At 37.1% G+C, this 130,615-nt stretch overlaps 7 protein-coding genes across 8 annotated transcripts; 4 read left to right on the top strand and 3 right to left on the bottom strand.

Annotated features, from left to right (window-relative positions):
* The first annotated feature begins 646 nt into the window (after nucleotides 1–646).
* On the top strand, nucleotides 647–19,459 carry lrrcc1 (leucine rich repeat and coiled-coil centrosomal protein 1). The gene is made up of 19 exons (XM_028021394.1): nucleotides 647–1,085; nucleotides 2,047–2,252; nucleotides 2,368–2,433; nucleotides 2,524–2,691; nucleotides 5,306–5,466; nucleotides 5,658–5,879; nucleotides 7,208–7,404; nucleotides 7,957–8,131; nucleotides 10,118–10,266; nucleotides 11,865–12,069; nucleotides 12,842–12,981; nucleotides 13,555–13,756; nucleotides 15,623–15,808; nucleotides 16,048–16,222; nucleotides 17,231–17,394; nucleotides 17,565–17,773; nucleotides 18,035–18,172; nucleotides 18,543–18,678; nucleotides 19,194–19,459. Exons 1-19 carry the CDS (start codon nucleotides 1,042–1,044, stop codon nucleotides 19,302–19,304), a joined length of 3,054 nt encoding a protein of 1,017 aa, XP_027877195.1. The 5' UTR covers nucleotides 647–1,041; the 3' UTR covers nucleotides 19,305–19,459.
* A 106-nt stretch (nucleotides 19,460–19,565) lies between these two features.
* On the top strand, nucleotides 19,566–29,477 carry e2f5 (E2F transcription factor 5). Its single transcript, XM_028021396.1, has 9 exons — nucleotides 19,566–20,503; nucleotides 20,619–20,754; nucleotides 22,172–22,281; nucleotides 22,437–22,598; nucleotides 23,069–23,177; nucleotides 23,394–23,715; nucleotides 25,800–25,940; nucleotides 27,760–27,798; nucleotides 28,593–29,477. Exons 1-9 carry the CDS (start codon nucleotides 20,487–20,489, stop codon nucleotides 28,667–28,669), a joined length of 1,113 nt encoding a protein of 370 aa, XP_027877197.1. The 5' UTR covers nucleotides 19,566–20,486; the 3' UTR covers nucleotides 28,670–29,477.
* A 2,192-nt stretch (nucleotides 29,478–31,669) lies between these two features.
* ackr4a (atypical chemokine receptor 4a) lies at nucleotides 31,670–38,870 on the bottom strand. The gene is made up of 2 exons (XM_028021395.1): nucleotides 38,736–38,870; nucleotides 31,670–33,638 (listed from the first exon to the last, which is right to left on the bottom strand). The coding sequence occupies exon 2, from the start codon at nucleotides 33,631–33,633 to the stop codon at nucleotides 32,518–32,520; it is 1,116 nt and encodes a 371-aa protein (XP_027877196.1). The 5' UTR covers nucleotides 33,634–33,638; nucleotides 38,736–38,870; the 3' UTR covers nucleotides 31,670–32,517.
* Nucleotides 38,871–65,128: 26,258 nt separating this feature from the next.
* On the bottom strand, nucleotides 65,129–77,117 carry LOC114145848 (uncharacterized). Its single transcript, XM_028019494.1, has 4 exons — nucleotides 77,008–77,117; nucleotides 76,742–76,833; nucleotides 66,564–74,644; nucleotides 65,129–65,927 (listed from the first exon to the last, which is right to left on the bottom strand). The coding sequence occupies exon 3, from the start codon at nucleotides 74,587–74,589 to the stop codon at nucleotides 66,568–66,570; it is 8,022 nt and encodes a 2,673-aa protein (XP_027875295.1). The 5' UTR covers nucleotides 74,590–74,644; nucleotides 76,742–76,833; nucleotides 77,008–77,117; the 3' UTR covers nucleotides 65,129–65,927; nucleotides 66,564–66,567.
* Nucleotides 77,118–82,936: 5,819 nt separating this feature from the next.
* Nucleotides 82,937–106,758, top strand: myripa (myosin VIIA and Rab interacting protein a). 2 transcript variants are annotated; one of them, XM_028021687.1, is made up of 17 exons: nucleotides 82,937–83,166; nucleotides 84,321–84,494; nucleotides 89,329–89,550; nucleotides 90,434–90,570; nucleotides 94,648–94,728; nucleotides 95,667–95,764; nucleotides 96,598–96,678; nucleotides 96,889–97,032; nucleotides 97,896–98,031; nucleotides 98,531–99,066; nucleotides 99,770–101,605; nucleotides 102,099–102,155; nucleotides 103,106–103,285; nucleotides 104,014–104,175; nucleotides 104,317–104,415; nucleotides 104,498–104,558; nucleotides 105,250–106,758. In XM_028021687.1, exons 2-17 carry the CDS (start codon nucleotides 84,385–84,387, stop codon nucleotides 105,264–105,266), a joined length of 3,957 nt encoding a protein of 1,318 aa, XP_027877488.1. In that variant the 5' UTR covers nucleotides 82,937–83,166; nucleotides 84,321–84,384; the 3' UTR covers nucleotides 105,267–106,758. The 2 variants fall into 2 exon arrangements, with proteins under 2 accessions (XP_027877488.1, XP_027877489.1); XM_028021688.1 differs by lacking the exon at nucleotides 102,099–102,155 and having other exon boundaries at nucleotides 82,938–83,166.
* A 9,600-nt stretch (nucleotides 106,759–116,358) lies between these two features.
* pter (phosphotriesterase related) lies at nucleotides 116,359–122,914 on the top strand. Its single transcript, XM_028021670.1, has 5 exons — nucleotides 116,359–116,493; nucleotides 117,249–117,705; nucleotides 118,816–119,081; nucleotides 119,665–119,805; nucleotides 121,293–122,914. Exons 2-5 carry the CDS (start codon nucleotides 117,274–117,276, stop codon nucleotides 121,501–121,503), a joined length of 1,050 nt encoding a protein of 349 aa, XP_027877471.1. The 5' UTR covers nucleotides 116,359–116,493; nucleotides 117,249–117,273; the 3' UTR covers nucleotides 121,504–122,914.
* LOC114147113 (complement C1q-like protein 3) lies at nucleotides 121,707–125,112 on the bottom strand. Its single transcript, XM_028021671.1, has 2 exons — nucleotides 124,492–125,112; nucleotides 121,707–124,115 (listed from the first exon to the last, which is right to left on the bottom strand). Exons 1-2 carry the CDS (start codon nucleotides 125,110–125,112, stop codon nucleotides 123,936–123,938), a joined length of 801 nt encoding a protein of 266 aa, XP_027877472.1. The 3' UTR covers nucleotides 121,707–123,935.
* Between the last annotated feature and the right edge of the window lie 5,503 nt (nucleotides 125,113–130,615).

Here is a 130,615-nt window from a genome sequence, read left to right as displayed (position 1 = left end):
TTTACTAGTGAGTTATGCATTATAGCGCTTTGATGCTGCAACTTCTTGCATAAAATCCTATTTTTCCTGTATCACTGTCTGAAGAAATGTCTTCTAAAAACTTGCTGTACCAAATCAAATGGTTAAACTGCCTCACAAGCAGGTATTTACCTCTGTGACAATCAGTTATAAAGGTGATACAGGTGTGTTGGAGGACGGATGCATGAAAGTTGCAGGATGGTAAATCTGAAGGACTGGACTTGGGCACCCCGATGTAAAAAGTAGTCTGTAGCAGCTGTAAACCTGGATGTGTTGGCTGAAATTAGGATCTTTATTTTTTTTTTTTCGAAACTGAAGCTCAAGGTAGCGTGATCAGCCACTGTGCTTGTCGAGTTTGTTTTCACTTCCAACAAAATGAAAATACTGATCCTCCAAGGCCCTGTCTTGCAAAGTGTGACATTTGCTGTGAATTGACCCTATATAGTTTATATAAATAAACTAAATTAAATTTCAGTTAATTAGCTTTGTGTTCATCATGTAAATTGCTGATGCTAACGATTTTGCTACCACTAAAATAAACATAAGTAAATAAACTCTCTGCCTTGATACTGTTTTAGAACTATGGTTTGTGGGTGGAGCGCAGAAAACTTACCCGGATGTTGCCGTTAGCAACGTCATGTAAACAGGAAGACGCGGCGAATTTAATTTTGCTCAGCGGTGCAGCGACATTAAATATTGTCAGAAACTCGCAGCGTGTCCTTTCAGTATATTTAAATGAACGTATACGTGAGCTATTGGATTGTTCCAGTAGTTTTGACTGCTCTCTGTGGATGAGTTGGTAATAATTTGACTTCTTTTAGCCCTCGGCGACTTATGGAAGCTACATGTCGGCTAGGCTAGGCGACTTGATTTCTGGCCTGAAGACTTTGGGGATGTTTTCGCTGATTTCAATACAGTTTTCTCCACCGTTTGCGGAGTTTGGCAGTGGTTGGCTGTTATTCCTCTTAGCTAACTTCATAATGAGCAGTTTGAACCAGATTGAACTGGCTAAATACTGTTACCATGGGAGATAAAGAGCTCAGCCTTATTGACAAGCAGGTGACAAGGTAACGTTGAATAACTATTGAAAACATTATTACATTATTTATTTGCATTAATGCGATGTATTTCAGTATTGCATTTTAAATAAAGCATGTAGTTAAAAGCACAGTTACATTTGAGTCGTGGCACATTTTTTAGTACGGTATTAGCTAAATGCCAATTTTAAATTTGTTCAATAATAAGGTCTACTAAAAGTTAGTAAATTTGAAGAAATATAACTTGGTAGATAGTACCAAGCTAAAACATGAATAAATAAATAAATATATATATATATATATATATATATATATATATATATATATATTCTCAACTCACAAATTTTCAATGTCGGCCTCACTGGCGTTAGTTTAGCCCTGATATGTCTCTTACATTTTTAAATCAGAATCCATGTAGCCCTGTTGTGCTTATCATTAATAAGTATGTGAATTTCCCCTGATCAATGGGAATTCTCATCCTTTCCTGTTTCTAAATGTGTCAAGTATTAACATGTACTTTAATAAACACTTTTGAATTCATTAAGAACAGAAGTGTGGAACTTATGCTTTGATAAGGATGCTCTCATATTTCATGTTGAATTTAAAACTACTATCTCTATAACAAACACTTTCTCCTATTATGTTTTTCAGTGCTTGGAAAATAAAAACTGAGTCAGTCAAAATTGAAATAGACATATTGAACCTGAACAAAAATGGAAATTGGGATTGGCCAGGAAATACCTTATTGGTGAAGATCTTGTTTTAAATGACATTAATCACCACCATTCGGGTTTTTAATAACCAGAGCAGGTGGGAATGCGTTGAAGAAAGTAATTAATAAAAGTATCTATAACCAGAAGCAGTGGGAATACATTGAAGAACGTAATTGATAAAACAAAAATCTTGTATTTGTGTAAAACGCAAGGCTGACAATGTGCTTGGATTAAAGTTTTATCGTACTATAACTCTGACATTGCTTCCTTTTGTGTAGTTTAAAAGATGTTCCCCTGAGTCCTGCTGTTACATCTCTTAATCTGCACTGCAATCACATCCCGAGTATCGAGGGCCTGTCCTCTGCTTGGCATTTGCACCACTTAGACCTTTCTTCCAATCGCATATGTAAGATTGAGGGTCTGAGTTCCCTCACCTCCCTCAGGACTCTGAATTTATCATCCAACTTAATCACAAAGGTTGAAGGTGAGTGTTTTTCTTTCAAATTTTCCCTTGCTAAACAAAATGTTTGAGCTCCTTACAAGTTCTTGAAGTAATTATTCATTCTTCAAATCTTTTTTCAATATTCCACCTTTTTCAGGATTGAATGGCCTTGTGAACTTGAAGAAATTAAACTTGTCCTACAATCAGATAAATAATGTCACAGGTGGGTTAAGTACTGCTTGTGAAGATTTCTGATCTATCTGCACTGAGTGATACATTTCATGTTAACTATTCCTCAATTCATTTGCTTCAGGTCTACTGTATCTTCATGGCACTGAGTACAAACTGAAGCACCTCAGTCTTCATGCCAACCTCATAGACAGCATCGATCATCTTCTGCAGTGCCTACTGGGGTTACAAGGCTTACGAAGTGTCACTTTAAACCAGGATGGTGGAGACAACCCCATCTGCATTGCACCAGGTTGGAATAGAAATACTACCTTTGTACATCATTAGCTTGATGAAAATACAGAATAGGAAATATGAAAGCTTGAATAGTCTGAACAAAAAACTGAAACCTGAATAGGTAAAGAAGTAAACAAGTATTTACCATATTTATAATAAAGAAAATCAGATAAAGAAATCAATAGTTGTTCAGTGAGCCGTCTTTTCATCCTGCCTGGGTCTGTATTTCATGCAGTGATCTAATCCAAGAAAATGTTTTAAAATAGTTATTTATAAATACATATAGTCAATATGAAGAATGTCTTTGTACAACTTTTGTGGTTGTTTTGATTTATTTTTTTAAACATATCTTTGTCACAACTTCCACATTGAAAAGTGTTTTAGTTGGACCTTTGTAGGGCTGTGCCTGTGCAATGTTAGAAAAATCTTGCAATAACAGTATTGGTTGCTATAAATTTCTCTTGTCTGTATCATTATTATTATTTTTTTGTGTGTGTTTCTGACACTTTGTGAGCTCTAGCACCTTAGCCACTACATTTTGGGTCCTGTGCAGACATTTACTGCTGCAAGAATCGATCCAACAGGCTTAAGATATAATTGGCATGCAGGATGTGTTTTCATGACCTTTTGGTTTTTCTTTGACCGCTTAGGATTTCTATTTTCTTAACCTCTCTATAGACTCAGTTTCTGCAATTTCAGAGCACAACAAACAAACACAAAAACCAAGATGGTGTTATAGCGTAATTAAACGTTCGTGTGAATGAAAAACTCTGCCCGCCTACAGACAATTTTTAATTTCTTTTTTTACCAAAGTGGGCAGAGCAAAGAGACACAGAGGGTGAGGTCAAGTGTTTAGCAGAGGGGATTAAGTGAGACTGTGGTCAAGATAAGGGAAAACACTGCTGTGAACTTAGCAACTTTATCGCCATATATGACTCCTGTGATTTCAGACTCCTCTTGGGACTTTTGACAAATTTAGTGACTTCTATCTGTGTTATTGTGCTTTCAGAGCAGAGAAGAGACCCATTCCACTCCATGTCCACATTCCGAATGAATCACACATGTACAAAGCTGAGAAGTGCTATTGATCAATGCTTCTAACACACCATGATATGGGCGCATGTCTAAGTGAGGCAGTTTTACCTGAACGCGGGGTAATGTCATACACAGGGTAGTGTCATACACGGGGTAATGTCATACACGGGGTAGTGTCAACCACTCTGTATGGTTGTAACCAATAGAAAATCTCAACTGTAGTTGTCTTCAACCAGGGAGGGCCTCACTAAGACATTTTTTGGCCAAATATTGCAGAATTAAACACATTTTAATGAAAAAGACGCAAAGAACAGGTGATTTAAGGTTTACTTACTCCTTGAAAGGTCTGAAGTTTAATTTAAAAATACATCATTTCATTATTATCCACAGTGGTGTTCTATAATTGGAGGGAGTCTTTTGTTTACTGAGGTTGTATTTACATTGTGTGGAACAGAAGTACAGATACATAGCTGGTAAAATTTTCTTAGTCTGTTTGGAAGTATAAAAAAAATATGATTCACATCATAGTTGTTGCAACAGCTCACAGTGTGCATAAGAATATTGACTGTGAGGAGGATCATATAGACTGTACAAATTATTAATGCGAAGTACTGGAAAAATGTTATCCAGTGATGTGAGCTGGACAGTCAAAGTCGGTGTTTATGTAATATTTGTGCTGCTGTTAGTTTTGTTGAAAGCCTCGGAGAAAGTAGTTTTTGTAAAGATGCTGGAGGTTTGTGTACTGTTTTCTGAAAAGAACAAGAAAAGTTCAGCCTAAGGACTAGATTGTTCCTTTTTTTCCCTTCTCTGCCCTCCCAGCAGTTGTGGTAAACGTTATTGAAGGCTTGCGCTCGCACTGCTGCCAAGACATATTTTTATTTTGCTTTTCTTCTATTTAAAAACGTGTTTTTTTTATCTCATTATTAAAAAAATATGAAATCTAAAAAACAAGAGCATGACCCATTTTGTGCGAATTTAATTTCCTATATTAATCATAAGTAGTTTTTATTTTTTTATTTTCCCGGTGCATTAAAAGTGCTATATAACCAAATATGAACATGATTTTATCTATACCAGTGGTACAAATTTGATCAGTTAATCAGTATTATAGTGTGATAGCTATAAACAGATTAGTATTAATCTTTTTCTTTCATTTAATAAGCTCATCTGAGTTTAAGTCATTATAAAACTGATTATTAACTAAAGTCTGTTGTTTCTGTTTCTTTTCAGCTCTGTCTTTGTTATTTAGGTTGACAGACATTTTAATATTCAAAATATTCCAGTTATGTTTTTCTCTGCTCATGATTAATTTACAGCTGGCATCAATAAAATGAGCTGTTTTCATTTTCATGAAAAGATATTGTTAACTCGCGTCCTTATCTGACTTTGTATACATATAATCTCATTCAAGACGTTCTCCTGTTACACAAGCCACATAAGTTGTGCAAATCAGGATATGACATAGATAAAATATGTTTGGAGGTCAGACTTCAATATATTTAAGATATTAACAGTTGTTTAATGTTTTTGATTTTTATTTTATCATAACGGTGTACAGGTTTTTCTAATGCAACTGTGTTTCTGCTTTATTGCAGAATACTGGGAAATTGTTATGGAGTCGTTGCCACAGATTTCTGTCCTGGATGGCCTGGACCGACTCAGACATCCTTCGTCTCCAGGTATAAGCAGTGACATCCCCGGGCTGGATGACTATGTGGACTTTTTGCTTTCCTCCGATACAAGCCACGGTGAAGCGGTAATCTGTCATTTTATTCCACTGTTACTTATTTGTACTTCATTTTCCTGACAGTGCTGACAGATGACACTCTAGGGTTCCAGTAAAAGCGGACTGCAATATACACATTCTGTCTTGTGTCGTGAAAAGCCATAAAAATTAAATTTGTGCCTAAAGCAAACTTGAAACCCTAAATAAAAATATAATTGCAGGTTAGGGGTGCTGTCACCACGCCACGCATCGACAAGGCACTAAATCAGTTTCGGCAGCAAATCGCCTCAGAAAAAACAACAGACGCAGCCACAGGTCCAGTCACCCAACCAGTCCGTCAGAACTCCCAGCCAGTTTGTCCCACTGTTACTGTTTCACCTGACCCCATCAATGAAGAGCGCATCAGGAAGCTGGAGCACCAGGTGTCGCAGCTCATCCAGCAGGTAACTTTATGAAAACCATTAAGACTCATTAGGAAGTATTTTTGCATATTAGACTTTACTGATGATTCAAACACTGGCATGATTTATCAAGGCTGTATCCCAGCTCAATATGTTATCCAGCTCTGTGGAAATATTTTAGGATTTCACATATTAACTTATAAATCAAACAGTATTTTGCGAAAGTATGCATACCATTCAACGTTGGAATTTTACATTAGAAACCAACACAAAGAAGTGCATAATTGTGAAGGTAGTAAGGAGACATTCTAAATGATTTCACATTTTTTTATGAAAAAAAAAAGTTAAAGTGTGGCATTCCATATATTTAGTCCCCTTGAGCCAATACATTGCAGAGTCAACTTTTATTGCAACAACATATGCTTCACATATATAGAGGCATAAATCTTTGCCCTTCCTCCTTTTAGCTGAAGCTCAGTCAGCTTAAGTATGGATTTTTTATATGGAAGAAGTGTAGGAACCCTGATTTGATTGCGATAATTTACACCATTCCATTATACTGTAAGTCTGGCATTTTGTTTAATGTTATCTTGTTGGAAGGTGAAGTCTCTTTTTAGCCTCCAACAAATATTTTCCAGGTTTGCCCTGTTTTTAGCTCCATTCGTCTTGTCGTCAGCTCTGGCACACTTCCTTAACCTTGCAAAGCAAAAATAATGCCAAAGCATGATGCTGCCACCACTATGTTACACTGTGGTGATGGTGTGTTCAGGGTCATGTGCAATGTTAGTCCAGGCCACAAACTATTTTTTTTAAAATTAGGGCAAAAAAATTTTTTGTTTTTATCTGCCCAGTGTCTGTTGACTGCTTCTCTAGTTAAAAATGCCCCCTTAAGGCCAGCTTAGGTTGATTGTAGTTTTTCAGTTATACCATGCTTTTTAATTTTTTGGATGTTCAGACATCTCTACTGCTTCATCCCTTACCAGTCTACTTTGTTTCATGACGTTTTTGTTTATCGATTTGAGGCGTCTATCAAACCCCTGAGTCCTTGACAGCGTAGCTGTATCTATGCTGAGATTATATAACACAGACATATTGTCTTTTGATGGCAGTTGGTTGCACTGGATTTTGGAGAATCAAGGACAGAATACAAATGCAAGCCTAACTTTTTAGACTTAAAATAAAAATCCGAACAAGGAAGGACGACATGCTGTCGTCCTTGCTTGTAACAGTTATGCACTAATTTGTGTTGGTCTACCTCATAAAATATAAATAAAATACATTGAAATCTGTTGTCCTAATGTCTGTAACTTAATCAGAATCCTCTCTCTGTGTCTCTACCCAACATGTATATTTTCTCTATATTTGCAAAGGCCCCTGCAGGTGAAAGAGTAGGTATCTCTACTTATGCTCAGACGAAGGTATGCAAAGCCAAGAGGGACACAGACCAGACATCAGAAAGCGAATGTGACGGGAAAGAAAACAAAAAACACACAAGAATTTCCAAATTCCATAACACGACGACGACAAGCACGACCACCCAGGAGTCCAAGAGCACCAGATCAGACAGGTGAGGCTGTGCTTTAACAGATTCATAGATCTTTGATTTTTTTTGTAGTGGAGATATTTTATTTTTCTGAGATTTAAATAAATATTTTGTGCCTATGAAACATCTTAATCACCTGTGGAAAGTCCATGGAAATGTAGTTATTTTAAACATTTGCATCTTTAATAGTCATATACAATGCAGATGAGGTTATTATCTTATTATGTTTTGACTTCAATAATCAGTTACCTTGATAACAGAGGATATCCTTTTACAACTAAAACCAGGAGAATGATGTTTATTTTTTAATGACTCATCACATCACTTCCATCATTAATAACGAGGCTTTCCTGTTGTCCTCCCTCATCTCTCTCCATCAGTTGCTGACGACTTGTGCGCCATATTCTGCAGGCTCAAATCTGTCCACTCTACAGCTCCAATTTTACTCATATTTTACATTTGTGTAATGCATGCTAGGATTTTAAGCTTTGACTCCAGACATTCTCTGGAGATCTGCTCTGCTTTAGTTTTAGAGCCACTTCAATTCCTGTGTTTTGTTTTGTTTTTATTTTGTAGCGATCAGGAGAATCGTAAACTGAACATGTCAAAGTCTGCTGTGGGGACCAGAAGAAAGGCTGCTGGAGCCAGAGCTGCACAGTCCATTTCTCAAACCTGGAAGCGACCTCTGAGAGCAGTTAAGACCTCTGGCGGTGTAACAGTCAAGTCCTCTCAAGAAGAAGAAACCTATAGGGTATGTTCTGCATGGTTCATCTGTTTGGATGAATGCTATCATTTTTTAGTAAGTGAATATATTGTAAAAACGCAATAAGAAAATAAAGACTAAAGAATATGTCTCCTGAAGAAAACAAAAACAAATTGTCCTATTTTGTTCTTACTTTTGCTCAGAAACCTAATAAAAACCCAGCTATATTTGTAGCAGCGAAGTCCAATATCTGCTTGGTTATTACACTTTAAAAAAAAACAAACCAATGATCCAAACATATTTATGGTTTCTGTTGCCAAAGAGCTGTATCTTTAGGTTATCTGTCCTGAGCACAATATTGCAAACATCCTGATCAGATTTCATCAGAGCTCTAGCTGTGACTTATCAGATGGTTGCTCTGAACCACTGCAAAAATAGTTTATGAACTTCTAACTTTTAAATTGAGGGAAACTACAGCTACCAAACTATTTTTCTGTAAATTAGAATGTCATTGAAAATGTAATTTCTCTTAATAATTTAATTGAAAAATAAAAGTTTTGATTAATTCATTACTCAGAGCGATGCATTTTATATTTGCAAATAATTAAAACCTTTAAATTCATTTTCTCTGAAAATTATGATGATCACTATATGTCTGTTTGCTCTACTTAGTGTTATGAATTTAAAATTTTTATTTTGCAAGATTTAGGCCATTCAGAATCACAGCGTGCATAGTCAATAGCTACAGACCTCCAAACTTTATGTGACCTGTAGATTAGCTCAAGAACAGAGCAGAGAGATTCATGGAATGGGTTTCATGGTTGAGAAACTTCTGTCAAGCTTTATATCATAATCATAGAGTGTAGTGCAAATAATTGAATGCAGTAGAGTAAAATTGCCCTACCACTGGACTCCAGAGCAGTGGTAGTTGTGGGGACATTTACACTTAACCTGCATTATATGAAGTGTAAAGTTTAGTTCTTGCATTCTCACTAAAACCAGGAAGATAGAGCACATCACACCACTTCTAAAGTCCTTTCACTGGCCCCCTGTAGCTCAGAGATTAGACTTTAAAATACTGTTTTTAGTTTATAAATCAGACACTGCAAGTCAAGTCTTCTCATCCAGCATCAGTGCCTGACCTCACAAATAGAAAGAGTAATAACAACTTCCCAGAAGAGCTAAGGGTGTTAAAAGGTGGGCCACTATTACATTCAAGTCAATTGCCTGAGAATGAGATGCCACTAAGACTCATATGTTCATGAAGGAAATTGAGCGGATTCTGCTTATGGTGTAAATAATTTTGTGTGTAAATGGTCTGCATTTGTATAGCACTTTATCAAGACCAGGGACTTTAAAGCGCTTTACACTACATCCAGTCATTCACACATGCATACACACCCCCACACTGATGGTGGTGAGCTATACAGTAACCACAGATGCCCTGGGACAAACTGACAGAAGTGAGGATGCCATCCAGCCGGCGCCACCGGCCCTCTGACCACCAGCAGCAGGCAGAGTGGGGAAAGTATCTTGCCCAAGGGCGCAACAGCAAATGACTGAAACAGATGGACACTTTTTTTTTAAAGGACGGAAATAAATGTTGAAATAAATAAGGTTTTTATAATGTTCTAATTTATTGATATATACTTATTTTTGTGTCACTTAAAGGAGCATTTCACAAACCAAAATTTTGTCCCTTTTGTTTCAGTGTCTTCATTTCTCAACCAACAGCAGTAGAAATCTGAAGCAACATATATAGAAACCCCCTCCTATCCCAGTGACAGACTGAAGGGCTAAAATTGGTGGTGTTCCTCTTTACTCAGTGGGGAGGGGGAGTGTCTATGTGTCCAAATGTCTTTAGGCAAGACGACATGAGATAGTTAAAAATAAATAAATAAATGAAAAATATATATGTTGGATACAAAAGTGGCAGTGAATGTGGGAGTTAGAGAGACATAGTAAGGCAGTAAACAATGAGTGCACACTTATTCAGATCACCCAGCCTCTTTTTTCTTCAATTGTGCTGCTCAGATAATCATGGAGGAGCGCGATCAGGAAATGGAGAGGCGTTGGAAGGCAGAACAAGCTGTGAGGAAGCTGACAGAGGAGCTGAAATGCCTGCAGACAAAAGTCAGCGAGGAAAAAGACCTTCAGAGTATGGCCCTGCACACCACAGACAGGTAGGAGGGAGGCGCAGGTGGACATGAAGGCTCTGCACACAAACAGCAGCACAAAAACAAAATTTAAAATGAAATGAGGAAAACTAAGCAGAACTTGCATTGTGATAATATAAAGATGATTTATTGTCCATCCATCCATGTTATTTTTACTGCTGTGATAAAGTGTTTTTCCCTTATAGATTTTTTTAATATAAAGGGGTTCACTTCAGCGTTTCAGATATTCAAACTAATTGGATAAAGATAGCCCGAGTGATTAGAAAAATTTAAATTTTCAAATGATGTCTTTATCCATGAGGAGAAAAAAATAGCCTTATTGAGACAAGTTATTATTCCCAATAAATGGGGAATAATAACTTCCCTATTAGTTATTATTCTAATCCTAATAAGTCCTCCTTCCATTCTTAGCAGAAGGAATGGCAGGCATTTGTTATGAACCTCCTCTTCCAAAAGGTTTCAATTTTGTCTCGTTATTTTGCTAAAACTCTTTGGAATCATCAATATTTTTCTGACAAATGTAAGATGGGCCTTTTCATATTTTGTTGTCACCAGTAGTTTTGCTCATCCTTTTTCTTATTAAATTTTGATCTCCTGAACTGCATGAGGCTTGCAGTGTTTTGGGACATCGTGATTGAATCACTGATGTGCCCCTGCTTCTCTTGGCTGACCGGCTTCTCCTGGGAAGCTTCATCACTGCTAGATTGTTTTCTCCAGTTATAGGTTATAGCTCTGTTTGGTTCGCTGGTGTCTCAAAGTAGTAGAAATGGCTTCATTACCCTTTCCTGACTGATTGATGTCATTGACTTTCAGATTGTGTTTTGCTGATGTGTTGCATTGGTATGTTTCAGTCATCAGAGATGTTCTATCTAAATCATTTACTATATGTGCATGTGTGGTACTAATCAATCTGTGAAATTGAGTTTAGCTTTCCAAAAAACGTTGAATGAAGGTTAATTTATGATCTTACAAGTGGCGGCAGGTTGGACCGAATGGCATTTTTCCCTTAATGAATGAAATAATCAATTAAAAACAGTTTATTCAATGTATAAAATTAAAATGAGGGAAAAATAGAAAGAATCTTTAAGGGAGCAGAAACAATTTAACAGCATGGTATATTCTCCAGTTCTAATTTCAGGTGTTGTTTCAGGTGCTGTTTGTTGTGTCTCCTTTGCACAAACAGGCATCGCTGTCTGGAGCATTTTTCTTGTTTGCATCATTTTCCCATTTACATAAATTTGTATGATGGTGTAATTATGGGTTTGTGGCATGTATATGTCAGCAGTATTACACAAATCAGTCTCAGCTGTCACTATGTAACAACAAACACAGCTGTTCCTGTCACCACTGACACTCTTCAACAGACAGATTACCAAGTGGTGACTCATCAGTTCTGAGATCCGTTTGCTGAGTACGAGATTTTGGAGGCATTTTATTTACATTACGCATTTCCTTCCCTCAGTTATTTATAATTTACATTTCACCTCCATTATGTATTTGTTCATTTCCAAATTTTGAGTCAAATTGTTTGTTTTTCTAACCTAATTTCAACCTAGATAAATTATAAATTCAGCTTGTAACTCTTGGTGTTCTGCACCAACCAGACTGAAGGAGCTGCTGCTGAAAGAGAGATCGGGACGCTCTGAGCTGCAGGCTCGTGTTGAGGAGCTGGAGACAAGGTGTCAGTCTCTTAGCCGGCAGCTGGAGCAGACCCGGAGCAGTGAGGAACAACACAGGGCTGCGCTGCGAAGACTGGAGGAAAGCGTCTCCCATGGAGACGCTCTCAGGGCTCGCCAGCAGGCTGAGGAGGTACACATTCTGACTGTGTATAGGAGGGCTTGTTGAGTGACTACAGCATTATTTTGATGTTTTTTGTGTGACTATAAGTGTGAAGTGGAAGAAAAGTGATAAAAAGTCTTAAAAAATAAAAACCAGAAAATTGTAGCTTGCATTGATATCAGGCCATGTGTATCAATGTAAATCCATCTTGAACTGTAATGACAGAAAATGCTGCATACATGTTTGACTTTTTAATTCCCACCCAAAGCGTTAGATGCAGTCCGAAGGCAACAAAATGTGTGATCTGAATGAGTCCACCCTCAAGCATTTTGTTGCTCTGTTGCATCTTGGTGTGCATGACGCTGCTTCTTGACTTATATTCTCTAACAAACAGAACAGCTGGATTAATACTGATTTACAGTGTTTTATTTATAAACCTGATTTCTGAAGGTAGTTTGTTGCTCTGGGTTTTATTTGGGGATATTTAAATACAAATGCATAAACAATGTTTATTTTTTCTTATTTGTAAAAAATGTTCAATAGCATGTATTCTTATTATACTAACTTAACAACTATTTTCCGCTTTGTATTGGCCTGTCACATAAAATCTTGATAGGCTGAAGTTTGTTTGTACTGAAAGAAAATGTAAAATACTTCAGTACATCTGAATACTGTACGCTAAACTGTTTATTCTTATTATACAAGTAAGGCATTTCATCAAATTAGAGCACAAAGTGAATGAAAATGTAGAAATTAAAATAATTCTCCAGTGAGGGTCACCGGATGCTACAAAACTCCTCAGATGAAACGTCACCAGGAGCTGGAGAACAAGGCAGCAGCTCTGAAGAGGGAGCTGGACATCCAGAGAGTTTCTGTCCAACAACACAAAGACAAACTACAGCAGCTGCATGAACTGCTAGCATCCAGGGAGCAGGAGCACAGGTACACCTGATGGAAACATTATATCTAGTTTCTCACTTTTAAAATTGCTTATCTAAAAACACACACAAAAAAAAATCCTATTTATATCCTGCAAACATAACCACAATTCATATTTGTGCAAAAATATCTCTAGAAAAAAAAGCTATAGTAAACCTTTTCCGTTTGTCCATTTCTAATCAGGAAACAGTCAGAAAATGATTTGCAGCCTCATGTTGAGTTTTTGCTTCTGCATAATAACACCAGCATTATCTGCAACATTATTGCAACTTTCTGGTAATTTACTAATATATATGGAGAAGGGTAGTGGTCCTAAAATGGATCATTGTGCTACACCTATTATACAACGTTGAAAAAATAATCTTTAACACATTACTCTTTTTTTAAATATAGGAACAAAGCCGATGAAGGGTTATGATGAAGTTGAAAATATATCTGATAAATCAATAAATTTGATTGTTTTTGGATGTGTTTTTAGGCTCTTTTAGCTAAAAGTAAAACACATGGTAATATTCTTATGTTAAGGATTTTGTTGATACATGTCAATATTGTCTTCCGATTCTCATCTTCCATCAGAAAACAGCTGGAGCTGCGGCTGCAGCCCGGCGGGGCAGATTTCCAGCAGGCGGTGTCAAAGGAAGTAGCATCAGTGGAACAGAGACATCAGCAGAGGGAGGCGGAGCTGCAGGAGAAGCTGGCAGAAGGCAGGAAGCTGTACGCTGCTCTGGAGGACGAGTTCCGTATGGCGCTAACCATCGAGGCAAATCGCTTCTCCGAGGTCTGGTCTTACTAAGATGCCATAATGCATACAACATTTTTGATCAAATTAACCTGGTAATTTTCAGCAGTTATAAAGTCATTAGCCTGCAACCTATTTGCTTCATGTAATTGAAAAGGGTACCTGTTATCATTAATATGATTTTTTTTTATTTTTCCTGAAAATGGAGTGGACTTACTGGTTTAATTTTTCTTAAGGAATCCTAGTCCCATTGTAAGTATGATGGACATAAGTTTTTCTTTCTTCTAAAAGAGTATGGGCGCACTGATTGCAGTTCTCTGACCGATTGCTGATCACAAATCCTAAAAAGCCTGACCTGCCGATTCCGATTTAGGCCGATACCAATTTTTCTGGTCTGAAATGTTGCTAAATATAGCAAGAAAGTTGCTGAGTTGTCAACAGTGGGATAACAATTGTTAACTGCAAAAGTGCAGTCATGATCTGGTGGACCGGTCTGTCAGTCAGACCTCTCTCACAGGAGAGGACTCTGGTCGAGTTTTAGAAATTTGCTGAGGTAGGTTATGGGATAAGATCACCCAAATCTACAGCTCTTCCTAAATTAAGGAAATCAGTGTTGATAAATGGTGCACTTCTAATTGTGAGTTCTTCATTCATAATGAACTATGTTCTAAATGGTTTATACAGTTTAAGCTGGATGTTTATGGACATCATTCCTAAAGTACAAACGTTTTTTCTCAATTTTAGATGATAAATTAGACTAAACTGCTCCTGTTCTAGGTTTGCAAAATTATTTCTATTTTTTGAATTCTGCAATAATGACAGGCGTTTTTCTTTTACTTCCTACAAATTAAAAAAAAATTACCTGTATAAAGTGTTAATGAATTTGGGAAAAGCCCAGATGATGCTATCTTGGCTTTGTAAGATTCTGATTGGTTAGTTCCAAACATTTGACTTAATTGGAGGTACATGTGGAGCTGAGGTTTTAACTAAACACTGAATCAGTAAATAAAAAACATCAGACATGAGATTAAGCCTTGGATATAAAACGGAAACGTTTAGTCTGATTTACTATCACTTCTATATTAAACGATTTGGGTCTGCACTAGTATGGTTTAAAAAATGTGTAACAAAAAGAGAATAACCTTTTGTCATGTTTCTTTTTATTAAGTAACTAGTTGTTCACAAGAGGTGGATGAAGAGTCTTCAGTAATTTAAACCTGCAGTCCTGGTGAACAGCCTTACTATAACTGGTGAAAAAGACACCAGTGATCACGCCACCTGAAGCAGAGGCTTATCCCCAAAATGTGTTTTATTTGAAAGTAATTATTGTAGCAGCATATTTGAAATAATCTCATGTATAAAAAAGGGAACTTGCATGGAATAATGAAAAAAAGCGGGAATATTGCTAGAGCCTTTATACTGTCCTGAATTTGAGACATTTTCTGTCTTAAACTGTAAATTATTACTTGGCTTTTTTAAAGTGAGTGAACTGTACTGACCTCAGTTTTTAAAGATTGAAGATAAAAGCTCAGACTCAGTTGGGTTCATTTGTTTCAGGACAAGTAGTCTTTGATTGCCACTGGAGGGAAGCTTTACAGAAGGACCATATTTGAATCAGTTCATACTTTTATTCAGGCTCTGAACAAAATGCAATCTTTTTTTCCTGATTGCCACCACTTGCACAATTTTGTCCTTGACGTCACTCAAGCTATTCACCTTCAAGAAACGTCTGAATGAGAAACAGATTGCTGGATGCATTTCTGAAACATTGCTTTGTGTCAAATCAATGAATGTAGAAACTGCTTTTGCTGGGCACAAGTTGAGACTTATGATGAAATGTCAAGTCTGGCAAAGATTAAATAAAAACTTCTCTGATGTTTAAACGCTCAACTTTTTCTTCTGCAGGTGAAGGAGGCTTGTGATCATATGACTGCAGAGCTGATGGAGCTCAAGACGAGCCTTGCTCAGACCCAGCAAAAGGAGAAGAAATCAGGCGCTCTGGTGCAGGAACTCACCGCAATGGTGAAAGAACAGAAGACCCGAATCTCTGAGCTCATCAAAGCCAAGAAAGATGCTGTTGCTGAGCTCAAGGTGTGAAGCAAAAATTCGATTTTTATTTTCAGATAACATCATTACCTGATTAGGATTTAAATATTACGTGTTGGACAAGCAGGATAGCATTATCTGGCCCCTTTTCAAAACCTGTCTCATCTAGGAAATGTAGTACTTTCAGATATAATAAATCCTGAATGATCCTGCTGCTTTACCATCTGCAAGTCTTAAAAAGATTGATAGTGATCATTAATCCAGTCTGTCTGTTCCTCTGCCAGAACCGTGTGCATTACCTGGAAGCAGAGGGAGAGCAAAGCCAGCGTTTAGGGCTGCAGCTCGAGATGCTGAAGAAAGAAAAGGCACGGCTTGTGTCTCAGCTCACAGCTCAGGAGTCGGTCATTGACGGCCTGCGGGCTGAGAGGAGGATTTGGGGCCAGGAGCTGGCTCAGCAAGGTGAGGGAGATCCAGGGAAAAACTTGGAATGCATTTCACTTGACAGTGAAGACAATGAAATACACTTTTAGGCTTTATATACCTGTAAATCCACAACAAAAAAGCTTGTAGAGCTAATATGAAGGTTTGACAGTAACTTTGCCATCTAGTGGTTATTTTGGATATTGGCAACTACAAAGCAAAGAAGGACAATTTCTTTTAAGGCATTTTTTACATACAGTACCACAGTCACACCATGTTCTTTTTGTATTTTGCATTTAAGAAGGCAATATAGCTACTAGCCTGCATACCACAAATATGGCCTTTGTATAAGCAATTTAAAGGGGGTTTGAGGGACATAATGTAAAATAGACTTTTTTGAGCTATGCATCATGTTATACCGGTATTCCCTCATCAAAAACATACCTGGAATGTTGCTTTGATTCTTTCCTACATGCTTGAGGAATCCTTGAATCTCACATAGCAGCCATTATGGGATGTCTCAGCAATTTCTCCCTCAAAGCTTCTCCCTGTCACCAGACCAGCTGGTGTCACCAGACGAGCTTCCGCTTCACAGAACACCCCTCGCCATGCCTTCCCCGCTCAGCTCCTTCAGACTAGCAGCAGCCCCAACTTCCAAACACCTGGTGGAACTGTGCATCTGCTGAGCTTATCATACGAAGTATTTCTCAGTCAAATGGTTGTATAATATAGTAGAGGAGCACTGTTGTTAAGATGTGCTGACGGTTGGAAAGAGCAGGAGCCTTTTAAAGAGACAGAGGCCCAATTACAAGGCATGGAATTAGGAAGTCTATTTTCTTTCAAGTCATATAGTTAGTTGATCGTGCTATAAATTGGATCTATGTGCCTGGTCAAATGATACTAAAACTTTTTGGCCTGCCACCTCACAAGTATGTTCTACTCTATGTTAGTCTATCACAAATCTGTGTCCACCAAGCAAAACAATATAAGCAAAGTAATATGAGAGATATAATTCAATTTCTGCTTGTCCCTATTTCTCTCTACCAGGTGCGTCGTTGGCTCAGGATCGTGGACGTTTGGAGGCCAGGATAGAGGTGCTGACTGCTGAGATGGAGACTCAGAGAAAACAGAACGACAGAGACCACGATGCCCTTAGAATCAAAGCCAAAATCGTGGATGACCAGACTGAGACCATTCGCAAACTAAAAGAGGTGCTTTGATATTTACTAAAATCTCTACTCTTCCAGCAGATTTTTCACATTCCAGTTATTTATCTCATCTCTTTGAGAAGCGTGAGAAAAATAACATCGTATTTGACGCAGAATAGCCTTAAGCAGGAGACTCTGGCTCTGTTGTCATCCATTGCCTTCCTGCTGTTCAGTCATTGCAGGAGCGTGACGATCTGATCCGCAGGTTGAAGGAGGAGGCTGTGCAGACCCAAATAAAGTTTCAGCAGCAGCTGGAGGGTGAAACAAGCCAGCAGGCTGAGCTGAAAGAGCAGCTGGTACATCTTAGCCTGCGTAAAGAGGAGCTGAAGCAGCAGCTGGAAGATAAGGAAGCAGAGCTGGAGGATGTCAAAAGAATTTACAGGCAAATCTAAATAAGGAGAATGTGTGTCTGATAACATGCTTAAAAATGAGGTGAAATACAAAGAATTTGATCAGATTTAGATGAAAACAACATTGTATGCAAGTACAGTAGTTTCTCTACTGTCTTCTGCTGAAATAGGATACAGATTTCATAATAAATGTTTCAAATTATTTTTCCTTCTTGTGTTAGATACAGGGATATCTGTTTTGTAATTTGTGTCTGAAACCAGGCCTGTTTTCTATGCATCTCATCCTTCATTAGTGATTCAAACAAGAAGTGGCAGGAGAAGGCAGAGCTGCTAACTCGACTTGAAAGCCAAGTGAAGCGTATGAAGCAAAATTTTGATTCCAAGGAGCGCCTGATGCTGGAAGAAAGAGAGAAAGCATCAGAGGCGCACAAGTAACTTCAGCAGATTTCTGTTCTGTTGTTCTGAAGCACTTTTAACATGATGTTTCTGCATTTGTTGCCAGACGTTACACATCTTTGCAATAACTTGCTGTTAACACCAAATGTAATAAAAAAACTATTTTCTCAATCACTTTTATTCTATTACGAATAACTATTTTTTCCAGTAGAATCACTTTCTGCTGGAAACAAGATAGTGAATATTATTACACGAAACATAACATTGTATTTGACGCAGCAAGAGACTCTGTTCTTTCTAGTTCAGTTGCAACTGCACTAGAAAGTTGAACACTTGTTTCACTTTAAACATTAAGTCTTCCACATAAATAACTTGCTTCATTTGGTATTATTGCCTCTTATGCAGAGCTGCAGTGGACAAGTTGCGCTGTGTGGATGATGCTTTTCGTCGGCAGCTGGAGTCTGTCCAGGCCGCACATCAAGCCGAGCTGCTGCAGCTGTCAAATGAAAAGCAAAAACACATAGAACAAGCTAATCTAAAGGTAAAATATGGATTTTATTTCTGCATAAATTGTTTGTCTTCAAGGTGGAAAGAACAAGAGCTACAGCATGCTATTTTTGTGTGTGAAAGACAGACACACAAGCTGATGCAATTCTTTAAATGTAACAATTTCTCTGGGTCATATCAGTGTCATATTTATATTCTAAAAAACCAATGATATATTTTAAAAGATATGCTGTTTGTCAGCAGTTTTAACATTTAAGATTTTTTTCTTCTATATAAAACACAAATTCTAAATGTTTCTGATTATGCTGTGAAAGCATAATCAGCATCCTAATTTATTTAGATGCTGTAGGTGCAATAATTTCATGCACATGTCAGCATTTGTTTTGCTGTTAAGTTTCATCAGATGTTGTAACACAGATTGTCATTCCATCATCCTATTGCCTTCAGCCATGCTGAAAATAAAAATTAAGTCAGTGAAGCTATAGTACAAAGAACTGTAATATAGTTTTATTTTGTAATTGTCTATCTGATTTTTTTTTTTCCATTTAGGTATATGAAGTAGAGGAAGAAATGCGTCAACTCCTGGAGGAGACGGAGGCCAGCAAGAAAGTCATGGAGGAAAAAATGAAGCGCCTTACAAATGTGCTAAAAGACTTTTAACACATAAAATGTCAACAGCATGACCACCGGACAGTTTTTATGCTGAATTTATTTTTACAGATGCAACTGTATTTTTTTTAAAATTGTAAATATCCATATATATTTTTAAAATTGTTTTTTCTATGTCTTATCAAATAAATTTTATTTTAAAGAGATACATTTATGAAGATTAATATAAGGGACACATTATATTGAAAAGATAATTATTTATTCTCACAGTTCATTTGATTAATATTGCACTATTTTACAACAAATTACGTTGTATAAGATGAAATGTAAAGAATGTGATTTTGTCCAACTCAATTAATTTTAGTCCAATACAATGTAGTAATGTGGTCCAACAAAGTTAACTATTAATATACACCTGTGAAAAATGTGCCTTGGTCAAAATGTACAGAGAATTTAAAACCCTGAACACACTGTCCCCACTATGAAACACGGCAGTGGCAGTATCATGCTATAGGTAAGCCTTCCTTCTGCAGGGACAACCAAACTTGGACGGACGTTCACTTTACCTCAGGATGGTGACCCTAAATGGCTTACAGTGTCCTAGTCAAAGTCCGAAACAAAATCAGTTAAGTACCCTTTACATTAATCCAGTTAATTCTTGTATAGTTTTATTATATAGTCAGATAGAGGTCCCAATTCATGCATTCTAGTATAATTTAAATAAGAATGCAGCAGGGATTTAAGTTCAAAAGTGTTAAAAGCCTGGCAGTTTACAAATAAATCATAAAGGGATATTGAAACGTCTTTCCTACCAAACAATAAATTGCAAATGTTTGTTTTACTAATTTATAATTTAAAGTATTGTAAAGGCTAACTTTAAAACAGTATATATTTGTTTAATGTAGAAACGTAGGATATATAATTACTTAGCAAAGCTATGTTGTGACTAGTTAAAAATGTACATTTTACACACATTTATGAACATGAGTGTTTCTGTCATGTTATATTTATAGTAACACTTTTAGTATGTCGACCTTTATGGAGTATATAATGTATTTTCTGCAATACTTGCCTTAAACTGGGTCAAATTATTTGATTTGTTGGCAATGTCGCTCCGTATTGTTTGGGGGCGGAGTCTAAGGGGAGGAGGGCACGAGGTGGACAAGGGTTGCCATGGCAACCGTAACTCAACGTAACGTCCGTTCATTTAAAAAGACCACAGAGGCAGCGTAAATGCTGGTCCTGTTAAGGTAACAGACGTGTTATCTGTTAGTTGAGAATAATGGTCGCTATCTGTAGTTAAACGCAAGTAACTGACTAAAACAAAAGACAAAAAAAAAAAAAAGTGGGTGCTTCTCTTTCTAGAGAGAAGATGGAGTTGGAAAGGACGGTGACTGAACGCTCGACCTCGAGTCGCCATGAAAAAAGTTTGGGGCTCCTCACGATGAAGTTTGTCAGTCTACTGCAAGAAGCTAAGGATGGCGTTCTTGATTTAAAAGTGGTCAGTGACACCGACAGACGACTCTTTCACATTATTTGAGTGTATATTGGGGTGGGGGGAGGTTGATCGGTGCTGTGCTGCCCCGCAGTTTCTGCTGCTAGTTTTAACAAAGGGCTGTCCGACACAAGTCGTCAGGTGTATTTATGTATGGAACAGGTGCACTAGGAGTCCGCCATTAGGATTAGCCCATTGTAAAGCCGTCAAAAACAAATGAAAGAACAAACTGTAAACAAAACAACTTGAGGTATGATGAAAACGTGAATCTAACTTATTGTTTACAGGTTGAGTATCTTTAGCACTGGCATGTGAATTCCTGTGCATGCTGTATTTGAAAGAATCTCAAACTTTCAAAAAGTCAGTTTGTTGTTCCAGAAATCGCCAAATGCAAAATCCTTACCACAGATCTTCGTTGTTTACCCATTTCTGTAATAGAAAAAGGCAAAAATGATTGACGTTTTTCTACAGGTAAATTTAAATAGTAAGCTGAAATTATTTTCCCTCCTCCTGGAATTCACGTTAACGAAACGTATAGACTGATTATTGGAGTCAAAATTTGTACTCATGTAAAAGTAGCCCTTCTTTCATATATTTTTACAGAGGTAAAGTGAATTCCAAAAAATTACCAAAGTATTTGGGGACTTGAGTTGTGAATCCTGACTAGCTGCTGTAATTTGTGAAAATGTTGTCTTTATACACAACAAAATATAAAGTTGTGTTTAAGTTCTTGTACTTGGAATGATAAAGTAAAAAAATATAGAGAACATTTGGCAAAATACACTTTGCCAAAAGAACACATTTTGAAATCCTACTGTTCTGCACATCAAAAAACCTTTAATATGAGGTGCCTTATTGGTAAATATAGGCTTACACATTTTTAATAAAATGTATTAAGACACCATTAGGGTCAAACTATGTCTTATTGACAGGTGAATTCTTCAATATAATATGCTTTACTTTACTGTTCTGCTTTCAGTAGCACAAGGCAACAATTTTGTAGTGAAGCTGGAATAAAAATGTTTTTAATGAGAAAGCCCCACAAATAACTTTAGTTTTTTTGCATTGCATCTTCAGTTCAGGAATCCTGCTTAAAATGTTAATATGTATTAGCACAAGCTTCGCAAATCATCCATTAAACTTTATCTTCCAATTCTATGCATGAATCTATTTTTCCCTCTTTTCTTGCGCGCCAAACCTGGTTAATGGTTACAGTGGATGTTTCTTAGACTCTCTCCCCTCCCTCCTCTTTTGTTACTTTATTTAAGAAAAGGCCAGTGTTTTTTTTAATTTTTCTTAAGCATAAGCTGTTTTTTTTTTCTTGGGAGGATTTGGGCAATATTTCAGTGTTGTGCGTGTGTTGCTTTTAGATAACGCCTCTTATATGCAGGCGACTTATGTCTCTGTCTGCCTGAATCAACAGGCTGCAGACAGTTTGGCAGTGAAGCAGAAGAGGAGGATTTATGACATCACGAACGTCCTGGAAGGTGTTGGGCTAATCGAGAAGAAAAACAAGAACATAATCCAGTGGAGGTTTGCAAATATTTGCTTTTTATTTTTAAATGAGCAAACCCGAAAGGGCAACTGCAGGCTGGTGAATCTTTGATCTTTGAATATTTAAGTTAGAATTGACAAGCAGTGGTTCTACAGTCTCTAAAACCTTTCTCTTTCCCCCTCCCCGTGATCAGGGGGCAGAACAACGGGAGCCAAAGTCAGGAGATGTTGGAGCAGATCAGAGTTTTAAAAGCCCACATCTCTGAGCTTGAGGTTCAAGAGAAGGAGCTGGATGACCAGAAGGCCTGGGTGGAAGAGAACATCAAACACCTCAACCATGATCCAGACATCTGTGCATATCCTTCGGCTCTTTGTTTCTTTTTTTAAATGTTTTTTTGTTTAATTGTTAATCCTTATTTTTTCCTGTTAACATTCCAACATTTCATTCCTGTTTTCTAACACTGCTAAAGGAAATTTCAGATTTGTTTTTTCACCTCAAGTGTTTACATTTGTCACAGAGACTTTTCATTTGATTTCTTTCCAAGAAAAGTTGACGTAGTTTTGACGTTTTAACTCTGAATTGTTCCAAGGCTCATTTAATTCGTCTCACATGAAAGAAACCCCTGTCGGATTCTGTCAGCATTGTTTTCCCGTTGAACAGAAAAAGGCTATAAAAGGAGGATTAAAAATATAATCACTAATGAAATTCGGTGAAAAAGCAGCCAGGCTAACCCTGACTCTCACAATGCCTAAAGCCTTTGTTTTTCCCTTTTATTGTCTCCTTTTTTCTCTTGAAGTTAATCCTGTTTCTTTAACATCTCTCCACCTATAAATTTGTGACGCACGAGGACATCTGCAATTCTTTCAGTGGAGACACTCTTCTGGCTGTTGTGGCTCCCTCTGGAACCCAGCTGGAGGTGCCACGTCCTGAAAGGGTAGAGTGATTTACCAGCTTGAATAGAAATTAACATTTTCTTCCCTTATGACAACATTGACTAGAAAGTTTAACATTTAAAAGGTTCTTTCCAGCTTTCTGTTGTGTTAAAGCAGACCTTTCATCGCAGGCTGTTTGGTGTTTCCTGAAAACTAAATATATATAAAACTGTTGATGAAGTTTCTTTGATACAGTAAGCTCATGATCATTTTTACAGAGTAAAAGTGGTCAGAAGAAATACCAAGTGAACCTGCGGAGCCACTCTGCTCCCATCCAAGTGATGCTCATCAACAGAGAGTCCGGCTCCAGAGTCCCTGTGGTCTTTCCTGTACCACCCACCGACGACATTTGTCTGATGCCAACCCCGCCCAGCACGCCCGCCAGCCTGCAGAAGTTCCCCCTCCTAAACTGTGCTGCCACTACACCCAACCCCACCTTCTCCTGCAGCCAGGACTCCGTCTCCTCAGACCAGCAGATGGTGCTGCCAGACCTTGATGAAGAGCTGACTCCATCTTCCACCCCTAGTGACGTGCAAATGGGTGAGTGACTAAATATTCATTTCAAATTTTAATCCTCTACGTGTTTCCTGTAAGCTTTGGAAATTATTTAAAAAGGACTGAGTGCTTGAAGTGGATTCAACGTGTGATCCACCACAGCGACTAGAACTTTCTTTCTTTATTGTTTGTTTGCATGGGGACAATTGTTAAGTATAAACAATTACTGAATACTATGACATTTATAGGCCAAGCTAGTGTGCGGTGCACAACCTCAAATGTAACCAACACAAAGAAGTGCATAAATATCAAGCAGAAGGAAAAGTAATCTGCTGCCTTTACTCTTATATACCTAGATAAAATCGAATATAGCAAACTGACTTAAAATCACCTTATTAAAAAATGTAGCCCACCTGTGTGTAATTTAAACTCAGTATAAATCTGGCTGTTCTGTAAAGAAGTGAGACATTATTTAACAACAAACTGCATCACATAGACTCAAAAAACACAGCGGACGGGTCGGAGATAAAGCTGCTGATAAGTTGGTTTAAAAATATGCAAGATTTGGAGATCTTATGGCACAAGTCCAAACCTACCATAACCTGACCAGCCACCTAGACTAAACAGGCTGGGAAAGGAGGCTATTTATCAGAACCCCATTGTGACTGTTGATGAGCTGCAGAGATTCATAGCTGAGGTGAGACAATCTGCTGATAGCGGATCTGTTGGTCACTTCTCGGAAAAGAGTCTAAAAGAAAAAAATCATAACTGGGCAGAAAAAGCCGCAAAAAGTCAAATCTTACAACACACTGACCATACTACCCCTATGGTGAAATATGGTGATGTCAGCATCATGCTGAGGAGATGTATGTTTCTTTAGCCGAGTTGTTACAAGTTGATGGAAGATCATTAGAGGGAGCTGTAGGGAAATACTGGCAGAGAGCTCCACAGCTACAACACAAGAGCTGGTTGGTGTCCAAGCATATTCATGTTTGAGTTGCCACATTAGAGTCCTTCAGAAGTAACAATCTACACTTCGGTAGATTGTTACGGAAGTGTAACAATCTACGGAAGTGAATTCAGAAGTGTTGCACACAACACTTCTGAATTATTTTTTTTATTAAACCATAAAATAGAAAAAACGTGAATTGATTTTTGTGTTTGGGTACACCTTAAAATCTCAGTAAAACATAAGTTTGTGGTTGTAAAGTGATAACATGGAGGATTCAGGGATGTGCTGCTGAGATGTACACACACCTGTTAGATTCTGTATTCCCTGCAGTGTATACTGAAAGCACACACGGCCTTGTTACCTGACTGGACTGATCTCCCATGGTACAAGTCACAAAACTCATCCCAGGAATATCAGATGTCACAGCTTTTTATTTAACATGCCAGGACAGGAAAGTGAGATGTGACAATGTCTTGCAACTAAAATGAAAGTACTCTGAGAGTCATGATGTGTAGCTTGATCATCTATGTGAACTGAACCCCGGGGGTCAGACCTTACAATGGGGATTTCTATTATAAATGTTTGCCTAATTACAGCTACCATCTTTTTAAATTAACTTTTAGTTGTTAATGTTCTCGTTTGGAGTGCTATTGTTTTTGCCATTTTTATTTGTTTGGAGAGAAAGTTGCATAAATGTATTAACATATTTAATAATTGCTGTATTTACTGTTCTGCAGCAGCCAGATTTTTCCCACAAGTCATGCGAAGCCATTATTTTCCATTGTGAAAGGGATTTCTCCATTAACAGTTTGATTGCCTGTGTTTCTGTAATTATGCAAGTTCAGCTGATGCCATTCTCAAAGCGAAACCGATGCAGAACTTTATTACCGGAATAAATGAGGAAATGGCAAAAACAGAAGATTTTTAGTTTTGTTTTCTTGCTGTTACACAACAAGGTGCTGGAAACTGTGACTAACTATAGATTACGGTAAAAAGTCCTGAGGTCCTAGTCTGTTAAAATTGCTTTATTACCATCTTGCTGTATATACCAACTTAAGTACTTTACCTGCTGGTTTTAAATTAGTTTTAGGATGGATATGAGAGTTGGAAAAGGTTTTAAGCACATTCGGAAGTGAATTTTCTAACAGCATTCCTGCTTGCTATCGTATTTCTGCAGAGTGTCACAGCGAGTCAGCAGCAGCAGTGTTGGAGCAGCATCAAATAGACCTGGAGGATCCAGAGTTCCAGTCTGTTCTGGACGTTAGCAGCCTGCTGCGGCTCAGCGCAGGCGCTGACAGCATGAGGGACGACAGAGAGGGTGAGGCGCTTTGCTGGACACCACATGCAGAGATAGCGATCATGGGTGGTTTAATGTTTGCTTCGCTGGCTTGCTTAAAGAATTTACAGTGATCATAAGATAAGACCACACTCCAATATAAACCCTTCTAATGGGTTGGAAAACCTCTCCCATCTTTAATGTTATTGGATCAAATTTTATCAGCACAAAATTACATTAAAAGCTAATTATTATCCATTTTTTTTCATCTCATTGTTAACTTAGTCCATATTCATATCCATGTAAACACTGTTTTAAATATGTTGTGCTTGGTATCTTACACTCATTTCCAGTTTAAAAAAACCCTGCAAATTCCTCTGTTTTTGTCATGAACATAATTGGTAATCAGCTACAAAAATGGCCTTAAACCTAACAACGTTTTGAGCCAAATCTGATCCATCTAGATTTGTTAGAAAAAGGGCAAAAGTTTTTTTTTTTTTGCTAAAATCATCTTTGTTTTGTGCACATTAAAAATGATACCCTAAATTGATCTCAAGGTGATGTCTCAGCAGAGACACCATGTCTGGTGTGGGAATCTTTTCACAGATGATGAAAAGATACACCGGAGCAATTCAAAGCAAGGATGAAAGTTATATTCTGTTTATAAGACAACAGACACTGGTACGTTTTAGAACTATTCTCAAATTGTGCCGTTGTCAGAGAAAATATTCGCTATTTTCGTAGAAATTTACAGTACAAACGCAACAAAAACTCTTCAGGTTTCACCAGAAATTGTTGTTGAGTAAACAAGGTATAGTCAGAGGTCATGGTTCTCAGTGGATGGAGTTGGATTGCTTCCTTTAGGTCAGTGGTCCCCAAACTACGGCCCGCGGGCCAGATGCGGCCCGCCTCCACATTTGGTCCGGCCCCCTGAACAATACCAGAGTATTTTCATATATGTGCATTTTTATTTGATAAGTTGGACTTTTGCAATAAAATGTTCCTTAGTAATGAACTTTATTTATTATTAACTATTAGTTAGTAACTATTTTATACATGCATATAATTGACCCTAACCCTTTTTTTTATGTGGAGAACCCAGTGTTATTTGTTTATTATTTATTTCATAAATAGTGTTATTTCCTGACTTTTGTTCTCTGAAGAATCCAGAAAAGGTTATTTGATTGTGCTTTCTGAAAAACAATACATTTTTATGTTTAGCACTCTTACAATCGTCACACTTTTTCTGTTACAAACTGACCCCGGGCCCCCATCAGAGAAGGGACAAGTTTTGTGGCCCTCACAGGAGAAAGTTTGGGGACCCCTGCTTTAGGTTCAGGCTCTTTCTGAAGAGTAGGAGTTGGTGAACAATGAGTCTGCTTTGCATTGAAGAGTCAGCTGAGGCGCTTCTGCTGGGCAGAAGCAGAATTTGTTGACCCGTTACCCTAGCAACCAAATATTAGAAAAGAGGATGAATGGAGACCAATATAGTGTGTGGTTGGAGCCAACTGAGCTATATTTGAACCAAGCAGCAACCCAACTGATAAAGTTATGCTAGTCAATAACATCAGATCCTGTAAATCATTAAGTGTCTCAGGAACCTTGGACTTGCTAATTTGGTGTACATTTATTATTTTAAAGTTATGTTTTAATCGCTGTATCTCAGGGTACAATGAACTGAAAAAGTGAACAGGAGTAGTCACACCTGAAACTCGGAAACACAATACGAGTTACAAAGACGTTTATGGTGACTTCTACAGAAGTTATTAAACCTGTTTGACTGTGGAAGGTGGGGGTGGATTGATTTACACTAAATCAGTAAAATCTTTATTAAATTTTTTTTTTTTTTATTCTCTCATAGGAGCTGTTGACCTTATTGATGAACTAATGTCTTCTAATGGTGAGGATTATAACACCTACATCACAAACCTCTGAATTTGTTTAGTTAGATCTGGATACCTCACAGAGTTTAAAGAAACCTGATTGGTCTGTAACTATCTTGGTCTGTTAGCAGTCACCCTTTTACCAGGATTGTATGCATTTGTTTTACACACACATACTTTTGTTTCGTTTTTAGTGGTGTATGTACTATCAGTCTTTCAATTTTTGCTTTATATTATATGACACAATGGACTAATAGCTTTAAATCATTTCAGAACTTGATTAAGACCATGTTATCTATGCTTAAATTCTGGAATCGAGTAAAGCTGTACGTTCTTTCACTTAAAAGGAAAATAACTTTGTGCCACAGATAAAATCTGACAGCCCGAACTTTAGCAGACTACATGTGCTTAGAGAATCTGTCAAATAAGATGGATGATCATGATTATGTTATTAATACCACATGTATCTCAGCAAATCCAGCGCAGTGAAAAGCAGCAACTTATTCCTACATTCTCAGTAGCATCTAAACATGACTTTTACTGGATACTCTTCTGGTCATTTTTACCCCAAAAATGTCTTTTAGAAATCTAAAATGAGTACTAACTGTTAAGGCATACTCAGCCATGGCACTCTTCTGATAGATAGATAAATATAAACCTTGGAGGTCTGCAGCGCAGTGTGAAACTGGCACCAGATTTTCTTTCCTGGGGATTTTTCTGATGTCTGAAAGTGTGTGATGCATTGAATGTGTTTGTAATAACAGACATATTTCCCAGTTTACCTCACAGATTCTGTTGTTCCTACGAACAGGTATAGACTACAGCTTCAATCTGGATGATGGTGCAGGAGTGTGTGACCTGTTTGATGTGCAGATCCTCAATTACTGATCTCTGCTGCCTGCCACAACTCTGCTGCCCTCATTTCACACACCTCCAAGAAATATTTCCTGTTATGTTGTTATTGCACAGTCAGTGCTTCATATTGTTGCCTTAAAACAAAAAAAGACACATCTTTAGACTGCACAGCTGTGCATCAGACACGATACAGTGACTTTTGTCAATGACACCTGGCACCTGCATGCGTTCTTCAACAAATATATACATATTTTTAAGGAAGCCACATTTGATGTCTTTACTAAGACTTTAATGGTTTTCTGGGTAAATAAAAAATTCCAGACAGATAACGTGTCTTAGAAGTAAAGTAAGATTAATCCTACAGCCTCATTATATTTTTCCTCATCCACAGGCTTTTTTTGCCTATTTTTCTTATTCTTTTGCGGCTGGTTTTATTTCTTTATTTCAACCACGGTTGGAAATCCAAGCTCTTTTTTTAATTGAAAAGCATCATTTGTTTTACAGTTCTGATTCAGAAACATCTGATATTTAAGGAATAAATGTTTTGGTGTCATTTTGTTACTTATTATTGAGGGGGGGAAGAAGCCAGAAACGTTTTTCTATATTAATGACACTGCCAGTTTATGCCTCCCTTTTTCACAGCTGTATATATTTAACTACATTTTATTCTTAATTTAAGTTAAAAAAGCTATTTGTTCTAGTGTTTTGTAACTGAAACTAGGTTAAATGTCTTCATTTAAATAACTGAGTTTGCCATTTTTCTAAATTGATGACTATTCAGAGCCCTGAATGACATTTCTGTGTATTTATGTTTTCTAATTAAAAGAAGTCATGTTTCGTTGCACATAGTCATTTTTTAAAATAGTTTTTCCTGACTGAAGTTCAATGGTGGGACTGTTTGCGTTGCTGTGTTGGAGGCATATTTGCTGTGTGATATTCCCATTGTTCCAGTTTTGACTTTGTTAATCACTTTAGTTTTTTGTTTTTGAGAAATAAAAGTAAAAATACATTTTATAAACTGAGTTAAGAGGCACATAAGTTGCAAAAACAAAGACTTCAAACTTTCTCATGTTTGCTGTGACTTTATAACTTATTTTGTTTATATGCACTTTTCTTTGCTCTTACCACTACATTTTTTTTGTGCTAGTAAAATAATCACAAATAGACTTTTTTTATATATAATATTGACCACTGTATAGTCTAACAAACTATACACTTTGTTAGATAACTTGACATCATTTTGAGAAAATCTTAGCTAGAATCTAATTTTCAGCTTATCAAAAAATAAATTTAGAAAATCCATATTTTCTTTTATTAACATTTTCACTACATAAACTTGATGAAGAAGCTTTTCACAGCTTCCTAATTTTTAAAAATCATCTTAGCGTGAGGAGGAAAACCATCTAAATGCTCGATAATGAAGTAAACATGAGCACAGGGTTGTAGGTATTAAGTCTTTACAAAGGTAATAACCCTTTGTTTCAGTCAGAATTTTGATAGTTCTGATTTTTCTGAGCATCACAGGGTATTCATATTGAATAAATGGTAAAACTAAAATAAACTGGGCCTAAAAATATACAGTATCTTAACAGCACTGCAATGTTATAAGCAGAAAAACTGTCAGGCATAGGAAAATGCTTCTTTTGTCGTGACGGACTTGTTTTTGACAGAAAATGTTATGAAATGTATAACTGTGTTAGTTGTATTTTTACATTTCAAATCCAAAATTGGGTCTGTTTAGCTTCAGGAAGATGGTTTCCACAAACAACCGTCTGAAGCATAGCCCATCATTTGACCCAAATCAGATGGAATCCAGCACAGAAAAAAACACTTTCCTGCTAATCTAATCATTTAGGGTTTAATGGCCTGTGTTTGTATAAATGGTGTTTATATGAAGAGATTTCGTAATCAAACAAACTCGAATGTAAAACAACAGATTGCAGCAGATTCTGGGCGATATGCTGCGTAGTAAATATTTAAACCTCATTCCTCTACTGTTAAACTACACGCTTCTACTCCCAACGCTCTGCTCGAAAACGTTCGTTATCAACTCCTACAACGTTACTGGAAGTGGTTTCAGTTGTGTTGTTGTTGCTGTTATCTGAGAAGGAATTTTAAGGCGTGTGCAGAAATCTCTTCTTCAGATGTTCAAAGAGTCCAGGAAATGACGAGGTTTTCCCGTTTGGCATAGAAATCCCTCAGGATGTCAAACCTCTATGAAGGATTTCTTGTTTTGTTTGCTGCAGCATCAAATATCAAATTGAAAACTGAAATGACCTCAGAGAAAATATTTCAACAACAGCAACCCAGAAAGACAAATAGGCTGTACTCAGATTGAACGGTGCATGCATGTGTGTCTGGTTAGCAGGAGGACATATGTGCACCATCAAGGAGACCTGGTGTATTTTCTCATGCTGATTATAATTAAAATGAGCAGTTAATTACCAGAATGTAACCCTCTTCTAAAAAAAAACAGCCTGTTCTTGTTAGAGAATCTAAAATGGAAAAACTTTACCTTGTGCATACTTTAAACTGTGTGGGTTGAATGGGAGGCAAATGTTTCCAGTGAAAGTCTGGAGAAAAATCTCTGACTAACACTTTGTATATGTAAGTGCATCAGTTCATTAAATGGTGTTTCAGCAAAGACGGGCAAACAAAGGCCAAGCAGATTAAGAGTTGTGGTTCATCCATTACTTTAGACTCAAATAAAAATGCGTTATAATTTGATTATAACTATCCCTTCATGCTTAGCAGGTTAGCATGCTATTGGGATTACTGTGTTCTGATAAATAATGCAGCATAATGGAGAACAGGTCTTTCTCATAGATGTCTAAATTGACACAACCTCTACCAGAGAAAGAAAACAAAAAGACATTTTAGCAAGAACCCAATTTTAACTATTTGCTTTGATTTAGTTTTTTTTTTTTAGTTTTAGTAATAAAACACTTTATGTTTCAATAAGAAGGACATAAAACAACCTTAAAATCTCCTAAACTCTCCTGCCACTGGTACCAAAACAATAACAAAACAAGATTTAGATTTTTTTAGCTTATTTATTTTACAAAAAGCAGAGGGGAAAAACATTCCCAATCTAAGTTACAAAAATAAACAGGTAGTTTCTTTTAAGTAAGGGCTCCCAGTGAGAAAGTGGGTTTCTCACCACAATCAATTCAAAAATTCAATATAACTGCAGTGCGTTGAAAATAAGCTCATACATGCAATATTAAATTATTTATTTGCTCTTCTGGCAATTTGCCTTTCATATTTTTTCCATACAGAGATTATGGAAGCACTTCTGTCAGTAAACACGTTCATGTAGTAATTGAATACATAAATTGTGAAGTTATACACCGAGTTGACACTTCTATTGCTATTAGTGGTTAGCTTGTCACTGAGCACAAAAATTATGCTGTTTGATTTCAACAGCATAATTTATTCTCGGCTCAGATTTTAGAGCTGAGAATAAAGTCCCAACCCATTTGAGAGTGTTTTTATTTGTGTGTGTTAGTAAGTGTTTTATTGTTGCTTCTCTAACTTTGAACCTCAAAAAGTCTGACATTCATGTACAAAAAGACCAAAGCGCCATCATATCCCTCAAAACAACAACAGTCTTTGTTGTTTTGACTGTTCCAAAACAAGTAGCCGCTACTTGTTCTTTGCTCATCATTTTCCACTTCAGTTCAATATTTGAATTCTCAAATGTTCTCCTTTGACTTCTCTTAAGAAGTTTCTTTTTTAAGCAAAAGTCCAATTGTGCATAAAGAAGTACTCCTTCTTGGCTGTGGTTTAGTAGCTCTACATGAAACACAATTAGCCTTTAGGCTGACACCTAAAGACCATTAAATGCCTTTGAACCACAGCTGGAGAACCATTGGATTCACTCAAACTGAGAATGAGTTTGTCTCCTGGGTTGCAGTATGAGAGTTAAACGACATATCCATCTCTTCACCATCTGCTGGAGTCTCTTGTGTCCTCCGGCTCCTCTTCCTTCTCTTTTGTCCAAACTTCTTAGCAACTTTTGCCATATGCTGCCTGAAGGAGGACCCCATGAAGGCGTAAAGGATCGGGTTGATGCAGCAGTGAATGAGAGCCAGGCTTTCCGCCACCTGGGTCGCGTGATCCAGTACCTTGCTTGTCTGGCAATGGGTTACAAAAATGTACACTGAATCTACGGCACGGTGCAGTTTTAGCACATTGTATGGCAGCTGAGTGACAACAAATACCCCCACTACTATTAGGAGAACACGCAGGGCTCTCCACTTCTTGCCTCGACTCTCGATGGGAAGGTTTCTCAGCGCTCTGCCGACAGACCAGTAGCAGATCACCATGACCAGGAGAGGAAGAAGGAATCCCAGCAGGACCTCGGCCACCTCCAGCACAGCTTTACCACTCCGAGCCATAGATGAAGGGTAGATGGCAATGCAAATGTTCCTATTGGATGTCCACACCACTTCTGAGAAGATTAAATCAGGCAGACCGAGCAGGAAGGCCGTTCCCCAGACAGCTGAGCACCACTTCCAGCAATGCCTCCTGTTGAAAAGCTTCTGCAGCCTGCCTCTGTCATCTCCACCCTGCACTCTGAGAACCGCCAGGTAGCGGTCCAGGCTGATGCAGGCCAACAGCAGCATGCAGCAGGTAAAGTTCAACGTGTAGCAGGCCGACACAATCCTACAGACAGCGTCCCCCAACTCCCAGCCCCTGGCGGCGTCAGCGGCCCAGAAAGGCAGCGTGAAGAGGAGCAGCAAGTCGGCCACAGCCAAGTGGCTCAGGAAAGAATCTGTCATGGTCTTCAGCCGTTTGTGGTAGGCGTAGACGGCCAGGACCAGAATGTTTCCCGTCAGTCCCGCAACTAGACACACACTGTACACGATAGGGAGGAAGAAGGCTGCGAAGGACCGGATATCGCCCTTCTCGCACAAGGCAGGATAATCCTCATAGCTGTAGTTGAAGCTGATGTTTTCGTGATAGTAGTAGTCGGCCTCATGTGAGACATCCATGGTTGCTATGAAAGAGGTGACAGAACATTTTGAATTATTCTTAATATTGAAGCAATCACAGTTTGTTGCAACGAGATTTATTTAATATGTTTAAAATGATGTTGGCCAATGAACAAAAACAGCAATCTGTAGCATTAACATTTTAGCTCCTGTAGCAAATCAGCTACTTCATACATCCATAAGTATAAGTCGAACTGGTTCCCAAACATCAAATCTATCCCATTATTCACAAGTTAAAATGAGTGAATCTGAAGAATGATTTCCATTATTTTAACAAGGCTTGTCGTGCATGTGCGATGGAGAGAGTTGCTGCAGAGAAAAGGAAGAATAATTTACATGCCTTTTAAGGGACTTTATTGCAGTTTTTCACTCCAAAAGGCCATTCTGCTGCAACTTTTAGATTCACAAGAAGGTTTAGCAGATAATATAAAAATATATTTCTGTATTTATATATAAGTATTTTTTAATATGAAAGTTTCATCTTTAATTGTTTTCATTCTAGTGATTAATAGCTGTTTCACATTTAGAAGTTTAACATGATGAACATTCAGTATTGAACCCTATGAAAACTTCTGTAATGTTTTGATTAAAAGAAAATATGATGCTTAACATTCAACCCCCTTGATTTCATGCAAACAGAACATTATGAATAATATGTTCCATTTTAATAAATGTGTTATTTGAAGAAAGATGCTTTACTTTGGCTACAGGAAGACTTAAATGACTAATTATTCTCACTAATAAAAGCTGGGCTGAGCTTTCACCTGCATTTAAAGATCAGACATCTTTTAAAATATTTTTTTAGGAATTTTTGAGAACCTCAGTGATGAAACAATTAAAATATGGCAATTTCTCTGTGATGAAGAAGAAAAACAACAACAAAAAGTGTCCTGTGGGTAAAAGGATGTGACGCAGGTCACTAGTTCATCAGGGCTGATTGTGTTAAAGCTTTGCCACATGTTCCAGATGTGACTTAATTTTATAAAATTCTGCTGGTGTTGATTCAGGCCAGTTTGGATTTGGAACTGGAATTCCCATCAGGATTTGGACAAGATAATTTACATGTTGTGAAGTGACTTTGGGGGGAGGGGGAGGCCTGTTTCAGTTTAAAATATGCCAATTGAGCCAAAGTGCTTTGAATGTATTCACAACTTTCCCAGGGAAAAAACTGAAGGACAAAATTGTCTTGGCAGAAATTGTAAAAAGCAGCTTAATTACAGTTTTATTCGAGGATCTCATCTTCTCCAAGACCCATTAAAATCAGATGCAGCTTGTTTGGATCATCAACTTATTAGATTATTTTTTTACATTGTCTCAACCTTCAAACATTTTATCTGTAACTTTTTTTTATGTAAATGTGGAAGAAAATGGTGTCTACATTCTGGAAACTCAATAAAGATCACAAATGGTCTGTGCAATGTTCTCATCAGGAATGAAACACTCAAAACAAAGATGTGATTTTCATTTTTTTTTCTAAAACACAAAACTTTTTATCTGCAATTTGAATAGTTATATAACTTTAAATTGATTTGTCCTTTTAACCCACTGGAAAATGAACAACATACTGACTCAGTTCTTATCCTGACACCATCAGCTTGAAAAAACAAAATCTAAATGCTTCACTCTGTGCCGACTTTTCTCTCACATAGAGTAAAAAATATATTTTTTAAAATGCTTGTCATTGTTCAAACTAATCAAACATTATTTAATCAAATAAAACATTTTTATTTTATCTTGTTTTTCTGAGGGACACAAAAGAAACAGCACCACCTATACAGTAGTTAGAGCATGCAGTGGTTGTAGATTAAACAGCGCTCCTGGTGCTGCAACGTGACTGAGTTGAGCACACCTGGCTCAAACACAACTGTAAAACCATAGGAAACAGCTGTCCAAAGAAAGAGATACCAGCTGGGTTTAAGGAAAATAAATACCAAAAGGATTCAGGAACCTTGACAAGATCTGTGTTTAAGAACTGCAGCTGGAGTTTCAGAAATATCCATGAAAAAAAACAGGAGAAATGATAAGAGGAAACATATTGCCCAGTCATCTTGGAATGCATGGACAGGTGGAATATTTAAACATTTAGAAACTGTCAAACATTGGAGATAATTTAGTGGCATTACTTAAGACGTTACAAATAACAACAGCTCTTTTGTCTGAGTTGAATGTGGAGCAAGCCCTGCAGTAATACAAATGCACACAATGAACTTCCTCTGGTTCAGTTAAAATCTGTCAATGAATTTAAACTGTGATCTGCCAATGCTGTTGGCAGGATCTGTTTATCCTGTCCAGACCTGAATATTTCCACCCGTTGTTTTTTTTATATGTTCATAAGCTCATCTGCTTCTCTGCTGAAAGATTAAAGCAAAGTCCAGAAAAGAAGATAACGTTTCCACAAGTAGAGACTTAAAAACAAAATACCTAAGATTCTCTGGCTCCCCCCTCGATTTATTCACGCTGTGGTGCATTTAATCAAATTTGATCACTCTTTATTTGGGAAAATTTTCTATCAGCAGAAAACTTGGTTTACCGGGAAAGTTAAAGTTATTGAAACATGGGTTGTTATTTTGCAGAAATAATGATGATATTTATATAATTTGCATATTCTCTAATATGGAATATTTTTATAACACAGTATGTTATTGAAATGTTGCCCTTCCTGTACAGTGTTTTATTCTTTATTCTGTTTATATATATATATTTTATATTCTATATGCGAGTCTGTCTGCTCACTTTGCTGCTGTTGCACAGAATTATGAAAATTATTTATCCCCAGTGTTTTAAATTATGCTACATCTGTTAAATGACAACACTAAATTTGTATTTCATTCAGTAAACTTTTCTCAGGAAGTGGTCATCGGTAAGCTCCTGCTGCTCTGACTCGATCATGTTTAGCTTGAAGAAAAGCTTGAAGATTTCTTTATTTAAACATCACAGCTGTTGATATTCTGTACCATCTCCTGTTGCAAATAAGGCAGCATTTCATATTCTGTACTGGCTAATAGGTTTCTTTGCAGGCAAAGTGGAAGTCTTGCATTTAAAATATCCTGGCATTGCAGCCACCTCATGATGCCATTGTAAGGATCCCCGAGCCTTGGAAGGGAAACAAGCCCGATGGTTTTGATTGGAAATCCTGACCAACTTTTAAATGCTAAAGCGCTTTGTTTGCAATCATTTGTTGAAAATAACTATTAATTAACATTTTGTCCAGTGTGAGATTATGCTACTGCAGTTGAACATTAATTTGTTTTAATGTGTTTCTTCCGTCTTTGTTAGGGGTGCGTACAAATATGACTGGTGTTGAGTAGATCTTAACATGAGTTTGGAAAGGAAAACACAAAACATTAGCGATCGAGCTGCTGCTGAGAAACCACAGCTGTTGATGATTAAAACGAAGAGGGGATTTGGGAGGCCAGAAAACACCAGAAGCGTTAAGCAAGAGCATAAACAAGTAAAACTGTTTTGTCTTTTTAAGGTGCAGAAAAGTTGAATGGCTGGAGTTTTACACATGCAAAGCATTGAGTAGGAGCTGGAATGGTGTGAGGTGTTGCAATGCATGGTCTTTATTTGGAGCTCCAGGCAGTTATCAGGCACCTAACCTGCCTGATAACCACAACATCCTGTTGCAAATTAGCATCCAAGCAGGTTTGGGTTTATCAGAAATAAAGAGACTATTCAACCTAACAATGGATGAAAAGATGTTTCAAATCCAGTGAGGCATGTTTATCAAGAAATGAAAAGATGAATGGCTGTGATATTTTACCTTACCTGAGATGTAACAAAAAGAATTCATCAGAACTTCAGATTACAATATAATGAAGCTTCCAGAAAGAATAAATAGTCTGCAAATCTGTCAAAGGTGACCTGGAGGATATGAGTCAGTTTTTGAAGTTATGTGCTGGAAATGCCACAAACTGGCAAAACAACTTTGATAGAAGCCAAATGGTGACAGCGAGATTCCTGAGTCAGAGCATCTGCAAAACAGCAAGTACTTGCTAACTGCTGCCATGAAAAGCACAAGTGGTACAGCTACCAAAAATGTTCAAGGCTCATCTATACAGGGAGCATCTACCGGAGCGCATGCTGCTGAAGACCTTACTGCAGAGCAAATGTTCATTTGAAAGGCATAAAAAGATGACAGCGCTCTGACAAACATACACTTCAGCGCTGAAATGAATGGCTAACCTGACAGCCTTAAAAAACATGCAGCTTCTGGTAGAAATGTATAGGATGTAATCATCAGAACTCTTTTTTAAAAAATACTTTGTCTATTTTAAAACTATTTAAATGGTTCCTTAACACGGAGATTAAATGAGACATGATACTCAACAGGACAAACACAAGGAGGAAAAATCCCTGAATCACTGAACTCATCACCACATGACACTGACAACGTACCAAGTGATTTTCATGACAGTGTTTCAGCAAAGTCAGATGTTCTGCTTCACCACAAGAATTTCTGAGGACTTGTGTCATTTAAAAAAATAAGGAAGGACTCATAGTGACGACTTGTTCCCAAAAATGATCTTTGTGATTTTTATAGTGCCTTGCATAATTATTTATACTTGTATGTTTGCATATTTTGTCATATCACAACACAAACTTAATTCATTGGTTTTAACTGAGATGTTATGTGATGAATAACACAAAGTACAGAGTAACTGTACTGTGGAAATGAAATGATTGATTATTTTCAAAAAAAGGAAAATGCTGAATTAATAAAATTACCAAATACAACCACAAGTTTATGTAGTGGCAGCTACATTTAGGACTTCATTTACTAAATAAATACTAAACATATTGAGAGAAGTGTCTCAATCTGAGAAACTTCTCAGAGTAAAAGGACTGATGCATTTTCAGCAATAAACCATTTTTATAAGTGTTTCAGAGTCAGAGTCAAGTGTTTCTCTGATAAAATTTTACTTTAAGCAACAAAAGGGTCATACGAAGCAAAGATAAAACAGACTCATTTAATAACAAATGGAAAATTAAACTTCATAACACTCGTTTCTCACAGACTTCACAACTGAAATGAATTAAGAACTAAAAAGATGAACGATTATCTATTTTAATCCACACATATTAATCTGTAAGATACTCACTGTGTTTGGATTTAGCTGTAGGTTTTCTGCTTTTCACACGTCTGCTCGTTGTGCTCTGCAGAACTGGGTCGCCTTGATTCAGTATATGGTGCAGCACATGTGGGCGGAGATTGGAGAAAGCTCCTCCAGCCAGAGCTTCTCACAAACATGACACAATATTTACAAGCAGACAGATTCAGTGCATGAAAGTTCAAACTCCAACAACACACATCTGTGTGTCACATGTTACCCTGATAAACTTTCAACAAACAGAAACCGTTTAGTGTTATTACCTAGTCATTGTTCCCACTGTGCAGGACTGAGCTACAGTGCTGTGGAGAAACATTTGGAAGGTGTTTTCAGATGATGATACACGCAGCTTGAAAATAACACATCATCATTCACAGATAGTTGAACACAGTGGTGGTAGAGTGATGGCCTGGGGCTGCTCTGGTTCTTAAGCTCACAAAATGAATGGAATGTGCAGCAGAACAGACATCCAAAACACACAACCAAGAACATAATAGGATGTTAGAGAAAGAATACTTTTAAAGGGGCCTAGTCAAAGTCCAGACTTAAAATCTGACTGAGGTGCTTCAGCGTGACCTTAGACAGGATGTTACTAGAAAAACCCCCGGAGTGGCAAAGTGCGACAAAGAAGAGTGGGACAAAATTTCTCCACAGATGTGAGAGACTCATTTGACAGTTATCAATATGATAGTTATCAAAAATGATAACTGGCAATTAGGGCAATTAGATCGGGCAACAACCAGGTAATGGGTTTAGGTGGCAATGTTGTTTTTTTTAAAATTTTTTTTACATAGCACAAGTTTAAATAAAAGACTGGATTTTGTATTTACTCAGGTTATGTTTTGGTGCTATGGCCTGACATATTTAAGTAAAACAAAAATACAACAAATCTGTCAAAGAGGAAACTCTTCACAGCACAACAAACTTATCTATCTACAAGTTAAAATTGAATCAAAATTAGGACTATGGGGATAAATTGGGGCCAAAAAGTTTGGTCAAAAAACTTTTTGTTTGAAACTGAAAAAGAAAGATGTGAAGCTGAAGAATAATTTCTGAAACTGAAAAACAGATTATAACCTACTTTTCAGATTGAATGTTTTCTTTTAGTTTCAATCTGTTTGAAAACTTTTTTTTTCTTTTTAATAAACTTTATGACCCCCCACTTAGCTCCATATAGGACCATCTGTCATTCAGTCTGGTAACAGTGAAGGCCTATGACCACAATTTTAACTTCTTTGTTTTTCCCTGAATAAACAACATAGCTGCAATAAAGAAAGGAATTCAAATTATTCTTTACCCACATGTTTTAGGTTACAGCTCAAAACAACATTGTATGTGCCATAGATTTGATTTCTTCCTGTTTTCAATAGAAAGTGGAAAAATGTTGACCAGATGTGGAATAGAATACTGTTTTCCTCTTATATGTCTGAACATAGATCTGCCAACACCTGATATACTTCTAGATCAGACTTTCTCAAACTGTGGTCCGTGAGCGTCCTCTAGTGATCAGCGAGGTACTGCAGTAAACGACAGTTTAATTGCCGTTATGAACTCAAAGTGCGATGCTACAGCTAGCTTACCAAAGTATTGTGTTAAAAATAGTGATAGAAAACTGGCTTAAAACCGGATAACTCAAAAAAAAAAATAAATAAATAAGAACAATAAAAAATAAAGAGTTGCAGATATCAGTGGAAAGAATACTACGGAGCCCCCTAGGGGACATGAGGATTTTTTTTTCTTTTGCGTTCCCTCGCAAAACTTTTGCGTAGATGTCTCCCTGCAACCGAGTGCAACTGGCGTCTTTTTTTTTCTTTTTAAATGATGACTTCTTCTTTTATATTATGGCGGATCGCGAACAACTTTAAGGTGCATACCGCCACCTATTGTACACGAGTTGTAGCAACATTACATCTCTTAAATTCTATTTTTTCAATTTTGTATTCTGAAGATAAATAAATAATGCTTTCCTTAATCTGTAAATATCCACTATGTTTCATTCATTTCCCAGTATCCCTTTAAGACTCCACTTTTGACCTGTCCTTCCAACCATTCTTCTCAGTTTCATCAGGTTCTTATGTTTTTCAGTTCATCAATATGTGTTCTACATTTTCTTTCTCTCCACATCCTTCACATTTCATTCCACCTTTTTTTTCTTTTTTTGCCATTTTTCTATTTCTTTACTCTTAATAAGTGATTTCCCTTCCACTTTCCCAAAGAGAATTATAATTGTTATTGTCCCCTCTAAAGCCCTTTTTGCTAATTTATTTGCCTTTTCATTGCCTTTTACACCTTTGTGTGCTGGTACCCAACAGAACCAAATATCAATGTATAATCTAAAAAACTGTGCTGTATTTCTAATACTAAATCTTTCCTATTATTTCCTTCTCCCTGAATACTTTCCATAACTGCTTTAGAATCTGTGCATATCACCACCCTGCCTGGTCTGACCTCCTCTACCCACTGTAAGCTTAGTATAACTGCCACCATTTCTGCTGTAAAAACAGATGATCTGATAGTCTTTTAGAAATGTAAATTTTAAATTCTGGTATATATATTCCTATTCCTACACATCCTTTTAAATTCTTAGAAACATATGGATATATTTTAAGATAATTATAATATGAGTTTCTTAAATATACATCAGTCTTTACCCCTATGTAATTTAAATTCCAATCATTTTTCATTTTAAGAAGTCTCATGTCTACATTTACCTCAGGAAATAGCCATGGAGGAATAACACTAATCGGATTAAACTGTGCTATTTCCCTATCATCTAATCCATACATTTTAGTCCATTTGTCTACAATCCATCCAAATCCATTACTCTGGAACTTTGAATATTCCCAACAGTTTTGTAAAATTGTTGAAGTTACATTTTCTTCCTTACTACTTTTAATTGTCATCCAATAAACTAGAGCTAATTTTATTCTTCTCATATCCAGTGGAGTCTCTTCAGTCTCTATTAAAAGAGAATTAATATTTGTCGTTTTCATTGATCCTGTACATATACGTGAAGCCTTACTCTGTAATCTATCTTTTGTAGTGTTGTTATAGATGCTGCTCCATATATAAAACTGCCATAATCTATTGTTGATCTCATGAGAGCCTTATATATGTTTAATAATGACTGTCTATCTACACCCCAGTTATTTCCAGCCACAGCCTTTAGTAGATTTATATTTTTCTTACATTTAGTTTCCAAGTTATCTATATGTGTTTTCCATGTATAAGAACTATCCAACCATAGTCCTAGATATTTAAATTCTGCTACCCTTTTCAAAGATTGTCCATATAATGTTATTGTTCCTATATCAATATTTCTCTTATTTGTAACAACCATAAAACAAGACTTGCTTGCTGATAATTAAAAACCCATCCATAAGACCATTTTTCTACTTTACTAATTGCTTTCTTAATATTTTCAACCACATGTTTTATATTTTTCCCCTCATCCATATGGCCCCTTCATCTGCATATAGTGCAGATTTTATCAATATCAGAAAAAATATAATTAATCATGATATTAAATAAAATTGGGCTAATTGCACTACCTTGAGGTATTCCATTTTCCACATTAAATTCTTTTGAATAATCATTCCCAATCTTCACTCTTATTTTCCTATCCAGCAAAAAAATTGCTATCCAATTATACATCTTCCCACCTATTCCCATCTGATTAATTTTTATAAGTAGTCCTTCTCTCCATAATTAATCATATGCTTTTTTATATAAAAAAAATTAAATTTTTATATGGACTATAATAATTTAGAATTTTAATATTTCCATATTTTCTTAAATTAAATATTTCTATAATAACACATTCTAATTCTTTATTCATTGGGTTTTTCTTATAAGCTATTCCATCTTTAATTAAAGTGGCACATCGTCCTCCACTACCGTTACTTCTGTCCTGTCTTTCTATGCTACATCCAGGAATCTTAAAATATAGGTTAGGTTTTAAGCATGTTTCTTGAACTATACTATATCTGAGATTATTTCTAATTCATAAACAAACTTTTTAAATTCTTGTCCATTGACAATTAAACTTCTGACATTTCATTGAAGAATATGTAGAACCATTATAAAGACAGAGATTAAAAAAATCCAAATCCCAAATGTTGCTCTTGAATCTCAGCATTACTATTTGTAGTTTTGAACACTCAGAGTGTGAGCAAATATTGATGAGTCGTCTTTTTTTTTTTTCTTGTTTTTGTTGTTTTTTTAATATTATATTTCACTGATAATGCTAAGAACACAGAGGTTTTCATTGGGACTCTTAGTTATTTAACTGACCACTTAAAATGACTTTTAACTATATGTTTAAAAAATGTTGTAACTAACAGATTGTATATTTACCTTCTAGCCCTTACAATTTAATTGCTGATTGGTAGCTATCTTAATTTATTTTCGTGCTTTGTTTGCATTCAGAAAAACAAATAAAAATAAAGTAATTGTTTACATTTTGAGTTTAAAACCAACTTTTGCAGTAATTACTGAGGTGTTTTAACCCTTCAAAAAAGGAAAAGAAATAATTATCTTTCATAAACACAACTTGTGTGGTAACAACCTTTAAGAGGATTTGGAAAATATAATATTTTCAAGTGAGACATCTTTTTTAAAACTTACTACATATAGAAACATTAAGAAAATGGGGGTATATTAACACAAATTAGTTGAAATATAAGCTTTATTTGACATGCACAAAAGCTTAGACAAAACAGCTTATTCAAGACGCAGAAGTCTTAACAGGAAGCTTCGAGGTATTTATTCATGACTTCCTTTGCACATAATGAAACACAGGAGCAATGCTGTAATTCCTTGTTATAAAACACTGTCTAAAATACATGTTTTAAATGCAGTTAATCCATCTGACAGATTATGCGGAAAAGAAACTTGCAACGTGTGCAAAAGTAATTCTTATAAAATTAGCAATTTTCAGCAAAGCTGAGAAATCGTCTCCATCTGCCAGCTTCTTATAGCTCTCCCTTTTCTTTCCATATGACAAGCAGAAAGTGGGAGAGACTGTGAATAAGAAAGAGGAAATAGAAAATTTCTAGTATCAATCTACAAATGCATCATCCAGGTTTATTTGTCATCATTATGTTGTTTTTTCATTTGGCTTACTTACACCACTGATTCGTCCAGTGTACACTTGGCTTTAAGTTGTCATAATAGAACTGAAGGCACCAGTGCTGCAACAAAAAACAGAAAAAATGTATGGCTCATTTTAAAACATATTTCATATATATGTATATATATATATATATGTGCACAGTCTTTCCATGTTTTTAAGTTCAAATTAACTTAAAAACACTGGATGTTGGTGTAAAAAAAATTGATTACTTGTATGAAGGAGGTTTGGGTGTCGGTGCTTGCACCTTCTGTAACACAAATAAAGAAAGAAGTTTACAGAACTGTAGAAGTTGACTGATTGCACACACACACACACACAAAAAAAACATTATTAGATAAAATACACAAATACATTTTTGTATCCCAGTTTCTCAGACACAACGCAAAACCATAAAAGATTGAGTTTGGCCTCACCACACGTCTGCGTGAACATTTACCGCCACTCCGCAAACACGGGCTTCCTCCGGGAGGTTTGGCTTTTTTCACCACCTGCAAAAATGCAGGAAATGAATTGAAAAGAAAACATTATTTTAAAAAGTATTTTCCAAAGTGGGACTTATTACCGGAGGGTCCTGAGGAGTCTCCGTCTCCATCTGCGTCTCCGTAGCTGTGATGAGCAGGAAAACCTGCAGGCACAACAGAGCCAACAGCAAACGTTTGTCCATAATGGATGATCTGAGGAGTCTGAATCAGCTACAAGACGTGTATGTCTTTATATCCTCTCCAGCAACAGATTTCATTTGCATTTTAAGTAAACCAGGAAACTATTAAACTGGGTGTGTGCTCATGAAGAAATTTGTAGAATTTATTTTGATGTACCCTACATACCCCTAACATTTACTTTATGTATGTTTATTTTCATCTCCTTCCTTTGCCTTCCCTCCTTAGTTATTTCCTGTCCAAAGCAACAAAAATAAACTGCTGAATTATACAGGAATGTTGCTTTTTGCACACATGCTGCTCATTTATACAGATGCAGGTCAGTAAGTTACAGTATATCAGTAATCCAACAAAAAAGCTGAAAGTTATATATCAAGTATATTCATTAGATGCAGAGAGATATGTTTGAAGTGTTTGCTTGCCATTCTCCTGCTGACCCCGGATAAGTCATAAAAGGTCACTGAAAAAAAGCAGACTATTCAACAGGTGCTGCATCTGAGAAAATTAATGGAAAATTCATAGAAAGGACAAACTTTTTTTCTGACAAATTGTTAGATGTTTGTGAAGCAAAGTTCATGGAAGACTTTGGAATAATTTGGAAATTAATTTCTCAGAATGTGAAGGAAGAACGAAGATAAATGTTTTTTGTTAAGTTTCCTTTGTTGATGATAATTCGGATGTGAAATGTTGGTCAACTTTATTTTTTGCACTCATTCATTCAAGGGAGGTGCAACCAAGTTCTCAATTTATAAAAAGCCAATATTTCATAATTAAAAGTGCTTTTGTAAATAATTGGTGTAAATATAGATCTTGGAGAGTATAAACATTTTATATAACAACGGATTTATTTTCTCTCTTTTTGTGGTTGCTTTCAGTTTTTGACGCTTTCCAATCTGTTCCTCTTTTAGGACACAAGATGGCAGTGTTGCTCAGGTCTGTAATCTTTCGGTTTCCAACCTGAAAAACAATAAAATAAACAGGCGATCCTCATTATTAGTTGATTATGCAGGTTCTAGTAATCATTTAAACAGGAGATTAGTATATATAAACATTGTGATGACATGCAATTGTTTAGTACATTTTGTTTACTAAATGGGTCAAGATGGCTGCAATCGAAGCATCCACAGCTGTAAGTTTGTCAGAGGTCATATACATTTGGCTTTTCAAAATAAAATAAAAAAATGACCTGAAAGAACGCCAATTAGCCATAATTATTGGGTCAAACTGCAAGTTCAAATAATGCCTTAATCAGCTAAACTGATGAGGATTAAATTATTCACTTAAGTCTTAAGATAGCCATAGGTGGATTCATAAAAGTAAACAGAAAACGTTCATTTAGATGTTGAATTGACTGACAGAGTAACAGAGACAAAATGTTTATTGATATTAACCAGAATACATAAGCTGATAAATTAATCTTCCATAAACCAGTTGTGTGTAATTAAATATGAGCGTTGAACAGGAAGAAACTGCAAACTGAACAGGAAGAGCAGCACAGATCACCTGAATAACATTCAAGGCTTTAAACCCTCCTTACTAACTATTTCCATATGGATACTGTAAAGTGAAGAGAAGAGAAACAAAGAAACTTAAAATCGATTCTTTTTTGATGCAGTATTTGGCCACGAGAGGGCAGTGTTTTACAAGACTGAAAAGAATGTTTCCTAATAAACTGGTTTATTTAGCTTCAGGTGATATTTCATCTTATTATTTTAGTATGCCTTTTTTCCCTTCTATTTCTAAATGTTGCACCTTGTCTGTGAGCCCCAAGATGCAGGCTTTTGTCCCAAATTCCAAATTATAATTTATAATTTTGCGTTTGGTTGTTTTTTTTTCCTATTAAGTTCTAAATTTAAATAATAAGGCCTATATTCAATATTGTTAAAAATAACTAAAATATATTTTGTACACTATTTCTGCTTTTGTCATATGAAGCCAGACATACTTGGGTGCTTTTAATGGGGAGACCCAGATTATCTAGCCTCGCCTGCAGGTTGGCTTCAGGTTGACGCCTTTTGAGTCGCAATCCGGATCCTTCAACCCATGTCACACTTACATACTTATGCAATAAATTCAACTTTTCCAGCTAGTCTTGGTCTTTTGACCTGATTAGTTCAGTGGCACCCAGCCTGAAACAAAAACATTTTGATCTGAATCTTCCAAATTGTAGACAAACCTTTACACATATAAAAGTTAGCAGAGTTGAGCACATGGTCTGCATGCAATTAACAGAAAAAGTACGAAAATATACCTAGGTAGAGCATAAATAGCAAACATGTCCACTAATTGATGTATAAACCAAAGCTGCTGTCCGAAAGTTGACAATAGATTTTCATTCAGTGGGCAGCAAAAACGTATTCTTACCAAATGATGCCATCTAAATCCTGCTTTTACTTTGCAAAGTTTCCTTCTTTGCATGTCTGCATGAAGATGAAATTCTTAATTCAACTGTAAAAATATAATTGCAACAAAAAAATCTTAATAGGCATATTTGTAATCATATAATCCTAGGAACACTTCAGCTGAGAGGCTGCGATAAGCAGAAAGTCAAGCACAGCAAGGATCAAGCGTTTGTCCATGACTGAAGCTCTTGATGCACAGATGTGTGAAGAATCTCTGAATGTTGATAACTGGCACAGGGGAGGCAACTTAAGAATGGTCTTCCTCCTTACCTGAAAATAAACATCTAATTAACTCATGCAAGACACTTTGTAGAGGCTTTAAACGGTTTTGCATAAAAACCGCAGTGCCATTGTAGGGGAAGCAGATGCCCAATAAATCCCTTTATACATATGACAGAGCTTTGGATTATTTGCCTTTTTGATGCGGCTTTCAAATTTAAAAGTTCAGTTGCTGTAAGGTCCTTAAAAGTCTTTCATTAACAGGATTTAAGGTTCCCATCTTTGCCATGATTCAAAGATGGGAACCTAAAACCAACTTGGACATTACTTGTAGAGGCAATACTGAAAAAACCCCCCAACTAATTAAAGTTAGACAGAAGAGATGGATTGGAACCCATGAAAAATCTATGGTGTAGGGTTTACTTTCTAATTTGATGTATTAAATTTCTAAACAAACATAGAAGAAGAAGAAGAGTCTATAATAAAAAGGATCACACAAGGAAACAACATTTACAGTCATATTCAGTAAACGAGAAAATTATTGGAAACACTGATTATTTCAGAAACTCAATTGAGAAAGTAAAACATGTTAATTCAATTAATTACATACAAGCTAATGTTGAAATCTGTTATTTTTATTATTTATGATGATTTTCTGCTTACATCAAATTAAAACACAGCATTTAAGATCATTTGCTGATGAGAGGAAGTTTGAAATTGGACTTCATCACATCCATTTTCTGGACTGTGATCTTCTGTCCTGTGGGTCAGATAGCCACATACTGAACATCCTCCCCTTGCTTTTGTTCACTGAAACAGAAAAGAAAGAGTTTCTCAGTAAGATAAAGACAAAGATTTGGCTCTAGGAACATAATGTCAAAATCTAAAAATATTTACATTATTTTGTCACAGGTCATGACAATTTGGGTGGCGGTTTCTGTAATTTTGACAGAAACAAAGAGAGGAAACTGATTTAGTTTTATTCTCTCTACAATAACATGAAATGTGCCTGCAGAGACCTAAACTGCAGTTTTCTCCTTTCATCCTTTGTTTGCAGCACAAACATTGATTTCAGAAACCTTTATGCTTTCTATTGAATGATTTCATATCATATTACCGTTAATATCAGATTCTCGATCAACTGCAAAAGAAAGAAGTCAGAGGGTAAGAAAATATCTGTTTATATCAATTCTTAATTAATAAAAACACAGCCTAGAGGATAGATTGACATGGATTATTCTCTTGCTCTCTCCAAGCCACATACCGAACATCCTCCCCTGAATTGGGCGCACCAAGGTGATTGACGTTTGACTTTTTGTCTTCTCACATCCTCGCTTGTTCCCTTTGCCAAAGGAGAAAAAAAGAAAAAGGATGACCCCATCAGGAAGAATAAAAACAAAGCCCTTTTTTTTTTTGACCAAACAGTGTTTCACTCTTACTGAGCTTCAACTTATGACACAGACAATCTCCAGCATTAACACATTACTGCTGCAGCTGCTCCAATGTTCTTACCACGTCCAAAGTTTCCGGCTTTTGTTCGTCCCTGGTCACCAGAGCGGCTGCATCTGCAGAGCTGAAGGCAGTGATCAGCAGGAATATCTGCAGACTGAACAGGAGCAGCACGGATTTATTCATGGTGAAGTAAAGAGTCTGATGAAACTAAGGAACATTCAAGGCTTTTTATCCTCACTGGCAGCGCCATAGCTCCACCCATTGAGGAGGGGACTCCAAAATAATAAGTTGTTTATGGTAAAATTGTGTTTTCTTCCCTCACTTTCTGGTTATGGGTCAACGCCACTCAATGGATCATTCAGAAGTTTATAAATAGAGCTGTAATCATTACCACTTTTAGATGGAAATTATTTTAAAAAAAAGAGCTAATAGAGAACAGTGTTGATTGTAGAAGATGTCCTTGAAGAAATGTTAGCTGTAGGAACTGAGTCTGCATTAACTTTTGAACAGCAGAAAGAACTATTAATGTTGCAACATCAACAGTCATTAGAGTTTGAAGACAGGGTTAGAAAACAGGGACTTGAAAGGTAGAGATTAAATGATGCCTGTGAAGGCATAGTTCAGGGCATTAAGGAGGGTATTCAGGTCAGGCTGTAGATTACCAGATTTAAGGAAACATTTTAATGACTGCTAATTTTCTGAGAGACACTTTGCAGGGACTGGCTTTACAGATCCAGCTAGATCTACAAATATATGCAATAATTGAACATTAGTGAAGAATTCATGTATTTCAGTAACTCAGTTTACAAGTTAAACGCATTATATTTTCCACACAGACCGATGTTTTAAAGCTTTTATTTCTGTTATTGATGATGATTTTATTCCTGCAACTGATAAAAACATGACACTCAAGATCTGAATATTACATCAGACCAACAAATAAACATCCTCAATGCACAATACTGCTTTCTTACACCCACAGAAACAGATCTAAACAGGCAAGATAGCTGGAGAAGAACAAGCAATAACAAGAAAGAATTACTGGGGGCAGTGAAGGAATGATTTTAATTAAAATTTTGTCAGAGATAAAGTGACGGGAGGTGTTTCCACGAATTTGCGATTCTTGGTAATAATCCTCAAGGCCAGGTACTCTTTTGTTCTTCTTCTTTTACTCAGACATGTTGAAGCAAAGACACAATTGTCTAAGAGTTTGCCAAGGTACCATGTATGAACACCACAGCAAAACCAAAAAAGAAAGAAAGAAAACACAGGCAAATTTAGACCATATCTCTCAGTTTTATCAGTGAATCCCACAGAACCTATTTATTTAATGGTAATTTTCAGTCAAACACCGTTTGCAGCATTTTGTTCAGTGATGAGCATTATTGAGTCATTTTGTCACCAACTGGTAAATCCTGACTGAAAGGAGAGCTCCTGCTGTTTGCAGTGCTGTACAAACACAACCTTCACCAATCGGAAGAAAGTTACAATTTTTAATTACCTTTAGGAAAGTTTTAAAAATGAAAAAGAAAGAAACATCTCCATGCTTGCATTTTGCCTAAATTTAACCAATCTTGACTCTGGTTGCTTCCTTAATTTAAACCTTCTTTCACAAATTAGCTAGAGGGTGTTCTTTACATGACTCTTTGATTATCTTTGATTTGATTATTTCATGCAACTTTCCTTTTCAAATCGGAGAGACTCACAAAAAAAGAGATGTAATTAGAAAGTTTTGTTTGACATTAAATAATAAAGGTTTTGGCGCTCAGAGGTCGGGAGAAGACTTGAATAGCAATAAACTTGGATGAGCAGCCTAGGATGAGGATTAGAGAAGTTTTCCTCTTTGGGCCCAGACACTGATGGTGGAGACCAAAGAGAGGATGGAAGCCTGAAGGAGCCGGAAGAATAAAAGTGGAGAAAGGGTGGAGGTGAGTTGAAGCTTGGCTGGTGAGCAGATGGAGCCATAGATGGAGAGCCTTATAAATGGAGGTTTGCTTGATGATTGGCGTTGATGAGTCGTTGACCCATGCTGATAGGCTGCAGTTGAAGTTCATAAAGCAGTGAACGGATGAAGTTTGAATTAATGCCTAGGCTTCACTTATGGTTTCAATTTATTCATGTACATAATGCAACTCTTTTTTTAGGTTGAATTTGGTATTAGTCATTGATTAAACTTGTAACACGTGAAAAATTTAACATGTTACCTTTTTGCATTTATGTTTGTAATCTGCTTGAATGAGAAAGTGATTTAATTTCATAGTAATAATGCGTACTTGCTACAAAACAGCAAATAACCATTTGTGCAGGACGGCTTTCCAGAAAGTGGGTTATGTGAAACTCTGTGTGTGTTGAGCTTAAATGGTAGTTTTCCATTTCAGAAAGACAGCTAAGTCTAACTCCAAGTAAATCACCATGGCAACAGTCTTGCTAAGAGAGACATGTGCAAGAAGGTTTTGTTTAAAAAAAACAAAAAGTTTCTACCATTCACCTCTCACCTGAAGCTGCTCTCTGGTGGGACTTTTAATTCTTAAACCCTGATGTAAAAGCTCAAATTTTATGTTATAGTCATTTTACCACTAAAGTTCACAGTTATATATTTTCATATCAGATTAAATTGTGTTAGATATTCTGCTGGAGCCTCAGACTGGGATTACATATATTACTCATGTCGATACACACACAGTCAATAAAAACAGAGCTTCAGTGAATTCAGAAGAAATTCCAAAATACATATTTTTTTATTTCTGAAACATTTAGTGTACAAAATAGCACTGAAGAATTTATTTGAGATGCATATTTTATTATTTTACTTTTTCAATCCTCTAAGAGTCATAGAAAGTAAACAGTTAGTGTTTACTTTCTATCAGGGCCTAAAGTGATGCCTGAAGGCATAAAAGTAAATATCAAATTTGGGGAGAGACTCCTGTGGGATTTTGTGTTTGATTAATCAGACAGATGCTTAGTTCTGGGAAACTGGTTTAACAGCAAACAATAGGGAGATGTATTACCAGAGGCAGAGGGTGTGGAGTGACAGTAATTAAAAATTTGGAGAAGATAAAGAGGCATTATAGTTCCAGTGGTTGTGTAGTCCGTCTCCGGAAAGTACAGTGCCCTCATGAGGTATATGCTAGGCTAGCTCTGTGTTGGTCTGCTAAATTTGTCATGTTTCCAGCTCCCACCTCTGAAAAATATGAAGAAGCTAGCAGGTGAAATCTCATTTTTTAAGAATGATTTTGTGAAACAAAATGTAATCAATGTGTCACGAATAACCAATAAATCTATCCTAAATTGTTTCAAGGAAGCATAATGGGTCTCCTTCAATGTTTTATACATCACCCATATTTAAAGGTTTTATCCTTTTCTTCAAAGGTTAACAGAGCAAATCAGTTACCAAAAGTCAAGGCCTAAAGTGGTTCCAGTTTTCAGATGCGGAGTTTGATTAATATAACACATCCAGGATAAATTATTGGAGAAAGTGAAGTCACAATTATTGTACCACAAAAGTTAGAGCTGACAAAGAGCAGCTTGTGTTTCCTGGCTTTCTTGAAATCACAAGTTGAAACAGGAGCTTGACGGTTTGCCTGGAAGGGCAAGACTGAGTGACAAAAAGATTTCCAAGAAAAGAAAAATAGATTTCCAAGAACATTTGTCCTTGTGTAAGCCGTATCTCAGTATGTAAAAGTTAATGATGGTTGACTTGCCAAAGTCAGTGATATAACAAACCCTCTTTTGTGCAGAGACATGCAGAGATTTTTAAAGAACATGCAGGTGTTCAACATTTAAGAACAGTCTACACTGATGAGTAGCTTACATTTCCAGTTAAAGACTGAGATGGAGGTAATAAAAAACCAGATATAAAGATGTGACTACAGATCTGATTTAATTGCCATAAAAGTAACAAATATAACAGAGTAAAAACAAGTGTTTTTAATGATGATATATATATATTTTTTATCAGTAATGCCACTTCATAATTATTGCAAAATCTCTGCCTTTTGGATCAAATTAAACCAACAGTCATTCTGCATTAAAACTTTCTTTGTAGCAACCACTTAGTACAATACAGCCAAATGCAGGGAGCTCCAGTCAGGTGAAGTTTAATCCCGTCTGTGCTTGGCAGGGTTGCACATGTTTAATCCAACAAAAACTAATTTCCAAAGTTTAATCACAGTGAAATATAATCATCATTGCGAGACTTTAAAAACAATATAAAACCAAACAAATAAAATTAAACAAATCAATTATCACACAAAGAAAAGGTAGTGTCTAACCTTTCAGCACATGCAGTTTTCCTTTTTAAACAAATAAACTAACGAGATTAAGTCTCTTCTGAAATAAACAAATTACCTTTATCATAAAACACAACTGTGCAAATTTATACCTTAGTCTGCTTTCCAAATGCACTATTTTCAAGATTTCCTTCTGTTCTTTTCAGTATCTCTTGCTTCTCAATGTGCTTGATAAAAACAGGAAGTGCACCATGCCACCAAAAACACAAAGAATATACAACTCTTCAAAATAAAACCACAAATGAACACAAGGTGCCACTGTTAGACCAGCAAACAAGCAGGACCATTTCAATCATTTGGTATTCATTTATATTAATTACCTCTTTTGTAAAGAGTAGAGTGGAACTGCTAAAGTAGAGCCAATGGAAAAGGTGCATTAGATTATATTTGTGGACAAATCCACTACTTGGAGGTTTTTAGTCCTTCTTCTCTTCTACTCTTTACACACTTAATGCATTAAGGCCTTAGCTGAAAGCTTGTTCGTCTGTGTTTGGGCAAGATTCATAACATTTTTTTTTAAAGAAATTTCTGATTATGTTCTCTTAGCATCTTTTGATACATCTGGATTCCTTTTTCTGTATTCTGTCAAGTTTTCCCCAGAGAATGACCAGAAGAAATGATTCTGCGTGATGTTTGCAAACAATGTTGGAAGGTTGATGAGTCTCTGTGACAGCAGGGTTCTATTTTTTCCCCCCATTTGAGCAGAGTTACACATGAACGTTTGTGTAGATTTGTTATGCAACTTCTTCATGTAAGTATGGAAATAGCTCTCAGTGTCTGTATAAAGTCTCAAATGTTCCTCAGCTCCATCAGTCTCAGCAGTTCATCATGGACAGATCTGTGCTGCTCCTCCTGTTCGGTGTGCAGGTCTTCCTGCTCATCGCTGCCTTCAGCTCTGCAGATGCAGCCGCTGTGCTGAACAATGATGGACAAGATTATCAGCCTTTTCTGCAGGTAAGAAACCTGCAGTAGCAGCTGCAGTCATGTGTTAATGTTGTAGAGAAATAAAGTTTGAGAAGTTTATCAACTTTTTCTGGAGAAATTGTTTTTAAAAAGTGTTTAGAAATTACCCTTGAACTAAAGGAAGACTCATAGCAAATAAATCAGCTTTATGAGCATAAAGAGTAAAGTTGAGTGAAAGGCAGTAATCCAGTGTTTTTGTGCTTTTTGAGAACAAGTCATTTTTGGATAAATATAAGCAGATGCTCAACTCTGTGCAAAATAAATCTACAGGACTGTCCTGACTATTTTTATTTTGCTACAGAGATTGAACAACATTCGGGGAATGATTAACAGATCTACATCTAGATTTTATCACCCCCGGTGTAGTGACTACCCTGGAGGCTGTGAGCTGCTCGGTCAGGTAAGAAGTGCATTCACAAACTGAAATCTTTCTTTTACATTAACAATGCTGATTAAAATTAATTTCTAAGAAATCTGTGGTTTCCTGTCACAGATTGGACACTCAGAAGAGGTATATTTACAAGAAATCTGACATTTGTCTGGCTTCACTGAACACATAAAAAGAACAATTCACATTTTATTTGTCTGCTGACAGCATTCGTGTTTCTGCAAACATAACAAGACGATTCGGGTTCTTTTCTTTTCTCTCCCCTAAAGGTTGAAAGAACCACAAAAAACTTGGATGAAAGAGTAAATATTCTTAATGCTGACATTTAGAAACAATGTTCATCCATGAATTTAAACATGGTAGAAACTTTCAAATGTGTTTTTTTCTTGCTGAACAAGTTTCTGTTTTGTTTCAGTGACCAGGAGAAACCCAAGCCGGGACTCCCCAACTTTATTGTACCCCAACCATGTGGGGTACACTAAAGTATAACTACTTTTACTTTATTAGTTTATCTCTATATCTGTCACTCTGATGTATTTTCTAACTACCTTGTGTAATCTATGGTTTTAAAGGCAGGACTAATTCTCTCTGTTACAGTAAACAGTACAGCATCTCGCTTCTTAAAACTGTGGTGACTGGATTGTTTTTCATCTGTAATCATAAAGACATTTCCAAGTTTCCCACACTTTGTAGTGCTGTTTTATTTTGTTTACCAGTTCAGGGAATTTCCAGCTTCATTGTAAGTTTGCGATTGTGATGAAAGTATTATCTATACAGCACTTTTCACAGATTAAAGTCAGGAAAGGGCTTCACAGTGGTCACTGAATAAAATCTAACATACAAAAGCTGACAAGAGGAATGTAATCAATCTTCAAAATGGAATAAATGAAATATTGTTGCTGTTGTTTCCTTGCAGTAAGAAGGTTATGGGCTCTCTTTAGAGGTCCCACTTTCCTCCCTAAATCCAAATGAATGCACTTTGGTTTATTGGATTTTAAGCCTATAGCCCTTAGCAGGAAGTTGATGAATGCCTGATTATGTGTCTGTGTGACTTTTTGAGGCTGTACTCACCTGCTGAAGATGGGTACCTGTGCCAAAACCTCCTAACTATGATAAGCACTCTTAAAAAAAATAATCACCCAACAATCATTTAAAATGTGTCTTTAATATAATAAACATGAAAAAAACAGATTTATTTCCTTGAAGCATTTCATTCGGATACAAAGCAAAGATTTACTTGAGATATTGCAAATAAGGAAGTTGATAAGGAAAAAATATTTAGGATTTTGGATTTTCACATGTTGGCAAGTTGTTTATATCATTCATCAATTTTCACCTTGGTCACACTGCGTTCTGGTTTCTTTGTCGGTATCTAAATAACAAAAGAAAGATAGTTTGATCAACAAAGGATCATCGACAGGTTCTGCCTCATATTGATGAGTACATTCAGAATTTAGCAGTTACTTTAATTTTGCTTTTTTAGTTTTTCTTGTTTTGTTGTTGATAGAAAAAAAGCTTACCACTTTGAAAGAATTACAGGACCCAATCCTCCACCCACAGCCCATCCCTCTTCGAAATTTAATCCTCTTCATCCCTTTGCCTTCTTCCTTCTGTGACCAAATGGAAAAAAACCCTACTATTTAATTATGTTATATCGGAAATGTAAATAAAATTCACTGCACTTTATGTCTTAAGCACTTCAGTGAGACTTCCTGTCATCTTACCAGATCAGCCAGCTGTTGATCATCTGTGAGGAGAGCAGCTTTCTCCGAAGACGTGAATGCTGTAGCGAGCAGAAAAACCTGCAGACACAACAGGCCCAACAGTAGAAACTTCTCCATGGCTGAGAAACTGAAGACTGTAAAGGTGTTTATATACACAATGGCAGCCAAACACTTGCATGTGAACAAAGAGGAAGTTTTGACAGAACCAACCTTTCTCAATCAAATGGCGTCAGAGATTTTTCATCAATCAAACGTTTGTTACTTCTGAAGACATACAATATCTGATGTTTTTGGTGAAACAATTCAGAATGTGGAAATAAGGAAGTTTGTGTCTGTCTATCACAACACTTATTACTGTCAAAACCATGTTATGACCGATGACAAATTATAGTTCAAATATTACATTTGAAATATACAATTTTGCACTGCACATTTTTCATCAAGCTGCACTTTGGTTAATTGACTTTTAGACCTATTGACCTTAGGAGGAAATTGATGAATGGCTGATTATGTGACTGTGTGACTTCTTGAGGGTCACACAGACATATGCAGGTGCATTTTTTAAAATTGTTGAAAATCGCACAGTATGTGATTGACTTAATGTGTGAATAAAAACTAACATGGAAAAACAGTACTTGGTAGGAGACCTAATGTATTCAAATGTAAAAGTAAAAGCAGAAATGCTAAATTAGTTCATCACAGACTTAAATAATGAGAAAACATTTTTCTTTTTAAATGGACATTATCAACAAACACCAAAAAGAGTTACACTTAAACTACCATTCAGATAATCTGCATGGTAAACCACTGCAGTTCTACCACAGCACCACAGTCATCCTGTTTCTAGATTTCTACCTTATTTTCTCTGATTTGGCATCTGTTATTACCATATCATTGTTGTTAGTTGAAGACAATGTTTTATATTTTAGCGTTCAGTGCATCATTAATTAAATAGGAAAGCGTTCCTTCAAAGTTTAACACATTTTCATTTAATTGATATTTATATCTTGGAGCTTTTTTATTATTGACAGTGTTCTGTTGTATCAGATTCCTGGTTATAGTTTTGTTCTTGTTTTTCTAAGTGCATTTTGGGTTTAGAACTTTATTTTAGTGTTTGGTTTCAACGTTACTAAACACACCACCCTATATATTCAGGCTCCCATTACGTTCCACGATCCTCTCAAGTCTCTGTATTGCAAGTAAGTATGTTTGCTTGATTTAACATTTATCAGAATTTATGCTACTATTAATTTTAATGCTAAAATTATTCATACATGTAAAAAGGATAACTTCTCCCAGCTACCTAACTTCACAAACACTGCCTCATGATCACAGGCAACAATTTCAACTGGCATATTTTTCCCCAAATACAAAATCCTTGGAATGTTCCAGATAAGCTTCCAACTTTAATTGATGTCAAACTAGTTTCATCAAAAAACCTGACTTTTAATTGACCATTATTTGCTTTCTTTCTTGGACAACTTAGGGCCTTCTATGAAAATAGTCCATGGCAGCTCGCCACTGCATTTTCAGGACGAAAAGGGTTGTTGAAGGGGATACAATTGCAGTAATTGCTGAGATGATTGTGAAAGTGGTCGTCATGTAATAGTGAACTTGAATGTTTGTGCTGACATGGGCTGTGGCAAAATGAGTCTCAGTATTTGACCACATTGTCACAAAGGGGTGTGGAAATCTGAGTAATTGCACCACCAACTTCCCAAAATACAATAAGTGGACAAAACAACATCAATCTGTCTGTCTGTCTGTTCGTCCATCTAGAAATAAATTTGAACAGTCACATTCAAGTTGCATTAATGTTGATAAAATCCAATAGTGTGGACAAGATAGCAAGGCAAATGTTTATTCTTATTTTGTTGTAGTTGAAATTCTACTAATGTGACAACCCTTGTGGGAATCAATATGATGAAATTAATTTCCAGCTTTTGCTTGTGACATTTCCACTTTTTTTTTTTTACTTTACATCACTACTTTGCATCACCAGATATTTTCAGTCGACCAGTGAGTGTTTTTTAAAAAAAAAGAAAAATATTGTTTTGCTCCTCATATTTATTTTCTTACTCCTTCTCATCTCATTAGATGTTTGGTGTAAAATCACAGCATGTCTTTCAGTTTGATCACACCTTTCCATTCTGTGAGATGTTGAGGTGAGAGTGTATGAATAATGAATATCAGGAAGTCATTTTGAGGCACCAAAAACCCTTTTATTAAGACAATGCAGTCCAAATACACAAAACTTTAAATACAACAAAATAATCTCCACTTATTAATCATTCAAGCCATTGATAAAATAATAACAAATACATTTAAAACATGCTTTCATGACAGCATCTTAAAACTTGATTATTATAGCCAACAATACATTTCTTGTGGAGTGGAGTAGTATGTAAACAAACTGGTTACTGGTTAAATAAACCTGGACTTTAACTAACTACACCCTACATATTGCAAAATCAGAATTTAATAAAAAAATACAAATAAACTGTTATATGAGAAGATAGTATTTTTCAATAACTGACTTAACTTGACTGTCTGTGTTTTGTGGATGATTTTCTCAAATAGATATTTTATACAGTTTGACACTTTGCACAAGGGTTGAGGAATCAGTTTGAATCAGTGAAATTTGACTCCAAGACTGGATTCCTTATATAAAGCTTTTGGGAGAAAAAAAAATTTACAACAAAATTAAACCACCACCAACATGTGATCAAACAAACATCAGTATATTTAAGGAATTTTGTAGAATCAATCCAAAGTGCTACAAGTAAAATCTCATTAGTGAAGATTGTCTATTGTGAGGTATTCAGAAATATTTAAATTGTTCGGGTCCAGCTGGTGGGTACTGTTACTTGTTTTCTTCTTTCATTTACCATCTGTCTGAAATTTAAGTCAGACGTTTCGACACAGTGGTTTTGACACATTATTTCAACATTGTCAAAGAGTGGAAAATTCCTCTTGCTTTTCTGTTTTGTTTTGTCTTGTTTTTCTGCTGAAATCTCCAGCCTCAAAATAAAAAAGTGCATGTGTTTCAACAGTATTGTGGACAGAAGAATGTGCTGTTTATATTTATACAAGGACCACGTGAAAGTGTGTCTTATCTTAGTTTTCATAAAACCTTGAAATCTCAAACAATGAACATGTACCCACATGTAGGCAGAGTTCCTGTTTTTCACTCTCGCGCTCTGTTCCTGTGTGCTTCAGCCGGTGCAGTGACCAAAAGGCTCTTCATTAAATACACTAGATGCTTTCCTCATTGTTTGCTAATGTTTCTGTTTTGCCCTCTAATTATATTGGGACAATTTACTTGCCTTGTCACTGAGGATTCAGGCAACACTCCACAGGAATTTGTGTGATTTTGCTCCAGTCATTGTTATCAGATTTTCTCTCACGTTAAACTCTTAGTTGGTTAACCCCCTCATATCACTGCCATTATTGTTTCTTCCAAGATCACTGCTAATGCTTGGTATCAACTTATTTTGACTGCAGGATGCCACCTAAACCATTTGCTTGCTCAACCTCTTTCCTTTTTACTATTCAGACTGTGACCTATCAAATTGTGAAATATGTTTTTTACATTCCTGCTTTTGCTACAAACTCTCGAGCTCCATTTTCTCTCAAAATCACCTCTTTCATCTTTTCCACTGACTAAAGTGAAGAAACTTGATGTTTCTTTGATCTACAATAATAAGTATAGTTTTTTGTCTTAGCTATTTATGATAGTTTGTGTATTAAAAATAATCAGAAGAATGCGATGATATAAAAGTTAATTTTCATAAGATAAAAAGGTGAGGAGTGTGTTATTATTTTGCTAATTTATGTATGTGTATCAACATACATGTATATGCATGTGTATTGCATGCATGTGTGCAAGTGCATATGTGTATATGGAATATATGTTTACCAGAAATAATCATTTTTATAATGGTAATATATCAAAGAAAATTTATGTTGCATTTATAATTTATTGATGATTAATGATTAATGTTGAAGTCTTATTGAATTTACTATTGTACAATTTAAAAAAGGACAGAGAAACAACTTATTAACTTTTGGAGAGTGTGTAGGATTAAATAAGTGTGCACTTCTTTCTGTTTATTTTCACCTGACACCCCAAAGCCTCTCATAATGTTCCCGAGTAGGGATTGGTTTAGGCTGTTTTGGCTACTAGCTTCACTACCTGGTTCTGGTCATGTATCCTCAGTAAAAGCTCTCCCTCACCTGTATGCCATACAATTACTGCAAAGGTGGTGACTGACAGCCTTATCAGTCACTGACAATACTTCTTCCTTAGGGTTGTTGTCACAATAAGTGAGCTATTCAGAATCACACTTCTGTCTTTACACATTTAGAACCTATGGCTCTCCTACTATTATTTGGAGTTCGCCCTACATAGAGTTCTTCTGATTGATGTAAAACCTGTGAGCATGAGTCCAGATGTCCTCTGTAAATCCTTGTGGTACAGTGTTGGTTTCTTCTGCAATACGTAAAATGTCCAGTGGATCATTTATTTCACTTTCTTCTGTGTTTATTGAGTCAAAGATGGCCCTGAAGAATGAAGCAGGTGGACCCTGGACAAAATGTCTGGTGTTCTGATGACAGAAAGCCATACTGCTGGACATGTCCCCAGATCATTGCTAGAATAATACTCAGGTACTCCATGGAGACCAGGGGGCTGGACAGGTAGGTGAGCTGCACTCCCTGATCCAACAGCAGAGAATCCACTTCATCAATGATGATGCACTGATAGCTACGATCAGATCTAACATCTTTCATCTCAAATATCTGGCAAAGAGGATGTTCTGTGGTGGCGCAGAGGTTAAGCACAACCCACACAAGGAGGTCTTAGCCCTTGACGTGGCTGTCGCAGGTTCGATTCCTGGCGACCTTTGCTGCATGTCTTCCCCCTTCTCTCATTACCCACTTTCCTGTCAATTAACTATCAAATAAAGGCCACTAGAGCACTAGAACTCAAGTCCTCGAGGGCCACAGTCCTGCAACTTTTAGATGTGCATCTGCTGCACCACACCTGAATAGAATAATTAGGTCATTAGCAAGGCTCTGGAGAACTGATCTACACATGGAGGAGGAAATTAAGCCATTTCATTCCAGTGTTTTGTACCTGTGGCACATCTAAAACTGTAGCGGCCCTCGAGGACTGGAGTTTGAGACCCCTGCACTAGAGCCTTTAAAAATTAAAAAATATCTGGCGAAGATGATCAACAGCAAAGGTTTCAATAGTTCCATAGATAATGTCTTTTTGGTAGCACTCCTTTCGACTGCTATCATCAGTTTTATTTGTGTTTGTGTCAACAGTAATGCCAAAGTACTTGTAGTAGAAGTTTTCCCATTCTGCCGCATCTCTTTGACACAAAACTGAAGAGCTGGACACCACATCTACCTTTTCACCCCTAAACACACGCAGTGCCGCAAACATTGCAATGACACAAGACTTTCCTTCCCCAGTTCCCATTTCCAGGAGTTTCCCAGTGTTGGACAAGGCCAAGAGGCACCAGCTTATCATCTGAGTGGCTCTGGGGCAATACTTTTTGTCAGCATTAACAGCATTGCATAACACTGCCAAGACCTCCTGCAGATCAGCTGTTTCTGTGCTGTGGCCGAGTTGTTTAGCCTTTTTTATGTCATTATGTTTTTTGAGTTTACATTTTTCAATAAGTTCTGTCACATGTGAAACTATTTTATATGATTTGTTCAATGTTTCCTCATCAATATCTTTCATTTGCTTTATTTCATTGAAAAGCATGTCAATGCTTTTGATTTTCTCATTTTTGAGGCTACTTGTTAAATGATTGATTAGATCCTTTGTTTCCTTTGACAAAGCTCTGTGAAGTAAACCAAGTCAGTTCCTGATTGACGCTGGCTGAACAGACAAAGCATTAGGATTAACAAAGCCTGGCTGTTAGCCTGGTCTTTTCAGGCTGCACAGGATAAATCATGGTAACTTTTGTGCTACTGTTTTTGTGAAACCAAGTTAAGGCCTAATCCAGCCAGAATGTCCAGAATATCCCAGCTTTATCCACTATACTCATTATGTGAAACAGGCCTCTGCATGCTGTTATCAAAGACTCAGCTCATATCCACCACTATCAAACCACTAACACAACATCTGGCTACTGATAAATCCAAGGAACATTCCAGGAAGTGTGTTACAACAACATCCAGCTCTGAATCAAGATCTTTATCTTGGCCAGCCAGTTTTAGGACTTTTTGTCCTATTCTGTATCTTTGTCCTTGCCAGTAATTTGTCTCTCAGACTCCTGCATTTTGGCTGTTTACTTTGTTTTTCTAGCTAAAAACTGCCAGACTAACAACCCTAATATGTTGCCATATTATGAGACCGTATCTGACTTATTTAATCTGAGGTATGGTAGAATTATTTAATCTAAACATACCTATTCTGGCTGGTGCTTAATTCCAGGGGTGTATCGGTCAGAGACAGGTTGTACCAGTATTATATATGTACTGTATATACTGTATGTATGTATGTATGTATGTAATATAAATATTGTTATTGTGATTCTTTTAACAGTGGAAACTGTAAATGTAAAAATTGATTCTCAGACTGTTTGTTATGATCACCAGACATTCCAAACATCAATCGGCAAAATGTAAAACTAATTCAGCAGCAATAACAATACAACACATGAACACAAAATGATAAATTAAATCAAATAACTGGACTTCTCTGTTGGGATCTGTTGTCTCTCAGAATTTAAAAAATCACAATTAAAAACTTACATGCGCCACTTGTTACAAAATGAGGAACTCCCAACTAGATCAGTGGGTGCAAAGTTCTTATCCCATAATGCACATACAACTGATGGTCTCAAAATGTCTGCTGATAATCCCACTGCACTCATAGTGGAATAATTTTAAATTCTTCCATCTATACGTGAAGGATGTTTAATATTTTTTAAGAGGGCACTAGTGCTCCAGATTACTTCTTAAGAAAACCTCTGTCATAAGATCTGTGATCAATGCTGTAACTCCATTCCTACCAGTGTTTTTTAACCTTGGTCCTCAAGGCACACTGTCCTACATGTTTTAGGTTTCTCTGCTTTAATGTGCCTGATTCAACTGATTGCAGTTCAACAAACACCTGTTAATCAGTCATCAATTGAAATCAGCTGGACTGAAGCTGTCATGAAGTGTGGTGTGAAGTGGTGAGGCAGAACGCGGTGGAACCAGGATGAGATGAAAAAAATGTGATTTTAATGATGAGAACGAGGCGCAAACAAATCCAAAACAGTCCAAAATCCTGGCAGCACAACAGAGCGGAAGGCAAAGGCTCAGCACTGGTAGCAACAGGACATACGAAGGACAAACGACAACACACGACTGCTTAGACTAGGACCCGACAAAGACGCAGAGACACAGGTGACATAAAATACACAGGAGGTAATCAAAAGAAACGAGACACACCTGGGAATAATCAAGGGGAGACAGGGCAACACGGAGACTCTGAGACACAGAAAACTCGAAATGAATACACAGAAAAACACAGATCCTGACTGAAGCAAGGACATACCTAAAACATGCAGGACAGTGTGCCTTGAGGACCAGGTTTGGGAAACACTGCTTGTAGCCCACTGCAGGAAGTCTCTGATTATTGATTTTAAAGCCCAGAGTGAGAAAATCTACACTATCTATGCTGGTTCTCTAGGTTGGTTTTTTTGGGGATTACCAGAATAGTTTGATCTATACTACCAAGTTATCTTTGGATTTATTTGGTCTTTGTGTATTCAAAGATGATCAGAAGAATATGAAATTTCCAGATTTCTAGGCTACGTTTTCTTGCTTGTAGCTTCTGTGTTTGGTCTCAGATCCAAAAGATGGAAAGTTTATGTAAGAAACTCATCAAGGAGGTAACATTATTCAAAAACAGCTGGAGAGAGATAGCCAGTTTTAAGGATAAAACTTTTATTACACCACATACAGTCTAGTCAGAAATTAACATGGAAAAGACAATATCAGACTTGAGTAAAAATTCCTTTACATCTTGTTTGTAAAGGAATGCTGTCTACATCGTTTTAAACTGTGTGATTGTGAGCGTGATCATAGCAATAGGTATTTTGTTGCATATAACACAGTAGGAGTGTAAACGGTAAACCTTTTATGGATGCAAACTCTACTAAAACCCAGCTGTTTGGGATTGTATTTGAAACGTAATCAATTACAAATTTATTGATGGAACCTGACATATTGTCGTGTTTTGATTGTTGATTCTATGTTGCATTGTGTTTCTGCGTTTGATATGATGTAAAGCACTTTGAAATGCCTTGCTGCTGAAATGTGCTATACAAATAAAATTTGATTGATTAATTGATTTGTTTAAGATGCAAACAACCTTCTTTGTCTTTCCAAGATTCTTGTCATCAGTTTAAAGAAAAACATTGAACATCTTTATCACCTGATGAACACCCCGCATTTTAAAACAACATAAAAAAAATGGAGAAAAAAAAGGTTTTTAACAAAATATGTGTAAAAATATGTGTAATTTTAAAATTTTGGCTTTATAAGCAATGAATGCGAGGTTCAAATGTGACTTTATCATCCTAGGTAAGTTACACAACTCTGCTTCTTTTCCACAGACTTTTTAATCCTTATATCATTGTGAATTATTTATTTAATGTGCAAATTATGGTCCAGAAAGCATAACATATATAAATCACCATACTCGGTTTATAACCTCAATGTATTAAATGTTTTCTTAAATTCAGTAAAAACAAGCTTTAAAATTTCATAATGAAACAATGACAATAGAAATGAAAATATATTTCCATTATACTACCAGACTGAAATATAAACAGTGATTTAATGTTATTACTGCCACCATAAACAAAATACTCAAAATATTCTGTAAACTGGTCAAAAAATACATCTGAATATTTGAAGCGGATATTTAGATAAAAAGAACAAAATTGATTACTTTAGCATATTAGACATTCAAAATACACTGCCACCTAACTAGTTAATTTGACAACCCCCCAAAATAAGTAATAAACTTACCAAAACCCCAGATGACTAAAAACTTTACTAAAATGTAATAAAACACAAAAAAGCTACACATGTTGCATAGGTATAATATATTGTAGTCTCTAACGTAACTTTTTTCCCCCCAGTGGCTGTATGCTTTTTATCAATAGAAAAGGTTAAGCAAGAAAATAGATGTTTCACCATTTTCAAGACTATAATCAGCAATGGCTACGTGAATTTACCTACATTTTGCATCTATTGTTTTTAGTTAAGATTTACAACAACAAAGAATCTATTCATGCCTGTATTTTGACTCTGATTCTGTTTTGAACACCCAAAAACCAGAGTTTCAGCACTTAAAACAATAAAACTATTAAAATATTTCAAGAAAGAATTACTTTATCTAAGCATCATGTCTATGTTTTTTTTTTTTTTTACCATTTTCACAATCAGATGTTGTTAAAATTCAATAGTTGCTAAAATTCAGTTGTATAAAGTCATAACAAAATAAAACGATAAAATGTGAATATTTTGAGGAGTAAAATCAAATGAATTTTTACTTTTTACTCTATGGGAAAAAATCTCTAGTGGGCAAAAATGATATTTCACAATTAACTTCAGAAAATGACCAAAAGTAAATTATTCAGCTTGTGTAATATTACAGCCAAAATGTTTTGCTTGGCTTAATCTAACTTCCTAAGAGACAACTAAGAGAAACTTGATAGAAAGCATTTTTTAAAATAAAAACTATACTATTGTTGAAATCAGACAAAAGGGACATCTGCAACAGATATGAATTAAAAATAGCCCCAATTTGCCTGTAGAATTTGTTTGACAGTGTAATATTGTCAATAATCAAAGTCTCTCTTTGATGATCAGGCAGATGGAAGTGATGTGTAGTTTCGATTCTTCTCGTTAACCAGCATCATCCAGAGTTTTCACTATGCAGGAAAAAAACACACTTCAGTCAGTTAGGTAATACATGAAATAAATGTTCATATAAACATTTAATTGTTAAGCCAAACACATAATAACAGTCATAAAATATTATTGAAATATTGCTATGCTGAAATAGATGATTTATCATTGGTAGGTCACCAGATAAATAATACTGGTGAAATTGTTTGTTTTTCACACTGTGCCACAAAAACAGCCATCAAGCATAAAATTTTAAGTACGTCATGAATTTAAATGATTATTTATATAGAAAAGAAGGTTTTTTGTGTTGTCTTTTTACACTTGATAGATGGAGCAATATGATCAATCTATATGTTTCATTTTGAAATTTATTTTTATGTCTATTGACCAGAGAAATTTAACGAATTTTCTAGAAGTTTTCTTCACATGGAGTTTCAGAAAATGTCATAGTGCAACAATGTAAAATAATAATGTAAAAGACTAAAGAAATTAACAGTAAATTATTTACAAAAGTTTGTTTTTCTTCCACCCACAGTATAAAAAAAACATGAAAATTAGATGAATTCAGAATTATAAATGTCTCTTTTACTGTAAATTTCTAGTTTACTCTTTTTTGTGAGCAAATGATTGTTTGAAAGAACATAAAAAAATATTCTTACCTCTTCATGTCAGGACGCTGGACACCTGTTTCCTGTGTGGATCATTTTTATCCTTGTAGCCCTGGGTGTTGATCCACTGTGTGATTGTTGTTTGATGGTCATTTGTCATGACACCCTTGCCTTGAAGCAGGCTGTACCATTTCTGCACCATATGTGTACTGTTTTCTTGAAAACTCTTCTCAAACATGGCAACCCGGGTTTTACTCTTCTTGTTTTGAACATTCTCGGTGTCAGTCAGCTGGCATCTGAACATTGCACTGAATGTCATCAGTTTAAAGGTTCCAACAACATCATCTTTGCTTATCATGGTAGCTAAGCATGATTTTAAAGCTTTTGGCTCTGGAGAAGATATATCATCAACTACATCTTTAAGGCTGCGATCAGTTGGTAACTTTTGGCCTTCTTGTTTCTCCACACCAGAAGTTTTGCTGGTGTCTGAGCCAGACAGATATTTTCTCGCTTGCAACATTGCCACAGCCAATTTGCTCTTCTGGTTCAGTTTGTTAGCTTCCACTATGGTATTGTTTGAAGGCTGCTGATGTGCATTGACGGCTTTTTCTACTGCTGGAATAGCTGTTTTTTTCAAATATCCTTTGTACTTTTCAACCGTTCCAGTTATTTTCTGCAGCAGGGTTTTGTTTTCCTTTATAATTCTTTCTGGTCTACCTGCCTCTGCCATGTACCAGTCTCCTCCTCTGATTGTTTCGGTTAACTCTTTGCGCTTCATAAAAGGTTCCCATTGCCCTGGTTGTTTGAGGAGCATGTTGACCTCCACAGATCTCAGGCGGTTTGCTTCAGAAGCAATCGCTGAATCACTGGCTTTTGGTTTCATGCCTCTTGCCATAGCATGGAACAGAGAACTCTTTTCTTTGCTGTCTATGCTCACTGCCTTATTGTCGATGAACACATCATAATGACCGTTAGGGTTTTGGGTGCTCTTTGGCCTGTAGATCAAAGTCACTGTTTCACTGGCAGATATGGTGCTTGGACTAACTTCCTGCATTTTGGTGAGTTTTCCATGCTTGTTTTCTGTAAGAATAACAACTCTAGTACCAGTGGCTTCAGACAGGACTCTGATATCAAGAATAGTACCAGCAGCTTTGTTATTCTTGATCTTTTCAGCATGTGATCTTGTGAGTTGACCAGCATTAGCTGAAAGTTTTGCATTTGGATTTACTGGCATATTTACTATGTAGTTGTTGAGTTGTCCAGCTTTAAGTTTTTCCTCTGTCCTCTCACTCTTTAAGCCGGATTTGACATGTCGCCTGATGGCCTCATGTGCTTCGTTCTGTGCACGAGAAACAAGGTGACTGAAAAACTTCTGATTAAACACCTCTACCAAGGCATCAGCCAGTAAAGTGCTGAGGGTGTCAGCCAAGTCTTGTTTGAATATTTTCAGCATGTCAGTTTCTGAGAAAGTTAGCTCATTTCGCTTCACTTTCAAAGGTTTTTCTTTGATAAAAGTGTTCAGTTCGTTCTCAAAGTTTGAGAAAAACTTGTGGGAGAGGGTGAGTACTTCACCAATAGCATCTCCTGCAAGAATAAGATGGTGGGTAGTTTGAATAGCTGTCAAAATTACACGAGTTTTTCCTTTTGTGCCTTCTGTTGCGCTGTCAAGCACTTTGATGATTGATGAATTAAGCTTGTTCTGCCAACTAAGGTCTGCATATAATGGTTGTAGTGCAGTATTCCCCAACTGTTTGTAAATGGAAAGGAGGTCTTTCTTTCTGTCTTTGTCTTCCAGGACCTGGCGCAGTTGGTCTTTATATAGAAGATCTAACAGTATAACATTATCCACCAATGTAGCCAGGGGTTCTTTTTCCAGGTTGGTTTTCACATCTTTAACAATTCCCTTTGCTATCTCATCTTTGATGCCTTTTAATATTTCTTCAAGTGCTTTCTCTTCTGCTTTCTCAAGTCCGTAAAACAGTGTTTCCTCAGCAATTGTTTTTACTGTATGTTTTAAAGCATTTTTCATGTTTGTCTTTGTGACGGTGCTTAAACTCTGTTTTGCCTGTTTGGATAGAAACTTTGGCAATGCCTTCAGTTTTTTACCTATGGCTTTGATCGCTGCTTTGGCAGCCTTGAATCCCTTCGAAATTAGTTTTCCAACTCCAAATGATATTATAGAAACACCGATGGAAATGGCTTTTCCGATAGCCCATTCTTTCCAGCTGAACTCTCCTGTCACCATGGCTGTAATACCTTCAATGCAGTCAGATATTCCTTCTGTGATGAGACCCATTCCGATTTGAGCCAAGGTACCAACTGTAAATACAGTGAGCAGTGCTCCAGCAACAATCTGCAAAACTCCAAGCAAGAAAACCACCAGTCCCTCCCAGCAGAAACGAGGCTTCTCCTCAACAGAAAATACATATTTTAGACCTCGACTGTAGAGGTTATCAGCTTCTAACTGGAGAGCTTCATCAGCATCCGACACCAAGGAGAAAACAGGGGATTTTTTGACTATTGCGTCCCTCCCTCTTTCTTTGATTTCATCAATCTTTTGGATGGCCTCAGTGATGTTTTTATCAAAGAACCTGTACATGCTGCACTTGGATGTCATCTGTTTTTCAAGGCTGGATGGTTCACCTTTGCCTGAGTCCACAGTGGCCATTTTAATGAACTGCAAACAGACAAGGCATTCTTCACTCAGATACTTGAGGGACTCTTGTGCCTTTTGCAGATCTTCTTTGGCTTGAGTCAGGTAGTCTCCCTTTGACAGTTTAATAGTGCAGTATGCGTGACTGTAAAAAGCGATGGCTGCCCAACTTTTATCTTGTTTCATAGCTTTATCAAACAGCCTGGCACTATTTTCCCATTTTTTATCATCCAAGAAAATGTTTCCAAAATTGATGTAGTGATAAATGCTTGAACATGGGGAAGTTTGAGATGAAGACTCTTGCCTTGCTACGGATAAATCCTTCTTTAGACTTTGGTGAAGTTCACTTTTCTTCTGGTGATCGATGTCTTCTGATTTAATTTGCAGCCAGATCCCCCAGAACTCATTCATGATGGCAACAATAACTTTTCTATCATCTCCATCTGTTTTCTTGTAAATATCATGAAGAGTCTCACAGTACTCAGAAAACAGCTCCTCACGTAAATTCATCTCAGAAACGTCATTCATCATTGAACTTATCCTTTCTGCTGCAAGTCTGTCCCTTGTGCTTTTGGCTTCCTCCAGAGACACAGCTGACTTGAAGTCATACTGCAGGTGTTCAGTGCATGCAATGATCTGAGCAGATCCAGGTTTCCCTTTTCGTGCTGTTCGACCAAAAGCCTGGAGTTCTACTCTGGTGTTTTCAGAGAGGAAGGAGAGGATAACAAATAATCCTCCATTACTGTTCACCTTTTTGGACACTTTAATGTCAGTGCCACGCCCAGCAAGGTTTGTGGCAACAATAACATCCCCAGACTCCAGCTCCTTGTCTATTTTGCTCAAACTTTCTTTATCACTGCGACTGTAGAGGATGATTTCACCTTTAATGCTGCTCTTCAGTTCTTCATAGATCTCTTTGGCTTTGTTGATAGTTTCACAGATCACCAGGGCGGCTCTTCCCTCTCTGTATGAATTTGAGGAAATCTGAGACATGACAACTCCTTTTATTTCTGATTTCCACTCTTTCGAAGTTTTTGTCAGAGTTCCTTTGACCTCATATAGTTTTTTCCTGTTGAATGTTGGCATTCTGCATGCAGATAGACTTGGATATAAATCCTGCAAAAACAGAATGTCCTTTTCAGTACCAAGAGTTCCTGTAGTTCCATATATTTTGCCGTGGTACTTTTGAAAAAAGGAGATGTTAGAAATGTAGTTTGTCACTGCTGAAATTGTGCTCAGTTTGACTTGATGCTTAATCTCCACAAACTGCTGCAGACCATCACCCCATTTCTTATTCAGTTCAACGATGCCAGTGGATCTGAAGTCTACTGGACAGATATTCTCATTTTCTACAACATAGTCCCGTCCTTCCTGCAACTGCTTTGCCAGAAAGGCATTCTCCACCCACAAAGGCATTTTGGTCTCAATGAGATTCCTCAAGAATCCAGGAATGCTGATTTTGTCTGTATTATCTGTGCATGGAGTGTACTGAATCTTCTCTGAGATTAACTCTGCAATGGGCTTGATGAGGACTTCTTCTGAGTTGTAGAGAGGACAACACAATCCTTCATCCAAGACAAGAAACTTTAGGTCTGGTATTTGATTTGTGTTGTAAGGACTGAGTTTTCTTGGACAAAGCAGTCCTTCATCATTTAATGTGTAAATTGTAAAACCGTAGGGGACATACTCCTCCATTTCTTCAAAAAAACTTATCACAGCATCTTGAGTCACAATTTTCAGCTTTTTAAGGATATCATTCTTGTCTCCCTTATGGATGTCCTCTGTAAATCCTTGTGGTACAGTGTTGGTTTCTTCTGCAATATGTAAAATATCCAGCGGATCATTTATTTCACTTTCTTCTGTGTTTATTGAGTCAAAGATGGCCCTGAAGAATGAAGCAGGTGGACCCTGGACAAATGTCTGGTTTTCTGATGACAGAAAGCCATACTGCTGGACGTGTCCCCAGATCATTGCTAGAATAGTATTCAGGTGCTCCATGGATACCAGGGGACTGGACAGGTAAGTGAGCTGCACTCCCTGATCCAACAGCAGAGAATCCACTTCATCAATGATGATGCACTGATAGCTGCGATCAGGTCTCACATCTTTCATCTCAAATATCTGGCGAAGATGATCAGCAGCAAAGGTTTCAATAGTTCCATAGATAATGTCTTTTTGGTAGCACTCCTTTCGACTGCTATCATCAGTTTTATTTGTGTTTGTGTCAACAGTAATGCCAAAGTACTTGTAGAAGTTTTCCCATTCTGCCGCATCTCTTTGACACAAAACTGAAGAGCTGGACACCACATCTACCTTTTCACCCCTAAACACACGCAGTGCCGCAAACATTGCAATAACACAAGACTTTCCTTCCCCAGTTCCCATTTCCAGGAGTTTCCCAGTGTTGGACAAGGCCAAGAGGCACCAGCTTATCATCTGAGTGGCTCTGGGGCAATACTTTTTGTCAGCATTAACAGCATTGCATAACACTGCCAAGACCTCCTGAAGATCAGCTATTTCTGTGCTGTGGCTGAGTTGTTTAACCTTTTTTATGTCATTATATTTTTTGATTTCTTCTTTTTTGATGAGTTCTGTCACATGAGCAACTATCTTCTGTGATTTGTTCAGTGTTTCTTCATCAATGTCTTCCATCTGTCTTATCTCATCAAAAAGGGTACCAATGGTTTTCATTTCCTCATTTCCAAGGCTTTTCCCTAAATGCTGGATCAGATTTTCTGTTTTATATGACTCTAGTAAACTAATGACAGATTGATTTTTCTCATCTGTCCACTTGGAAGACACCCTATATGTTTCCATCAAATGTAAAATTTTCATGATTGAAATGCATCCCTCACCATGATGGTGATTGATTAATGCTCCAAGAAGGTTGAGGAGTTCCAGTGGTGACCAAAGATGTTTGTCTCCAAGATTTGAAACCATTTGAAAGACTTCAGTGGTTTCTTTACTTGAGGCTCTAATTTGCTCTGAAGATGTCAAAATGCTGTCTAAGCACCATGTTTCAGCAGTGGACGTCATACTTTTTCCACCTTTAGTTTCACTGGTAACCACTTTGAGGAGATTCTCAAGAAACGTCAGACAGAACATGTCTTTAGGAAGAACTTCCTTTCCACTAATCTTCTTAAGGATTTTTACAATTTGTGCTTCTGTGCTTGGACTTTCTTTTAAATTTGACTGTAGAGCTTGAAAAATGGCCTTGATGAACCTCTCTCTGTCTTCCATGTTTTCTGATCGTAATCTTCCCATGAGGTTTTGCAGGGCTTCTGCAGAACAAGCAAGAGATTCGCTATCCTTGAGCCTTGGCAGATCAAGAGTTTGTGATCCAATAAGACATTCTTCTTCAATGATAAATCCTCGTATGAAATGAGGAATCTGAGTTTCAATGACCTCTTTCCAGTACATGAAATAGTCAGACACAAAGTCTTGAAGTGTACCATAGACGACATCAGCTTCATAGATCGTCATAAAAGTTGTGTCAGTTTGTTTCCTGATATTTGTTCTGACAGATATTCCAAGGTTTTTGTAGAAATCAGACCATTCCTTAACTTGAGTTTCAGTGTCATTGTCAGAGTTTAGCATAATGTCCACTTTGTTCCCCATATAGAATTGTGCTGCAGCAAACAGGGCAATGACACATGGATCTTCAGAAGAAACCAGTTGTGGTATGTTTGTCTTCCCGGTTAGCACCAGCACACACCACTGCACCATGTGTTTCACTGTGGGCCACCAACTCTTTGCATCAAAAACTGCTTTGCAGAGTTGAGACAGACAGTTCTGCAAATTCTTTGTATCAAAAGTTTCAAAATTTAAAGATCCCTTGGGAGCATTTTCTGAAACCTGGAAAACACCAGTGATTACTGTTTTTATCTCATTAATCCTGGAGTCATCCAACTTCTGTGACATTTTTATGTTTGCTAGAGCTGCATCTAGACTGCTTTCATCCCTCTTTTTGAGAATCTTATGGAAATCCTGATAGAAACTTTCTGAATTAGCATTTTCAAGAGCCTGAATAAGAGAGTGTCCAGAATCATCCATCCAGCTTGGAGATATGTCATAAACCTCGACCAACTTTAGGACTTTTGCTACTGGAACATCTTCAGTGCATTTTAATGAGAGTGCTTTGAGCAGATTCACTGCCTCCATTGGTGTCCATTGGTCTATTTCTACAAGTTCAAGGATCATCTCAGTTGATGCAGAGTGGCTCTCTTTACCATTCAGATTGACAAGAGCCGACATTAGAAGTTTCAGACATTGAATTTCCATTTTTAAGATACATATAGAGGCTTTGCCAACTGTACCATGCATTGATGAAATAAGGATGTTCAGGAACTCAATTGCAAAAAGCTGCTCCACAGTGAGCTCTGCCTTGGCCCATTTCTTTGCTATAATGACTGCATCAGCATCAGATTTGTCCTTGTCACCGATGTAGCACATCAGAGTAAGATACAAGGCTTGGGTCAACTCAAGATTCTCAGAAATATTGGATGCTGATTGGCTGAAGGACCCAACTAAGGACTGCACATGATTGGAGATATTTTCTCGAGAGACCTCTTCTGGTATCTCTACAGACAGCGCACACAGCTCTGTGATGTACACCTGAGCATGCTGCAGGGTGCTGCCAGATGGCGGATCATTTATCCATTCATCAAACAGGAGTGTGTCCAGAGCTGAGAGGATCTTGCCCAGCAGATCGGCTTTTGGAGCAGTGAGAGTGAGATCAGAAGCTTCTATGTTACATTTCAGAGAGATAATTTCTAGAAGCTCATCTTTGCCCCCGTAAGATGTATAATCAGCTTCAAATTCATCCATGTACCCAATCAGAACATTATGCTTGGACTGCTGCTCTTGCCTATTTCTCTGTTGTTTCTCATACTGCTCTTTGGCTCGTTCCTTTGATTCTGATATTCTTTGACTCAACTCCTCTTTCTTTCTCTCCTCTTCTTTCCTTTGTTGTTCTTCTTGTCTTCTTCTCTCCTCCTCTATTCTTTTTCTCTCTTCTTCTGTCTTTTTTTGCTCCTCTTTCCTCCTCTCCTCCTCCTGTCTCTTTCTCTCCTCTTCTCTCCTTCTCTCTTCCTCTTTCCTTTTCCGTTCCTCCTCTCTCCTACGTTCCTCCTCTCTTCTCCTCTCCTCTTCTCTCCTTCTCTCTTCCTCTCTTCTTCTTTTTTCTTCTTCTTCCCTCCTGCGTTCTGCATCTCTGATCGGCTTATAAAAGCAATCTGGACACTGGTATAGATTATTATAGCCAACTTGTCTGTAGTATTCCCCTCCATTGAACACGTGCACATGCTGCCCATGGATGACATCTTGTCTTAAATTATCGAAGGACCGACATGGAGGCAAGACTCTGTGACAGTTGTAGCACCTGAGGCTGTCGCCCATGTTTGCTTCTGATGGTACGTTTCCCATTTTTAAAATTTATTTTCAACTTACGCAACAGTCAGCTTGTGCAACAGGAGTCTACCTGAAAGATAACAAAAAAAAACATCTGTTACATTACAAAATCACATTTATAAATTGGTTTTGTGCAAAACCTATGTATGATATGCTATGATTAATTTGATACCGTCTCCAAAATACTGGCATTTGGCACTTGAAGCTTTTAAAAAACATTTTCGAAGACTCTTCCTCAGAGTCTTATTACGTTTTTTATTATCTTACTGGAAATAACATAGAGAAACATGTCAAATTCTGATGAGAAATCTCATAATTACAACTAGCACAGATTATTACAAAAAATACACCTTTTTTGTTATAATGTACTTCTCCAAAAACTAACTGATTCATTAAATAAACTAATATTGGTTTTTATCATTTTAAAACTAATATTAAATTTATTTGAATCTGAATGAAATAAATAATTTTCACATAGACAGCTTTGTCTTATTAAATAAAGAACTACAATTGTGTCAGTTTATACCGCACCCGGTTTGTTAATGCTGATTGAAGTGGGTTCAGGTTATTTTTTCATTTTTATGAAAAGAAAAATCTGTTTTATATTTTCAATAGAAAAAAGAGTTTTTCTTTCCATGGCAGGATGGGATAGTGCAGTTTGTGAGTCAGTGCAGAAGGTTTCTTACGGTGGCCGACAGGTGCAAATGCGCAGCAAAAGAGAAAACATGCAAACAAACAAAAAACACGCGCACAAATTAAATGCAGCAAGCAAAAAGCGAATAAAATGCAGCAAACAAAAAGAGAGACGCAAACAAAAAAGAAGACACCCCCGAATGAAATGCAGCAAACAAAAAGTGTTGAAAACGGAAGTGCTCCAGACCACTAGGGGGAGTCAAAGAAAATAGTATTCATTTCTATGGGACCAGATGCAAGATTCAGAGAAAGAAATTTGAAAGAAAGTAAAGGTACGTATTACTATATTTCTTTTCAGATACGCCGTCTTTTATAATATTACAGAATAACAGAATAATTTATGGGTAGCGTGATAGACTTTGTGTCAGTCATACCGTTCTGGGCTCGGTCTCGACTCTTTGACTCCCCCTAGTGGTCTGGAGCACTTCCGTTTTCAACACTTTTTGTTTGCTGCATTTTATTCGCTTTTTGCTTGCCGCATTTAATTTGTGCGCGTGTTTTTTGTTTGTTTGCATGTTTTCTCTTTTGCTGCGCATTTGCACCTGTCGGCCACCGTAGTTTCTTCACATGATGAAGCAATACAAAATAAAAAATGAACAATAGCATAAATTATGATGAGAGTAACTTACATACTGAAAAAAATGTTTTCCATTGTTAGACAAGCTTCACACACACTTGGACAAAATAGTTGGTACCTCCATGTTAATAACAGAAAAACCCACAATAGAGATCAAACTTTCGCAAAATCATTCAAAAGTGATTTATATCAATATTTTATTGTTTCCACTTTCTGGCTGAATTCAAACTTTTAGGAGCTATGGCACAAGAGTGAACTCATGTTTGTTTGGGTGTAGAGTGACTGAGGGATGTCCATGGCATTATTCTGCTACATCAGTAATAAAATGTTGTTGTGAAAGTTTGATGCAGAGATAATAGTTTCTTTAAAGAAATGCTTTCACTTTGCTCGCTAATATTTCATTAAAAAACAAACAAGCAAACATACTAAAAACCAGATAAAACACAAAGTAACAGTGAAACTTCATCTTATTGTGAGCATGTGTTAACATTTTATAGGATGTTGAAGATGCCTTTCTTATACAGAGAAACTGACTATTCAAAATAAGTCATGAATGATTAGTAAATCAGGAGGTTACTGTTTAGTAACAGCAAATATAAATGCAATATGTTCAAGTAAATATAAAGATGACATTTTTACAGGGATGTTGTCTTTCAGTCACATGATTTGTGGTTTGTTGCTTTGCCTTGAAGATTTTAAGTCTTTTAGCACATGCTACTGCCACACCCCTGAAAAAACAAATCTTCAAATGTATGGATGGCAATAGAAAACATATATTCTATACAGAGTGGAAAAGGCAATGGCAGGCTCTGTGTGAATAACTGGTTTAAAAAGGATTTACATCGCACTTTGCTGGACCTAGGATGTGTTAAAAAAATGCAAAGTAAATGCTTTTACCAGCAGATGGATTGGCTCAGAGCCCAGTAAGAGGATCCTTTGTTATGAAAGTGCAGTTTGACAAAAGCGATGACAGAAGCCACTTCACAGCACTGAAATGAGAGGAGAGGTAAATTAGCACAGGCAAATATTTGGCTGTGCTAAGTTTTCAAACTTTTCTTATTGCATTTTAGATAGCCTCACAACTTTGTTGATCTGCCAATGACAGTTTGACAACAACTTGCAATCATGCATTAAATTAAAATGATTTAATCATTTTGCAATACCTTCATCTGAAGTCTTTGAGCACAAAGCAGGTGAACTTGAACTCGAACTCAAACTCAAACACTCCCTCTTGTGTGGTGCATAGATCAGTTCGACGTCTGTATTTAAAGGACAGCCAGGTCCAACCACGCCTCCCAAGACTGTAAAATGACTTCTGTAATATCTTAATAGTGGCATATATTTTCTCAATGCAAATTCTAAAATATCAGAATAACTTTGATGTGATTCTTAAGTCTCTTCAAACAATAAAGCCCAAGTTTTGGTGGGTGTAAATCTATGCATGCTTTTTGTATGGATTAATTGCAGTCAAATATTACTGGATAATAATCCATATTCTGGGTTTAAATTTTAACAGATTTCTCGTTAGAGCCTTGCACAATTTAGGTAGAGAAAAAACTATGTTTCACAACTTTTTGGACTTTAGACAAGTTTACATTCAGGTTGAACTAGACATAAAGTCACCCGATCTGGGTATAAAGATAAAAGAACATGACAAGTTCTGAATCAAATAGTATACACCACTCCTTATTTGGAAAATACAGGATTTAGAGATTTTGCAATCAACAAAATCAGCAGTAGCTGATTGCTGATTTAGTTGATTTTGTACAAAAAAGCTGTAGAATTGACGTATATAATGTTCGGAGAATTTAAATTTTAATTCAGCTATGTGTTGTTCCATTATTTGTGGAACCTACAGGTAAGACTGCCAGTCAAGGTGTACAGTAAGTTTTGTACTGTAGGTGTACGTTTTGTATTTGACTTATGTAATGTCTTAATAGTGACATATGTCAAAAAGGTCAAAAGGTCTTTTGAATACCACCAAAAGCAGGCAGAATAATGCTAGTTTACTTGCAATTTTTTATCAATACAGGCCTACTTTAAACTCTGACCCTTTAAAGATGTTTGCATGTCCCTGCATAAAATCAAGTCCATGCATGAATGCCAGTTGGCAATTATACTAGCTAAAGGCTTTACACAAGACAAAATTCTTCTCACAGTTGGTCGGGCTTTGTGGCACCAGCTATTCCCCTCCAGGCAAATATTAGTGCCCCCGTTTCAACACGTCTCAAGGGAAGAAAGATGGGAAACTCAATATTCACCTTGTCATCTCCAGTTTCTAATAAACCCACTGTGCACTCACTGCCCCCAGCAATTCAGCTTGTTTTTTTTGGTTGCCTTATCTTTCTGTCCTGGAAACCCATCCTTCATGAATCTGTTTTTATGGGTCTGATTCAAACAAACACACATTGCCCTGAGAAAGAGGACTGGCAAGCATAAATGTATATTTTATGCTTGTCATAAAATACACTCCTTTCTGGCATATAATCAATAATCAAATTTGACTACTAGCACCTCTTTACATGTTGACTTTTATGACGTCTTTACGTATTTGATCTTTCAGCCAAAAGGTTGTAGTCTGCATGTTACATACATACCAAAACATAATCAGTATTTTGGACAATCTAAAGTTTTTAATGTTTCTACATTAAGCTGTAATTTAGAAACATTCCTCTCGAGTAACAGCTAACATAAATACATAAAATGATTGTTACTTTACAACTTGAATCATAATATGTAAAACCTTTTTTGACTTATGGTCTTGTGATTTTTGGCTGGTCTGTCTGACTGACTACTTGAGATAAATGTAGTTAAATGTATTTTCCCTCTTATGGAATCAGTAAAACTACTTTTTTCTGTGTGTTATAGAAAACATTTAACAAATTACATAGATTGGCAGCAGGACCTGAATCACTGAGCTTTATTTACAATGTGTTAAGAACCAAATATTAATTCAGTGACTTATTCTCACTAGTTTAATTTTCTCCTTTCATTTTTAAATGACTGGAATGATTAATATGTGCATGCCATCATTTTCTGGAAAATGATGGCATTAGAGGAGAGCCAGAACTATCTTCTAGGATGTAAAACCCATTTGACAAAGTAGTGTGATCCAAAGTTTCATAGCACTGAGATCAAATAGACTAAATCAATCTCAGTGTTGCTTTAGAAAGCCAAACTCAAAGGTGTCTGTAACTTACACAACCAGGACTGTAGCTGGCTTCCTGCAACTTTTTGTAATTAATTCACAGAGGAAAGGCAGCATGGAAGCAGGACAAAAGTTGCAAATTGAGCCAGTAATAAGATTAGTTTTCATAAGGACAAGAGCCGTTTTAAAATACAATAGACCATTGTCCTCTTTCCTCAAAGAGTTGTTAATTATTGTCAGTCCTTCTGGAATGCAGGTTAGACACCGAACAAATAAAGAGGGAGTTAATACTTTCAATAAACAAATAAAGTGTTTTATGTTGCCAATTAATGAAGTCAGGTCATGTAATTTGAACAAAGGGAATGAAGAACTCAAAACAATGAGAATCATCTTCAAAACTAGAGGAGCTACATTTACCCAGTTGTCATCTGGGTAACAAAGCAGGATGCATTAGAACAGATACAGATGCTGCTAATACTACTAAATATTACTTTGTGATTATTTTTGTTCATTTCCTTGTTCACCCCCTGCCCTGGTGACTCTTTTATATTATCCAGCATTGTGTCTTTCTACTTTCTTTGAATTATCTTTTTCCTCAGTTTATGTTGTGTCTTTCCATTAACACTTGAAAACAGCATATAACTTTTGACTATGAGATTGTATTTATAAAGAAACAGCCTTTGTTTTATATATTCTCAGGTTTTTAATTTTTGGAAAAAAATATGTTTCTAAGTTAAACTTAAAATAAGGAATGCTGCTCCTAAGCAACACCTATCCTACATTTACAAAATGATCACAATTTTGTCACAATTTATTTGGACAAATGCTTATTTTGGAAACATCTCTCTGACTGACCTATCTGACATAAATGCATTTCACCTATTTTTCATTTTATAAGTAAAACAGTTTTTTATTTCTATGTATTCTAGGAACTATTTGACCAATTTCATAATTCAGCGGCAGGATCTTTAGAATATTGAAAGTGTGTGTTAAGAGTGACTTATTCACTCTGGCTTAATTTTCCCAATTTTTTTTTTTTTTTACCAGATCCTTGGGTAAAACATTCAGTTGGTTATTTTTGATAAAGATCATGTGCTAATGTTATATTTAACATAAGTCGTTTTAATTCAAGCAACCTTGATGAAAATGATCTTGATGTGCTGAAGTTGAAAACTTTCTTAGCATAGCCCCCTTTTAAATGTGAAATACCTGCATATTCTTTAAAAACCTCTGCATGTCTCTGCACAAAAGAGGGTGCGTGACTGCAAGTCAACCATCATTAACTTTTACAGGCTGAGATACAGATACGGCTTACACAAGGACAAAATTCTTGAGAATCTATTTAGCTTTTATCACTCAGTCTTGCCCTTCTAAGGAAACAGCCAACCCCCTGTTTCAACAAGTGTGATATCAAAAGAGCCAGGAAACACAATCTGCTCTTTGTCAGCTCTAAACTATGTGGTAAAATAATTGTGACTTCACTTTCTCTTTCCTGGATCTGAAACTCCAAACTCCCCATCTGACAACTGGAACCACTTTAGGCTTTGACTTTCGGTAACTGATTTGCTCTGTTAACCCTGGAAGAAAAGGATTGAACTTTTAAATATGGAAGCTCCATAAAAACACTAAAACAACTGAAGGGGACCCATTATGCTTCCTTGAAACAATTTAGGATAGATTTATTGATTGTACATAACACATTGATTACCATTTGGTGACAAAATGACTCAATAATGCTCATTATTGAACAAAATGCTGCAAAAGGTGTTTGACTGAAAATTGCCATTAAATAAATAAGTGGTGTGGTAAATTGATAAAACTGAGAGATATGGACTGAATTTGCCCGTGTTTTCTCTCCTTTTTGTTTTTGCTGTGGTGTTCATACATGGTACCTTGGCAAACTCTCATACAATTGCATCTTTGCTTCAACATGTCTGAGTAAAAGAAGAAGAAAAAGATAATCTGACCTTGAGGATTATTACCAAGAATCGCAAATTCATGAGAACCACAATCTGTCACTATCTCTGCCAAATTTGAAATTAAAATCATATCTTCTCTGCTCCCAGTAATTATCTTTCTTTTTATTGGTTATTTTTTTCCACCTATCCTGCCTGTGTGGATTTGTTTCTGTGGATATGATTAAAAGAAAGCAGTGTGCATTGAGGACCACAATTTAAATTAAAAAATATTTAGTTTTCCAGTTTGCCTAGATAGGTTTCATGGGCTCCATAACCAACATCATTATGATGTGTTAATTATTGCCTTCTTCTGTTTTTATGAGGAAAGTAATCTGGATTCTTGTCTTGTGAAACAGACATGAACCTACATGTATATTAATTATTGTCTTCTGTAGTTTAGATAAGGACAGTAATATAGGCTCCTGACTGGAAAAACTGAGATATTTATTGAGAATTTTTGAAAGACCAGCATCAGCAGTCCATTTTTAATATTTAACTGCTGTACTCATAAATTAATAGATTCATATTATGTAATTTTAAGTTGAAAGTTATAACAAAAATGTTGACTTTAGGTAGCCGAGTAAAGTTTATAATAAAATATACATGTGTACTTACAGCCTCACAGTGATCCTAGTTTATCTTTTTAAATATTCCAAAGAAAAATAAAAACCAGGAAAAATTGGATAAACTGTGATTTGAGATTCCTTCACAATTCTTTTAATCTATTTTGTTAAATAAAGAACTTTGCAATGAAAAAAAGCAAACAGTTCTTATATTTTTCATATCAAAGCACACACACTACAAATTTCCTTAGGATAACACATCTTCTGGCAAGCAATAAACCACAAAGCTTTCTCCTTGATATTATTTAATAAACAGAAAGTTAAATTGTAGAGATTTATATTAAAAACTAAATACATATGTTGTGGGTAGATCAAGTAATTGTGCTTCTTTCTCTCTCTGGCGATGTCTTTATCCAACATTGCTTTATATCCTAGCAGATTTAATTCACAGAGAAGTTTTAGACCAGGAAGTCCTTCATTCATCCGATTTTTATTTTTGGATTTTCCAATTTTATTGGATCAGTCTAAAGTTCTTTAATTCTCCACTAGATGTCCTCAATTTTCCACCTGCTCCTTCTTTTTCTAGGTATTCGTTCTCATCTGCCGAATATTTTTTAGGAACGAAAACAAATTTAATCTAAACAAAAAACAGGGGAAAACTTAATCAGCTTCTAATCTCAGCAAATATAATTGCTGTCAAGAACTCTAATTTTAAAACCAGCATTTACTGTGGTTTTGTAATAGTACACTTTATGTACTGCGATTTTTTGGACCTGCAGCTCTTCAACTGTCCACCAGATGTCCTCATCTAACCAACCTGCTCTTATGTCTTTCACATCCGCTGCTTTTTGCAGGACATTTCCAATGAAGGAAATAATTCAAAGACCTAATCCTATATGACAAAAAACAAATAGAAAACAGACGGAAACCTTATCAACTACTAATCTAAACAAACAGGCCTTTCTCTGACAAGAACTCTGTGATTTCAAAACCAGACTTTTTATTAAATAGGATTAAAGACGCAGTTCTTCAATTGTTCACTAGTTGTCTTTATTTCATCGTTCTGCATCCATATCCGCTGTTTAAGGACATTTTCAATTTTAATTAGTTGGCTTGGGTGAGTCTCTCTTTCATCCATGTCATAAAATTATGTAAACATTAAAACAGAAAAGGCCAAGTTGATGTTTAAAATGCAATACAGTGATAATTATAGTAAGAAAAAAAAATCTATACCCCAAAACTAGTCTAACGTGTTTCTCACTGAAATGTCAATTTCTGACAAATTACTTGAAAAAGAATTTGTTCAGCTCTTCTGTTTTGTGCGGTTCTCTATTTTCTCTTCTCACAAAGTGGCGTAATAAAGCCCACATCAATAGCCCCCTCTGCGAGTAGAGAAATACTGGAAGTGGAAACTAATCTGGATTTATCCAGATTTTCCTCTCGTAGAAAAACCGGTGGCTGCTGTAATCGGTCCTGCAGCATCTCACCCGCCGACCCACACTTTGGTTCAACTTTTTACTTAATACATACAAGCTAATACTTATGACGGTCTTCATAAATGACCATTAAGGTTTGGAGTTAGCTCACAGATATGGATGACTGATCGCTTTCTTGTATCCTGTGCTGCCGTGAAGGGACTTGATAAAGAAACCTGTAAGTATTTCTTAGATAAAAATTTTTTTAAAATACTCTGATGCATTCTGCCTTCGCCATATTATCAAAAAGTCCTCAGGACTCTTTGTTTTGGTATGTACACCTGTCTTCATTTGAACAAAGTCTATAAGGACTTCTGAGTAGGTGTTTGATGACATCAATAATTTCTTTTTTTTCTTGGGTGCCAAATATATTTTTTTCAATTCCAGTGGAGAAAAACTTGTAATATTTTTTACTCAATTATTAGAATATCATGTAAAACCTAGAAATAAACAAAAAAAAGTATATTTACTCTACAAGTGTTAGTTTATGGAATAGCACAGTAGTAATCTAAAGAATAAGTAATTGATTTTTTTTTTTTTTTGCATGATTTCCAGCTTCAGTGTGACTTGGAATGTCTGATTTTTGATTTGCGTAAGGGATGTGACAGTTACAGCCCATGTCTTGAATACATCAGCATGTTGTGGTTCTCTAGATAAAAGTCATACCTTGCAAATTTCCCCGAAACTCTTGAACAAGTTTTCCTACTTTCTCATGTCTTGTCAAATGTATCGTTGCTTCTGCAACAGTTTCTCCTACAACTCAACTTTCCTTAAATATGCTTGGTTCCTGGACTCTGTCAACAAGTAGCTTCTTTACCTGTGATCTTTTCTGGATTCATCATAACATTGCTGTAACATAAAATGACATTTCTGTACAAAAAATAACTTCTTCTGCAAGTCTTTTAGAATATGTCTCCAACAACCTGATAAATTTAAAAATTGAACTGGCTTTATAGAGTTGTTACTCTGCTGAAAGCCCAGTCTCACCTCTTTGAGTATCTAGCAGTTTTCCTTCCCAGAATACCTCAGTATTTAGCTCTAGGTGCTTTTCTGTCTCTTTTATTCTTTTATTTCAGAAGCTTACAGGCTTAAAATACTCCTTTTACTTGCTTCTCTTTATTTTCTGTAAGCATTCAGTATAAATTTTTTAGGGGAGTAAATGTGTAGCTACAGGTATTTCAGAATTCTCCTCAGAACGTTTTCAGATGTAATTTAGTTGCTCAGCACAACTGGTTTATGGCATTTATAATGACGTGTAACAAAAAACTTGCTCATATATTTTACTGCTTCTTTATTTTGTACTGCTGACTTAAATATTTTCTTTTCTTTCAGATGAAAACAACTAGCTGAAGGGTTGTTCGGGAAAGTGTAGCTTTAAAAACAGTGGCTGCTGAAGATGGGTCGGAAACTGGATCTGACGGGCCTTACAGACAACGAGGCGGAGCATGTGCTTCAGGTGGTGCAAAGAGATATGAGGCTGCGCAAGAAGGAAGAGGAACGACTCAGGTCAGTCCTCGTCTCAGTATTGATTGTGTCAGAACGTGGAGTGGCAAGTCTATGTTTCTGCACTCATTAGTAGGTTTTCACTTTTGAACCATCCTAAGATCGATAAAGTTATTTATGCAATGAGTTTCAGTCCAACACAATAGATCATGTCAGTGTCATGTTAAACCTAAACATTCTCAGGTTTCTTTCTTACATTTTGATTGAATATTTTTAGTTTGTGGTCAAGGAGAGACGTATGCATCCTGTGAGTGTGAAGTTTGTGCTTCATTCAGTTTGTCTTGAAAGTCAAAACTCGGATCTGGGCCAAACATTGGGATTTGCAGAAACATGTTTCACGGAAAAAGACCATCAGCAACATCTAATGATCGCTCTGAGGTTTAATACCTCTGGATTTGCCAATCAGATATTAGCTTATATAGTACCATAATGACACTATTTGCAATAGAAGCCAAAATAATTTATAATATCCATTGTATGAGTTTGAATAGGAGAGATTCTCTAACTCCAGGTATTTTGAAGCAAGAAGGCATTTAAAAGTTTTACCACAGAACCTTTTGAGCATTGGCTTGCAGATAAATATTTTATTCCTGAGTTTTGTCAATGTTTTATACACGTAGAGTTCTTACTGTTTTTTTAAGTGTGGACTTCAAAACTGACTTTGGACATTCTAATTTTGGTGTTTAATTTTATTTTCGCAACCAAAAAGTATGTGAAAGAAAGTTATTGTCAATTGTACAAATGATCTTATAGTAATTTACTTAGAATGGTGCCAAAAAGAAGTACTAGTTGTTGATGCTGATTTGTGGTGTCATGAGTCTTTCATCAGCATTTTCTTTATTACCTAAACAACTCAAAAAATGTTGTTACATTCAGAGAAATTTTGAACTTTCAGCTTCCAAATAAAGGGAAAACATATTAAACAAACGTTTGAGCTGCAGATCAGTTTGCATTCAAAGCCTTACAGACTTTGGTGGAGCTTTCCTTCGCTTTGTTTTTGTTCCATGCTGTGTTCTAAAAGCAGGGACAGGAAGTGAAAGACCTTCCTGTTGTATCCAGAGCCGTTTCCTCAAAGTAACCATAGAGACAAAAAAAACTAAATTTTACTCACAAAATTCAGCTGTATTTTGCAGGGATTAAACATCATTTTTACCATAGTGGAAAATAGTTTGTTCTGTGAAACAAAGCATAGACTTTGACAATTATACAAACATTCTTGTTACTGTTATATGTAGTTCATTTTGATAACACAACATTGTGCTCAAAGAGGTAGTCCAATTAAAAGCCAGTGGAAAAATAAGATAAGCCTAATGGTTGTTATTTCCGTCACATTTCAACAGCCAAAGGCCTTCAATGCAATTTTCCTTTATAGCTTTAAAAAATTATTGTTTGTTTTGGCTCAACAGAAAACATTTGATCTTTATACAATACAGGCTCTTTACATGAACTCCTGTCTCACAAGTTAGAAACAATTATACAAAAGATTTAGGTTTTATGCAACTGCAGCAAATGTTTAGCAAAGGCCTTCAGAGTCTGGGTGTTTTATACTGGTAGATTTTATTGGTGATTTTGTGAAGACACAAATAAATAAAGATATGTTTCTGGTTCTTGTATATGTTTAACCTCATCTGTGATGGGAGGTCCAGTACTTTTCCAAAGATTTGTTTCTTCTGGCTTGGCTCCCTTTGAAGTGACGGTTCTTATAGGACCCAAACGATTCTTCACTGAGTAATACTGAGGCTTTTCTATATTAGCCCAGTTTTGTAATAATAAATGTGTTAGCTTTTTGTAGCTTTCATAAAATAACATTTGTAAAATTTCTTTTTTGTTCTCGTTCATTTTCTTTACAAAAAATACATACTCCTTATGTTTAGTATTTTAATATTTTTTAATATCTGAACATAGAGTTTCAGATTCGTTGTTGACCTTTCTGTGTAACACATAATTCACTTCTTTGGATGTGATCACTGTTTGGACTAATTGTGTATGAAATATGTCAGTTTTTGATTCCTGATCAAATCAAAATAATGTTAACTGACCTCTTATGATACAAATTATTTACAGGAGTTACAATATCTCAAACCTGCAGTTACTCTTGTACAGACAGTGGTTTCAAGGCAATCCTTTAAGTTTTCCCAGTTATTTTTAACATATTTATTCCTTCAGATGTTTTGTTCCTCATGCATTGACTTTTTTTGACTGCATTGCATATATGTTATCCTTTAAAAACCTTTATTTGCTCTGTTTGCAGCGGGATTTAGATGCAGGCAACACTGTCTGGCACAGGCTGTTTTGAATCCCTTTATACAAATAATTATAATCCTTTCCATGGGTTCAGTTGACGTCTCTTAGTTTACTGTCTGCCATGTCCAACTGTTTGCTTAAATAGTTTTTTGCCATTATAATGCCATACTTGTACAATTGTACAAGTACAAGACTTATATTTGAGATATTTTGTACCCAAAGACTCCACATGCTGAGACAAAGTCATTATTTGTTGAACTACTTGCAACAAAGTAGTTCAACAAATAATCTTGTTGTTATTACCAGCCATGATCAGACATGCTGATCGTTGAGTTGCTTAACTGCTTTAAGTAATTGACACAACTTTATTTTATTGTGAAATGTGCTTATTTGTAAATTATGTTGTTTGTAATTTTGTCACTTTTTCAGACTTTACTTTGTAAATTGTAAACAGGAGATCTTTCAATACTTTGGTCTTCTCACTGAGAAGTCGTTTAATACTAACTTTTTCCTCAGAGTAAAGCTCATTGATAGAAAATAGATAAACACATATTTGATACAACATTGTTTTTGATATAAATTAATTATCACCATAGACAGTTATGGAGTGAGTACAGCTGCTCGACTCTGCCCCCTGTTGCTTATAAGCGGCAAAGCAGGGGGCTTTTTTCATAACACAAAGCATTTAAAACTATAAAACTCTTGTCCTCAGCAAGCAAATCTATAAAAAAAAAAAGTAAACTCAGACTCACTTTTTCCTCTGTGTTCACTCATGAAAACAGATTTGTTAAATGACTATTATGGTTGGGATATGTCATGTCTCTTGCCTGTTTTCCTACATCCTATACACTTGAAAATCTGTTTGATGTTAGCGTGTGAAAACAGAGCTTTACAGCATGTTCTGTTTATAATTTACCATTCAGATGTGTGATTGTTGCTGCTTTCTGTATTGCGATTTCCTTCATCGCTCCCCATGCTTGTTACTTCTCTGTATCGCTGCAAACATCTCCGTCGTCCTTGCCTGAGTGTGCCTGAGAGCGTGATGTCTGAGGGTTATTTTTATCAAGTATTAGGCTTCAGTAATGGACAGGCTGCTGCAACCGTTCCTGTGAGAGCCAGGCGTCTGAGGACACCATTAAAATTTTATAGTGTTATGGGGTTATAAGTTTATGCTACAGGAATTTATTTTCTTGATTATAAGAGGGTTGCATTGCTTTGTAAAGATCCCTGATCCCTGATTCCAGTAGTTCCCTACTTGTAGTAACAAAGAACAGAAAGTCCTCTTTATAACCATCTTTTTTGAGCTTCAACTGTTCTATCTGTTTTCTCTTAAACTCCTGACAAACATTTCTTTTAAAAACAAGAAATAGATTTTTCAAAAATTGTAAAGTTTAATGAGTTTAAATTTTAAAAAGCTAGCTATAATCAACACATTGACTTGTTGTTTTTTTATTCCCCCCTCATCTTGTCAGAGTTCATCAGTATTCAGCTGTAATCAACTGTACATGATTCAGTCATGGTCGGTGCTCCTGCTGTTCTAATTTGTTTGCCACCCTTCCCTCTGGTGTGACTTGCACCAGTTTGTTGCTGTCTGCAATTATCTCTCATGCTCATCTTGTTAATTATTCCATGAGCTCAAAGTCTTGGTTGGATACCTTTGCTGCTGTTTGAACATTTTTGTTTAATATTTCTACCTCTTTGCTGGAATAAAGAACTGTCAAAATCATATAGTGAATGCATATTTTTTTTCACATTGCAAATCTTTAGTACTTGATCACAGAAAGTGGTTATAATGCACATAGTTTATATACTTAAAGTAAAAAAAATGTTAAATAGTTTTTAAGTTACCGATAGTTGAAGAGTTTTGTCTTTCATTTATTTCAGGGTATCAAAGAAAAGGGGGTTGAATATTTACATGTCACGTTTCCATACTTTCATTGGTAAAAAGAAGAAAAAAATTGTATCAATTCCCTTTTATTTCACAGCTCTGTGCTTCTTTTTGTTGTTCTATCCACTAAACACACTAAAGTATTTGTATTTAATGCAACCACACTACTTACATAATATGTGGACATTAATAATTTTTTTTTTTTAAATATTCCTATTCTACTGTTTTTGTAATTGTGTTGTGAGAGTGAATGCTAAATGTTTGGAGTCTGGCATCTATGAGGCATTTATACAGAAACAACATTTCATCTTAGCACACTGTTTAAAATTCACATACAGCTTTTAAAAATGATGACTAATGAGCTGGTGGAAAACTCAAATACTCATCCTTATTTTCTTTTTCGCTAGCATGTGACTCACACTAAAAGCTGACTTAATCGTCACTTATGTAAAGAAAAAACTCATACTGTTTACCGAACAGACTGGCATTTATTTGATCTGTTTCATTTCAGTTGTTTAAAAACCGAGGGTCAGTTTGGGGTTAAGTGTATAATCACTCCATTAGTGTCTTATCCACCAAAACAAACTCATCCTGCACTCACACACGCAAACGTCTATGTACCCAACTATATAGCTTTTTTCCTCTCTCTTTCTGCCTGTAACCATCCTCTCTCTCTACCTCTCCTCCATCCCCTCCTCCCCACAGTGAACTGAAGCAGGAGCTGGATGAGGAGGGCAGTCGCTGCCTCTTGTTGTCGCGGCAAGCTTGCTTCAACCAGCGCTGCTGCATCCGCTGCTGCTCCCCGTTCACCTTCCTTCTCAACCCCAAGCGCCAGTGCCGCGATTGCCGCTACAACGTCTGCAAGGCCTGCCGGGTCTACAGCAAGCGGGACAAAGCCTGGCTCTGCTCCGCCTGCCAAAAGAGCAGGTAAGGTCAGTGTGTGTGTGTGTTACACAAGGAGGTTGAATTAGATATGAGGTCATGACAGTGATGTCAAAAGTTATCAGGGATGATTTAGGTCTAAAATGACGTATGTCAGCAAAATTTCCAAAAGGGTTGCATCTGAAAACAAACTGAACGCGAACACAGGGTAAAGTTGTTACCCAATAATCACAAGAGTCTACAGACTTTCCCTTTTTTAAAATATGGTAATGAAATGTTTAGCAAACAGCGTCTGGTGATTGTTCTTTGTTTTTTGTGGGGTGTAATAAATGTCAGGAATGGTCACAAGAGGCCAGAGTAGCCATAAAATATACTCAGGTAAGAGTAGCATTCGGTCAATATGTCTTCACTCACATTTAAACACAGTAAAAGTATTTGGTAAAAAGGATACTCAATACTAAATGGATTGAGTACTTGTTTGATAAAAAACATCTGATTTCATTTGCAAAGAAATGTGATCAAAAAGACAAGAACATAAAATTTGAAAGGCATTTTATAGAATAAAATAACAAAATCTGTAAAATGAAATAACATCAATAGAAAATAACAAATTTAGGTAGAATAAACAAACAATTCTTTTTGGTAAATTAGTACTTTCAGTAAGTAATGCATCTGTTACAACAATGCAAAGTATTTCCATTGACGAGATATACCGTTTACTGCATTATCACTTTACGTCCAAATGGCTGATCAGACAGAAAATAACATTAGAACAATAAAGCGTGTGTAGATACATACTTCTCAATTAAAAATTTCTTAATTTGTTTGTATATATGCACATTGATTGTCCTTTTTTGGACAGAAAGCCTGATAAAGAAAAGTATATGACTTGCAGCTGTTGAACATTAAATTGTTGTTTGTCTTTAAGGTTGCTGAAGACGCAGTCACTAGAATGGTTCTACACAAATGTGAAGAAACGCTTTAAAAGGTTTGGCAGTGCGAAAGTGTTGAAGACCCTCTATAGGAAACACCTGGCTGAGCACAGCGCTCTTTTCGAGCTTACTGGTAAGTTTATTCACTGAATAGAAACCTTTTCACATATTTTCTGCAGGTTCTAAACTATCTATAAGCTTTACTCTCAGGAGAATGAGACCTTGTATTATCATCTATGGGAGCTTATATAGCTTTTAATTTGCTTTATATACAGTTAAGAAAAATAGAAATTAGGATTAAAATTTTTGCTTTCAGCTCTTTTAACATTTTGCCTAAAATCTGACTTCAAAATGGTCTGAATATAAGCATGAGTCCAAATTAAGACACATTAACGGATCACAGATGGAATTTACCTTTTTTCTTTTTTTACAAAAAATAATTTCTGTTATAAGTTTCAGCTATATTTGGATTTTACCACATGTCAGTCATTTCATTTCATCTCTAAAAATGTTACATTGCTCTGATTTATTTCTAATCCGGCACAATTTACAGGGTGCTTGAAGAACTACAAGTTTAGTTTTAAGTTTTGTTTTTAACTTTAAACAAAAATTATATACCAGTGACATCAACTTCCATCCAAATCAGAAAAGAGGTTTCATTAAAAGCTAACAGGCTCGGACAATCACATTAACAAAAGAGTAAAACAAGAAATAAAAATATGTGCAGTTGCTGCAACTTATCCAAAATTATATATTAAAAATGTATTTAAAAAAAGATATAACAAAACTGGATAAATTTCAGTTTGATCTGCCCTATGTTTCATTAATTAAATTAATGTTATTTCTAATAAAAAAAATATATAATTATGTAGTGTTTAATTTGTACAGTTAATAATCTATGAGGTGTATTTCTTTACTCCAATATGAGTAAAAAATGAGTGACAACATAGAGCAACAGGGACTTTACCAAATGTTTCTCCAAAAATAATAATGAGAGGAGAACTGAGCATTTTGTAAACTCAAAATTCAGATTTATTTTTCTGTCAGTGAATGCACCACTCTTAGCCACCAGATTATACGAACAGCAACACTTTCCATTGTTGACTTTGTGCGTAAGGGAAGAAGACGCAGTGTTTCAGTAACTAAGGTGTTTAAGATTAGGTGAAAGAAAGAAAACATTCTGATTTTGGAAATGCTGACAATCTTTAAACTCCAAATTTAGGTTAAGGATCAGTCTTCTGTGGCGATTAGATGGTTTCTGCTGTTTTAGTAATTGTTATTTGCTTCTGATTTGTGCATCTCAGCAGAATGGAGTAACTTATTTAGGTTACAAATAAAATACAAATAAAATCTTGAAATGAGCATTAAATAAACATCTTATTGTATTAATTTTAAACCAGGCTAAAAGTGATAAAAGTGAAGCATATTTCAAACAATCAAGAGCTGAATATTAGATGTTGATAAGCTGAGTGAGTGAAGAGTCATAAAACATATTTCTTGATGGAAATGTGAAGGTCAATTAAATTTTATGGTGGAGCCATTGGAAAAAAAATTAAAGATTTGACTTTACAATTATTTCTTCTTTATTTGCTTCCATTGCATACAGATTTTTTTTTTATTCTTCACGTTTTAATGCCATCTAATAAAGCGTTATCGTTTCACTTGCTGGGTGTTTATGCCTATTTTGTCCCACCAGTGACGGTGATGAAAAGGGGCTTTGGTTTCTTATGTAATGAAACAAATTCAGTCAACCTCCAGGGAAATGTTTTCAGTCAAAACCAGCTGTGGCTGATTGAGGAGCTTTGCAGGAGGCAGCCATGCTGAAAAGAAATTTATTATACTCTACACTGTTTCCTCTAACAGCATCTGTTCCAGCATGTAGATCTAGTCAGGGGCAAAGCCGTAGCACATCTCAGCTCCATTAGGCCCCCAGACTCTGATCTGATTGAACTAGCAGAGGAATGTAGAGCATTATGTGTGTTTTTGTGGAGGAGAGGTCGCTGGCAGCACACGATGCAGAGCTGTGGATCCTGTGGGAGGATGACCGATGTGGGCTGACATCACGCCACCCCTCCTCTGCCGTTTGCAGCCCATGCTCTGTAACACACGGGGTCATGCATTTTCATTTATTTATTACTGACCTGTGCTGAAAACAGTTTCCTCCCCTGTAAAATATGAGCAGCATATTATGACTCAGAAAGAAGTAGATTGATGCTCCCGGTGCTTTGCATAAGAACAATCGGAGCTGGATGAACGGCATCAGCAACGGTCAAGTTGACCTTTAGAAACTGAGCAATCCTGAGTCTTGTGTAACATTTGTAACAATGACATGTTTCTCCAGAAAACTAAACTCACTGAATCAGGGCTGCCTACAGACATCTTCCTCTGAAAACGACAGCAAAGCAGCCTCGCAAATACAGCATACACTGTAAGCAAATACAGCATACACTGTAAGAAAATGCAATTTACATTTCACTACATGTTGTACTTCTTTATTAACATTTTATCATAGATTGACTCAAGTTAAACAGCATGTTCCCACAAAATAAAATCATGTATCATTTATATGTTTCAAAGGAAATGCAACTTTTAGGAAACGTTTTATTTTTCAAAAACATTAGCCCAACAATAAGCTTTCCCAGTACACATACATTTAATTTATTACTGAGCTTATGCTACTGCAACAAAAGGTACATTTAGTTTAAGCCTTTTTAATAAATCTTCACTAGGGCCACAGTATATGTGGCTGGCATTTTAAAACAGAACCTGAAAAAAACAGACTTCGGTTGCATAAACTGTTTTGGGGTTGCAGTCACTTTCAGCTGCTGCTTTGCTCATAGGTCTGCTCTAACTCTGTGTTCTGGGACCGAATGAGGTCATAATCTTTAAATTACACAACTTAATAAACAAAAACCTGCTTGCACAACTAAAATACAAATATAAATCCTTCGTTTTACTTGATTCCATAGAAGAGAGATTATGGAGCAGGAAGTAGGAACTTTGGTTAAGATTTTGTAATTTTCCTAAAACATTAAAACTTAACATTACTTTGTCGGATTTGCTGTTTTAAAATGATTGGAAGGGACTCTGTCTGCCGCACTGTACTTTCAGACAGGAGTCTGCTGCAGACAGCTCAAGTCTTCCTGTAATACCTCACACGAGGCCCATCTAATGCACTTATGTAACCACAAACGGTTGCATTGTTGCAGGAATATTTGCATGACGTGAAAAAGAGCTCAGAAAAGGAAATACGAAATTGTGAATTAACTCTGTTATCAAATAATTCTCTACTGCAACCATTTACAGTTCAGTTGAAGTGATTTTCCTTATTATATTATTTGTTGTTTTGTTTTTTAAAGTTTGTGTAAACATAAGAAACTTGCCTGTAACTGTAAAGTAAAACATTAAAGTAGGAAAGCTGAGGGACTTAAATGTTTTTGTTGTTTTTTTACTTCAATTTGTCATACTACAACTCCAAACATCATATTTTATTGAGATCGCATGTCATAGTGGTAATAAGATGGTAATACAATTACATGTTTTTATTTATTTATTTATTTTTCATTTCACTATCTTAACATGAAAATTGATTGGCTTTTCGTTTGGGGTTTGTTTTTACCAGCTTTATTGAAACAGACATGTTTGCTCTTTTCCAGCTCAATCAGACTGACTGAACAGTAACCCGGAACATCAGTTTTCATTTCTTGCCAAGAGTTTTGGAACTGGTTTGTTCTGGGTGATGTATTGCGTTAGCTTTCAAACACACTGTGAGTTAGTGTGGATATCAGTTAAATTTTGATCTCATCTGACCAGGGAACGTTTTCCACAGGACTCCTTCTGACTGTGTTTCAATAGTGACTTTCTTCTTACATTAAAATTGTGCATAACATAAAACCTCAATAAAATACAGTGAAGTGTGTGGTTGTTATGTGACAAAACGTGAAAATGCAATGAACAACTCACACAGTCAGTGATGAGGAATGTAACCTGGGATACACACGTTCAGACACATGTGGACAAACATGTTATTATAACCTGTGATATGTCATGCTATCTGAATGACATGAATGAAAACCAGGATTTATCCATTTTTATGTCTTTAATCCTTAATCTTATTTAAAGGTTTAGTGTGATGTGGTTTCAGGTTAAATCCCTGCCTGCAGTCTGTCTTTTCACACACTTGACTATCAACATCTGTGTGTGTCTGCAGACGGCAGCGCCTGCGATGAGAGCATCTGCAATGAGGGCAGTGTCTGTGGGAGCGACTCAACTTTCTACAGGCAAACTGAAGGTTTGAAGCCAAAATAATTTGATAAATCTCGACTCATGCTTGTTGATAGCATAGGGCTGATTTTAGAAATAATTGGTTAAAGCTATGCAGTTGATTTTCATTTACAGCTGCATTCATGAAGAAATGGCATGGTTGGACAAGACAAAGGGCATTTCTATCGTGTTTATCGTGTTCTATTGAGAAAGAAGATGGACTAAAATGTTTCTATTTGACTCAATGAGAAAATCAAGATTTCTTTTAATAGCAACAGAAAAGTCAGAATGACATAGACAGATGTTTGATTAGTTTTCTTTCCACTTTCAGTTGTTCAATGTGTTATAGTTGGTGTGAAAAATCAGAAAATTAGCTTTTACAGTTATCAGCAGTTTGTATTTTTCAAAGAATAAATCAGTACAATCAGAATAACTAACTTTATTAGTTAAGGTAGACTTCATCTTACACAGTAAGGAGTACAAGTTTGAACAATTGAGCATTTAATTAAGAAGTGTTATATCAGCTGTTTAGTCTAACAGTATATAACAGAGTTATGTTTCTTTTGGGGCGGCGTGGCTGTGCTTCAAGCTTCAAGTTTTGGAAAGGCTTTCGTCTTTATTACAGCAAGGAAATAACACAGAAATGAAATGGTTCTGATGCTTTGTCTTAGAATCTGTGCAGCATCACAAACAGATGTGTTGCTCTGTATATTCTTCTGCCTTGTCCTCACTTTCACCCACTCTGCTAGTTCACTGCACTAACAGGAGGAGTGCCTGCAAACATAAATGAAATGTTGTCGTTACCTGATGGCTATGCCTCTGTTTTCACAGCCCCAGGAATGAGGAAGTGAATATGAAGTTGACATGCACTGGATACGTTTTACACATACCTAATAGAGATATAAGCTGTTGGCGGCTTTTGTTTCATTCATGTTTGAAGGCTCGTGCTTCTGTGTTTGTGTTCAGAGCACAGCGTGGCAGAGACGCTCAGTGTGGCCCTGCGGGTTGCAGAGGAGGCCATAGACGAAGCCATTTCTAAGGCTGAGTTTGGCACCTCGACTCAGGTTATTCACATTTTCTCCTGTATGATCTGTTTTAGGATAGAATCTTAAAAACGGTCCTAAATATTTAACGTAATTGTTTTACGTTAAATATTTAGGACCGTTTCATATGATGTCTGTGTTTTCAAAAATATCACTATGTAATGCACATTAGTGTCATAATTTAATCTGACATTGCATCTGCTTGCTGTTGGAGTCGGTTTGGATCAAGTTAACTGAAACAATCAGGATTTAGACTGCTAAATGTAAAACTACAGTACTAACAGTATCAGAATTTGTGCCATAAGAGTTGCTTTTACTTCATTTTAGAAGACTACTCTTAACAAGGCATCCAAAATGACACAGTACCTTTCAAAAGTATCCATCCTATGTAAAAGCTTTCAAATTTTGTCAGAATTCAACCACAAATTTTGATGAGTGTTATTGGGATTTTATGTGATAAGAACAGTCAAAGAAAGTTTAATGCAGTTTTTGAACCTAAAACTCATTTTAATGACTCTTTGATGGAAAACAGGATACAGGAGCTGAATGTGTCAGACTGATGAATTTTGACTAGATAACACCTCACACTGGTCATTGTAGAATGTTTTGAAAATATGTCAACATTTAATCTTCTTATAAGTACTTATTGTATTACATTGTTCAGACTATCTCTAGGTTTAATCCTTAAGCGCGTCTCTTGTTAAGCGTCCCTCATCTAATCTGTGTTGGAATCCCAAAGCTTCTGAGTTCAGCACAGAAAATATGTTCAGCTTATAAATTTAGGGAGGTAACCAGCTTTCTTTATGCTAATGTTGGGCTCTAAAGCTTTCTTTATGATGTCTGTGTTTTCTCAGGAGAGCCAGAATGAAGCACTTTATTTACGGGAGCACAGAGGAGAGCTCGTCGAGGAACTGGCCCAAACCATTGTGCAAAAAGTAAAAGGAGCTTGAATCAGATGGTTTATAGCATCTAAAAAAGTTTATTTATCCTCTGTCTAGTAAGCTTATGAAAACTTAAATAAAAAGCAGCACAGAAAGGTCACATTTTTACCCCATTAACTTGATGAAAATGCACAACTCATTTGCTGTTCCTCCTGCAGTCAGAGCTGTTTGCTAACAGCTAATCTTGTTTTCTTTTTGTGTAAGATCATTAGCAGGAAAAATGCTTTGGCTGAGATGAGGGCAGAATATGCCCATGGCTGGGTTTCTGAACAAAACACTGACCCTCATCATCGTCATTCTGCCTGCGATCAGCCCTCTGGATCCCTGAAACAACAAGTAGATCTCTGGGTAAAGAACTTGTGTTGTGGAAATTAATCTAACATTATTCTTTAGTGTATTTCTATACTAGATACTGTATATTGTTAGTTATCTTAAGGGCCTGAAGTGCAGGATGTACATAGCAGTCATAGGTACCTACACAATATGGCAAGTGCAGCTACTATTCCTCTGTTGTTAAAGTGGAGAAGAAAACTCATGATACTTCTAAAGTCTTGGTTGATCTGTGTTTTACTTCTTTTTTTCAACTAAACAGATGCAAAAAAATAAAGTTTTTATTATTTTCTAACGAAACCCAACTCTAAACTTGTTAAATTGATAAATTAGGTGTCTGTTCCAGCAAGGGTAGTCAGATTAAAAAGACCCTTAAAAAATACTAACCGTTAAACAGGTTTTGAAAAATAATTTTCATTAAGCTTTGCTTTTAGTCGAATATAATATTCTGATCTTAGCTGTCGTATTTTTATTTATTGCAAGGAGAAGAATAATCATAATTAACAGAAATAAAGGATGCAAAACATCTGTCTTTGTGTAAATAATATGTATACATAAAGTGCTTCACTTACTAAATTGGGCTACTAAAATAAATAATAATCTAATTTATTGAATATGATTTTAGTGTCTTTGCTAACTAAGTCACAAATATCAAAATGGACATATCTGGGTTCCTGATTATCCATATTTTTCTAAGTATGCTGGGTGTCAGTTTACTAACTAAAAGAAAAAAAAGTGTATTTCTCTACAATTAGCACTTGTGGGTCTGTTAACTCACACTGACCTCTGCTGGTGAAATAAGCTCCTCTAAATTAACAAGTTACAACAAAAGAGAAAGACAAACAGAACTGTGTTTTTCAGTGTCGTCTATCTCTTCTCAGAGATCACATTCAGCCCTCACGCTGTTGGATAACAACCAACCAGCTCTAAAACCAGACGTCCCCAAGGCCTTGAAGAAAGACGGCGGTGCGTCGGCCATGACAGCATGGAAGAGTGTGGATCGACTTGACAACTCTGGTAAGAGGCGACTTATACAAGCAAACAGCGTTGAAATGCAGCAACAGTTCATTTTTTTTTGACTCTATTGAGGATATCAAACTTTTAAAAGATTAAAATAATAATTTAATGTTTAGTGTAAATACTTGTCAGGTGTAAAACTAATGAAAAGGAAAACAGATTTTATGTTTTCAGAATATATTCTGTATATTGTTGTTTAAAAGATCCATCCATCCATCCATCCTCAAACTTTGTACTCTGTAGATATAGCAGTCATGAACTGTTAACTTTAATTATAATTTTTTCTTTGTAAAAACAAAAACATTATTTGTACCTAAAAAGTTGCAAAGATTTCCTGACAGAAGAATATTTACATATTTACAGCCTAAGAACAGCTGAAACATCTTCTTAATTTGAGTCTGACTTAATATTGCATCTTCACATGAATAATGCTGGGTGGATGTGTCTCTATTTGTCTTGCATGTTTCTTGCTTGTCTCAATGCAAATGTATGTCTTCAGTGCTAAAGAGCCCGGATGGGAACTGGATCGCCCTGCAGACCACCCAGCTGTCCCGGCCTGGCCTCCTCACTAAGAGGAAGAGTCTGGTCTACAGTGCCTTGGAGAGGGAGTCCGGAGTGGTCTCTGCCTATGAAGGCCTGGGCTCTGACAGTGAAAGCAAATCAGAGCCAGACAGCAGCTGGGGTGCTGCTCTGCAGGAGATCCACAAGAAGATGACGAACCAGGATGAATTTGGTGACAACATCATGACTCTAACAGGCCGCCAGGGGAACAAAGATGATCCATTTTCAGACTCTGAGGGGAACTTGAAGCACAGCAAGCCTCTGATAGCCCTCCTAAAGCGGAAGATGCCTGCGGAGTTCAGGAAACCTTCATCCCGGAGAACCAGCATCATCGATGTAGACTTTAACTTTAAAGAAGCAGAGAGGGAGAAGGATGAGCTCAAGCTGCCTGATGAGCAAGAGGAGGGAAAAATCAGGAAATCAAGGAAAAAGAGGAGGAGTAAAAAAGAGCCAGCAGCGTCTTCTCCACCATCGGTAAGAAGGAAAAGAAGCTCAACGCTAAACAAATGAGACGACTAATCACTTAAGCTGCAAAATGATCCCATAAGATTATTTCACTAATTTAGTTTGACTCATCTCATCAAAAACAACAACAAATAGTCGCATATCTTGAGATTACACAAGAGTTAAGAATTATTAAAATATGTTGGAGTGTGGTATTTTCTCTGTTAAATAAATGAGGAAACCACAATCTGCAGGGACAAACTTAAAAAGACTTAAAGGCAAGATCAGGACTTTCTAGTATCATGCATTCCTGGTACACACCTCCTTGTATTCACTGGAATTTAATGTCATCAACCAACACAAAGTATATGAGCTTTTACAAAAAAAAAAAAACTACAAAAAAACAGGAAATGTATGGCTTGCATTTGTGTTAATCCTCCTTTACTTTGATTGTACTAAATAAAGTCCAGTGAAGCCAATCATCTTTAAATGTCATGAAATTATGAAAGGTTTGTTAGAGACCATTAGTGAAAAACAGCATCATGAGAACCAAGGAACAGATCAGATAAAGTTATGGAAACGCTTAAAGCACTTACAGTAGTTGGTTGCTCTACTTTGTGTTGGTCTATCATATAAAATTCCAGTAAAATCTGTAGAAGTTTGTGGCTGTAACATAACAAAATCTACTATTTTTAAATTGTGTTTTTAACTTTTGAACCTTACACATTTTCAGGATTTAAACAATAAGGAACCATTTTATTCACAACCCTCTGATGCTGCAACTCCCCACACCTCTGCAGCCACAACACCTGAGCCCTTTGACCCCAGCAGTGATGCTGTCAATCACACCGTCAACGACTTCACTTCAAAACTGAATCCATGCCCAGGCACAGTTTATGAATTTTGCCCCCGAGAAGAAGAACGAGATGAAGAGAAATATGAAAATAATGATGGACAGCAGGGAGAAAGGAGACAAAGAAGTGGGTCTGAGACTGACGTTAACTTGGAGGAAGGTGAAAGAACAGGTGAAGAGAAAGAAAAAGATGATGGGTTGCAACACAGATTATGCAGTCTTGTTTCCCAAGCCAACCTTACGTACTTGTCCTCGACTGAAGATGAGTCAGATGGAGTGGGACAAAGCGAGGGGGAATGGGACATGGATGCAGACATGGATAAAGGGGATGAAGAGCAGGTGCAGATAGAGAGACTAACCTACAGGCTCTGTCAGCTGAAAAAACAAGTCAGAGCAACTCAGTTCTCATCCACTGAGGACGAGCTGGACAGAATGGGCCTCGAAATGGAGAACATGGAGCATGAGGTTGGAAAAGATGAAGATCTGGCTGTTAGATTATGCAGATTAGCTAACGAAGTCAACGCCAGCCAGTACTCTTCCACTGAGGACGAGCTGGATAAGGCCGGAAGAGGAGAGGACGGGGCGAATGAGAAGGAGCTGTGGAGTGTGCAGCCGGGAAGGACTCAGCTGCGGGATTTGGCCAGTTTAGTCAGCGCCTCCCAGTTTTCCTCTACCGAGGATGAGCTGGACAGACTGGGAAATAATGAAGGAAAACAGGAGCTGGAGGAAAATGGGGGCAGCAGGGATATGAGGGAGCTGTGGAAGGGAGAGGAATCAATTGGAGACATAAACATGGAGATGTTTAATTTGACAGATGAAACTGGAGAAAGGGAGCAAGAGAGGGGTGAGAGAGGAAAGTGTCAGAGAAAGGTTGAAGATGATGCAACCGGCGTACAGAAAGACAAGCGAGTAGCAGAGGAAGGAACAATGGGAATGAGGCAATTATATGACAAATACATGGAACTCTTTAAAGAGCCATCTGAAAGGAAAGAGATCACATTGAAAGCAGAAATGAAGACAGAGTTGCTACAGGAAGCAAAAGCTGAAGAAGAGACAGAGTCACCTTCAAAGGGGACAGATGAAAAGGTTGAACAAGAGTTTCTAAAAGGAAACAAACAGAGTGAGAGAAAGTTCGAGACAGACTCAAAGAGTGACGAAGACGAAGCAGAATTTGACAGAATAATCAGCAGCATGCTGATGATGACTCTGGAGGACATGCAGGGAGAAATGATGGACAAAGCTGGACAAACCGAACAGAGAAAACAGGAGAGCGACGACGTCGAGGGAGAGACCGGATTGAGCGAGAGGAAGGATGCCGCAGAGGAAACACATGAGCGATCAGAGTCAGTGATAACAATATGCATTAGTGAGGAAACCAACGGGGAGATATCTGACAAAAAACAGAAAGGAAACAGTACAGGTAGAGATGGAAATATTTATGAAGAAAACCGTAGGGATACGACAACCATCACAGAGCTCCAAATAAGTCAAACCAAACTGACAAGTCCAAAAAGTGAAGAGAAAAGTGAGAACCAGGATGGACGAAGAAGAAACACAGCCAAGTCGGAAGCAGCTGAGATGCACAGAGATAAAACAAACTGTGAGCAGAAAGATGGAGACGGACAAGTCAAGGATGAGCAGAAAACTGAAAACATGGAACAGTGCAGCTCCTGCACTCATCTAGGGGAGTTCCTCTCCCCAGAGGAGATTCACAAAGTGAGTACAAAAGCTGTTTCAAGCATTTTCTTCTCTATAAAAGCAGCTTTAACAAATAAAATAATACATTTTACGATGCAGAAATTTTGCAATATTCTCTTTGTTTATAAAGGTTTTAATGTCAGTTGCAGGCTTAGGAGAAAATGAATCAATCAGTTGAATGTCTGATTTTTTCTATTTTCCTCTAGTGAGGAAAACATTTAATTAACTTCTACTTAATATGTTTAATAAAAGATCTTTAACTTTCATCGCAGCATCTCACCAGCTGATCCATCCAGAATTTGAATTGATGACCGAGTTGCTCTTACTGCTGTTCCTCTGGTTTAAAATAAGCCAGAATTATTTTACAGTAATTTGAATGACGCTCAGCAGAGGTTTTATATGCTTACTAATAACCTCACACTTTCTTTTCAATTCAACTAACTTCTTTCTCTTCTTCCCTCTTTATGTTCTGTCTTATCATGTCTGTGCCTTTGCTTTACCTTAACTGTAGGGTAGTGACATGGAGCTTTTCAAAACTATAGAGCTAAGGTCATCTGTGCTGGAGCAGGTGAGAGAGTTGTTTAAGTATAACCCGAACCCGTAGGATATTAAAATCTGAACGTATTATAAAGGTAGAATATTCACTTTCCTCTAAAATATGTATTTCTTATTTTCGATAAAAACCTTTTAGCTTATTGTAACTTGAAGCTTTTTATTCCTCCTTGCCACCGTCTTGCACAAATCAAGGTTTGTTTATTATAATAGGTTCAAAATTTTTGTTTGTGTTTTTGTTGCAAATCAATAGAGATTTGACCTTCTTGTGAAGTATTACCGATTTGTTATCTACTGCAAAGATTAGAGGCCCAAAATCATTGTGAATTAATTTATATTTAGCAAAGATTATGTTTAAACAGTCGCATATTTCACACTTTCTCACAACAGATAAATTTTTGACTCTCCAAACACTAGCATGATGAATGCATTCGAGAGAAGTAAAGTTGCACAAATCAGAATTAGCATTTTAATTACTTATAACCTTTGATACAACTTTAACCTTTCTATGCCAATTTTGGACAATTGTAATCTGGCAAAAATGTTTTGCCTTCTTGCTGTGAGCAACCACTGTTTTATAAAGAGCAAAACTGACATTGCACCATGCAAGAGAGAAATAATAAAAAATTATGACTGAGTTAGTATTTTATTCGGACTATAGAATTTTAATTCAGAAATTAGCAGTAATCTTTACTAAGAAAGGGATTTCTGTGTGAATTCACTTTGAACGTTGAAAAAGTATTGATATGTGCTATGATGTTTAATAAAATACTATTTTGATTTAGGTAGCATTCAACATCTCAGTGGTTTCTTCGGCTTTAGTTTTAACCATTGATTATTTGGTGCAACCCTGGAGAAAACGGGGAAAAAAATCATCTGTTGAGTATTTTCTTCAGTTGTAAAATTTAGACTGTTTCTCCTACATTTATGAGTTGAAATAACTTGTCTTGGTTTTTGCTCCCGTAGCGATACTCTGCAGCATCTTTACGCAGCATCACCACTGAGGTGCTGAAGGTGCTGAATGCGACTGAGGAGCTGCTCCAGGGAGTGGAGGGACAAGACGAAACCCGAGCCTCTACAATCTCACTGCCCCCAAACGCAGACCCCAAGAAGCTGGACCAACAGTTCTGGAAACTAGAGGAAAATGTAAAGTCCAGCTCATAGTTTTACCCCATATCATATTTTTATACTTCCCACTTCTATAGCAGTCCGCAGCGTAACCTGGTAGTCACAAATATTGATTCAACTCACAAGTTTTAGCTAAAATTAATTATTGTGGTGAATCGGGAGCTTAAATATCTGTTTATTTAAGGCCAACAATGAAAAGGACAGATATAAATTGGGCAAAAATGTCAGATATTATCCACTAAAATAAAAATTTAGAAGAAAATAAAAGGATTTACCTGGTTTATCTTTCTTCATTACTAACCAAGTGAAAACTATGAAGTCAAACCTTAGAACTTCTTGGTAAATTAAAATTTAATAATAATAATTACACTCACTTGAAAGAAAAGTGATACATCTAAAAATAATAATTACATTATAAATATAAGATCATTCAAAATATAGAACCTACTGTGAACATATACAGTGAGGTTTTCATAGGATTCAAAAATAAAAATGTACCTCGAGAGAAACATGCAGCAATTTTTTTTTTATTTGTTGTACAGTTCTTTGAATTAAGTCTGAATGAAGCTCAATACTGAAAAGTGATGTGTAAAATGTGAACTAAATATAAAATATTTGTCTTTATCCACAATTACTTGACTAACATTTTGTCAAACCAATGAAACAGTAAAGTTATAAGGTGTCTGAGTAATTTTGAAAATATGAAAGTCATAAATTGGGATTTCTGTGGCTTGGTTTTGGTGCAGGTTTATGTGGCAGCTGGTTCTGTGTACAGCCTGGAGGCAGAGCTGAGCGACCTGGAGGAGTGCGCCAGGGAAATCTGCAGCTCCACATCCGATCTGGAGCTGTCTTTCCTGGAGGAGCAGGTGGCAGCAGCCGCCGCCAAGGTTCAGCAGTCCGAGCTGCAGGTGAGCTTCACAAAAATAAACGAAGGAATGCTTGGCATGTATCCTACATCCACGTAGATTATAGGACATTTATGTAAATATACATTTTAAAGTGGCTCAACGCATCTGCATCAGCAGTCATTTTGCTTGTTTATGATTTAGATATCTGACATTTCTGCAAGAATCGCTGCTCTGAAGAGTGCCGGCCTCAATGTGGACACCCAGAGTCGCTTCACGAAGACCAGGGCGGCCACAGAAAAGGTTGTTGTTGTCAGAACACAGAACAGTGCAAATACCAGAGAGGGGCGCTAAAACCGTTTTATGCTCATGTATGTTGTTGCAGTCTGTTACTCTGGACTCTTCAAGACATCTGAGAAGAAGACTACCTGCACCACCAGTGAGAGGTAACTTTGTATTTGCATTCAATCTTAGTGAATTCATCACATTGTAATTTACATTATTTCAGTTCACTGATGATGTGGGTAGTCTTAACCAAAATGAATAACTAGGTGGTGTATATGACTCATGAGTGAAAAATATCACTCAAACTTTAAGGGTTACAGAAAAAATTCCAATTTTTACTACAATAATGTGACATAATGTCTGTATCCATACTCGTAGTATTTTTAAGCTTCAGAGCATTGTTGGTGTGCAGAAATTACACCAACAACTGTATTCTTTGGAATAATGTTGTCTAAAGAGAACCAAGAACAAACTCTTTGAACTGATTAAAAATTTGGCTCGCATTTGCAATTTGCAACATTTTTGTTAAAGTTTCGCAAGTGTTAAAATAATTCTAATCTTTGTTAGTCATCGATTTAATTTGACTGTTATGCAAGGAAAATAGTAATAAAAAATCGTTCTAAATATTGTTTCGGTTCTGGATTTGGGTTTCACTAAAAATATCTGCACACAATATAGAATGTAATTTAATCCCTTTATTTTATTTGCAGGAAAAAACAGTGCTACAGTGTTTTTGGTACTTGTGAGACATTTATATCTGAAGCCCAAGATTGTCCTGTTTGACTGAAATTAGACTAACTTGTGTCTCATCGTTCCTCTGAATTCAGATTGTTTTGTCTCTTCTCATTTTAGAAGACAAGGAAGCCTAAAGCATCCAGTCTCTGCATGACTTCTTTGACAGCAGTGCCTTCACCCCATCATCCAACAGACCAGTCTGAAATGATACAGTACATTCAAACACCAGCTGCCTTAAACTCCTCAAGCAATGTGAAACACTATTATGGACACATATTCTGTGTTTACATCAAGCTTTGTACATTAAATTGTCTGAGAATGTAAGATTTACACAGATGTAAAACAATGTATTGATGATTTTGTTTGGAGCCGTGTGTGCACAAGCAAAAAGCAGCCATCATTGTATAAAAGTCAGATGCATGAGCCACTTACATTAGCCCAAGCTGATTAAATAGTGACTAATTAAATTGGCCAATCAGAAGACAGATTGCTTTGTCAGCTATTAATTAGATGGCAGAAAAAGTGTTGGAGTGACCCAGGCTGTCTTCAGCTACTTGGAGCACAGAATAATGCAGTGCTGCCCCTCCCTTACCTGTTGCTGCACACTGATGTGTGTTTTCCCCATGTTTACAAAAAAATAACAATTCTGCTGTGATTAAATATTTCCTGTCACAACAATCTTAGACATTTTGAGTGCAGAAAGTGAGTTCCACCCATATTGTTTTTGTAAAAAAACACTATTTTTAAACAAAAGCTGGCTGGGAAATGGTTTAAAATGAAAGAAATCACATTTTTCTCTTAAGTCTCTGTGTTTAAATCATAAGAGTTAAGATTTACCTAAGATTCAACTATCAGCCCTCCTGCGGTCTTAGCATGATTGGACAGCGGGGAAGCAGGGAAGCTGTACCATCAGACCGTCAATTTCCGAAACCACACAAAAAAAGCCTTGTAAAAACGCACACAGGGTCAGTGCAACCCTGCCATACACAGAGTCTAAATGACTCCCATCTATTAAGACAGAGGGATGGTTAAACATTTTGGGCAAAAATGTATGCCCATTCCATGATCACTGCATACTGTCTTACCAAGAAAAATATAGTGAATTATAGATGTTTATATTTCATACATACACAGCAGATAAAATAATTGCATTTTCAGGTCAAATATTTTGAGAAATCTTTAGACACCAACCTATCCGATGAAAGGAAGAGCACAAAGACAATCAAGAAAATAAGCACACGGATATGTAAAATATCTTTGTTTCAGCACCATAAAAACTATATTTTAAATCTGTTGCTCACAGATATCCTTTTATGATACTTCATATATATATATAATGTGAAATCAATAAAGGCTAACCGTAGAAGCAGATACTAAACAAAACTGTAATACTCAAGAAATAAACAGTATGCGAACAATTATAAATTACACAAACAGAAAAGCAAGTGTAGCATGTTATACAACCTGTAAAACGCTTACATTTGAAATTAAAATAATTGTATGTAATCTTTAAGTATTATTCCCCTGTTGTGTATGTTATAGTGTAAATTTTGTACAGCATTGTAATCAGTAAATGTTTTCTGTCTTTTAAGCTCAAAAAATAAAATAAAATTGAAAAGCTTCACACACCTGCTGCCATCTGGGAATGCTGTACTCTGACGTAAACAGGGCTGAAAGGAACATTGCCCGTCAGAGGTGGGTGGGTGTCATGGGGAGGAATGTTGTCTGTGTTTTTGAGATCAGGAAGTGACACTCAAACATGACATTCCTCTCTGTGAAGTAGGTGCAAAAGGAAAATAAAGGGCATCTTTGAGGGAAGAGCTTTTAGCAGGATCACCTCCTGCTCTCTGGACTGAAAGCAATAGCAGGATAAAACCAAGAGCTTCTTCCTTTTACATTAGACAGTTCAGCTCACCAAGCCAATGCACTGTTGAAATATCCTCACTGAGGTTTCGTGTTTTGTTTCTGCTCTTTGTTCCTAAAGTGAACTCGTCTGTTATCTGTAAGACAAAACAGATGTTACACATAGAACCAGCTCTGCCCTGAAGCCCAAAAAGACTTACAGCTTTGGTCAGGAGCTTTCTGAGGCAAGAAAGCATTCTCTTTGATCAGGAACTATAAACCCTTCTCTCTGCTCGCTCTCTCTTCTGTCTGAAATGACAAAAGATTGTTTGAGGTCGATGATGACAGTACCTTCTCTGTCGTGACCGGGAGTTTCCACTTCAGCATAGGATGGCCGACCGGAGCCCCGTCTGAACTTCAGGATTGGCCAGTGGGTTGGACGTCTCTCTGGAGGATTTAAAATGATAGTAGGCTGTTAAAAAACTGATTGAGTTGGAGGTGATTTGATTAATTATTTTTAAAAAGCATTTTTTGATAGCATTAGGGGAAGTGATGCATAAAAACACTTTTGTTAAACCTGATGTTGAACAAAAAACATTAATAAAGTAATGTTGTGGTTTGATGCTTGAGAACTAAACTGGAATATTCTTGACTTTATAAGAAGAAGTAAAAGACATTGCTGTCGAAATACATTTTTTAATTTTTTTTGAGGATTTTGGTGCTTAATGACAAAAACATTTTTGAGGAGCCACACTGACCTCCATGAAGAAAACACTGGCGCTGCTGGTGGGGTGACTGTACATGTAGATCGATGTGAGAACAGCTGCTAGCAGTACTATCATCATTATGATGACTCCTGCCAGGAGGCCTACTGGCACCACTTTCTCGCCCTCCTCTATCCTGTCAGTATTTTCATCTGTAGAGAAGACATTCAAATTGCTTATGAATTAAATGGGTTTTTTGGGGGGTTTTTTTTACAAAGTTTAATGTTATCACATAAAAATATCCTGTCAGGTACATCTAAAACCGGTAGATGTACCGTTAGGTACATCTACCGGTGTACCTAACGTTAGATGGTACACAATCTAACGTGTACCATCTTCCCACATTTTTTGAAATGTGGGAAGATGAAAAAAGTTCTGTGCAGGGCTTTCAATAAGACGTCTGATATACGTCAAGAATACGTCAAGAAGTAGCTGCAGCAACACCAAATCATCAGAAATATTCTGTGCTCTCTTTAAAAAATTTGGACTCTGGAGGAATGGAAGAGGGTCATGTGGTCTGATGAGTCCAGATTTACCCTGTTCCAGAGTGATGGGCGCATCAGGGTAAGAAGAGAGGCAGGTGAAGTGGTGCACCCATCATGCCTAGTGCCTACTGTACAAGCCAGTGGGGGCAGTGCTATGATCTGGGGTTGCTGCAGTTGGTCAGGTCTAGGTTCAGCAACATTGTGTGCCCAAAGAATGAGGTCAGCTGACTACCTGAATATACTGAATGACCAGGTTATTCCATCAATGGATTTTGTCTTCCCAAATGGAACGGGCATATTCCAAGATGACAATGCCAGGATTCATCGGGCTCACATTGTGAAAGAGTGGTTCAGGGAGCATGAGACATCTTTTTCACACATGGATTGGCCACCACAGAGTCCAGACCTTAACCCCATTGAGAATCTTTGGGATGTGCTGGAGAAGGCTTTGCGCAGTGGTCAGACTCTCCCATCATCAATACAAGATCTTGGTGAAAGACTAAAGCAACACTGGATGGAAATAAATCTTGTGACACTGCAGAAGCTTATTGAAGCAATGCCACAGCGAATGCGGGCTGTAATCAAAGCTAAAGGCGGTCCAACAAAATATTAGAGAGTGTGACCATTTTTTGGTGGCGACTTTTTTTTTGGCCAGGCAGTGTATGAAGCCCCACCATGCAATGCATTCTGGGTTCTTTTAAAGTCCATTTCTGGTGTTCAGAACCGTGATAATACACATTTCTGGCACCTAGCAGGAGCTCAACAATGAAATCAGAAGCTGAGCTGTGATTTCCGTCTTCAAAACAGAGTTTGAAGACAAATAAAACAAAATAAAACTTGGTTAAAATATCAGACTTTTAAAACCAAATTCAAGCCCCTTCAGAGAAGCATTAAGATAAAACTCCATCATCCAACAGTTATCACTGAGATGACTTTTTAAAGCTGAGCTGAGTTCATTCCAATAACATGAGTTTATTGGAATGAACTCATGTTTATTCCAATAAACATGAATGAACATGAGTTCATCTGTTCCTTTTTACTCCTTAAAAAAGTAAAAGGAGAGAAAATCTGTTTAAACATTTACTTTTAAGGCCAATTCCTGGTGAGCCGAGCAGCATTGAGGCAAAACTCCTTCATTCAACAGAAACTCAGACGAGTTTTTAAAGCTCAGCTGATTTATTTAAAAAATTGAGCGAAAAAACAAATCAAAATGTATTGAAACCTGGTTGAGGTAAGAGGCCACTGAAGTTAGGGTTAAGTCCCAGCTCGATAAGACGTTCCTAGCCAGACTTTGACTAGGTCAAAAAATGAACGGGAGTCTATGGCAGCTACATGAAAGGAATGGGCTAGGACCACCAAACATGGCGGGGACCTGCAGAGGGTTGGAGGGAGAATACGAATCAAGTTTGGTCAAATGAGCACTTTTTGTACTTCACCAATTTTCCCTTCTGTGCACCACCCAGGTACGTTTAACAGTTTCAGGACCTGACCAGCACCCCTCAGCATCATTTGCTTGAGAAATAATGAGATTTGGTTAAGTATAAAACGGGCTTTAATGCCAAAAATGATCAAATGTTACAAACCATGCAAGTCATAGAAATGGAACAGAAACAGAGAGACGTTCACCGTCCAGCACTGAGTGTCACATAGCTCACCTTATGGGTGACAGTAAGTGAAGCAGATTTTAGAGCAAGTTCTGTTTTTATTCTCATTCTGTTCCTTCTCTAATTATTTCAGTTTCAGTTTATGTGTGATTGTCAGTCTTATGTGATATGGTTATGTAAGCAGCAGTGTGTGTGTAAGCAGATAAAAGACAGAATCCATAAAATAATTTTTGAGATATTTTGAGTGAGAAATTGTTCAAATGAATGGGAATCAATGGTAGCTACATCAAGGGAACAAGCTACGCCCACCAAACTCGGTGGGCATGTGGGGCCCCTCCCATAGATCACTTCCACTTATACTGTTTGAGTTACTTTAAGTGAGAAAACTCATTTTCTGGTTTTCTTCCTATATGCTTGACCCTAACTGGACAAATTTCTTCTGTTCACCAGAAGATTCTATCAATACTAATATTGATATATCTGAGGGAATTAAGTCCATTGAAAATATTTTCTATAAATATTTCCTCCTTATCTGTAGAAGAACAGATAAGGAGCTACTCCAACTTTTACAAATCAATTAGGGGAATCATTTTTTCCTCCAGATCAAGGGCACTAACATGGGGAAGAAGTTTGAACCCACATATGCAAACATCTTCATGGAACAATGGGAAACAGAGGGTTCAGGAAATGCATTAAAAAACCATGTTCTACTTCAGATACCTGGATGACATCTGGAGGTCTGGACTCACTCAGAGAAAGATTTTAAACATTTCACTCACACACTGAACACACAACCCATCCATCACATTCAAGTCTAGCTTTAAAGCTGTAGACCTTTTAGACACCACCACATACGAAGACTCACAATTCGACACCACACATAAATTAGACATCAGTCCATTTTGAGCCCACTGACCTCACATGCTCTCCTCTATATAACCAGTTATCACCCAAACACACCTAGGCAGGCCTAATTAAATCACAATTACTCAGATTCCACTGCATTTACTCAGCAGATTTCATGGCGTCCTCTTCAAGGCCGTTCTTCTGAGGGGAAACTCCAGGACTTTCCTGAGGAGATGCAGAGCTTCTTTCCTTGAGTCCAGATAACCGGAGATCTCTCCTGTTCTCCCTCTTCTTACCACATTTCCATCGTCTGTCTGCCAGCTCATTCACAACATCAAGTTCCAATCAAACAACTCACTGTTACCAAATTACAGAATTATTGCAGCCTACAGCAGGAATAAAAACCTATAAGACTATTTGGTCCATGCCTGGGTTAAACCATTAAAGGAACCGGGGTCAAAGGTAAGGGAGAATCTTTCCAACCACTATTTTGGATTAAAAACAAATTTAGTAACAGTTTACAAAACTGAACAATCTGGACACCCTAAAATCAAAACCTGTGTTTACCTAATTGGATGAAAAAACCTGCCCAATTGAATATGCTGGTGAAACAGGAAACCATTCTGACCCGTTTCACCAGCAGATTCAATATTATCAATCAGAAGAACAAACATGTTCCCCTAATTCACCACTTCATAGATCGTGGATGGACCAACCCGAGTTCTTCTGTTCTCCAGCAGAATCTCACCAGGTCCACAGCTGAGTCCGGCGTGCTGAGAGACTCTGGATCTCCAGACTCAGAACGCTGGTACCGGTGGGCCTGAATGAGCAGCAGGACAGCTGAGGGGATTCCTAGCAGGACTGACCGTGCTCTGGGGGCCAGATTAAGCCACAAGGGCTGAGAATAAGTAAAACACTTAAGTACTGAATAACTGGCAGCCAGCTCTTACTCCAAAAAAGTATCACATGACAAACAGTCCTTTGCAATATTAGTAAATTGCACACATATTGCCATAGGTGACATTCAAAATAAAAACTTCAAAATAAAGTTGTTTTTATCAAGTAAAAGCAGCATACTTGTATTTGCAAGTGGAACCAACACTTTAATGATGCATGTTTACTTTCAGATTCTCTGTTGACCACTAAAGGCTGGATACGGCCTTTAAATGTGCTCCGTCACATTTAATTTGAAATACTGTGTCCCATCTCTGTCTGCAGGGGGCAGCACATCACAAGATATGTTTTATTTGCTCATTTTGGGACACAGAATGCTGAGAAAACAAAGCTTTGCTGCAATTTTTGCTCTGGCTTTTGGGATAAAGTCATAAAATTAAGCAGAAATGTTTTTAAGGAAGTAAGATAGATAGAAAGATAGATAGAGATAATTAGAGAGAAAGCTGGAAATAGAGAGGTGAGGTAATTTTATTTATATAGCACATTTTCAGCAACAAGGCAGTTCAAAGTGCCTTGAGAAAGACAGAGAGAGAGTCCAAATGTTTTTTTGGAGATTTGGATGAGACTGGCCAGATCCACAAAACCACTCCTCATTTAGAAGGGAAATATTTGTCACTGAAATATTTTGTAGCAATTTCTGTTGATCTAATATTGGATTCTGACATAGCTGCAAGCTGTAAATGTGGAGAGACACAATAAGCTACAAACTAAATTATGGGTTTGTTAAGGCCCATCTATTTAGTTTTTTGTTTTCTGTGCCGTGGTCAATTATTGATTTACATCAGAACTGTGCAAGTAAATCAGTCTCAGAACATCAAACTGTACATGAGATGAAAACGCTTCTTATCGCTTAAGCTATTCGTCTGGAGGCCTGTCGACATGAGTGAGATGGTTTTAGTCAGCCCCCTATTTAAGAGGCTCCCTGTGGCTGTGTCCGTCTGAAACATGTCAGTCATACAGATGAATGGGAGGTGACATTTTCTCTTGTCTGTAATAAGAAACCCCCGGAGTGGAATGATACTCCAGGTTTATGAGTAACAACATTTTGTAATTCTGCTTCTCTGTTGATTTCATTTTTTCCGATTGTTCGTCCTTAAAGCAAGTGATTTATTTATGAGTTTATGTGTGCTTTTATTATGCTGGCTTCAATGCCCATCTTTTTACATTTATTACACAAATCTTTTTTATTTTCTCCCTTTGATTTTTTTCTTTTACTCTCATGTCGAATAACAGTTTTTTATAAACACATTTTGAGCTCATCATGCAAAACTGTAGACATGTTTACATTTGTAATTTCAACTCCATGCATAGATTAGATGTGTTAAACAAGAAAAGTAGTCAACATGAGAGATGATAATGATAAATAACACAGAGATACACTCTGTCAGACTGCCAGCTTTTTTAGAGTGTACTTCACCTTTTGTTGGTTGACTGCTGGGATGGACTTGCCCCCCCTGACTGAAGAGGACAGAGTGTGTACTAAAAATAAATGAGCAAGGAATAAAAAAATAATAACTACAACCAACTAAAGCTTACATTCATAGGCTGATAGCAGCAAGTCAAACGTTTCAGCCAGTTTATTTCTAAAACATTGAAGGAATTTAAGGAACACAACTTTAACCGTTTATTGCTGGATAAAACAAGTGAGAGAAGACTGAAATAATTTAGTCTCCAGACAAGAGATGAATAATCATCCAAATGGCTTGCTTTCAGAATAGCAAAGACAAAATAACACTTAACCACTTTGATCGTCAACATCCAACACATTCAACCCTGTTTACTTTCTTGATTTGTAGAGTAATCATTTCAGTGACAAATTAATGGCATATATGTCCCACAGTCTGTGAATTTGCTTGACCATTCGCATCTATGATAGTGAGTGTGCACAGGGCAGTTCCCTACAACAACTGACCAAATGCTGTTGTGGACACCATCTGCTTAGTGGAGAGCAAACAGAAAAAGTCACAATCTGTTTCCTGGAGCATGAATCATCTTCAAGTGTTTACTGTGTCAGTATAGGCATGTGAAGAATCCATCTAAATGGCTGTGATTAATACATTTATATTCTTTTACCAACAAAACATATAAGACAGATTAGAAAAGATTACTAACAGCTAAATAGTTTTTTTATTATATATTTAGAGTCACATATTTGAAGCATATGTAAAATAATTGAGAAGCAATTGCTTTTCAGCCAACTTATCAAGTTTGGACTTTAGTGGAAAAATAGGAGGTTGGATATTCCTATCAACCTCTCTTACCTGTAAAGGCTTGGATATGTCAGAGTGAGAGACCAAAACACAATCATCAGGACTGGTGGGGTGTCTGAGGAACAGAGAAGTATTCTGATACTGATGTACACATTTACATAAGGTTGATGAGCCATAAGCAAGATATATTGAAGGTCATCAGTTCAGAAAAGAGGTGACTTACAGAAAGCAGCAGTATGATTTTAGAGTATAAAAATTTAATATTTTCTTTGAGAGATAACTGGGAGTAGACAGGACAACAGAAAAATGTATAATGTCTCTTTGTGTTTTCAGAGACATTAACTGAGAATTTGGCACAAGATCCAATCCAGTCTCTTACAGTCCAAGTGTTGAGCTGAATGAGAATGAGATTCTGATCTATTGTGACAGCAGGGATTAGAAAAAAAGAGCAGTTACAGGTAGAGCTATGGTATAGATGGAAAAGGAGTCAAATTCAGGTGAACCAAACAACATTTGTGTGTAAATGAGGGGGAGACAAGTAAATTAACAGATTTTAAGCGCCTTGGTTCAACAATTCAAAACCAGTGCAGTGACAGTGTATAGAAAGGGTGAAGTGAAGGTAAGCAATTGTCAGGGATGATTTGTGTCAGAAGGATAGCAATAGGCATGAAAGAAATGGTGAAAGGGAAAGATAGCAGTGAGACCTGCTGTGATGTATGAGTTAGATATGGTGGCACCGACAAAAAGACAGGGGGCAAAGCCAGATGTCGCAGGGTGACATTTTCTTTGTTAGTGGCTAAAATGAACAGGATAAGGAATACGTTTTCCTGGAGGATAGTTCAGGTTTTGAGATGAAGTTAGAGAGGCAATGCTGTTATGGTTTGGACTAAGGATGTTTAAAATGAAATTCCCATGGTGAAGGAAAATAGAGGAATGACAGAGAGAATTCAGGAATGTAGTGAAGAAGATTCACCCTAGTTCTGCTGGAAGTAGGGTGAGATAAAGGCAGAAGATCTGCATCTGTGATTTCTAAATGAATTAACCAAAAGTGTAAGACTGATCTACTACTTATTCAATTTTGCCCCCCAAAACAATCAAAACTCGTAGGTGGAATGCAAAATCAAACTTTACCAATAAAGAAACAAATAGCTTCCAAAGTACTAGTTGTTCCATTTTGTATTTAGCATTATCTTTAAAGCAATTCTTAGCAACAGTTTTATTCATCTGAATTTCACATAAATTAGTCCATCTTAGATAGGAAACAACCATTTATTAATAACAATATAAATGTCTAAATGCAAACTACAGTGGACCATCCCGAACCCTAAGCAGAATCCTTATCTGGCAGACGACCATAACAACTTTTAGCTCAGGTTTGAAAAGCAGTCGTTCACACCTCCCACCACATTATCCACATCTCACTCTGACACGAAAGCTCCCCATGCACCAGCCACTCTTCTCTCCTCAGACCACCTGCCTGGACATATGATCTCTTCAGAAGATGTAAATAGGTTCTTTGAACATAAGAAGAGCAAGAAACTTCCAGAGCCTGACAATTTCTCCTCCTGTGCCCGAAAGCCTGTGCTGACCCCCATCTTAAGTCAAATCCTCAGGCTCAGTCTTGCTTCAAGCGCATCGCCATCATTGCGGTCAACAAGAATGCAACATTACCAGGATAAATGACAGCAGGCCGGGGCAAACAACTCCGCAGAATATGCAGTCATCTTGGAACTACATCCTGCACCACCTAGGGAGCAGGTGGACCAGAGTTCCTATTCCTCTTCACTCTGGACACAAAGGACCACACCTCTGCAGAGCCATCTGCGAAATTCCTGAAATTTGCAGATGACTTCACTGTTATTCTGATCCATTGCAGCAGTTCGTTGGCCCACCTTTCTCAGAACCTGAGATGGTCCTCACACACGGTTGATGTTTTGTTCAGAAGGCAAAGACCTTACCTTCTGCAAAAACCTAATAAGTACAACCTGTCAGGGGAGATGCTGTTTCTATTCTGTCATTATTCAGTCTGTGCTTTATTTGTCCATCACTGTGTGGTTTGGCTTGTGAATTCATGTCTGTGGTTTGGCTTATCCAGAAAACTGGTCAGCTCCAAACCACAACAAACAATTAGGTCTGCAGAGAAGATCATAAGGGCTAATCATCTCTTTCCAAAATTTTAATAGGTCTAAGTTCAGGACAAGAGCAGCTAAAATCTCTGCAAACCTGACACATCCTGTACACAAACTGTTTAGACTTTTCCCACAGTGCCGACACAGACACTTTTCATCCAGGCTGCCTCTCTTATGAACGCTTAACAGAGGAGATTGACACTATTTGCAACCTCATTCAACCTCATTTTTCTCTTTTATCTAAACACAGTAAAATGACAGATAATATATATATTTTTTATTTTTATTTTTGCATTATTGACATAGCTACGGTATTTATATTCTAAATGTTTCTGTTTTGAACCGAAATCAAATTCCTTGTTCCTCATACTGATGTAGACCCTGAAAGTAAGCGCTGTCTGAACTACGGTCTCGGAATCTCTCGCGATAATTTACTCTTAGACGCGACGTGTTTTGGAGCTAATCTGCTGCAGCGGCTGTCCGAGCTCGGTTGGTGGTAGAACAAGAGCACGGTGAACAGAAACGAGGTTAGAATACTGGGGGTTTGGACATTTTAACATATAGAGATTTAATTTCAGAAACGTTTTCCCATCTGTGTTTGAACTCCGAACTACTGCACAATGTTCTTTCGGTAAAAGTTTCACGACGCTACTGTATTTTGAGTTTGTTCCTCAGCAGCTTGTTGCAAGGGGAGTTTATAGTTGCGAAGTTGGTTCAAGAGTTACGCATGGAGTTTTAAATAACAATTGAATATATGCATTTAGTAGTTCAAAGGTCCTTCTTTGTGCATGCATTATAACACGGTTTGTCAATGATTTAACACAATATCTGCTTACAGACACAAATATCCTCTTGCTCTGCTGTACGGGCTAATCTTGATTTTACTCAGTTGTACAAGGAATGACTTATGAAAGTATTCACGCTCTTTGAACTTTGTCACGACTTGTGACGGTTCAGCCTCAGACCTAAATGGTTTTTTTTTGGGAGGGGGGATATTGTGTAATAGAGCCACTCAAAGTTCACGTACATAGTTGTTGTGGAAGAAAAAGTATGCATTTTTTAATGTTTTTATGAAAACAAATTAGAATAATGTGGCGTACAGTCATACCACCCCAAACTGACTGACCAGGCAAGGATAGCATTACACAGAGAAGCAGCCAGAGGCCCATGGTTGCTTTGGAGGAAGTTACGGGTTACTTTGTTTGGGTCTGTCTCGCAAAATCCCCAAACAATTTAAGGGGTGTGAGTATTTACTTAGTTGTTTTGTTTTGTTTTTTCCAAGTAACCTGACCTCGGATTGGAGCATCATGTCAGTATTAAGTGGAAAGGTCCAGACCGTCCTGGGTCTTGTGGATCCAGACCAGTTGGGCCGCACCATGACCCACGAGCACCTGGTCATGAGCTTTGAGTGCAGCTACACTGCACCTCCACCTGGTGACGAGGCCGTGGCAGAAAACCCGTTCCAGATCCAGCACATGCACTGGCTCCGGCAGCACCCATACAGCTGCAGGGAGAACTTGTTCCTGTCGCAGGAGCTTAGCGCCCTGCGGGATGAGCTGCTGGCCTACAGGAAGGCCGGCGGGGGCACGATAGTGGAGAACACCACAACGGGCATCGACCGAGACCTGCCTGCCCTACGACAGCTGGCCAAGGACACCGGGGTCCACATCATTGCAGGGGCGGGGTACTATATAGACTGCACCCACACTGAGGCCACCAAGAAAATGAGTGTGGAGAAGGTGAGTACCATCTCATGAAACCTGATAGTATGAGCTTTTCACTGTGTGTGTGTGTACAGTTTTCTATAGCAATAAGGCGAATTAGACTGCCTATCAAAAGCATTCATACCTCTATTACTTTATAATATATTTTATAAGATCCATAGATTCCTAATTACATTTAGGTCTGGACTTCCATTCCAGCACACATATATGCCTTGACCAGGGCTGCACAATATTAGAGCATGGCAATAGTGTTGTAGAATGTTGCAATAATTATTATGATTAACTCACATCCTCCTGACGTCAATCATGATGACAAATCATTTGCCTTGAGCTTTAACATCTTGGTTACTCAGATCTAGTTCAGGATTGGTCAATGAAAATTCATCCACCTGGCCTAATATACTATTGGTAAGCACGTATGAATATTAATGGTATATATAGGATATTGCACACTTAACTTGCAGTAGGGACTGCAGTTTGAGATCTTGTTGCATTATATCTGTAACTACTGTATATGTTTTGGGTTGTTTTTCTAGTAGAAAGTGAGCCTCTACCACAGTCAACAGTCTTCTCCACACCTTTATCTCTGACCTGTCTGATGTTTTCTTTCCTTTTCATGAGGCACTTGTGTTTTTACGAAAATTAGATTACACTGACATGACTCACTTTGCTTAACAAGTGACTTCTGGAATTCTTTACACGTATCAGAGTAAAGGATGCTAAATATAAATTCAGGCCCAACTTTAAATTAATTTATCCATTTAACTTTGTGGTTGTAACCTGACAAAATGTGATAAAAAGGGCCTGCAATTATAAGTTCGGAGGACCGCTACTTGATATTGTTGTGTTGTTGTTTTCATCCATCACACCTTCACTCAACACTTTGTGTTAATATGCAAAGATTTTCTCTGAAACTTTGGATTGATTTGAATGGATCTCTGGCTGTTCAGTCTTTCTGTATTGACACATTGACAGTGTGCATGCACTCGTATTAATATTCAAAACTGCTGCTCAAGTTCATGTCTGTTCATGGAGAGAAGAAGAGAAATCAGAAAATGTCACTAACTTGTCAGTCGGTTGTCTAAATCGGGATGCTTTCCATCTTTCGCTCCTCATTTCCGTCAGCTCACGGATAACATCGTCAGCGAGGTGCTCCACGGCACTGATGGCACAGACATCCGATGCGGCGTGATCGGTGAGATCGGCACCGGCTGGCCCATCACGGAGAGCGAGAAGAAGGTGTTGAGAGCCACGGCCCATGCTCAGTCTCAGCTGGGTTGCCCGGTTATCATCCATCCTGGAAGGGACCCGGCCGCTCCAGCTGAGATCATCCGGATTCTCCAGGAAGCCGGCGGTGACATTAGCAAAACTGTCATGTCTCACCTGGACAGGTGAGAAGTCCAAATTCTGAAAAGGGGCATCCCACTGTATCTGCTGGCCAGCTTTCTTACCATATTACCTTCATTGCTCTCATGAAAAATCTACTAAAAGCATATTATACTTTGAACTTATCCAAATATTAGTGTGAATGTATGTACATTTTTAAATCCTGTGTGAATGAAGAGAAAATTAATACTTTTACATCAAACTCTTGTTTTTTTATAACCACTGTAGTTGTTAATTACCTAACTGTTCTAATTAATCATTAAACATCCAAAACTATTGACAAGCATACTCATCAGAACTATATTTAAAGATCTGACCATCAAAGCATGCAGTTTTCAGTTGCACATTTCTGAAATGAAATATAAAGCTGAACATTTAACTCGGATACTAACGTAAATAAAACATAGTATTATGATGGCTTCTGTGTTACAAATTTCAAATATAAATATCTAAATAAAGACTGCTTAGTTACCGCTTAGATCCTCGAAAAAGTTTGGTGTGAGATATGGCAACGATTTCTTTCGGATTCTCATAAAACACGCGTCATGAAGAAGCTAAATGAGTCAGATTTCCGCTTCTTTCATTCAGGACTATATTTGATGAAGGAGAGCTGCTTGAGTTTGCAAATATGGGGAGTTACCTGGAGTACGACCTGTTCGGAACGGAAATGCTGAATTACCCGTTTAACCTAAAAGTGGACATGCCCAGCGACAGCCAGAGAGTGAGAACGTGAGTGATGCCGCTGCTCTCAATCAAAAGTTTTTCCTGTTTTGTAAGGGATCCAGCATTCTTTGTTCAAACACTTCTAATTTAGTGCAGTATTCTGCATTATCTGGTTTATGTCATGATGTTATACTAAAATATGACGTGTATGCCAATGAGCTGATTTATGTACCATCCCAATTCCAATGAAGTTTGGACATTTTGTAAAACTTTTAAAAATATATTATAATTTGCAAATGCTTTTCAACCTTTAGTCATTTAAATTCACTAAGATATTTAATGTTCAGATAAACTTTATCTTGTTTTTGCAGATGTTCAATTTTGAATTTGATGCCTCCAACATGTTACAAAAAGTTGGGATAAGAGCAATAAAATATTGGAAAAGTTGAGAATGCTCAAAATACACTTATTTGGATTCTTCTTTGGGTGAACAGGTTAATTGGAAACAGGTGAGTTTCATGACATTTCCAAAAGACTGAGTCATTCATAATTAAGGATGGTGTGAGATTCCCCACTTTGAGAACATCTGTGTGAGCAAATTGTCCAACAGTTTAGAAACAAACTTTTTCAGCTATTTTTTTAACTATTGTGAGGAATTTACGAATTTCATCACCTACAGTCATTCAAAAGCCAATAGCACTGACAAACGCTGCCTGTTTCCCTGGTTCCAAGCTCATCTGTGATGAACTGATGCGAAGTGGAAAAGTGTTCTGTGGTCTGATGAGTCCACATTTGAGATTGTTTGTGGAAATCATGGACATTGTTTCCTCCAGGCTAAGAAGGAAAAGGACTGATATCAGCTAAAAGTTCAAAAGCCATCATCTGTGACGACAGGGCGATGTGCTGCACATCTGTGAAGGCAACATTAATTCTGAAAGGTGTATAAGGTTTTTGTAGCAACATATGCTGCCATATAAGAGGCATCTTTTTCAGGGACACTCCTGCTTATTCCATTGTCAAGCCTGTTATAACAGCGTAGCTTCATAGTTAAAGAGTACGATTACTAGACTGGCCTGCCTGCAATTCAGACCTGTCTTCCGTTGAAAATGTGTGGCGCATTATGAATCGCAAAACACTGCAGCAGAGACGCTAGACTGTTGTGTTACAAGTTCTACGTCAAGCAAGAATAGGAAAGAAATCCACCTGCAAATCTTCAGCTCTAGTGTTCTCATTTTCTAAATGCTTTTTGAGTGTTGTTAAAATGAAAGGAGATGTAACGAAGCGGTAAACTTGCCACAGTCCCAACGTTTTTGAAATGTGCTTCAGGTGTCAAATTCCAAGTGAAAAAAACAATAGTTTATTAATTTGTGAATTACATATCTTGTCTTTTTAAAGATAATGCAATTGAATATATGTTTCTAATCATTGCATTCAGTTTTATTTATGTTTTAAACAACATCCCAACTTCATTGGAATTGGAGCTGTCTTTATGTTTGCAATATGCAAACTTTGTTCTTTGGTTTTTCACATGCTTGTTGCTGGTGCGTTTCCAGCTTGGCTTTTCTAGTGAAGGAGGGCTACGAGGACAAGGTACTGATGGCCCACGACATCCACACCAAGAACCGTCTGACCAAGTTTGGCGGCCACGGCTACTCCCATATCCTCAAGAACATCGTGCCAAAGATGCTGACTAGAGGTATCACTCAGCACCAGGTGGACAAAATCCTAATCGACAACCCTAAACGCTGGCTGACCTTCAAATAAAACAAACAAAAGAATAATGGAAGCTGATTTGACAGAGCTGTGATTTTATTTTTTCAGTATCACACAATGAACATTTTGAGATCATTACGACCATTTGTTTAACCCACAATGGTTAAACATAAAGAGTGCTAGCGAATTTTTTCTGTGTTTTGTAAACATAATTTTGTGCTGGAGATTGTTCAGATGAGAAACTTTTATTTTTATTTTTTTCCCTTGACTGATTCCCATCAGTAGTTGGCAGATCAAATACTGAGGAATGTGACTTTAGTTTTCCTTTTTATTACATGTATTAAAGCTCAGTTGTCTTTAATATTTAATAACCAACAAGATGCACTTTCTTGATTTTAACCAAAACAGATACGATTTTTGATGCATGGAAGTGATAAAAAAAAAGTGTAATTGAGGCATCGCTAATTAGTACTTTAGTGTATTATTTAGTATTTGCTTTGTGTTTTTGATGATACAGTTTTCACTTTGTTGTCAAGACTTATAATTCCCCACTCTGTTTCATGTGCTTTTTCCCCTGTGGCCTCCTCAACTGATTCAAATTAGAAAAGCACTGATCCATTAGTCTATTGTAAATGGTAAATAGGCTGTACTGTATAGAGTTTTATCAAGTCCAGAGGACCCCAAGACGTTTCACACTACATTCAATCATTCACACACGTTCACACGCTAGTGTATTATGTTAATCAAAATCAGATAAATGTTAGGGATATGTGGTGTTATGCATGGAGAAGAAAATAACACTGTTATTTTCTCCTCCCAGTACAGTGAATAACATTTTTTTTTTATCTTAATCGGTCAGTTCTGAAATTGCCTGGTCAGACCTCAAAAACTCCAACTTGGTATTAGTCATCAAAAGCCTTATCTACAGGAAAAAACTAAATTTTTCTTTCCACTTTTGATCATGCATTAGTCACTTTGCAAAGGAGTTTTGCTCAATTTTTGTGATTTACATGTGCTTTTTCTTTTCTTGTTTTGGTCTCATTGGTTGGTGAAAATTAGCAATACACCAACCGATCAGCCAGAGATTGGAATCAGCAAAGTTGATTCAAACCTACTACCACAGTTAGCTATAATGGTAAAGAAAAAATTAAAAACACCAGACAAAATTGGCAAATCAGATCTAAATGAAAACACAAATCTATCGACTATAGGAAACTTGATCAGTACATCTCTAATTAAAACTATTTGATTTGCATTTGTGATTATTAGTCATTTCATAAAGGAGGGGCCTTTTTGTTTGTTTTGGCCAGTTTGATTGGTCTGATTGTGTTCTCTGGAGAGGTGCTCACACATATGGTGCTACAGTAATTACCTTTTTTTAATTTAAATATCATCACTCCTCTATTTGAGACATCTCTGTGAACATGCTTCCTGGCAGGTGAATAAATGAGTCTGCTCGTAATCAGTATGCTCCTCGAATCTCGTCTCCGTGTGCCTGTGTTAGATGAGATGTCCTGTTGCCCCCTCATTGGGTGTCTCCGTGTGCCTGTGGGAGAATGCTGGCGGGCCGGTCCAGATGAAGGACGCGTCCTTCCCTCATCTGGGAACAGGTGGCCTCACAGGGTGACTTCAACACATGATCAATGGCGAGATCGCCACAGCTGACTGCGCACCATGAACAAATACATAAGTTGGATTAATCATGTCAGGACTTTACAAAGGAAGCCAGATGATTTCATTTTACATTTTTACTGATGTTTCTGATCAGGGAAAGCATAACGTTGAGTAAGCAGATTGGTGAACGTTTCAGAGTTTTAGAAAAGATATGTCAGTGCTGCTGTCCAGTTTTGGTGACTAAACAGGCTACCCTGCTGCTCAAACCAGATGCCATGTTTGACACACACACATGAAAAATGACTTGCACTGATCATTTTGCCAATATACTTGTGCTTCATAAACATCACATCATAAGATGCTGCACAGTGTTAAAATGTCAACGTCTTATAAACATGCATCACGACTTTTAACATCTTTGCCCAAAATGCAGTGACTTGGACTTTTTTTTTCTTTTTGGTGAAGAAAGCACATAAATCGACGAACACTGAAGTGAGTAGTGGTTATGTGGATATATAATAAGCATCTGTGAGTGAGTGCTAAATGTAGACACTTGAAACTTCCAATTTACCACAGTAGCTACAGTTAGTTAATTTGTAAAGCCTATATCAGTTCATTGAGAGCGCACAAGCAACAAAACATCAACCTGACTTTGCTGTACAAAATGAAAACTGGAGTTATTACACTCTCAGCTCCTCACTGCTGCAAAGTAGAGTTTCTTTTTGCATGAGACTTCCTGCAAATCTCTTGGAATGATGTTCAACAGAAACGGTGAGCTCTTTCTGTCTCTGATATCCCGGGTGGACTGAGCAGGAGCTGTGAAAGCAAGCTTATATGTAGAGAGTCGGACCCAGTTCCTCCAGCCTGTTTCAGTCAGCATACAGCATGAAGCCGGAGAAGGTGCTGTACTTGTTGTTGTTGCCGCCGTGCGCCTTCCCTCCGTCCAGCTTGATGTAAATCTCATCCCCGGGTTCCAGGTGGAGGACGACGCTGTTGCTGGCATAGTCGTAGTTTTGATCCGCGTCCTGTGCGATGGCGCTAGCTCTCACCTGAAAAGGGAAGATTTCTACTGATTAGATTCAGAATCAGAACCATCAACATTTTTGATGAATACTAAAATGGTTTATCAATTTATTTGAACATTTATCATCACCTTGATTTTTAAAGCAGGTGATATATTGTGCGTAAAAGCGCAAAAGGCATAAATTGCGCCGTTTTATGCTGAAGTGAAGTTCCGGTGACCCTTCAGTAGACTTCACTCAGTAATCAGAACCATGGACAGTGCGATCAACAATGGAATGTTTCTGTTTTACGTCGAGTTGTTTGGGTAGCTTTCGTGCGTAAAACGCAGCGTTTCACTTTAAAGTGTTTTTACATACAAGATCCGTTCAGGTAAAAAGAATCAAACCCTGGTTTCGATCCTACCTGGTTGTTTTTGCAGAGGTCAGCCCACATGCTTGTTCCATCCCCGCCTCGCATCAGCACATGGTAAACGAAAAAGTAAATTCCTGGTATGGAACAGGTGAATTTCCCGGTTGATGGGTCGTAGTGGTTGCCGAGATTTGTGACCACGTCGTCAAATTTTAAAACTTCATAGCCCTCATGCTGCTTCTTCAGCCCGGCGTAAAACGCTATCTTTGGTACCGTGTTGTAAGTGGCTGCGCTGATGGCACCGGTTGGTCCATTCGCTCCTGGTAGCCCAGGTGGACCTGGTGGTCCAGGTGCTCCTCTCTCTCCGGGTGGACCCGTCGGTCCTGGTGGCCCCGGCTCACCAACCGGACCCCTGGGGCCCATCCTCCCGACGCGCCCCGGCTCTCCCTGGGGCCCCTGGATGAACGTCGGCAGCGACTGCACCAGGCGGTTGTCTTTGTTCGGGTGGGTCGCTTTCGCCGTGGCTGCCGTCGCGGTCCCATGGGAATCGCACACCATCTGACAAGATCCGAGCATCTCATAGCGGGCAGGAGTTCCGGCAGAGTTCACCATGACCGGAATCAGCACCACCAGCACCAGAACCAGCGCCACGCCGCAAACACCAGTTGCGATCATCTGCGCCCTGCGTATTCGCGGCGTTCTTCCAATTTGATGGTCTTCCAGCCTGCTTGCGGGCGATATATTTGCAGAAGAAAGAATCGGACCCGTTCTTGAATTGCACCGCAACCTCTGGAGGTGGAAAAGTCTTTAAACCGCTGCGCAAAAGTAACCATCCAAAACTTTTACGCCTTGGAGGATCGATCCAGCCGGCTCATCTCCACCTTCTTCAGAAGACTTTCAGGGGAGACGAGGACATGAAGACTGCAGCTTTCTGCAAGTTTCAGCTTATAGCGCGGAGCAACACAGAGAAAATGGGCTCAAAATGAAGCGCTACTCCTTTCTGGAATTGAAGAGTGAGGGGAGGGGTGGAAGTGATGGATGGGAAAGAGTCAGTGCGTTTCTTCAATCAAATGGGAGAGGATGAACAACATACAAACACTGATGCAACTTCAAACTTTGAAAATAAAAAAAGTTTTGTTTTTTGTCTGTGGAGTAAAAGGAGAGGTTTATTTTATATGGATCAGTTTTCCAATTGATTATTTCAAAGCTCCATCCTACAATATGTTGTAAGGGCTTATCCAAACAACTTCAACTTAATTAGGTCCATTTTAGACAAAAGGTCACACCTCAGTGGCTCCCTGTGTCCAATTTATCATTTGGAGAAAATCTATAGAGCCACTGAAAGGAGGAGAGGAGTCAGTAGGAGCTGTTGTTGAAGGATGACTCCACAGATATACTGATGAAACCAGTGTTGGGCCACTTACAGAAAAAGCTGGCAAAAATAACTTAATTAGCATCAAGCAGTGGCTGTTATTTAAAAATGGTAGCCCAGATCTGATAAACCACAGGTATTTGGAATGAGATCAGAACAAATCATTTCATAACTTGCTCCACCTTTTTGTGACCTATAACTTTTCAGCACAATTTCTCCACACAGATTTCTGTGGGTGAGGGGGGCAAACGGGGTTATATAAAAAAGTACTCCAGGTTATAGCTCACATTGAGAGGAATGTGTACATTTTGTATATTTGCTTTACATATGAACATCTCTGAATTTCAAATAGGAAGTAAAGGTGACAGTGATGCACACATTTCTGAAGCGCTGATTGTGGCAGAAATTACATTCTGAGAACTTTATGGGGAAAAAAAGTCTTTGTTAAATTGACTGAGACCTAGATAGAGCCACTGCTAAAACTTTAGGCTGTCATCAGATGTGTTTGCGCAGTAAAGAGAATCAAGCAGTTAGAGCCATACCCCTGCACTCTCCCCTCCATCCTGATTGATCTCATCCAGCTTCTCATTAGGTTTTTGTTCTCTTCTCTTAAAGAGTTTTGCAGGGGAGCTGAACGCACAACAGTGTATCACAGTGCAAGAAGAAACCCGTTTTCACAAAACAAAAACATTTCAGCTATTTTTTTAAAAATATATAAAAACAGTATTCTTATTGTTTTATAAGATTTTTTTCTATTAACTTTTTAAAATTATTTTATTTATTATAATTGATTTATTAGATGCTTACTATTATTATATTCTTATTCTCAACTCCTCAATTATGATCCGAGTTACAAATTTTCCACACCATGTGCCATTTTGATTATTCTAATTTTCATATCTTATATGATGTTTTATATTTTGATAGATATTGTCATGGCTTGACCTTTTCGTGAGATTAATCTACAATGCAATTCTGCTTTGCTGGTTTAAAACCCAGGCTAAAATAAAATGCTATAAAGTAAAAGAAAAAGGAGGAAATGTTACAGATAAAAAAAATTTGACAATTTCAGGCTGTAATTTGAGTAATTTATTTAGAGGGGGCAGGGGGTCCACTTATTAGAAATAATTGGGTTTGAACAAACTGATGTCAATGTTGGCACTCCACCCACTCTTTTACCAATAACAATAATTATGCAACAAACAGAAAGAAGAGCATTCTGTTTCTACTCAAAGGTCAAAATGTTGAACTTTGAGCAGCACTCAGCAGGAGATAGTCTGCGGTCAAAACTTTAATTTTCTTCCCATAAAGTCATTCTTTAGTTAATCTGGATGCATCCTTGGAGTCACTGTGATGATGAAAAATAAAATCCCTCTTCATCTTCAACTTTCTGGCAGATAATTCAAGGTTTCGAGCCAAAACACACTGTTCGAAGCTATGCATCATTTCATCCATCTTGGAAAAAAAATAAAGTACCATACGAATATATGGCGTGGACTTTTCTTTGCACTCTTCCCCTGACTGATGCTTTCTTATAAAAAAGATTTTTTGATCCTTTGCAACCTCTCTATAAAATATGTGTTTGGATTTTGGATGCACATAAGCAAATATCAAGAAAATCCAACTAGGACAGTTGAAGTTTAATTCAGGTTAATCCAATTCACCATCACTGACAGCAGATATAAACTCAAGGAAAAATTAAAAGTTGAAACTGAATTGAAAAGAGTATTTACTTTAAGGGCCTAGCCTTCATTAAAGCTTTTTATTTTTTCCACTAATAAATTAGCTTGTTTTACAGCTGAATTAAACAGGACAAATGTAATGGTATATGCATAAACAACTTAGAAGTAATTTATCATGATCTGGTTTTTTTTTCATCACAATAACCCAATATTGTAATGTATAAAAGGCTGTGTGTACACTTTGCAGAGACACTATTCATGGTTTAAGGACGTCAGAGTGTTGAATTTATAATTAGTTTTGCTTATGTGTGCAGTGTATAGTATTGTATATAAATGTATAAAGAAGTATACATTCAATTTCAGTTTTTCCCTGAAACAAGGTCACATGTAATTTTCAGCTTATTATTGAATGGCAGTTGATGTTATTGGGTTCGTTCCAAGAATGCTCCACCACCGAGCTCTAGCCTCTAGTGACTAGTTAGATATGAACAAACAACCAATGGTTCTGGCATTGGGCTGGTATATCTGGATGAGGGTGAACATTTTGAAACAGAAAGCAATCTGCAACATAAGAATGACTTGATGGCCAAGTCATGATAGATTTGGTCAGGATTCAGAGAAAAACTAACTAAGGATAATTCACAGAATCACTGTACAGTGTTGTGAAAAAGTACTTATCCTCTTACAGATGCTTCAGATTGTCAAACAAATATTCATATCAGATTAAAAGAACCTGAGGAAATACAAAAGCAGCTTTTCAAATGAGGATTTCTTTAACTAAGTGGGGGAAAAAAACTACCCAAACAAATCTGGCCCTATTTGAAAAACTAATTATCTCCTAAAGCTAGTAACTGATTGTAGCTGGTAATAACCGCCTCAAGTGTTTGCAACAACTACCCATCTGTATTTTACATCTCTGCAGGAATTTTGACCTTCCCTTTTTTGCAGAATTGTTTCAATTAAACCATTGTTGTGTTTTTGAACACTAACAGCGCATTTAAGATTAGGGTACAGCCTCTTAGTTAAATTTAAGTGCAGTCTGGGACCAGGTAGAAAATCTTTCCCTTTTTCTAACCCTTTAGAAGTGGACTTGTGATCACATCATTGTCCTGCATAACCAAGTGAGCTTGAGCTTAAGAACCCAAATTAATGGATGGACGTTCACCTGTGCGATTTTCTTCTAAAGAGCAGAGTTCATGTTTCAGTTACTGAAAGTCTCCAAAGTCCTGAAGCAACAAAGCATATACAAACCATCACACAGCCACCACCACCATTTTTTAACCGTTTTGTTAATTTATGCCAGATGTAATGGGGGACACACCTTCTAAAAAGTTCCTCTTCTCTCTCATTAGTTCACAGAAGGATTTACAAAAGGTTTTAGAGACAATCCAGATAATAATTCCGATGGCAAATAATTGTTTTGAGTTTTATTTTATTTAGAGGTATCAGAGTAAAAGGGCTGAACAGAAATGCATAGCACACATTCACATTCAGTTTTTTATTAGTAAAAACCTTTGAAAATCATGTATCTTATCCCTTCAACAATAATCCAGTATTATGTGTTGGTCATAAAATCTGATTAATAATCATCTGGTGTTCTTATGAAAAATGTGAGAAAGTTCAAGCTATGAAAATACTTCTCCAAGCGACTGTATATGCCCTCTAGGTTTGATGCAACTAACTGGCGTTTAGTCATTATGGTATCAGTCTAGATTTAAGTGTCTTACAGGTGTTTGCATGTTTAAAGGGCAGCACATGTGAGCTAAGACTCATTATCATTTCTAAAAGGACACATTTTCTGTGGGAAGCGTGATACATAGACAAGTATATAAGTGAACAGTATATAAAACTCTGGTGCACAGTCACTCATGCACAAACACAGTAGGACATACTGTGGCGGCTATGAGTCAGTGAGCACTTGTTAGTGGTCAGACTCCTTCCCTCCAGTTGGCACAAACCTCCAGTGACTCAGGGAGACTTGTCGACCAGGAGCCAGCATGAACAACAGTGTTAAAACTCACCAAAAGCTGTGGGAAGGCAAACAAAATAAACTTGTGATAGATGCTTTTTTGCACTTTCACACAACTGAATCAGATCCTAAATATCACATTTAAGCTGGAAAAGGACTGACTTGCTGCTTGTCCGCAGCTCATTTCCATCACTTCTGTCCAGTGCAGGATCTTCGTTACACGGCTCACTGTGCCCAGAGTTTCCTCTGGTGGTGGAGAGCCCTGACAGGTTGTTTTGAGTCTCAGCTTCAGAGTTCATTTACAACCAGTCAGGCAGGAGTCCACTGGGAGTCTGATGATTTTTCTGACACCCAGACAAGCAGATGTTCAGAGGACATGAATAAAACATACAGCCCATCTGACCACGGAGCAAAAGCTCTACGAGAGCCTAATAAAATATGAGGTGTGATTTTGGTTTGCGAGGAAAAAAGAAGAAAAAAAGAAAAAGCTTTGTCAGATAAGTGGGATAGGGCATGAAATATGTATGACCTTAATGTAGCCTGGTCAGATTGGCTAAGCGCAGTTCAAATGTGGTTATGACAATCAAAGCTGAGAGGTTTGTCAAGGAGCTGAAGTGGTGAATGGGAAGGAAAGTGAATGGACCTCTCATTAGCAGCCAGGAGTATGAACAGAAACATTATGTGACCCAAGTGTTTATCAACCGATAACAACACCATGTGTGCTCCACCTCAGTATTTTTCTCATTCTGCTCTTTCTGAATCTGGCTGTTTATTTCTTTTTTTGTCTCCACTGAAAAAGCAAGAGAAGGCTGGACTCAACCGTTGAGCACAGCAGGGGGTGGCAACAGCATGCGTTTCCACACCACCCACTCAAAGCTGCTCCTGCCCCGTGTTTTTAGATGGAGAAGCAATCACAGTTGTCCTTGGTGGGACATTCAAGCAGAAATCAAGGTGTGATTGTGTTATTTGATTTCATTATTTAATTCCAGCAGACCAGCTAACAATTTGGGTGCATGTCCTTGTGTCACTGAGCCTTTTCATATTTCAATTACCAACACTGGAGGGGTGTCCTTGTGTGGACTTATGAAATAATCAATTCAGATTAGATGAGTTATAACCGCACAGAAGAATATCCCAAAATAGATTTGGAACTGT

The sequence above is a fragment of the Xiphophorus couchianus genome, chromosome 6, assembly GCF_001444195.1.
Source record: "Xiphophorus couchianus chromosome 6, X_couchianus-1.0, whole genome shotgun sequence".
Taxonomy (NCBI): Eukaryota; Metazoa; Chordata; class Actinopteri; order Cyprinodontiformes; family Poeciliidae; genus Xiphophorus; species Xiphophorus couchianus.
This window is presented reverse-complemented; position numbering and strand designations above follow the sequence as displayed.

Bases quoted from the DNA above. Each gene is read 5' to 3' on its own strand.
- lrrcc1 (XM_028021394.1), top strand. From the start codon at position 1,042: ATGGGAGATAAAGAGCTCAGCCTTATTGACAAGCAGGTGACAAG. The intron at 2,253-2,367 runs GTGAGTGTTTTT...CACCTTTTTCAG, and splicing joins CTTAATCACAAAGGTTGAAG to GATTGAATGGCCTTGTGAAC. The intron at 12,070-12,841 runs GTACACATTCTG...AAAACTCCTCAG, and splicing joins CTCGCCAGCAGGCTGAGGAG to ATGAAACGTCACCAGGAGCT.
- e2f5 (XM_028021396.1), top strand. The intron at 25,941-27,759 runs GTGAGGCGCTTT...ATTCTCTCATAG, and splicing joins CATGAGGGACGACAGAGAGG to GAGCTGTTGACCTTATTGAT. The intron at 27,799-28,592 runs GTGAGGATTATA...TCCTACGAACAG, and splicing joins TGAACTAATGTCTTCTAATG to GTATAGACTACAGCTTCAAT.
- ackr4a (XM_028021395.1), bottom strand. From the start codon at position 33,633: ATGGATGTCTCACATGAGGCCGACTACTACTATCACGAAAACATCAGC.
- LOC114145848 (XM_028019494.1), bottom strand. From the start codon at position 74,589: ATGGGAAACGTACCATCAGAAGCAAACATGGGCGACAGCCTCAGGTGC.
- myripa (XM_028021687.1), top strand. From the start codon at position 84,385: ATGGGTCGGAAACTGGATCTGACGGGCCTTACAGACAACGAGGCGGAG. The intron at 96,679-96,888 runs GTAAAAGGAGCT...TTTTTGTGTAAG, and splicing joins CCCAAACCATTGTGCAAAAA to ATCATTAGCAGGAAAAATGC. The intron at 103,286-104,013 runs GTAAAGTCCAGC...GTTTTGGTGCAG, and splicing joins TCTGGAAACTAGAGGAAAAT to GTTTATGTGGCAGCTGGTTC.
- pter (XM_028021670.1), top strand. From the start codon at position 117,274: ATGTCAGTATTAAGTGGAAAGGTCCAGACCGTCCTGGGTCTTGTGGAT. The intron at 117,706-118,815 runs GTGAGTACCATC...CATTTCCGTCAG, and splicing joins AGAAAATGAGTGTGGAGAAG to CTCACGGATAACATCGTCAG. The intron at 119,082-119,664 runs GTGAGAAGTCCA...TCTTTCATTCAG, and splicing joins GTCATGTCTCACCTGGACAG to GACTATATTTGATGAAGGAG.
- LOC114147113 (XM_028021671.1), bottom strand. From the start codon at position 125,112: ATGATCGCAACTGGTGTTTGCGGCGTGGCGCTGGTTCTGGTGCTGGTG. The intron at 124,116-124,491 runs GTAGGATCGAAA...TTCCCTTTTCAG, and splicing joins ACCTCTGCAAAAACAACCAG to GTGAGAGCTAGCGCCATCGC.